The sequence below is a fragment of the Brienomyrus brachyistius genome, chromosome 9 (assembly GCF_023856365.1).
Source record: "Brienomyrus brachyistius isolate T26 chromosome 9, BBRACH_0.4, whole genome shotgun sequence".
Lineage (NCBI taxonomy): Eukaryota > Metazoa > Chordata > Actinopteri > Osteoglossiformes > Mormyridae > Brienomyrus > Brienomyrus brachyistius.
Genome location: NC_064541.1, coordinates 28,017,778 through 28,161,956, shown reverse-complemented (window position 1 = coordinate 28,161,956; position 144,179 = coordinate 28,017,778). Strand labels below are relative to the sequence as shown.

At 41.6% G+C, this 144,179-nt stretch overlaps 3 protein-coding genes and 2 long non-coding RNA genes across 23 annotated transcripts; 3 read left to right on the top strand and 2 right to left on the bottom strand.

The window, feature by feature from the left end:
• Positions 1 to 42,821: 42,821 nt before the first annotated feature.
• LOC125749671 (carcinoembryonic antigen-related cell adhesion molecule 8-like) lies at positions 42,822 to 71,071 on the bottom strand. 5 transcript variants are annotated; one of them, XM_049027142.1, is made up of 7 exons: positions 70,899 to 71,071; positions 66,669 to 66,983; positions 61,190 to 61,468; positions 60,324 to 60,590; positions 57,697 to 57,808; positions 53,381 to 53,409; positions 47,006 to 48,111 (listed from the first exon to the last, which is right to left on the bottom strand). In XM_049027142.1, the coding sequence occupies exons 1-7, from the start codon at positions 70,939 to 70,941 to the stop codon at positions 48,095 to 48,097; spliced, it is 1,062 nt and encodes a 353-aa protein (XP_048883099.1). In that variant the 5' UTR covers positions 70,942 to 71,071; the 3' UTR covers positions 47,006 to 48,094. The 5 variants fall into 5 exon arrangements, with proteins under 5 accessions (XP_048883098.1, XP_048883099.1, XP_048883101.1 ...); XM_049027140.1 differs by lacking the exons at positions 47,006 to 48,111; positions 53,381 to 53,409 and adding exons at positions 54,783 to 54,851; positions 55,827 to 55,861; XM_049027141.1 differs by lacking the exons at positions 47,006 to 48,111; positions 53,381 to 53,409 and adding an exon at positions 42,822 to 42,929.
• Positions 71,072 to 77,839: 6,768 nt separating this feature from the next.
• On the top strand, positions 77,840 to 100,926 carry LOC125749099 (guanylate-binding protein 1-like). Of its 11 annotated transcripts, none has more exons than XM_049026000.1 (11): positions 77,840 to 77,932; positions 78,608 to 78,679; positions 94,768 to 94,959; positions 95,047 to 95,174; positions 96,202 to 96,311; positions 96,708 to 96,922; positions 97,888 to 98,130; positions 98,389 to 98,663; positions 98,755 to 98,967; positions 99,375 to 99,477; positions 100,381 to 100,926. In XM_049026000.1, the coding sequence occupies exons 3-11, from the start codon at positions 94,791 to 94,793 to the stop codon at positions 100,752 to 100,754; spliced, it is 1,830 nt and encodes a 609-aa protein (XP_048881957.1). In that variant the 5' UTR covers positions 77,840 to 77,932; positions 78,608 to 78,679; positions 94,768 to 94,790; the 3' UTR covers positions 100,755 to 100,926. The 11 variants fall into 11 exon arrangements, with proteins under 11 accessions (XP_048881957.1, XP_048881956.1, XP_048881950.1 ...); XM_049025999.1 differs by having other exon boundaries at positions 94,765 to 94,959; XM_049025993.1 differs by lacking the exons at positions 94,768 to 94,959; positions 95,047 to 95,174; positions 96,202 to 96,311; ... (3 more) ...; positions 98,755 to 98,967; positions 99,375 to 99,477 and adding exons at positions 79,484 to 79,675; positions 79,762 to 79,889; positions 81,046 to 81,155; ... (3 more) ...; positions 84,887 to 85,099; positions 85,500 to 85,602 and having other exon boundaries at positions 100,381 to 100,924.
• A 4,193-nt stretch (positions 100,927 to 105,119) lies between these two features.
• On the top strand, positions 105,120 to 143,088 carry LOC125749230 (T-cell immunoreceptor with Ig and ITIM domains-like). Of its 5 annotated transcripts, XM_049026281.1 has the most exons (8): positions 105,126 to 105,220; positions 112,363 to 112,415; positions 122,020 to 122,109; positions 122,245 to 122,351; positions 140,887 to 141,130; positions 141,431 to 141,530; positions 142,151 to 142,301; positions 142,533 to 143,088. In XM_049026281.1, the coding sequence occupies exons 3-8, from the start codon at positions 122,052 to 122,054 to the stop codon at positions 142,713 to 142,715; spliced, it is 843 nt and encodes a 280-aa protein (XP_048882238.1). In that variant the 5' UTR covers positions 105,126 to 105,220; positions 112,363 to 112,415; positions 122,020 to 122,051; the 3' UTR covers positions 142,716 to 143,088. The 5 variants fall into 5 exon arrangements, with proteins under 5 accessions (XP_048882240.1, XP_048882239.1, XP_048882238.1 ...); XM_049026283.1 differs by lacking the exon at positions 140,887 to 141,130 and having other exon boundaries at positions 105,120 to 105,220; positions 122,245 to 122,595; XM_049026282.1 differs by lacking the exon at positions 122,245 to 122,351 and having other exon boundaries at positions 105,123 to 105,220; positions 140,780 to 141,130.
• Positions 124,428 to 127,751, bottom strand: LOC125749233 (uncharacterized). The gene is made up of 3 exons (XR_007399811.1): positions 127,347 to 127,751; positions 126,493 to 126,599; positions 124,428 to 125,218 (listed from the first exon to the last, which is right to left on the bottom strand). It is a non-coding gene; the product is annotated as an uncharacterized LOC125749233 (long non-coding RNA).
• Positions 128,390 to 132,310, top strand: LOC125749231 (uncharacterized). Its single transcript, XR_007399810.1, has 6 exons — positions 128,390 to 128,429; positions 128,798 to 128,831; positions 130,135 to 130,182; positions 131,404 to 131,436; positions 131,535 to 131,578; positions 131,805 to 132,310. It is a non-coding gene; the product is annotated as an uncharacterized LOC125749231 (long non-coding RNA).
• Positions 143,089 to 144,179: the final 1,091 nt, after the last annotated feature.

The window sequence follows — 144,179 nt, the reverse complement described above, 5'->3', positions numbered from 1 at the left end:
ATTGTATAGTTCTGAAATAAAAAAACAAGGCTTCTGACAGGCTTTCAGATTGGTCTAGGATATCTGGAGAGAGTAACGGAGGTTCCGAGCAATATCTCCATTTCTCGGAACATTAATTATCAATATATAAGGCTTTCCTGAACCACAAGGGTCTTTGCAAAGCAATGAAAAAGTATAGAGCTGTAGATCCAGCTGTGTGAAATGGACAGTCCATGGGTCAGGGCATCCCTTCTAAGGCCATGTTCCTACAGACAGAGTAGACTTGTCAGGGTAATTGTTAAAGGCCAAACTTGAAACACTTGGAGTGGGGTTTGGAACACATGGCACCCCCTCTGCTCCCCATGTGTGGGGAGGCTATCTCAGCCCCTGCAGAGAGAGAGGGAGGAGAACCAGGAGTCAGACAGCAAAACACAGCTGCACAATTGCACCGAGCTAGAGAACTCCTACAGTAGAGGGCCGAAGGTCAAGAGCTGTGTAATCATTCTAAATGACCTACACAAACAGGCAAATAAAACAGATTTACTTGTCCCTCCGTGGCTCTGTATATTGAATAAACCTATCTGAGGCTTATTTAGCTTCCAGGTAGGAAAAAAAAATCATGCATTGGCTCAACAGAATCACAAACTGGTTTTTAAGATAAGGTGGGAAATTTCAGTGATAGAAACCGTCAGACATTTTTATAGCTTGCCGTCTTTTAGACACCCGCCTGCACCGAATGCCTGTAGTTATGCATCATAAGCAAACTTTGCACCCATAAGCAAGAGGGAGAGACAGGCATGTGTAGAGGGAGAATGCGGCATGTGCACAGTGTATGTGTTTGTTTGAGGAAGTGATTCAGTGTGCTGGTATGTGCGTGTGTCTATTTGAAAGGGAAAGTGTGTGATTAGCTGGTCAGCTGTGCCAATGCACATAGAGCTTGTGAAAGAGAGGATCCCCTGCGGAGCGTATGGGAGGCGCCTCTTACTTAATCACGTCGGCCTTGCGATAACAAAGAGGCAGCTCAGCACCCTCCAGTCAACAACTCCTGTCTGACTCCAATTAACTGCAGGGCAGGGGGCCGGGCTGGGGGGGGGGGGGAGTGCTCTGGGGTGAGGGTAGGGGATGCTGAGCAGGCGTACAGGCCGTTTTGGGCCGTTTTCACTCTCTGTCTTGTACGTGAGCCCCAGGCTTCGTTAAAAGTAGACTCTTCTGCTCGTATCTTCCTGTGCTAGCTTGCTTGCCCAGACCGACTGCTGTAAATATCCTGACTGGCAGTGAGATCACCTGCCGTGCTTACGCTTGGTCATGAGAGGAGCACAGCGACCTCATTTTAGGCTTTACAAAAACAATGGCTCTACTCACTGTCTACCTCCTACCTGGGATCACTGGTCTCCGGTCCCCTCTTGACTCTCTGGTCAAAGAGCAGGATTTAAATGGACAGAAGAAAAATTCTGGAAATTCTTCAATCAGATATATATATATACCTTATATAAAGTAGCATATCTACAATGCAAGTCCAAGCCTGACTATGTTTTCACTGTTCTTGGGAGCTACACCTGTTTGCCTGGCTTTTCTCATAATGGCATGTGTACCTGCTAATAGGGTGATTGGGACATTCATGTAGATCACCTCTGTGGAGTTAAAGTGGAGCTGTGTGTTGCCTCTTCATTAGGCTCCAATGAGTGGCCAACATCTAAATCCACAATTGTGTCTCCATCTGAAGAAGAAAGATGCCTAATTGAGGACAGCTGTCAGCTGCAAGTGACCTGGCAGCTTCATTACAGGCCTGCTTGTTAATGGTTTTGGCTATGAAAGCCACTTCCTGTACATTCTTTGAAGTTCACACAGTCAACCAGAACAGCTAGAACTACTGGGTCACATGACAGAGGTCACATCTACCACCCAGATGATGGTCCTCAACACCTCGCTTCATATCTTCTCTGATGACATGCTGAACTGTCGAACCATAGGGTAGCTGTTTCTCCAGTACTATCCAAACACAGTGTCACCTTGACCCATAACCTCTGATCTCTGAGTAAAACAAGGTCTGCTCAGCAAGGTCTGCAATCTATTATGTGCGTTAACTAATAATTTACAAATCGGCAAAAACACCAGTTCAAGAAAGTTGAAGGTGATAATGACAAATGTGAAAAATCTAATTATCTGTCCGTCTTCTGTTCAGATTTTTTTTTACTTAGGTACCAATTCACAGTAAAAAAAAATAATCAATAACTATAGTATTTCATCACAATACATAGTTTAAGTTCCTAGTTCAGTTTTCCAGTCATTGAATGATATCTTCTAATCGCAAGTAATTACAATAACAGAATGGTCTACATCTGTTAGGGTCACGACGGGGATATTTGAGACATGCAACATTGACCCCAATTCTGCCCCTTTGTCCCACCCCCCGTGTGAAAGAGCTGAAAAGTCTGGCTTAGTGTCTTGAGGATTAGGATCAGGTGTGTTTTTGGGGACAAGCCTCTGTCCTTTCAGGAGCTGAACTAGAGGATTAGGCTGCATGACAAAGAGCTCGGTGCAGCAGGCCTGCCGTGCAGAGACCGGAGGGAGGAGCTGGTGGAGAGAGAGCGCCCGCTCCCCAATTGCACAGCGCTGTCAGGCCGCTGGCGAGGAAAGAGGGGCAGAAAGGGTCACTGTGTCAGTGAAGAGGTCAGCGGGGGGCCACAAGGCAATGAGACACGGGAGCAGAAAGCTGGGCAGGGCACACCTGGCTGGAGAGGGGGCAACAAGCTGTATAAGGAAAGGCAGGGCAGTTGGCCTGAAAACCCATCATTCAGGGCTTTTCTATTTTCATATACTTCTGATATATAGGTGCACACATAAACATTTGTAAATGATATTTTATGAAATGAAAACATAATCATTATGCATATATGAAGGCACATTTTGCAAACGTCAGTATATACACATGTATGTATGCATGTATAGGACACAGGTATGTACACATGTACATAGAGACCACAGTAAAATTTCTGCCCTTTACCTGGCTGGTTTCTGCTCGTTCCCAGTGTCTGGAAGCAACCTGCTGCTCAGCATAGCCTTCTGTCAGCAGAGCCACGATCAAACCAGGATTTAAAAATGCAGATATATACAGTACATATATTTTGAATATATAGTGGTCTCTTGTTTTTTTCCCAGAGCTGTATGCATGTATTGTTATGTATTTGTATACATTTTTACTTTATTAAAGTCTATTTTTGTAAAATAATTTTTATTTTTCCGTCTTTTTATTAATGTTATTTTTTCCCCAAAATTTTAAAAATATAATTTTGCTGCCAAAGCTGAAGCATTGTACATTTTTCAATCATGCCTTCGAAAAATTTTATAGTCACTGAAAACTGACAGTTATTGAAGGATTTTCTTTCACAAAATGCAGCGTTCTCAGTGCAATGATTTCAGGAAAAATGTTTAAGGGCTTTGTGACAGTAACCGTAGCCCATTTCTCCATTAGCCAAGCCAACTTCAAAGTCTACATAAAGCATTACTCCAGGGCTTCCCTTTTTAATAACTCCATTTTTAAACTAAAAGTTGTAAAACCTGAACAGGGACTAGAAATTTATTATCTGACAATTGCTTCGACATGCGTAGTAACAGTAGAAAGCAGTTGCAGGACAACTTATAAACCTCCTGAGCAGACAGGCTAATCGATCAGTAGGTGACCTTGCCAGCGAATCGGGCCGCAGACTGAGGTACCTGTCACAGGTGCAAGCCCTATTCTGTTTCAGGACTGCCATGCTGACAGTGTAGCGGGTGGGCGCTCTCTCAGCACCTCTCAGCATCCACAATGGCTTGCCTCTGCTTGTCCTGAATAGGGGTTATGTGCCTGTTAGGAAATGTGGGGGGGGTCATCTCTTTCCCTCCCATGCTGACCTTGTCTTGACCTCCTCAAGTATCCTCATCGCTCGTCCACAACTGGGTGAGTGTGTGTGGGAGGGGCCCTCGTGGAGGTGCTGGGGGGGGGGGGGGGGGGGGGGTGATAGGGCAATGCGCCTGTTCATTCTTCACATAATACTGTATTTTTGACAAGACTTGCAACTGTACCACTTGTCCACAGATTGGGTGTCTAGGGCTCTGAGAGGGTTTTTATATTAATCCAGCCTGACCTCTGAATGCCATTTCACTCATATTCGACTGATGGCTGGTGCTGTATGGTTTTGGTGTGTGTGTGTGTGTGGGGGGGTCCTACACAAGCTGCTCTGTATATTAGTTTATTATTTATCATATGTATGATTAAAAAAGTTATTTTTATTTGATTATTGTACATAGCATGTGGATAAATAGCACATCATTTTCTTAAAACATAACACATAAATGAAACTTTTAAATGCTTTAAAGTTGCTTATCACTACAAGTAATATTCTCGCTTATTCATTCACAATGTCCCCATAAAAATGCATTAAAACATCAAGATATTCATAGATTCCTTCAAACCTGTCCTACTTCTAGCAGAATTTAGCTAGTAAGTGGAGATTTGGTAGTATTGAGGTAAACGAGTGTGTGAGTGTGAGAGTGTGTGAGTGTGTGAGTGTGAGAGTGTGTGAGTGAGAGTGTGAGAGTGTGTGAGTGTGAGAGTGTGTGAGAGTGAGAGGGTGTGAGTGTGTGAGTGTGAGAGTGTGTGAGAGTGTGTGAGTGTGAGAGTGTGAGAGTGTGTGAGTGTGACAGTGTGTGAGTGTGACAGTGTGCCCTGCGGTGGGCTGCTGCCTCACCCTGGGTCATTCCCTGCATTGTACCATAGCTTTTCCTGATATGCTCCAGATCCATGACCCTAAGTAGGACAGGCAGTGACAGAGACGGATACTGTAGATGGGCAGATAAATATGACGGCACATTGACATTGACCTTTCATACTCTTTTATCCAAAGCAGGATCAGCTAGTCCAATGGAGTTATGGGCTGTGCTCAAGGTCCCCAGATAACTGTACCAGCTATACGATTTCAGCTGACATCCATTCCAATCATGGAGTCCTAACCAACGGAGCCACGCACCACAGAGAGTTTACCGGTAGAACCTCGGATGCTTTCATCACACTCACATAATCTTATCTGTTAATCGCCAAGGCTTGGTGTATCAATAAATGGGTCCAAAAATATATCATTCTGATGTAACTGATAATGATAGCATGAAGCAGCACTGATTTATATCATCCCTCTGGGTATTTATAGGCCAAATAATCACGAGTCTTTGGAAAAGCTCCAAACCTGATGGTGATATAAGACAAATTTGCCCAAATAATAAAACAGTATCGTTGTGCTGTTAGCAGGACTGTGAGACGGAGAGATAAAACGCAGGCTTCGCTTGTGTAGAACATCACATGCAATTCATCAACCCAGATTCACATTCCCATGAATCAAAAGGGACATTTATAGGTGCAGTACATCACCTTCCCTTTGAACACAAAGTGCTATTTAGAGATTTAGAGATGGAACATAGACTGCCTTAAACAGGCTTGACTGTTCATTTCCCATAAGGTTCCTCTTTCTGTCTCTCTGCCCGACCCTGAATAGGACAACCATTATTTTATATATATATATGTGTGTGTGTGTGTGTGTGTGTGCGTGTGTGTGTGTGTTTGTGTGTGTATGTATATAGTCCACAGTTTAAATCAGTCTCAGAGAAAAATATGCATTTTTAAATGTTTATTATTATTATTTTATGAATTTCATTTCTCAACCTAAAATAAAATTTGAAGAATCTGTTAACCTGTTAATACATCCTTTTTCATTTGGAAAACTCCCTAAGCAGGTGATCCTTTACGATAAATGTTTTTACATGTTGATGAAACTTGTTAGTTTTTTTGCAAGGCTTTCAATACTGATGTTTGTCTTGGTGAATCTGGTGAGTGCAAATATAAGTCTTACTCTTCCCCAGGGGCCAGCATGTCTGCTCAGAGGGGGTTAGCCCCTGCTGGGCTCCGATTCACAGCTTTCACAGCTAGCATCCAGTTAAAGTAACACAGAATAGCATCAGGGCCAGGCCTGAGATGCTTAATGTTTATCGGCCCAAATTTAAAACCAAGTAAATGAGATGTTTAAGACTGAAAAAATAAACCAAGAATCTATGTATGAGGGTCTTTGAGTGCTCTACCAGCTCCAGCTGCTTTCAGAGGTGTGGTTGGTCCGTGCCCTTTGCTCATTGTTCCAGTGTAATGCTGCCCCCAGCAGCACACAAGGCAGGCCTTCAGTTCTTCCCGAAAGCCAGTTGGGGTGAATCTTCTGACCCTGGTTTGGCCTCCTTTGTCATTTAAAATGCAGCATGGCATTTCCAAGAACAATAAATTATGTTGGCCTATTTTGTGGCTAAAAGGCCTGACTAAAGCCAGGAGCCTGAAGTCAGCCTGAAACCTAAGGAATGCAGAAATATATCACATTGTTCTCCCACATGCCAATGGGAAGGAGTCAGGACCACAAGCAGTGGGAGCAGCGACAGGATTCGTGATCAGTGACATGGGGAGAATGCTCACTGGAAGTCACTGGTTCGAGCCGGTAATATAATATCAAGGGTCATTGCAGTGCTGACAATGGCAGTGTGGAGCACTGGTTAGAACACGATCATGGCCATATAAAGCACTGGCACTATTATGATATTGTTTAATATCAAAATAATTGCACAAACTGCAGCCTGGCTCTTCCCTGCTAACAGAGCACTCTGACCTGACCTTGAAAGCCTCAATATGAAGGACCGCTTGAACTTACTTAACCACCCCTCCTTAGGAGGGAAGGAGGTGACAGGCAAAGACCTGCCACGCCCACCTGACCTCAGGTGACCACTGCATTGAACCGAAACCCCACTGCCAGGTAACAACAAACAGGTGCTCGTCTGGGGCAAAGAATCTGTTACTGAAATGAGGATTTATAGGCCCTGCCAGGGGTCCTTAATCTCAGGGAAACGCTGCAGCGAGAAACACGGGATGCCTGTCACAGGAAGGGGAAATGGTGTATCTGCTTTAAACGTCACAATCTATCATACTTCTATACAGTCTGTTCATTTCAGCTCCATAAAGTCAGAGTGCCTCTAGACTTCCGCTTTAATTGATTCCATATAAGAGAAGCGCTTGTCCGTCTCTTGTGGCAGCCTTGCACTCAATGAAACAAGACACACTTCTCCGGACAGTTAGGCCTGTCTGAAGTTTCTAACCTGCTTTGGTTTTGCTTGTTGCGTTCGAAATAATCAATATTGAACTTTAATTCTTTTATAATGATATACATGTCAGGGCCTGTACCATCCGACGCCACCCTCTGTGATCCTTCCCCATTTGGCCAGCAGGCATTGCAGGCCATTCTGCCCCCCCCTTAGTTCCTAGTCTTCCCTATGTGTTTCTCTCCCTAGGCTGCTGCGTGGTGTACTGTACTGATCATGTAGCTCGGTTTATAAACCTGAGGGTCATGGGTTTGAGGCTGCCTTCTGGATGGCCTCATCTGTTTATTAGTATTTATTTGGGTTTCTGTTTCCCGATGACTGTTCTGTTTTGGTTTCCTTGGTTTTAGGTTTTCCTTGTGTGTATTTTTGTTCCAAGCTGTTTCCTAGTGCAGTAATTCCTAGTGTATGACTAGCGTTCCTCGGTTCAGTGTTTTCTTTGTCTCTTTGCGTGTTTATTTAGTGTTACTGATTGCAGCTGTTTCTTGTTGTTCTTCTGCCTCAGTTGATTGGTTAATTGATTGTCTTACACCTGTTCCTTGTTTGCTCACGTTCTCTAGGTGTATTTAAGTTCTTGCATTAGCTTATTACCCTAGTTGGTCATTGTGTTAGGTTTGTGCTAATGTTGCTGTGTGCTATGCTGTTTGTTAGCTTATTGCTTTTCTTTAATTTTTTTTCTTCTCAAGTTTAGTTATGGCCCCTTGTGATCACTTCTTTTTGTATTATTGTTTCATTAAATAAATCCTATGTTTCTTGGAGTCATACGTGGATCGTCTCCTTCTTATCCTACCAGCACCATGCCCTGTCGCCATGACAATCACTGGATCCTGTGTATCTATATTGCACCTGCATTGAATTGCATTCAAACTGGACAAGAAACACTATAACATGAACGTGAACACACACACACAAACATGCAATGTTGCAAATAGTGAAATTTACATGCAGTGAAAGCAATTTTTGCTGCCATGGTACATAGTTCACCTCAGAGGATAGTGATAGCTCTGTGCCTGTGCGCTGCGTCTACAGAAAATTATTCTGAATACGTAACATGGATCCACTTATTCTGTTACTCCGCATGCTTGAACAGAATGGTAATTATTAGCAACGAATGATTTTTGGAAACACCTGCCGCTGTTAAATGCATCTCTTCATAATGTAATCCTAGCATACATACTAAACTACAGTATGGATTGGCCAAGAAATGCTGCGTCAGTGACCGCTTCGCTTCTGAAAGGTCACATCATGAATGCATCCTGTATACTTGGTATATGATTCATGTGACCTCACTGCGAACCTGCATACAGCTGTGATTTTGTGCGTGTCCATTATTCCGTGCGCTAACACGCTCCTGCAGAAGCACGGGCCTCACAGCACACCGCGGAACTGGCTACAGCTGCGATTTTTACGCCACATCTGGCCCCTGACACATCTGGCAAATGATGAAGTGCTAAACGGCTCATAAAGGCTGATCAGCACCCACTAAATCAGGTGAGAGCCGTTTCAAAAGTTACCATAATGGCACTGAAATGAGAATGGAGCAAATTAACTTCCATTGCAGTGAGGCTAATCGAACACATTAAAACAACATCTGAGGGGCTCGTTTAAAAGAACCTGACAGCAATACATTACTGATTGTGTATTTATGTCATTTCACAACCCTAGGAAATCACAAGGATTAAACGTGTATTCCGTCATCGGCAAAGACCTTTCTTCTCCTGCAAGTGCCATTTTTTCTTTCGGTGATCTTTCTCAGCCTCTTTTTGCAGATGCGCAACTTTTTCATGTCCTTTTAAATTCTTTTAGCTTTTTATCACATTCGAATTTCGAAATTCGAAACTGCATTTACAACAAGATATTTTATTTGCCATTTGTACAAGTATGAGTAAGTAGGACTCCCAGTTCTCACATAAATAGGTGAATCTTATACAGTCAGTTAACAGCACTTGGAAAATACCTGTCAGAGTAGAAGCTGATAGCTTTGCCTTTTGTACTTGCTGAAGACTTTCCAGACTCTTGACGGAGACCAGGCTCTTGCAGGTAAAAAACGACACATGGATGAAATCCCCTGGTTCATAAAAAGCCAGCACTGCATATGGAACTGCAAACACAAACTCTCTTTATGGGATTCAGCCCGCATGGGTCCTGAGACCGAGTCAAACTCAAAACCTTAGCTTGAAGGCAAAATCCAGAGAACATGAGATTTCCGTTTCACAGATATTTGCATACGAGACAATCGCTCATAAAGAAGCTCATTTACAGAGTCTTATATTTATTAAATGTCTGCTTATTCACTCCTGCTGGCATCACTAGTGAGAGTCAGAGCAACGAGTGACTGGAACTGTAGCATCGCCCTTAGCAAAGCACTGCACTCATGTATTTCATCGTGTTGCACATATTTTTAAATAATTATTGGGTTTATTCTTTTTCTTTATACTGTAGTATATTCTTTTAGAATCCAAATCGCTGACAAAATCATCGCCGTTCCGCAAAATATCATATAGCAAGAGAAAAGCTGGCAGATAGAAAACAATAATCCAATAATGATTCTTGAAATAATGATTTTTGTACTTAGCAGAAACTGGGCACGTTCAATCAAAGAGGAAGTATTTAGTTTGATTTCTTTATCTGTTTATGGTTTTTTATTTTTGTGTCAAGGTTTGATGGGATCCATTGAGTGGATCTGTTCTCCAACCAAACAGTTTTGATCACTACATACAGTCTCGAGTTGGAAGCTTTTGCTTTTGTTTATGATTTTATAGTAAAAGGGGTTGGTTGCCTGGCAACTTTGCTTAATAACAGTAAAATAAAATGAGCGAGAATAAACTGAAGGTCTGGGAGCATTTTTAAGTCGGTTATAAAAAGGAACTTGTTAACCTGCTTATAAGACTAGATTTTAGAAAACCCATTTACAGTTCTTGAATTTGCTTTTTACTTGAGGTTTTGTGGTTTCCATTTTTTTTCATTCTAACAGCCATTGAAAAACCTTCTCCTGTTTGGAGACTATAATTCTGACCACAGAATGCCCTTAGTTCACCCTCTTCCTTGTGGCCCCATCTGAACACATTTGACAGGAAAGTCTCCAGACTAATGATGTACTACACAGATTAGACCAAACTGAATTGAAAAGTCAGACTTTATTAATCCCCGTGACATAATTCTCTTTTTGCCTACCTCATCTTGCTCTCCATGAGATACACAGACAGGTGAAAGCAAGTTTGGGGGGGTCACAACGCGGGGTCAGCCTGGATGCAGTGTCTCCGCAGCTGGGGGTAAAGGGTTCTGCTCAAAGATCTACAGATATGTGACTGTTCTGCTGAGGTCATGGCTCAACCTGGCAACCTTCCGTCACAGGTACAGAGGCGAAGCCCACTGAACCCCACACTGTGCCTGTGCACACGTGCTAAAAATCCTTCATGTGTGTAATCCCAATACATATAGCCATCCTACATTTACAGCAAGTGAGGAAAAACAGACATACATATACAGCATATATACATCCAGGCATCTTCCATGAACATGTCTCCAATATAGTCATAGAGTTTCCCAGAAGCACACAGGTAACCCTGAATGGGGTGCCAATCTGTTTAAATGCATGTATACCAACTACATAAAATACCTATACCATCAAGCCAAGGGACACTATATACATGTGTCCACATAGTTTGCTTGTTAATTTCATTTATAGAGCACATTTAAACAATAGGAGTTGAACCAAATGAATGAATTCATGAATTTTGGTCCACACCCCTTGTTCACTAGTATGATTAAATAGTAGTACGATGTGCTGAAGTGTTGGAGCCTGTAGCCCAGCAGGAAGAGGCAGGGTTGCTCCTCGCTCTGCTGCAGCTGAGACGTCTCGGATGCCGGCCCCCTAGTGTCTGGGCACGCATCTGGCTTTGTTTAGTCCCTCAGCTGCCAGCATTAGACAGGTGCGTCATACCTGGCATAACCGAATCGGATACCTCTGCCTGCGTCGGTAGTCGGCAGCTATGGGGGTGATGGACCTGAAGGACCTCAGGAAGATAAACTATCTTTCATGCTATATGCTCACCTGCTTCCATACCCCCCCCCCCCCCCCCCCGCTTTTGATGATTGTATAAATGCAGCCAGACATTCTCAAAGATCATACCCAGTCCTGCTTCTACCATACCCAATTTTTCTTCTTCCTTATTCACACATCAAGGCCAGCCTGAAACAAAGTGACCCCCACCTCAGTCAGTACCTCAAATTAAGCCTCAGAGTACTTAGTGTAAACATAGCTGCCTGGCGATTAGTGCTACAGCCATGCTCTGCATTGTGCGTCGACGCCAACTGGCCATTGATAATGCTACAGCAAATACTTCAATAACTCACTGCAAGTGATTCTGTTTCTGCAGTCAACACAACTGTAGCCACAAACGAAATGACCCTGGAGCAGAGGTGATGGTCACTACAGTAAAATTAGTGCACGGAACCCAGCAGCCGCTCCTCCAACAACCTGGCAGGCCCAGATACCCACAGCAAACAGAGTCACAGCCCCTGATAACCCATATGAAGTCATCTGCACCTGGAGGAATGTCTCCAATGTTTATTTTTGCACATCACTTTCAAATACCATATATAAACACACACACACACACACACACACATGTGAACATATCAAAATGGGGACCGCCCTTTCATTTCTAAGGGAAAAACCCTAATCCCAATCACGACACCCTTAATCCCTACCCAGCCCTACCTTAACTATGAGAAACCAAACAGAATACAAGACTTTTGAGATTTTTACATTTTTGTACATACGTCAAAAAACAGGTTTTTATTCACTTTGTGGGGGACATTTGGTCCCCACAATGTAATATAAACCTAATACACACACACACACAGACACGCATACATACATACGCTACAGTACTGTAGAAAAGTGTTCTGTTATCACAGAAAATTAAGTTAAAATATTCTTCATGTTGATGTAAAGCTATGATATTATGTCTGTCTACAGTGTCAACTTAGCCATTTCAGAACCTCTGCTGAAATCTCCATGATATTTGCAGCCACTGTCCACTACACCCATGTATTTTTTGACTAGACAACTAGCACACCTTGTTTGGCTAATCAATTCTCCATTGAGTTATTTAACAAATCCAGTTATTTAATGAATAGAGTGTAATAATAGTCTGTGTAAAATCCTGCACTTTTGGAATGTTTTGCATGATTTCATTGCATTCATTTACTTGTATGATTTCTCTTTATGAACTAGAAATGGAGGTTTCCTAATAACCCAAAATTACACAGAAATAACTGATGCGAATTAGCTTTAATCCCACTGATATAACCAAGAATTTAATGTGCCTTTCCACATGTTTAATGCAGCGATAGTATAAGCCAAAACAGATACATTTAATTGTATGAGAAATAAAATATGTTTCATATGGCTCATAGCTGAAAACTTTCTACAGTTCCCACTGAACATTTTTACGGTTTAACCTGGAAAGAATACCAGTCCATCATAGGGTCATATACATGCATACATTTTGTCTTTGGATTGCTGGAGCAAACTTAAATAACATGGGAAGGTGACACACACCTTCTTCCAGGCAGTAACACACAGCGAGGCTGGGATATGAGTTTACAATACTATAGACTTGGTCACCCCCATTAACAGAAGCAAAGGGATTCCTTGCAGAAAATGTTTGCTGAAAAATACTGATGACTGAACATGAATAACACTCTTGAAATGAAACATGACTGAAATGTCTCCTGTTAACAATTGACATTGTTGACAGATAATGTTCAAATCTCAGGTCTCACAGTCAAAATGTCCAGAATGCAAATGTCTTTGTATTTTTAGGATAAATGCTGATGGATTTTATGCAAGGGAATTCCCCTTTTAAGTGGCTATTGCAGAAGTCAGTTTACATCTTTTAATCATTCATTGTCCCTAGTTCTAAAAGCTCAGTTTGCCCTTCCTGATTTGTGATAATGTGTTCAGGCTGAATCATTTCCAAACTGTTTTAGTGTTTAATCAGAGGTGAATCCCTCTTACATATTAACATTGTTGCAGAATGTCTTCCCCTGTTTCCCAGTAATTGTGTTTACCTTTATCTGTGTTGTTGTATATTTGATATATGCCCTAGATACGTGTAGTTGTGATCCAGCATAGTGGTTCATCACAGTAACCAATCTAAAAAGAGGTTGTAATAACACCAAGTAAATGTCAGGATTAGGCTGGGTTAATGATACTTAGTGAATGGCACGGTTATGTTGGCTCATTGATACGCAAGGAATGGTATGGTTAGGCTGAGTGAATAAGAGTTAGTGAATGCTATGGTTAGACCAGATTAAAAGCCCAAAGTGAATGATTTGGCTAAAATGCACTGAAGAAGTTAAGATGTACAGCAGCAGTATGTTTCCATACTGCAGATCGGACTTTTTCTTGCAATGGTGGATCTCTGTTGCCTTTGACCCTTCTATTGCAATATATTTGATATTTTCTTTTCATACATTTTCATTCTCTCATTAATCGCGTACATATTCAGTTAGACGCCTTATCCAGCTATACCATCTGGCAAATTCTTTTTTTAATCCAGTGAAGTCAACCAGTGGATAAACAAACTTGTCACCAGACCCACACATTTCTTTTTCTGTACTTGTATGTTCAGTTTTTAGCTAAAGCGTAACTTCGGGAGGCTGTATGTTTTCTCTTCCCTTTTGATATGCTTTTAGGCGTTCCAAGGGCAGTGATGCTGGCCGTGCACCTTCAGAGCATTACAGGCATAAAACAGTGGCCAAACTAATGAAGCCTTTTCTCTTTAGCCACGTGTAAATCTGTTTTTCAAAGTGGCGTAAGGGTCACGGAGGACAGACCGTAGCTGAGCAGAGCCTTTGGACTCCGGGCAGATGAGAGACTTGAGGGACCTAGACAACACCCTCTGCAATGTTTACTTATTTTATTTTCACAAACAAATTCATGTCTTCACACACAGACACAAACAGAAACACACACATTCGAGAACATACACAAACACACCCCAAACATTCAAAGACATATTCCAGTTTATAACACTCAGCACTTTGTGCTCCGTAAAAGGAAAAGGAAATACATATACGATGTAGTCACTGCCATTGCAAATGCCCACTTGGCATCTCAGGGTCATTAAAAGTGGGAGGAGCAGGTCCTGCTGGCTCCTGTTTGCCCAGCTGCACCATACTGCAGTTCACTGAGTGGAGCCAACCTGGGAGGACCTGTATGTCCCTCTCTTGCCCCATGATTTTCCACATTGTGCCAATTCTGACTCTGCTGCTGATGCACTTAGCACTTCCCGAGTTCCTCTTATAAAGCTGGAAAACAGTGGCGACACTTTCACACCATATGGAAATTTGAAATAAAAACATTTGTTCTTTTTTCCTCTTCCCACGCAGCATTAGCTCCACATGTCGTCAACTAGCCCTCCTGCCTAATATACCATGCTTGTATAATACTGGACGTACACTAGGCCTGGTGAAGGAGCCTGGGGGCTGGGGGCGAGGGGGTCAAGGCTGACCGGTCAGTGACCCTCTTCACATTCAGCCACTGTGCATCATCAGCCCCATGTCATATCCAAAGCCCCTCTGGGCTTTCTCATGCTTCACTCGCTGACTGTAAGTCACCCTTGTAGCATCTCAAGACTGTCCTCTAGTGGCCTCTTGTTTGGTGAAGCCTTTTACCATTGTTATAAGAAGGACCCCCACCTGTTTGAACCAGCAGAATGAGGCGTAGGCCTAGACTAGGCTAATAGATATGCCCTGTATGTACAAAGGAACCTGTCTGTAGATTCAAGGTGCCCTTCATCTTCATTCCTGGTTGTACTACAACCCAGATTCATTTTGAATATGGAGACAATGAGTGTTGTGTTTATTTACAGTATCTCTGTTTTGGATAGCTCTGTCAACTAATGTCTCCCTTCAAATGTAATCATGCTGGGGTTTCGTTGTGGTTGCTATTGTTTTTGTTTTGGCATCTGCTTCTATATGTGCTGAAATGTTTCCATCTAAACACCAAACTCAAAATCATTCAACACTAATATAATTACAGCCTCTATCTTCTAATGTTTGGGGTTGGAAAGATAACTACATGAGTCAGGTCATTCCCTTAAAATAGTACTGAAGCATGCATGGGTTTAGTTACTGCAAACTTTAGGACTTGCCTGGCAAGCATGCCGAACATGATCATGTGATAGCGGGGTGGAAGCAAGGCACTCCAGTGAAGACGGACATGTTCTGACATCAGCACTGGGGGAAATGTACAGGAAACCACACGAGCAGTGGGGTCATTGACATGACTGCAGTATGTTTTCAGTGTGAGTGAAATAGCTGGGGGGGAAGAACATAGGTGAGCTGAACGAATGTGCTTACGTGCCCCCCTCCCTCCTCATGCACAATTCTCATCCATAGTGTTAGTTTGGAAAATGCTATGATTAGGTGCACTGCTGGTGTGAAATTTACAAAGTTTGATGTGTGAATTCCTGTTCTACCTTGTGAACCTGGCTTAGCCAGAAAGTGGAGGTGATTCATCAGGCTGGATATTTGAGTCCAAGGGGCAGAAATGCCTGGAAACATGTCATCTTCTCTGTACACACAGGTGTTGCACACCTGCTCCCCAGTACACCTGTGTGAATTTATATTAACACAGGTATACATTTCTGCCTGGAGGGGCACAGTCAATTACATGCAGGTACAAAAACAGCCATTTTTTCCACATTTTTTCTTGGCAGGATGGTCCACTGTTCATGTTACAGGTCCCTTGAATTATTTGCTTAATAGTGATTATAATGGTCAACCTCAGTTTCATACAAAGTCTTGCTGCTCAGATTTTCAGGCAACCACACAATGGATGTTCTACAGGATCTGGTGAGTTATTTGCCCAGTTTATTATTAATATTATTTTAATTTTCCTGTGTTATAAACTCCTGTATTGAATATGCTGTGAGCTTTCATCATTGTCCTGCTGCATAATGTCCTGCCAGGTCTCCACATCCATCTTATTGACTGCCCTGATTACCTTCCAGAAACAGCCATACATTCCCAAGCTATAGACTTCATTCGAACATACTTCCCAGGTGAAGTCTGTGCATTTGTTCATTGGCTGATCCTATTTTCCTCCACATTTTATTGTTCCCATCACTGACACGCAACTATTTTGGTCTCATCCTTCCAGCAGCCCTTTCAGAACTCCTGTGGCTCCACTCAGTATTTCTTTGCGCTTTCCAACCTGGCCCGTCTGTTCTCACTGCTCAAGACTGGCTAACACCTTGCAGAACAGCCTCTATATTTTTCCTTGGAGGAGTTTTCTACAGAATCACTCCCCCAAGACTGCAGAGTTTATTTTTAATTTCCCTAACAGTTTTTTTTTTATCATACCCTGAGAAACGTTTTAGCATCCTCAGCCAGTTCTTGACCCCTGCATTTGTATCCTGTTTCTTAAAGACATTCCAAATTGTTGTTTTGTCAAACCTAAGAGTCTCATACGTTTCTTTGATGGTCGTTTGCTTTCCTCTCATCTTCTTCTTCCCTTGCCTTCATGCTTGTTTTACTTGACTGACTTTAAGTGGAAGACTTCAACAGCTTCACATTCCATCAGTCTAGCCCTTCACAGTTCTTTTGTGTCGCCCCCCCCAATGCAACTGGAATCACCTGAGCCATTATAAACACCTGTGAAGCCGTTTGTCCCAATATGGGGAGGTTGAACAGAAAATGTTATTACTGAGTAATGGCATGACCTGTATTTATAAACTCTTCTGGCCACTTATCCTGGAAAGAGTCACAGGGGGGTCTGGAGCCTATTCCAAGCGGCACAGGGCACTTGAGGGTGCAATGCACCCAAAATACATGCCGGTTCCTCACAAGGCAAAGAAGTGCACACACTAAGCCTGGGAGGTCAAACCTCATTATCTGAATAAAAGCTTTAAAATATTTACATAACTGATGGGCAAAATCCACGTTCGAATCTTTGAGGATTTATGTAGGCTACTAGAAGCCCTCTATCAAGCTTTTTTTGTTTTGCCAAACTGCCTTTGTCACTTAACACAGAATAAGGGACCCGCCACTAGGGCCACGCAGATTTTTTTTCAGCTAGTCAGAGTGGCTGAAACTATCCAGCAAGAAGCTAGTGAAATAACGTGTGAATTACAATAGGAATGTGATGACAGAGTAATTCCAGAAAACCTGAAAAGCACAGTCTGGAGAGTATTTGGATTTCTCAGGGAATTTTTTTCTATTATTGTGGGGGACCATCCCCACCTGCCCCCAACCCCCAGCAATTTTTACATTTAGACATAGCCTGAAGCGGAAGCAGCTTTCAATTGCAAAATGGCATTGAAGCCTTTTATGGTATTTTAAAAACGTTAGCTGTCTAATGTGAAACGTTTGATATTTTAATTTTGTGCCACAATTTTTGAGACAACGTTTCATGTTATTGCTGGTGCTGTTTCCATCCTTTGCTAAATAAAAGTGTGTTATTATATATTGTTGTGATTTTCCTCACTTCAAACAGTTGTAGGCTAATATCACAGGTTTCTCTTTGCATGGACAAACTTGGGCTACTATGCAATGATGGACTGGGCATGCAGTATAACTGTATATTATTATTTGAACTTCTTCTAATGATAAATGTGTTACATTATAAAAATTCAAAAGCTCTACCGCGGCCCCTGCTCTGTGTGTCGCGTTTACGTGTGTTGCCTGGGGTTCCTATGTCCATTTTCTCCTGCATTTCAAAGAAATTCAGTCAGGTGAATTGGAATTGCTAAACTGCCCATAGTGTGTGGGTGTGTGTGCTTGTAGGTGTGTGCATGTGTTTGCTCTGTAATGGACTGGTATCCATCCAGGGTGGCCCCAGCATTGTGCCCTATACTGCCTAAGATAACCCTCCCGTGACCCTGTACTGGATAACTGGTTGGAAGATGGATGAATGTAATGAAACCTCCATACGCAAGACTTTCTCTGCTTCTGTCCACACACTGTGACACAGCTTTGTGAGGCTACCCCAGACAACCTGTCGCAGCTACCTGGATTCCAGCATGAGCAACAAACACCTTAGTTCATGTGCATGCTGAGGCCAGGCTCAAACCAGCAAACTTCCCATCACGGGCACACTTAGCCCACTGAGCCACACGCACACAACTGCTTGTCAGAGTTCGATATGTCCATAATGCAAGTCAAAATCAGGAGCAATTTGTTGGATTTTTTTTATGTTTCAGGGGGCTGAGATATCCAGTCAGTCTTAGATGTTTTAAATGAAAACATGCAGGACTACGATTACAAAGAAAAACTTGTAGCTCAACCTATGATGGGACTGCTGTCATAGCATGTGCCCCCTGAACGTTAAAGCAATAACCTCCAATTTAATGTCTGTGCACTGCTATGCACACAGACTGAACCTGGTGTTGTCTCAGGAGGCAAAATGGTTGTCTGAATCCAGATTTTTTTCCATCTCCCTCTGGGTTTGGCACATTATTTTCTAAATCCACCAAGAGGATGTCTTTTCTCAAGTCTGCAGAAGGATCAAGGTTGCCCAGAAATACTCCTGCTCAGTGAAACTTTACATCACGAGTAATGAGCACTGTGGCAAAAAACCCTGATGGCTCCTGCAGTCTTTTGAAAATATTATCAAGGACGAAACCACAGTAGATGAGGACACACGCGATGCGTTAAGGCTTCTTAAGGGCACTGGAGGATTGTGCGTTTGTTGTCATGTTGACCACATATGAAGAAATTTTCTCAGAAACTGATGCGGTCTTTGACATTGTGCAGCAGGGGGCTTCACTGCAAACAAAGAATTGCAATTATCCTTGGTTTTGCAAACAGAGGTCAAAAGAATCTTTCCAGGCTGTTTATGAAAAAGTGGCAAGTCTCACTTCAGACCTCTACAATAAGCCTTGGTGAAAGCGTCTGTGTCAGTCTTAATTGTAGGATCCCGGGAATGTTACAGAAATCTGTTAATGGCTGTCCTAGACAATCTTATGGAGCAGATTTCCCATCGTTTTTCAAATTTATGTGCTTCCTAGAACTAATCAATCCAGGGAAATTTGATTAACTGAGGCAGGTGGTTCCTGAGGAGACATTCCAAAGTGTCCTGAACAGTTATGGCTATTTCTTTGATTCAGTGGACTGACATCTGAACTCCAAGTCCTATATTCAAATCATTATTTGCAGGGCAACATTGGTAAGCTGCATGATTTCTTGGTGTTTTTAACGACATCAAAGAGTTGGATTGTGCAATGTCTCAGCTATACAAACTATTGTGTTTAGTGGCAACAGTAGCTTCTCCTACTTAAAATGAGTCAAGTTGTTCAGCCGCAAATCAATGTGCCAAAACGGTTTAAGCAACCTTGCTCTGCTAGCTATCGAAAGAAGACTAGTCAAGTCTCGGGTAAAGACTCCCAGTTGGTATGACAGACCCCATCCCTCCATTTTCTGAAACCACTTATCCTATTCAGGCTCATGGGGGGGTCTGGAGCCTTTCTCAGGGGCAACAGGCACAAGACACGGAACAACCCAGGATAGGGTGCCAACCCATTGTTGGGCACATTCACACACACACACACACATGCAGGGTGTACCTATCCTTATGGGGCCCGCTCATTCTGTTCTATGGGAAAAATGCTTACGCTAACTATGACAACCTTAACCCCCACCCTGCCCTAACCATAACCATTAGTAACCAAGCAAAATACAAGAGTTTATGCATTTTTAGTTTTTTCATAGCAGTCACTGATTTTTATAAAATAGAGTTTTCCCTTATGGGGACCAGGAAACCGGTCACGGGAGGGGCGGACGGGCAGGAGGATTGGCAGGAGGCGCGGGAAGTTTGGGAAGGGCCAGGAAGACAGATCGTAACTGGGGAGACAGAAGGAAGTTAGGCCGCTCAGTAAGTGCATAGCAACAATACCTCGCACTGTGCTGTTGCCAGTGTGAGGATTAAGTACCGTCTGTTTAATTGGTAGTGGGAGGTGCTTGCTGTCGTCGCGATGTGGGCGTGGCACCAGTGGAGAATGATTTTGCTGTCAAGGCTCACATTGACAGTCTTCCCAAATTCAGACACAGAGGTCCAACTCGCTGAGCCACACACTGTATCAAGTCATTTTTCCAAACAGCTATTTATGTAACTGAAAACAAATGTATCAGTATTTCTGTGATGTAGGACTTAAAATATCCCAGCAGCAGTTTTAGTCTTGTGCCTATTTTGTATCATCATGGTACGTCACACTTGCTGATCTGCTTCTTCATTGCCGGAGCTCACCTACAGACGTGATTGTAACTTCACAACCTCAATAAAACTCCAAATCCTTTATCCATACTTTTAGTTACGTCAAGTTCACAGTTTTCCTCCGAAGTGAATATTTAGAACTGCAAACACTTTTGCTATGCCGAACGTACGCGGTAGATATCCGTGCGGTTTTTGAAAAGCAAATTTGTCCATCCGTTCCTCCATCCATCCATTTCTCATAACTGCTGATCCAACCTGTAACCTTCCCCAGCAAAGAGGGGACCAGTCCATATATTGCCTCTGAATTTCAAACAAAATCCATTTTTTTTCTTGCAGAAAGCACTTTCTGTTGATAAATGCTAGTTGGTAACCCCCAGCAACATAAATCACCAGATTTTTATCCCAGCATTACAGATAATAACATGTCAATATAACGGTCCCAACGTACAACAGTATTTTAGTGCAAATGTAGACACTTTTTAAGTGCCCCTACTCTCCCGGAACCAGAAAGATTTGTTTAACTACTGTGTTATGGCACTAAGCCACATGGAACCTGGCAGAAGAGTAAGCTTGAATCCAGCCTCTTTCTCCTTGCAGGAGCTGTTTATTTATTCATGGCCGTGTCCTGGCAGTGAATGCGGTGGCACCCCGCTGAGCTGTGTGGGACACATAGCGGGAGTGGGGGGGGGGGGGGGGGGGGGGGGGTGAGAAGGTTGTCCACCGTGTGTTTCAGGCTGGTGGGGAAGACAAGGCAATGCGGATGGATACATCAAGAACGTGTTTGTACTGTAAGTCACTAATATGGCTCCTTGGTGTGTGAGCTATTTATCTGGGCTCTAAGACAGAGCCTTAAATGTTAAATAAATACCTGGAAGCTAAAGACAAAAAACAGAAGAATCATTTGAAACTCTTGGAAGTTAGGCTGGTATTGCTGGGGTGTTTCACGTACTTGGGTGGCAACTCTGTGCCTCGACAATATGTAAAAATTTATGTGTAGCTAATTTGTCCAAACTTCCATTATTCCCATGGTAGACAGTAGGGGCATTTTTGGGCCCCTCTCAAAGCCATGTCCTGCTGCCAATGGGTTCGGACCATTACTGCCAAGGTACCATCAACCGCAACATGTACTTCACAAAATTATTTCCAGGCACATTACCGTAACACTGACCTTTAAAATTGCTTTAGGATATAAGTTTTGATTTTTCCCCAAATGGGCAGTTTTTTGTTGTTTCTGGGAGGAAGCTAGCTTCCTCAACTAATGGTAACTAAAATATAAAACTGGGACATTTATCAAAAATCCTGTATTTTTCTTAACCGATATAAACAAAAAGTAAGCATACTACTTCAAGAGTGTCGAAGACCTGCACACCTTAGCGTGCCATTACTCAATACTCGTCATCCTTAACAAAGTCAGAGTAACAAATATACTTGGTTTACAACCAAGATGGTCCAGTTGCAATGGTTTCTCTCGAGTAAAAAAAAAAGCAAATTCTGTGTTTTATATATGCAAAGCGCATCTTTGTTGGAACATTCCAAAAGACCACCAAACACAACAGAGAGCTTAGCACATACAAACTCTGTTACTGATCAGAGGACTTTGTATTTATTGTTATCCAACTGATCAGCAATCCTCTATGAAGCCCTGGATTACTGTGAGAAGGCCCAAGACCAAGGAGGCCAATCACTTCACCACAGTGCAAGAAGAGGCATTGGAAGCCGTGTGAGAAAAACCAGAAGCATGTGAAATGAGCAGGTATCCATGTCAAGTTAACAGTTAACCCCAGTAGACCAGCTGTTCCAGCCATGCTTCTGGCCAAAGTATGCTAGCAGGACAACAAAGTGGATTTCTTAAAATTACAGATAACTGCTTGGCGGGAGAGGAGGGACTGTTGTGTTTTCATCCTCAAGGAAACATTCTCCACAACAACATTCCAAGTTCAGCTATGGTACCGGAAGGGCTAACGTCTTTCTGGTCAGACGGAGACTTTCTTTCCACTAGTAAGACTTGCAGTGGAGGGCTCTGTATCGCTCTCAACACTGTACAATGGCTGTCTATCTTCCACCAGATGCAAACTTAAAAGCTTTCCAGTCTGTTCTGTATGAGGCAATGAATGAACACCAAACCACTCATCCCATTTTTTTAATAGTGGCTCGAAAATTCAACCATTCAAATCTCGAAGAAGAATGTCCAAGGTTCTGCCAGCGATGTGGACTTTGCAACCATAGGAGACAATTCCATGGACTCTGCCTATGCTAACGATCAGCCTGTATACAAAGTGACGTCCCACTCCTACCTTGCATCCTTTGAGCACCTCTCTGTTATGCTAATCCCAGCATACAGACCACAGCTCTGGCTACGTCTGCACTAATACATAAAAAATAAATTAAGGGAGTTTCTGAAAGAAAAGATTTGCATCCACAGATTTTGCTATTTTTCATTTGCACAATTAAGCAAAGCCTTTATAATATATTTTTAGAAGGGCTAAACTTTATATTTTATTTGTTTGTCGTAACTCAAGCACAATGTGTCGTTTGTACGATTTTGTCCAACCAAAATTTTGTATAATTCTATAAGCTGCAGTATATATTTGGAATCATTTATTTTGACTTTGATTAGTAATAAAGTTCAGTTTTTACAAAGGCTTGACTGTTGCTTCATTTCACACACTACCATGTGTTGAAAGTAAATGCTTGCATTTTATTTTGCAAAAGCAAAATAGCATCGCAAACACGGTGCTGTACATAAAAGGAACCGTCACGGCAACAACACAGGGATCCAGAACTGTAGCCACCTACACGTCTCACTCTCTCCCCCTCAGTTTCAATGCACTCTTCTCTTACTCTAATGTTCGATGGCTGGAAGTCTTTATCATAAGCTAAAGCTGCACTTAAACTTGGCTCAGGTACAGTCTCGTTTTGAACTCCACAATGGTTACAAACAACATACAACGTACAAAAAAACACAATTTAGCTGCACAGAAGTAAGCAAAACAACATATGCCAGGTAATGAAAGTCTTGTACATCCTCCGTATTCACATGCGGCTTACTTCCGTGAAAAGAAAGGCAAAGCATTTTTCATTACCGTGAAAAATAACTAGTTAGGAAAAGAGACATCGAAACAAAGAGAGCTGATCAGGAAAGGGACACGAGCCAAGTAGGACCTGATTGGAGCTTACTGATGAAAGCGTAACAGAATTTTTACATTTATAAGCGTCCAGACTAATCAGTTTACAGAAAGGGTAGTTGTTGGAGAGGGGAGAAATTTTTCTCCGTTTCTAGGGAAAATACATCCATGGTAGTGTGGACGGAAGGCTAAATATGAAGGAAATTTTTGTGCTGCTAAATGAAAACATATTAGTGTGGACGGGTCCTCAGACAGGAAAAACAGATTCTTAAGAAAACACTCTGTCCAGAGTATTACAGTATACCTCAGCACTTAAAGACCGAATACACAGACTGGGCAATTTCAAGGAAGTGGCAAGTGATAGTTTAGAACTTAAACTTGGAGTAGCGCACAAACCGTGATAAGCAACATCAAATAATGCATAGAGGGTATTACTGTATCTAAGTGCAAAAACATACTGTATATGTACCATCCAAAAATCCTGACTTACCAGTGAACTTTGCGCACTGCTGAATGCTCACAACACAAACTTTCAAAGAAGAGATGAGGACTCGAATGTGCGACTCGTTCCCGACTCGGACTCAAGTCGCACACTCAAGTCACTCTTAAATTGACTTCTGACTCGACTTGTAACTTATTTTTTGCCTCGGACTTGACTCATTGATAGCGGCTTGGGTACAATAAGCCTTTAAGGCTTTGTTGAAATTTCTACATATGCGAAGCACTGAATGTATAACTCTCCCCAAACCTTAAAGGCATTAAAACACATCGGATATGCAACTGTGTACCAAGTATAGGAACTGGAGAGAAGCATGACGTCAGTTAACTGAAACAAGCAATACGCTTTCTCTGTTTGCCCATTAGTACATATTGTGGACCCGATCTGTCAAAGTGTGGGATATTCCGAGTGTTATTTTACATTAGAGGCCACTAATATATAACGGTTTTTAATAAAGAAAAAAACATAACGCTAGCAAATAATTCAATTGAACAGTAACCTCACTGACCGCTCTCTTGTAATTAAAGGAGCAGCACGACTGTCTACCTTAATGTAACTGCTTAACATGGAGTTTGTGGTGCTTCTTGTCTAATCAAGTGTTTACTTGCACACACACGAACTAAGAGACAAATCAATTTTATCCATTAACTGGAGTTTTTGCTTTAGAACGATGTGTAAAAATTTAAATTGCGATCTACTGTAAACATCCATTTAATTTAGCAGCACGATAAATGAGGTTTTGGTTAAATCATTCATTAGTCAATCACATCACTTTAGTTTATTTGAGGGTGGAGTCCGTGTGTGTGTGTGTGTGTGTGGATTATATTTATATTACATTGTGTGAACCAAATGTTCATAGTAATTAAAGCTGACACGTTCTGCTCAAGGGATGTCATCATCGCAATGTTATTTTTGAGAAATTATTAGTTTTAAAATCTACATTAGAAAAATTCGTAGGTTCTTATTCAAATTATATTGCTTCAAAGCTATTTGAAATAGTGATTACTTTGAAAATGTAATCCTGAGGAACTATGAGACAAGCAGCATTGGAACTGTTCTCTTCAACTTCCCATTTAGTTGCATTAGTTACATAGACTGTAGAAAAAAAACAAATAGGAGGTTTCATTTTTGATAAATAGTCAAGTCACATTGGAACCACGATGGAGACTTGAGACTTGACCTGGACTCTTTGACCTGACTTGTGAACATCTCTGCTTCAAAGCTAGAAACAAGGACGCCCTCAGAGCAGCAAGAACTAACCTGTCTCCTGGCATCAGAATGGCCAGAGGGAAGTATGGACAAGGGATCCAGAACCACTTCCAGAACAACAGGACCTGACACATGTGGCAGAGCTTTCAAGCTCTGACCAGGGATGTCATTTGTAAATTTACTGACCATAAAAATGTATTAAATTCACCCCCGTGCATAAATCCATTTTAAAGCTTTTTAAAAGTAAGGTCAGATGAAAATATGGCGTGTCAGTAAAACAGTCTCTTTTCATTAAAATCACAAATTTAAGGTGGTCAGCCCTTGGCTGTGACAGACCACAAGATAGCACCCAAGACCTCAGTGAATCCTGATACATTAAACAACTACTATGTGGGCTTCAAAACCAACAACAACATGCTAGTGCAGAAATGCACCCCTGATCCTAGTGATGAAGTCCTCTATCTGTCTCCTGTTGAAGTCAGGAAAACTCTCCAAAGTGGACCCATGCAAAGCCTTTGGGCCCGACAGCATCCCTGCTTGTGTGCTCAGGGAATGTGCGTGTCAACTGGCAGGTGTCCTCATGGGGATCTTTAACATCTCCCTGAGCAACCAGTATTCACATTATCCAATCCATACTATACCCATGCACGTTTGACCTCCAAAGTCCCTGTTTGTTTGACTAGTGTGATACCTCCATTTCATGTCCGGGAGCCATACACTTAACTGTGCCTTGGTCTGCTTGTAGCGCTGGACTAGAGTACAATTACTGTAGTCGAGTGTGGTATGGGTGCAATGTGATCGCTAAGCGTGCCTGGGTACAGAACACGTCAATGTACACAAGTACACTATACATGAACCAAACCTGGAAGGGACCAATCGGGTATGTTGTACAGATCATGTCATGGATACGATTCATTATATGGATTTTCAGAGGGCACTGCTCTGATGAATGACAAATAAAAAGCATGCAAGCACGCAAAACTGTAAAATGTATTTCTTCCATGATCAAGCTCATCACCGTTACTATCTATTGTAACAGAAAAATACACAACATAAACACCTATAAAGATTATAGCAGTTTCTTCTACTTTTTTCCGCTAATCTGCTCAATAAACATAAAAAACTTCCCAAACTGCACATTACGCTTGATTATCTAACTGTTTAAAACACAGCGTAGCATAATAAGCTGTAGGTACAGATGCAGCCTGTTTGCTGTATTACCTCTAAGTGCTTTGAATGAGTAATCATGGTCCATATCAAAAGCTGCCTCTCCACTTCACTAGACCCCCTCCAGTTTGCCTACTATTGCAACTGGTCCACAGTGGGGGTCATATCCAGTACCCTCCATCTACTGTAGCACTGACCCACATGAACACAAGAAAAACTACATCAGAATGCTGTTCAAAGACTTTAGCTCAGCATTCAACACTATTGTCTCACAAAAGCTCATCAGAAAACGAGACACACTTGGCTTTGACAGACCCCACTGCAACTGGATATTGGACCATATGCCTGATAGGTAACATTCCATTTGGATAGGTGACAAAATAAACACATCACTTATACTCAGCACCAGTGCCTCACAGGGATGCATCCCAAGTCCTACTCACCTTGCTGACATGCGACTGCTCTGCTGCTCACAGTTCCAACCACCTCAGGAAGTTTGCAGACAACACTACAGTGATAGGTCTGATCAGAAACAATGATGAAACCGCTTGCAGGCAAGCCAAAATGGTGTGTGCATAACAACCTAACCATGAACATGGAGAAGAACAATAGATCATGAAAGACTTCAGGTGGTCCCATTGACACTCTCTATTGACCGTTAATAGCTCCACTGTAGAAGTGGTAAAAGGTGCCAAGTTCCTCAGAGTATCCATATCAGACAAACTCACTTGGAGCAAAAACATCAGCTCCCAGACGACCTTGTCCAAGAAGATCACACTTCCCCTCTAATTCTCACAGCTACAGAGGAACCACAGCGAACATCCTAATCAGCTGCATCACCACAATACTGAGGACAGCAGAACAGAGCATAGGAACCACTCTGCCAACCCTGATAGACATCTACCACAAACACTGCAATAATCCCCTTTTTATAACCATGATTTGTTTTTAAGCAATTAAGCAAATCTGGCACCCACTGATAAAAATGTAAATTTACTCAATTCATAAACAATGCGTTCCATAATGTATAGTGCTTGCAGTGCCAGAGCTTCATGTCACATCCACTGCTTTTAATCTGTGTTAAATGGCCTCCTTATGTGTGCATGGATTTCCCTTTGCACTCCAAAAATAGGGGGTTGGCAAATTTATTTTACATGGAGTAATATCTGATTGCTTGATCTTTTATAAAACTGGTAAAACAAGTACAAACGCAGAGTGCTGTTTTGTTTATGGAGAAAGATGCCAGTCAACGGATATATGACTCTTTTTTTTTTAAACATAGATATAAAAATGGGTAAATGTTGATTTGATTATAGGCATCGCCCTAAGCAACAACTTCCTGTACTAAATAAGAAATCAGCACCACAACAAGGGAACATTTACACTACAAAACATGAAAGATTTCCATAGCAAGCAGCACTGGGAAGCACTCCACTCCATTAGGAAACAACACACCGCAACGTCTAGTCATTAGCGAGAAGAAAATGTGACGCACAGGAGGAAATAATCATTACCGCTAATGGCGTTAACAGCTTCCATTCTGCGGACACAAAAGCCAACTCCAATAAGAGTCCCAGTGCACGTCACGTGCTCAAGCCGGAGTAAACATTTATAATGTGGTTTACCAAAGCTTAGCCAAAATCCTGCTTCAGCTAGAATAGGAGAGATCCAGACCCCTCCAGCTATTTAAAATCCTCGACAGAGTTGCAATATTGATTACAGAGTGCAAACACAATTTGTTATAATACCTCACTCTCATAAAAGTATCACAGATGGGCTCATGCGAGGGATGAGCTGAGATATGAGAAAATTAGCTTTGACTGTGGGAAATATATAGCACAGGAATCCTGGCTGTAAGAGGTGGGTATGCAGGATAGATGGCAGTCAGAACAGATAAAACAGCAGAGCCTGGACTGTATGATTCATGAAGCCGCTTATGGGAGCAATTTAGGGTTTTGAAGAAAAGTAGCTGTCGGACCGGCACATGGATTATTTTCCATACGATATGTGATTAAGTCATTATAGTATAGTATAAAAAAAGGATTCGACCACAGACAGATGGTTGTGTTCAACTACCTTCAGCAGTGTGGCCTCACCACTTCTACAGAATGCGTGCGTGGAAGAGGTGCACGGTGAAATGCACCTAGACTCACAGAAGAGCGATTTCGCAGCACACAATCACACACAGCACACAGCCTCCCCACTGCATCATGCTTGCCACACATCACACTGATCATTGCTACAGTGACATGTTACTCTCTGCAATACATCTCACACACTCAGACACGCCTAAACGCCACCTGTCTCCCTCACTTCCACCTCCTTTGTCTTCTTCATGCTTATGAGGTGACTGGACATATGGCTTAACTGGGTGGGCTTAGAGTTTCTGTCTGGCATGATGCAGGGGGCTGATCACCTCCTTTTACCTAGGAAATGCTCACACGGCTTCTGAGCATGCTCAGTAGGTCCTCGTCGCCTGACACCTGACCCCTGTCCAAAAAGCATGCTAGGATTGTAGAGCAGGAACAAGATTTTCAAGCACTGATCGACAGCTGGGGTTGGCGGTGGGGGGAGCTAAAGAAATCCTCCTCCATAACAAAGGTAGGTTCCATATGGGGCTTGTAGAAGAGACAAGCGTGTAGCGGAATGTTTATTCAATGCGATAAAACCAGCTGATCTGGGCACAAATGTCAAGAGTGATGAATTTGTGTTGATCAAAAACGCGTTCAGGAATCTAAGCCTAGATAACTACTTCCATCTCACATCTGCCTCAACTGGCTAAGAAACAGAGATAAACTTTATCTTAACACACTTTTAACGGTTTTGCAAGGCGAGGCAGTAACTAGGGGCCTAGACATTGTCAAACACAACCACAGCTGTGGCTGGTCAGGATCACCACCAGGTCTTAACGTCCAGCTCAGGGGCACTATATCAAGTCACCCAATTTTTCAAAAAGTATCAACTGAAGTGCAAAATGCTGAAAGAGTGTAAGTAAACAGACAAAAAAAATGAAATCAGAATTTCTAATTAACATGGAAGCCAAAAAAGCATTGTTTTGGACAAATGGAGAGAATGGGAAAGATAAGGGCTGGAAGGTGCGGTAACAGTAACAGAAGGAAGCGGAATTCTGGTCGGCAAGCAGTAGATCCACAGCAGCGAGGGGTCTTTGTGGTGTCGAAACACCATTTGTCACATGTTTGTGTTACACTTCGGGTGTGGGGTTCACTCAGAGCGCCTGGCCAGCAGCTCCTGCCTCTAAGATAATGCGGTTCAAGCACATTTCACTTAGACACCAGCGGAAATGAACCCGCGGAGGCTGCTAACCGACAGCAGATCACAAAAATCAGAGTGTGGAAGAAGAAAAAAAAACCAGCAGGAGGTGCCAAAATCCAACTGGCGATGGAAGAGCTTTAATTAGCCAAGTGACCTCATCCTGGCCTGCCTGCTCTCGGACGCCCCAGACGTCGGCTCCGCTGTCGGCTGTTAAACTCACAGCTTCACCGCAGCACCGGATTCCTGTGGAAGTCCCCCTCCAGGCAGCTGTACTGTTTATAAACAGCATGTTGCTACACAGTCGCAGGCCTGCGACTCGCACACTCAGTCTCCCACACGCAGAAGGAGAGGTCGCTGAGTGCCTGCCCCCCCCGGGCAAAGCAGGGCCTGAACGGCTATGCCTGCTGTCAGACGTCAGGACATCCCATGGCATAACCATGCCAACCTAAGCTTATCTCCAGGCTGCATTTTCGAAATACTTGTGCAGAATCTTCTAGTCCACATTTGAATGCTGTATTTACATATTCACCAAATTGTCCCTCAATAAAATCTTTGTATATATTCAATATTGATACTCTTTGCTGTATGCGAGTTGGTCCAATTTTACCTCGCTAGATTACCAGTTTACAGAGGAATCTAGTGTGGTCTACAAAGAAGCCTCTGTGATCATTGAAATAAAATCTTTTAGACAATTAAAAGGTGAAATAAAAATAAAAACAGAAGAATCTCGTTTTTCGTTGATCAATCATCAGTCCATAAGCTACAGACACACACATATACACACACAAAAAAACTGACTTACACACTGAGTTTCTCCCACTGGCTCCCACAGCACTACAGTAGGTAGTCTCACACAGAACATAGAGGAACAATTAGACCCACCCGACTCTCCTGTCATGACACCTTCCGTCACCAGAACCTAAAGTCCTTTACCTGGCCTCTACAACCCTGAGCCACAGATCTGTCACGGACCTGATCTGGTCTCCACTGGACAGATACATCTGCCGGCTGTCATCAAAGCCACCCCCAAGTAGATCCAGGGAAACCCAATACTTCTGATGTCTGGAAGCTGAACCGCCGCACCCACAGACCCTGACAGACCCCATGCTTCCTGAGCTTTCCTGTGTAGGCTATCCTCACTGGGTCACTATGGCAACATTTAGGCCACGGAAGCAGCTGCAAAATAGTCCAACAATAATGCTGCATGTTAACAGCAAGTATCAGGAATGCTCTCCTTGATGCTGCCCTCACTCCGGATGGCACTGATGGAAAATCAGGGGCCTCTTCCAACCCATGAATCACACTCATTTTGGTGATTCAGGAGAAATATACAGTTTTAATGTTTTATTGTGGGGAAATTCAGCTGCTGGGATTGGTGTGTCAGAAAAGGAAAATTGCAGGACACTGTGAAGTATAATTATGTTTACAGGCCTGAGGATTCCCATTCTGTCAGTTCTTTGGCCCTTTAATGTGGAGATGGCGGGTGTAGCTATGAGGCACACCTGTGAACCCACGTTTTCTCATACCTGCGCGAACACAGGTGTGTGCTCCTCCCATAGCTGATGTGTCAAGGGGTACTGCTGGGAAAACGTTATGCAAAGCCATCGCTTACCAAAACCCCAAATCGGCAGTTTGCACTGCCACCTGGTGGGCAGCTGCATAATTACCATGCACTGAAGAAATAAGCAACAACATAAATGCTTTTAACAAAAACACACAGTTCACACCTTGAGCATTCAGCCATGAATGAAGCTCATAAAAATTTATCAATTAATTTGGAAAACTTGCAGAAGGGTCAATGGGGTTGAGAAATATTACTTAGGCATTGCGACAGTACAATTCTATACAGATGATACTCTGCTTAAGATGGGGTCACTATAAGTGATGTAATATGAAGATGAATATGATAGGAGCATTATATGAGTATGGTATGAAGATGAATATGATATGAATATGATTTGAATATGATATGAATATGATATGAATATGATATGAATATGATATGAATATGATATTAATTATACATTGTTACACACTGTATGAAATGTTCATGCTCGCAATTTCTACAGAGACTGCAAGCATGGCTGCGTAGTTGGTGCCGCGATGTGGCATCAGTACAAAGTATTGTACGGCGTATCACAAGCCAGGAAAATTTGATGACTACTGTGCATCTGCATTACATCATCGTAAAGTAAGTGGAACCATTATAAAGCAAGGAGCATCTGTACATCAATCTTCCAGCTATTCACAGCAGGGACTGCAGGCTATTCCGGGCAGCACAGGCTACAAGGCAGGGATGCACCATAGATGAGATCCCAGTCACTGAAGGTGTGAGGTGTGATTGCTAATCACTGAGCCACTGTGTGACCATAGCGCTGCTATATACAGGCTAGTGAAATTATATTTGGATTCACTCTGCTCTGTGTCTCCCTCCAATCAGCAGGTGGTGAAACGGGTAATGTGACTCTCTCCACAGCTATGGTGACAAAGAGCACATCTTTAAAAAGGTGTACAAGCCAAGAAACATTGTGGATCAAAAATGTTAATGAAAGTGCAGATGATAAGTCAAAATCAGAACTCGTTTAAGATGAAAATGGGACATTAAGATTATGCGTGACTATACTATATATATGAAAAAGTCTATTGGATCAGAAGGATAATACTGAAAGGATACAGGGTATAGTCTCTACTAAAGGGAACCTGGGAAAAATGTGTGTGGGGGGGGGGGGCTTGCTGGTCTCTCTGGAAGCCTGTACTCCTTGTACATTCACTGATACCATAGGGAACTAAAAGAGAGAGGAAACCAGCCTCTCAGTGATCTGAAGGCAAAATCATGCAAGTATTTTTATGTGGACGGACTGGGAGGGAACTGGGAGGAAGCAAAAACGGTGACCGGATGGGAGTCCCTGATGGGGGTCCCTGATGGGGGTCCCTGATGGGGGTCCCTGAAGTTGAGAAACACTGTGACTGTGCTATATGGTCAGTGATGTGAAAGTCTATGGGATATGACTATATGATACACTATGGCTGTATGGTCAGTGACGTGATGGTCTATGGGATATGTCTATATGATACACTTTGGCTGTATGGTCGGTGATGTGATCGTCTATGGGATATGACTGTATGATACACTACGGCTATATGGTCAGTGATGATGGTGTCATACAGCAGCCCATCTCTCCAGTTTTGACACTGGAGGACAACCACATAGAACACAGTTCGCCAGTTCTAGTCCTAGAGGGCCAGAATCCAGCACAATTTGCAGATTTCCTTGCTCCACACTTACTTAATCAGACAATTTCCATGTTTAGTATGTGTGTTTGAATGGGGTAATCTGTAAACTGTGTTGGATTCTGACTTTCCAAGACTGGATTTGGGGAATCTTGATATAGACGCTCTTAGTCCCATATTGGCTGGCTCAAATGTTCTTGTCTGGAGTAACAATATTGACTGGTCAGGCTCTGTGCTGTCCAAGTGCTTCCAATCATGCTCCCACCTACGGGAGAACCATGTTTAATAATACAAGGAAGTAAGCCTGTTTTGCCCTGAAGCACGGGACTTTACCCAAACTGCATAGGGTAAAGCTGTAATCTTTAAAAATCCCTTTGGATAAAAGTGTTGGCTAAACAAATGATGTAGCTTATAGTGCAATGATGTAATGTAATAACAGACAGTGCAGATGCTGTCTCTCTCACTGAGGTCTAAAGCAAACACCTGCACGCAGCCATTCTCAGTGATAGTATTGTCCTAACTTTCACAACTTGTTGAGCACCCCTGAGGAACAGCTGATGGCATAAATCATACTATATATTGTATATAACTATACCTGTGCCATGGATCGTGTTTTAATCAACATCCATCCCACACACATATGCTCCAATGTGTGAGCAGGCAACCAGCAGGCTACCTGAGTGGGAGAAAAGACAGGTGAACATCAGAAAGGGGAGTAGCAGAGACTGTACCCGGTTTTATAGACTATGCACATTCCAGACCCAATATATAGATAATGTGCTACCTTTTCAGATGCATCTCTCACACACAGTTATAGTAACCAATGAAGTAAGCATGGATTCACATTTTTATCTTTATGCATTTGTATCATGTTTTGTCCACCTTGGTCTGCTGTGTATCTACAGTGCTTGTAATTATATAAAGAATGTGGTTAGCGAGTTATCAATGCTTTCACCCTAATGTGGGGCATCCAACTTGTTCCTACAAATGGGTCAAAGACCAGGCCATGAGCTTTGACATCAGCGTGATTGTCAATGCTGGTGGAATTGAGGAACAAAGTCAGGACCCATCAACATGATCTAGAAAGAGCTAAATGATGCAGGATCTTGCTCCATCTCTGCATGTTTGCTCAGCAACAGAACACACATTGATCTCCCCAGTGAACATGAAAATCCTTTATTAATCTCTTTAAGCATTGTAATAAAAAAAAAGAAAACGCTAAAAATCAGCATGTACTGTATGCCCGGCTATCGACATGCCCCTAAAACCAGCATTCGCTCCCCACACACACATCAGCCTCTACCTCTCTTTGCAGACCCAGTTAAGAAGTTAAGAAATCCTTAAGAGTTGTGCCATACGTCTATGATATGAGTTTGTTTGGGTCTCTTGTTATGTCCAGTACATAAGCAAACTACTGAAACAAAGATTCAACTAGAGAAAAAAATTTAGCAAAAAAAATAAAACACCTTTTCTGAAGCTTGATAGAAAGGGAGTCCCCGACAGCGGCTACTGGCACCCAAATTTGACAACCGAGTACGTGTCACATTTTCTATGAGCTGCTTCTCTGGCTAAATACCTCCTGATTTGCTACAAGAACCTGCTTACTTCTGTAGAATGTAGAATGACCTGATGTAGAAACAACAAGTCAGAATATTTCATGTCCAAATTGTCACCACAAATAATCTTATCTAACCAATATTTTGTTACCAATGACAACTTGCCTGTGCTTCTTCATGGAAATGTATCCAGTTCCCATTCCGTGCTTCACTTGTTGTGTTCTGTTCAGTGTCTTATACTGTGTGTATATTGCGTATATAAAATATTTGGTGAGAAAAATCTGGAATGTTGGAGTCATCATGCTAAGGAAATTAGTTGTTTTTCTCTATCTGTGGAAGAAAGAACTGCTGTACTGCCTGACTATATAGTCTGCCTGCTGACTCAGGCACCAGAGAAATTCAGCTTAATATGTTCTTGTGTCGCAGGGCACATAGTGTTCCCCACTATGATGGGGTGACCGTTAATAGCTGGTGGATTTTTTGCTTCTGTTATCCGTGGCAGGTTTACTTTCAATTTCCCTTTCGGTGCCAAAGAAATGTTTTGGTCTTTGGGGCTCAGCAACTTGCCCTTATGCGGTGAAAATGGCAAAGGAGCCGCCAGCCCTCTGGGACAATAAACAGGGAGATACTTGCCAGGTGACAACAAAAGGAAATAAACAAACGGTCCAATGTAGTCTGGAGGGCTGTTTCAGACTATGAACAGCTACCTTGGTAGCAGCGTGTGGCTCAGTGGGCTAAGCCTGTGCGTCTGTAATCACAAGATCGCCAGTTCAAACCCACCCTCAAATGTCTGTGGGTCCTTAAGCAAAGCCCTTAACCCCCAGCTTCCTGGACGCCGCTACGGGCGGCCGACTTTTGTGGAGAGCTAGCTCTACAACGAGCAGTTGAGGGAGGAATAAAAAGAATTTCCCCATGGGGATGATAAAGGATCAATTAAACCACTTCGCAGGGGCACATATCTATGGCCCAGCCCCCAGAATAAGTGCAATCTGCAGAATTTCTGAAATACATGCACATTGTACATCACAAAACAATTTAATTGTAGATACATACCAGATGCGCCCCAAGTTTTTTTCGAAAAGGTTTTGTTTCAACTAACTAGTTCAGTAGTCTGTGACTGGCTTTTTGTACTCAACTGGCTGATTGAAACAAATCTTGGTCTGGATTTTTATTCTTGTGGACTTGAACTGTTCACCTCTGACCTTAATGAAGTTTCCAGACGTCTTTGACCTAAGAAAGCATAGTGATGTTTTGTAGAGAGGAGTGAAGGACACGGGCACAGGAGTCGAATGAAACAGAATGGGGCTTATTGACTAAGAACTGAACAGAAACAAACTAGATTGTGGGAGATAAAACAAAAGGAAGGGCAAACAGTAACCAGAGCATATGGGAGCAACAACATTAATGTGAGGACTGGGGAACGCAGCACTGGGAATCACCTTTATACAGATGGCTTGTTAGAATCATACTTGGGAGACACAGGATAGACAGGAAGGGACAGGTGGCACAATTTGGCACATTGAAACGTAGATATAATAAGGTCCTAAACATAAAAAGAATAAAAATAGGTCACCGAATCTTAACCCTCATTTTCGTAACTTTTTTCCGAAGTCAGTCCTCTCCTGTCAACCCCTACCTTCTAGGCTGTTTGCACTGGAGTGTGTACAGTACCTTGTCACCTTGTCAGCACCCGTCCTCCCCAACCTTTTGTGTCTCCCCCCCCCCATTTAACCAGCAGGCCATCCTGTCCTCCCTGTTGTCCTTCAAGCCCTTAGTGTGTTTCCCCACATCTCCAGACTGCTGCATAGGTCTATAGGTTGGTTCTATGATTTAGTTTATTAGATCTGCCTGCTTTCCTGTGCTTCACGATTGTTCTCACCTGTCCTGCATTGTCTTGCTAGCCTTTTGTATTTAAGTACCTGTTCCTGCTCTGTTTTTGGGTCAGTCATTGTATGTTGATCAGTTAAGGTTACTCTGTGCATTGTTACTCTGTGCATTGTTACTCTGTGCTATGCTGCCTGGTTTCCTTTTGTATGTTTGGTTTTCCCAATAAACCCCTGTTGTCTCTTGGAGCCGCAAGTGGTTCATCGCCACCTTCCTTTCTCTGCCTGCACCATGGCCCGTGTCCATGACACTGTGTCAAGCAGCATATGGTGCTTTGTGTGCCTAGTCCAGTCCAAGGTGTCGGTTGTACAGGAAATGGATCCTCCTCTCCTACTGCATAAGACAAGAAGCAAGATGTACTCAAAAAATTGATCAACTAACATCACTATCAAGGACATTTCACATGAATGATAATGGAAACCCCGGGTCGTTTATGTGTGGAGTTTGCACGCTCTCCCCGTGTTCGTGTGGGTTTTTGCTGGGGGCTCTGGTTTCCTCACACGGTCCAAAAGCATGCAGGATAGGTTGATTGGTGTGTCTATATTGGCCCTGAAATTGTGTGAGTGTGAGTGTGTGCGCCCTGTGGTATGTAGGAGACTGCCCAGGATTGGTTCCCGCCTGTGTCTATTGTTCCTGGGATAGGCTCCGCCCCCCCATGAACATAGTTGGGATTGAGCGGTTTCAGAAAATGGATGGATAGATGGATGCTTGGATGGATAATGGAAACACATCTTAACTTTGAAGAACCCATGAAAAAAATACCCAAGATAATACTTCCAGAAATCGTTCAAGTCAACCATTCTGTTGTAATCAACAGGTTCAAGCACCTGTCAGTAGCAGTCCCTGCCTTGTGCTTCCCCTGCCTGACCACAAGGTGTCAGTGGTCACCACTTTCCTAGTGTTTCAGTCCTTTATGATTGTGACTTCAGTGGATTACACCACCTAAGCGTAAGTTTGATCGCAGACTACGGTAGACGTAAACTACGTTCAAGTTTACGAACTACTAAAAAATAATTGGTTGCACCACACAAAAAAAAGTTCGATATAATACTAAGTTATAACGTACTTTTTACACTTCCTTATCATTAGGTTTAAAGTTGATTGTAAAAAAGTTTTAAAGTGGTGAAAATGGCACAGATGTGACTAATCCTTTTTTGGTTTTAAGTTAATTGATTGAGCTTCATAAGTGTTTCTATGTTTTATTCCTAGACAAACCTATATGTGAAAAAAGGGAAAAAGTCATATACTTCTAGGGTGTTTGCTCTATCATTGTTTAGTAATGCCTTAGTCTTAAGGATAGGCAATCCTGTAGAGAAAGGGGAAGCCCGTACTGTTGGTTTTCCTTCATGTCCTGAGAACAAGCCATCCTAAGATCAAAAGGAGCGTTGTGAGGATCATATACTATATAATTTCCCTTTATAGGGGCAATACGCAATAGTATAACATCATCAGAGATCATTTTAATAATATGTAACCTTTTCTGCTGATTTAGGTTAAGACAAGGTCGACGGCTTGATGTCAGTCAGTTAACATTATTTGGCGAGCTGGAAAAATATGTTGCCCTGCCATTGTTTCACATGAACCCTCTTTGTATTCCTTGAGCTGGAGCATCTCATGTAGCAGAACAAATGCCAAACATCTGCAATAAATATCTATCTGCCACTATGAAATTACCACAAATTGACAAACATAAATCATACGGATCTGAATCACAGATGAACTGCAAAGTTTAACCATGACAGTGTGAAACTTTTACTGCTGCTAACACATTTTAAAGGTAAAGCTGAAATCATTTCTCCCAAAGATGGAGAATTCCCCCCTTATGTGTAGGATATGGGAGGGGGATTGTAGACTTTCAGTGGGAATGCTATAACAAAAAAAAAATAATGCACGAATGTGCTTCCCTCCTTCTCATGACAAATGCTGTTTGCGTGTCTAATTACAACTTTTGTTTTCCTGAAATAAATTTCTTTTGTGATCTCGAAGGAAACCACAAGATAACGAGCAGTTGGGTGTTCACGTGAATGGGGTGTGGGACATGTAATTAGTTGTGATTAGACTAGTTCTATCAAAGCTTGTTGCTTCATCCTCCCCATGAGCTAGCTCAGAGGCACAGTGATCTTTTTGCAGTCTCGCACGGCACTGCAAACTGCTTTTTGTCTTCTCCAGACCATCTGTGTGTAACCATTGTATTTTGAGGATCCTTTACCAGGCTGCAGGTGTTGGGAGAAGCTGAACAGCAGTCTAAGGACTTCAAGTGGGGAGATCTGAATACCTGTCTGTTCCTGAATTCCTGTCCAATGTGTATTGATTCCTCTGAATATGACTGAATAATTCATATATGCTGTGGAAATATAAATAGTAAACAATTAAAAAGGACACTTGTGCGTTAACCTGTCGGTGTCACGTCCCTCCGTCCAGGCCTCTCGTAGACCACGCCTACCTCATTAACCCTGTGTGGAATCCTTCCGTTTGCCAGCTGCTCTGCGTTTCCTGCCATCTTGTGTATTTCAGTCCGCGTTCAAGTCTGTTTCCCCAGGTCTGTCATTGACGTCGTTATCTGACTGCTCCCCTGTCTGCCTGTACTCCCTAAAAAACCCCGTTGCCCTTGGATTCCGGTCTCCCTGATCCTGCTGTCCCACACCCCGCTCGCTCTCCCGGCACCCGGTCGGGACAGTCGACCTTTTTTTGCCAGCCCTCCACTCGTTTTGGATGCGTTTGCTGTGTTGCCCTTACATATCATTTACTTTAATTCATGTGGTGTGTGAGAAATCCATTCTATTAATAGTTGCTGGCAACATTTAGAGAGAATTGCACATTTTCTATCAGCTGATACACATGAAAAACTTCACAAAATTGTACCTATTGAGAATGACAACTCATTCCTGCTATCTGTAACTATATTTTGACTGGTCAGATTGACATTTTCAGATATCTCTAATTATGTTTTCACTAATCAAAATTGATCTCAAAACAAGGTATTTTGTCCGAAAGTAATGCACATTGGAGATCGCAGGGTCAGCTAGCCCCAAGTTGGGATAAAGGGTCTTGCTCGAGGACCCAATGATGAAATCATTCTGCCAGCCACCGGGTTTGAACTGGGCACATGCCAATCACTGACAGAGTGTCTTAAATGTCTTAACATTACCACAGTAACCAGTTATTTCATAACTATATTTCAATTTAGCCAGTTTAACGATAGTATAATTCATAACATTTCGTTATGTGCCTTAGGGTAGTATCGTGTTTTCACAGCAGAGAAACTCAGAGAGTGCAGAAAGAGTGCGTCAATGAGACACTCAAGATCACACAATTTGCCAGATTCGACTCCCGAGAACATGTCATGCAGATGGTGATGCAGAGCAGGTATTTTAAAGAAAGCCCCAGATACTGAGCCCATACTGTACACTGGCGCCCAAACATTAAATACATGAAATGTAAAAGCAATTTCTTTTTTGCAAATACGAAACAAAGCGAGCCGGTCAAACTCAAGTCACACTGTTTATTCCATTGCCGACGTTACAATGAGAAAACATATGATATGGCTTTGCCCCCAATTGTAAAATAACTGCTGATGTTCCTGATTTAGATAACTCTGTACACAGCAAACACAAAAAATGATAACGTTGTTACTATTACCTACAGAAAATCAGAATCAAAGGAATTATATCTGAACACATTGTATTTTCTGTCCCATTAATTCTGTATAAAAGGTTCAAGTAAGCTTTACCAAACTAATTTTTTCTAAAAAAATTGTAGAAGAAAATATTGCCTTCATGATCATTCAAGGGGAAAGGGAGCTGGTTTAGTACAATTAAGGAAAACAATCTTGCACACGTTTTCTCCTAGACCTCCAATTCATGTGTCATTCATGCGAGCCCAGAACTGCATGTTGACACCCCCTTCAGAGAGTGCCATGAACAGGTGGAAAGTGGAGAGTGGTTAACTGACTAAGCCCTGTTCGACCAGGGGCAAATTACTTAAGTTCCTGGTGCATGTGACTGTGGTTGATGCTGGACCTGGAGGTTAGACAAAAATAATTTAAATATGGGTGAGTCTAGGTCCTTTTTTGCACATTGTGTTTGAAATATTTGAAAGTTTGACATGCTAACTCCAAACGTATCCATATTCTGGGTTTTCAAGAGGCTTTCTGGGAAACGTGAAGCTTAAAAATGACTAAAGTAATTTCAGAATGAACATACTACCATGCTCGTAAATGATAAATAAAAATTATAAATTTAAATTGTAAACATAATGATTTTCATAGAAAACCTTTTAAAAAATAAAGAGTAATATAAAATAATAGATTTTCTGAAAATTGTGCTTCATTTAGCACCATAGTATACTGCTTGACCATAAAAGTCTCCTTTGAAATTCTACCTCTCAAACTACCACAGTAATAGATTACTTTCCCACAAATGTTAATTTTAAAAATGAAATCAACCATAAACCAGCAGCCTTATTTTGTTAGTCTGACTTCCTGTGAAATTGTTCAGGTGTCATTAGCAGCAGTTTGTACTGAGATGTAAATGATGTATGATTCAAAGAAACGTTTGTGATTGATGTTATATGATAACAAAGCAGACAATGATCTCCCAAAAGAGAAAAGCAAAAACAAACCTCCAACCAGCATTGACCCATCCATACATCCCACACATGCATTCATCATCCATACTGCTTAACCGGTACAAGGCTGCAGTAGCAAATACTTGAAAATGAAAGGACAACTGGCAGCACAGCTGCGATTCACGGTGTGCTGCTCCTTACTTATCTGTCTTTAGAGCGCCCCCTTCAGAAGCTCAGACTGAAGGACAGCCACACAGCAATGGCCACCCCCGTTGGCATTTTGGATAACAGTTCGTCAGCCCCAGACTTTGGCTGATTTGTGGGTTTTCTGTCTGAACAAAATAATAATAAAATCTTAATTAGCGCTGAACAACATGCATAGAAAAGATCTAAATGTCACTACTGTAGCATGGGCAGTTAAACTATTTCTAATACATACTTATGAATGACACCTTTTTAAGTGATATTCCTCTAAGTCTGGAGAATCCCTGATGAATAAATGATAGGTGACCACAGAGGCTTGACCACAGAGGCTTGACCACAGAGGCTTGACCACAGAGGCTTGAGCACAGAGGCTTGAGCACAGAGGCTTGCTTGTGTTGCACAGCCCAAACCTGCAGGTTTACCTGTGATCCTCACAGATTTGTGATCCAAGCTTCAATTGTGATCTATTTGCTATAATACCAAACTGCATGGAATAAATGGGACACAAGAGTAACACATAACAGTACCACTTAGAAATTGAAAAAACTCAGGCAGGATTATAGATAAATTAAACAACACAATATCATAAAGAGGCCTGTCACTGATGATGTCATCCTGCACTAGTACCAGTTTTTGGTAATGTAAGAGAAGTGTAATCTTTTACTAGTTTTGATGTTGGGTAATGTAGGAGAAATGTAGTCTTTTACATGGTGTGATGTTGGGTAATGTAGGAGAAATGTAGTCTTTTACATAGTGTGATGCTGGGTAATGTAGGCAAAGTGTAGTCTTTTACATGGTGTTAAGCAAGGTAATGTAGGAGAAATGTAGTTTTTTACATGGTGTGATGTTGCATGATGTAGGAGAAGTATAGTATTTTCGCTGTTGCTGGGTAATAAAGGAGAAATGTAGTCTTTGACATGGTGTCAAGCAAGGAAATTTAGAAGAACACAACACTATTCAGCGTAGCTGAATACTTCTTCAGATATGGCAGTCAGCATCCTGCGTTTACTTACTTTTCACTTTCACCCATTGGATTCTGGCAGATGATTTGCTAGTTTGAGGGTCTGTGGCTGTGCACTGGACTTCTATGCTGCCCCCCTACTGGTAGGGGTGACTGCCAGTGATGGGCCATCTACCGTCATCCCCTGTACAAGCCAGCTGTAAGAGCAGGGGTCACTGCACTGAGCTGAGCAGCTGAAGTTAGCTGTAACCCCTACAGTGACCTCGCTTGGCCCCGTGATGATCACATTGAGCACCGCACCTAAGGGAGGGAGGCATGGCTATCATTATCACTGGTGCAGAAGTGTTAAAGGCAATGTTTTACAGTAAAGTACTGACATCTGCTGGTTAAAAGAAGTATACCACAACACTTCATCCATCTTCACAGTGAGCCTGCAGCCTGCCTTAGGACGCATAGGACACATGACTGGGGACACCCCAGCTGGGAGTGCATTCAAAGGCATACACACAAGCACAATCACTGGAGTAAAAAGATCATTCAGGCTTCAAACACACAGTGCAGGAGTAAAGCCTACAGCCAAGGAAGGTCTGATGCTACAGTGCTAAATTATAAGGACAGCTGATCTTAATTTTCATGTCCTACTCACCATTCATTGCAAACTTTGAACCAATTTGCACTGCTCATTTACCCCACTAGAGCATGGCACAGGATAGTACTGTGTACTGTGTATTGTTCTCATAAAGTGGAGTATTTTCTTGTTTATGGCGAAGTTGTTCTAAGGCCGAGGGGATCAGTGGAAGAGGTACTCTTCATTTCACGGTGATATTATTGAGTCCTCGATAATCTATGCAGGGTCACAAACCTCCGTCCTTCTTGGCCACAAAGAAGAACTCTGAAGCAAAAGGAGAAGTGGAGGGGAAAATAATGCCCTGTTTCAGGGACTCCCAGATATACGTCTTTATGGCCGTTTCTAGCTAGAGAGGAAAGAGGGTCTGGCAGGTTTGAATGGTGAAAGCAGTAATTAACGGGTTTTTTTTTTTTAAACAAAATGCACTGTTTTATATCGGTAAAACACAGCCATCCTATTTTTAGGAGGGGGTTTATGCGTATTGCATGTCTAGACATGTCGGTCAGCTAATGTCGGTAGCGGCAGTGGGTAACGGGGCGACAGTGCAAGAGCTTTTGGAGCCGTGAGCGATAAGCCAATGAGAAGGAAGCGTCAGTGAAACGAAATGGCCGACGGCTGACAAATTGTTATGGGGGGATTCTGTCACGCCCACCTCACATGATCAGTGGAAATTGACGGAAACTAATTGAAACCACCGTACTTAAGTCACGGACTGACATCAGTGAAGTGCAAGGTACTGTTGCAATGCACATGCTGAGCGCTCTAACTCTTCGTTGTCTCCCCAGACACATTCCATCTTCCATGCCCTTGACACCAATTATGGTACGTGCATCAGTGTATTTAAGCATCGTCATAATGGTGGTACAAGCCCAGGGACAGCGAGAACTTATACCCCCAAAGCTAAAAGTTGTAAAAACTTTGTTTTAATTGTAGTTTAGTTACAATTTGTATCAACACTGGGTGGCATCACAGTGCGTAATTTTCATTATATTTCATTAGCCTCTGATTAATTTCATTTCCTTTGTGATGTTATGTTTAAATGTTGGTCATGTTTAATATTATTTACATTTGAAATGCTGAAAGTACTTTATTTGATTAAGGTTTTCCTTAAGGTTTCCTTTAACTATTCTTGGCATTAACTATTCTTCACATGATCTTTGGAGCGCAGCCAGAATGACCACCTGGTTCTTGATCACCTCTCTTATTAAAGGTCTTTACGCTTCTTTGTGCCTCAGTTTGACAGTGACACAAAGAAGGCCAGGAGGGCAGATCCTACACTGGAAATCTTAGAGGATCCACCATCTTATTGATTAGGAAAAAATGAGAACAAATGCCGAACAAGGGGAGAATAAGTACAGAATAAAGAAAAAAAATAAGATAATTTTAAAAACAAAAGAATTGAAAGTAGAATAAAAAGCAGTAAACTATTCACAACAGCAGTTATGACATATTGCAAATAATACGAGAGAACGGTGCAAGAAAACAGAATGTGGAAGTAATAGAAACAGAAACTGCGTAGTGCAAATGAGAATTTATTGGGGTTTATGGGGTAGGTGGGAGTTGAGGAGTCTGGGGGACTAACTGCCTCATTTAACTGCATGACATTCTCTTTGCCCGTAGATGGGTCTTTAAGTAGGGAACCAGTCGTCGATACAAAGGCTCAAAAAGAGGAAGCACTAGAAAGCCTCATTTGCCCATCACTACCCACAAAAGCAAATAATTAAACTAACACCAACAGGATGGTGAATAAGACTGCATGGTACAAGAAAAACAAGGGTTTTTATCAATCATGCTGATGAGCCAAGTCAGTCATTTCTTTTAGCATGATATAGTAAGATAAGATACTTTGGCAGTGCATGATCTTATTTGGTAGTTAACGCAACATCATATGGTTGATCAAAGTTAATTTACTAGGTTTCGTATAAATTCCTGAATTCATCATGATAGAACTGGTCTAACTTAATAATTATTGGCTTTAGCCACTTTCATGAAGCTACACATCTGATTTTTTTATGGTAATTTAAAGAAAAACACGTCAGAGTGGAATTATATTATAATTTAAACCAAAAACTTAAATTGAAACTACAGCCTGCTTGGCATAAAGGGTCTAAACACTAAAAACAGGAATATTTTCTAAAACAAGCTGAGATTTTCTTTTTTCTTTTGGCAGCTGCTAACATGTATATTTGTCTCAAGTTCTGATTGGTCACTTCCCCACTCTGGACTAGATGATGTGATATGAAATCATAAGCTAGTGTTTTTTTCATAGAAAGAAGAGTATATTTAAAATACACACTTAGTAAAGTACAGTGAAGTGAGGTAAGCTGCACAATATAAACATACAGGTGTCAAGTAAGTTAGGCATTAATTACTGTTAGGCTGATCTTCCAGTGACTGAGCAGTGTAAGCAAGAGGTAACTACTGTAGCACCTTTCAAACACAGCAAGGACCCGTTATGACAGCTATTCGAATCAACAAATGCTGTGTACTTTTTTCACAGCCAGCTATTTGGTACAACATTGAGTATTATAAAATAAGTTGACATATATGATAATATAACCATCAGATAGTATATACACTATGTCTGCGATCAGAAGGTTACTGGTTCAAATCCCAGACCTTGAAATGCATCTGGGATTCTCTGACCCAGCTCTCTTAAAAATATACATATGACTTTGGATAAATACATCTGCAAAATAAAAAAAAAATCTAAACAGATATAATCTCATGGCAAAAATTCAGAACTACAGACAGTTTTCATTGCTATACAGCTTGGGTTAAATGAGCTCTCCATTCCGTTTTCTTGTATTTCTTTGTGTTCACCTACCACAATGCCCTCTCATGGTTTGTGTGGCTTTATGAGGATTTATATTTCCAGAGGAAGCTCTGAATGATTTGCATTTTATTAAAGAGCCTCACTTTGAATGGTGGCCTAATAATATATATGAAACAACATATGAAAGGGAAGGCAGGCCAGGGATTCATCTGTAGGAACAAACAGTCCAATTGTCTGATAGGAGCAAGCGAGGCATGTGGAATAATATCAGCACATAGTTTGGGTCCCCAGATGTTAAGGTGACAGTAAGTGGCTGTCAGAGTCATACTTACTGTTCGCTGCTGAAAACAGCAAAATTTCTTATCATTAAACATCATAAATGCGCAGTAAAAGCCCCACAACAGGCCATAAAATTAGCTTTTGTCAACTAGACAAAGTTCACAGCAATCAGTGTGTCCGTTTGTTAGGTTATACATTGACTCCGTCTCTCATTATAAAAGGTCACAAAGCTTCATTTCCTTCTCAGGTCCATTTTTCGCGCATGCTGTGCACATGACTGCATAAAAGTACATTTTACAAACTAAATGGTACAAAATACAAACTAGGGAGCAAAAATATGTAGATGTGTAATAAATATTATAGATGTCTCTTTCCTTGAAATATATTATACAGATGAATTTTAATCTCCAAGGTATCCAATCAAGTATGTATCTGGAAAAGTCCAGCATTCAAAAAACATCCAGCCAATGGATGCCGTCCCAGTGGTCAAAAAATGGTTCTGTGGTGACAGAAGTAGCAGGAGGTGAATTGTGCAGATAGTAAACTGCTGGTCCAGTACAACACTGGCGAGAGAAGAGCCTTACTTTCAATTTTAAATTACTTTTATAAAACATTTTTCTCAGTTTAGTTGCCCAGAAAAGTATCCATATAAGGATTAGAAAAGGAACATGGGCAGTATTTCTGTGGAATGAATTGAGGCCATAGACGGTGAGACGGTGCTTTATTGAGGGACGTTAGGATGCTAAGCATGGAAGGCGTCCTTATTTTACGCACTTCGTTTATTCCCGTGACTGACAGTTTCCAACAGAAATTTATCTGTTGTAGGATCATGAACCATGGACCACAACAATTCTGAACTTTACACCCAAACTTATTTGTTACTGTGGCACTATTTTAAAGCACCCATTAGCTATTTAATCTTGAATAAGGAAGATCTGAACAACTGTGGTTTATGGTTTTACACAAAATATAAACCAAATTTATCATAGGCAGAAGGGAATAGTTTAAACCAGTTTTTATGCTGCTGATTCGAGAAACAAACTCCTGTCGTGACAGAGCCATTTTACCATAGCTGAACCTTGATACCCTGTTCATGAAAATTGCAGTTTAGAATATATGCAAGGACGCCCTTCACAGAAGCCAGTGCTGAAGGATGCAAACAGCTCTTACCGCATTCATACCAACCAAAAGTGGAGGAGAGAAAACCAAGCCAAGGCATAAGACTGCAGTTTGTACTGGCATTTGTTTATTAATTGTTCCATCTGTAATGTGAAAGCTGTAAACCAGCATTTGGTTTCATTCATACATTCTGGACATTACAAAGACTAACAAACATAACTTAAGCAGTATTGCAACAAATCTAAATCAGTAAAAATATATTACATTGGCAAAATATTTTGCAATCAAACCGATTTTCTGTATGGACTACTGAGTGTCCAGTTGGGAAATCATACATTATCTTCACAGCAAATATAAATCTTAACCTTAGGACTGACGTAATTTTCTCAGGTTTGGCGAAAAGTGAAGTCAAATTGGGAAATCAAATTAACTTAATACAGAATTAGAAAAACATAAAAACAACAAGTGCTTCCTAAGCTGATAGTTGGGCACAGGAACTGATTCAACAGAGAAATCAGTCTAAGTATATACATTCCTTATTTATATGAATATGAAACACACATTTTAGTTCCTTGAAACTATTCCGATGATTTTGTAATTAAGCCAGAGAACGAGACATATTGCCAACAAAGATCCATATCATATCCATTAAATTACACATCCAAAACTTGTTAGCATGTGCTATTTTAGATCCCATACCAAAGGCGGCTTTCAATAGTGGCAGAAGAGGTAGTACTTCCTCTAATTTTGAGAATAAATTGCGAAATAACTAACTTTAAAATAGCTCATAACTAAAATTTTATTCCGATCTAAAAACTCTTAGGAAAAATTCCAAACAGTGTAAAACGTACAATTACAAAATGTTTAATCTTACTGTACCTCTTCAATGTTCACCAGCCACTTTTTATTCATACAAATAGCATAAATCATCTTGGTTTATCTGGAAAAGACATAATAATAATAATAATAATAATAATAATAATAAAGTTAATAGCGAATGGTGCAAGGAATGAAATTCAATGATCTTAACGAGGGCACCAGGAGGAAAGCCTTTGATGACATGCATATTGCTGCAAAACAGCAGACACATCTTATCTTATTGAACTCTACGACAAAAATTTAACGCCTGGTCTTGACTTGTGAGTAGATGGAAGTGAAAGACTCATTCACTGGTGAAGCTGGAGGTATCTGATTGGCCTGGGAACTTTGGCGACTCTGCTGGACTGCACCTCCATTGGGATTGGTATGACTGACCTCAGCATAGGTCATCTCCTAGGGAACCACAAGGGAATCACTTCCGTATCAACAGGTGCGGATTACTTGTCAATCAGTATAATTTGCCCATACATCAGTTCATAATTATGTACTTCCCCAACAGTAGGTTCTTAATGCAGAAACCAAGTTTAGTGTTTGTTTTCTATACTTATGACCTCTTACACACATTATTAGTTCTGTCCTATAAATGAAAATAACAGAAACAAAGAAGCCATAAAAATAAATTAAATTAATGCAATCTAGTGTCGAAAAGAAACGGACTAATACAGTGATAAACGATGTAATAAAACCAAATAAAATTAAAAGGGCCTTATTATGCTTTTCTGGTCGGTGTTAAGTTCGCTGCCACTATTAACACTAATGGCACATTAGCGCAAACAAAGGGCTGTATACGTGGAAGAACTTCACTGGTCCACACATCAACCCCATCGACCACCTTTGGGATAAACTAGAATGGAGATTAATCCAGGCCTTCATGTCCAGCATCAGTGCCTGACCTCACAAAAGCTCTTCTGGGTGAAGAGGCAAAAATTCCCACAGGCACACTCCAAAATCCTGAGGATAGCCTTCCCAAAGTAGTAGTGACTAGCAGCTGGTTTGAAATAATACACTGCAGCCTACACTGCAGCCTGTAAGGTTGTTTGGACTATGCAAGAAGGACAGTTACTATAGCTGCAAAAATGGTGACCAACTCCATATTGATGCATACAGCTTTAAAATGGGGTGTCATAAATATGATCCACGTTACATTTTCAGGCAGGTGCAGTGCCATTTTATCCCAGCATAGGATGCAATGTCATGAGGTTGGTTGACTTGGAATTCATTAGGTGACATTAACTTGCAGCCACTTTTTGTAAAAGTCTGTAATAATATACGACCTAAAACTATTGCTTTTCAGTCTCTTTGTAATCTAATATCAAACTAAGCAACTAAGTAAATATTTGCTTCAAACTAGAAACTTATAGTATAACTCCTTATATTGTTTTATTAGCCCTGGTACATGACCCCACCAAACTGGCGATATCACGAGCTTGCTAATTAACTAGCGAGCCTCCTAGCTTCCAAACTGATGGAACAGGCAGATAGCGACTGTGAATATTAACACCAACTTAAATTAGCGACTTTGCTAAAGTAGACTCTTCCAGGTATATTAAAATTATGAAATTTATAGCACAGATTTAATAATCCCTCAACCATTTTCCCCATATTGGCACTATCATTGCAGTTTTAACATCAAATAGTATAAACATAGATGAAATGTTTTAAAATCTTTCAACGTTACTGCAAGTAACCCACAACAATCAATTAGTATAAGATGTATGTTCATTTTCTAACTTTTTCTGTGTTTTCAATTGTTTTACTCTGCAACCAATTAACTACAATGGAGGCAAAGTTGACGTTAGATAATATCATACGAGTCAAACTAACTTGACAGAGAAACTTGATATGTTACAGTAATGAGTTTGTGAGAATGACAAATACTGCGTTTAAGAATGAACCCGAATCCTACTTCAACCTTTTCCCCTCTTTATTCAGTTATGTAATCAAGCAAACAAGCCTATGCAATAGGTATGATGTAAATGTTAGTTTTATTAGTAGCATGGACTGAAAGTTTACAATGCATTGCTGATAAATAATAATGCAATGATTTGCATAGTCCAAACAACCTTCCAGCCATAACGTAGTCTGCAGTGCATTATTTCAAACCAACTAAAAACCCACACATGCAATAATAATAATACATTTTATTTAAGGTGCCTTTCTAGCACCAAAGGACACCGTACAATAAAGCAAAGAAACATATAGAATAAAACGAGTTTCATAAAATAATTGTAACAATAATGACAATCAAATAAATAAACAGAAAATTTAGAGAGATTTAGGGAAAATTTAAAAAGTGAAAGTGAATTGATGTTTCTGATATCTGGTGGGAGTGAGTTCCAGAGCCGTGGAGCAGAGCGACTGAAGGCCCTGTACCCCATGGTGGTAAGATGGGCAGAGGGAACAGCCAAGTGAATAGAAGAAGATGATCTGAGGGTGAGAGAGGCGGTAGTAATGTGAAGGAGATCATGCAGGTACGGAGGTGCCAGGTCGTGAATGGCCTTGAACGTTAACAGAAGGGTTTTGAATTCAATACGAAACTTGACTGGGAGCCAGTGAAGCTGCAGCAAGGTGGATGTAATGCTGTGGAGGGATGGTGTCGTGCTAATAATCTGAGTGGCCGAGTTGTGAACGAGTTGTATTTGTGAAGGGTTTTTTGGGGTAGACCTAGGAGGAGGGAATTACAATAATCCAACCGAGAGGTAACGAGGCTATGAACTAGAATAGCAGCGGCCTGGGGGGTGAGGAAGGGGCGAAGACGGTTGATATTACGGAGATGGAAATATGCAGACCAGGTGATATTACAGTATTAACATGGGACTGAAAGGAGAGGAACTATAGAAGATGGCACCCAGACTCAACCTGAGGAGAAGGGGAAATGGGGCAGTTATCAAGGTCAAGGGTAAAACTGTTGATTTTGGAAAATGCTGTTTTAGTGCCAATGAGGAGTACTTCAGTTTTATCACTGTTTAAGAAAATTTGAAGAGAACCAAGATTTTATTTCAGCCATACAATCGGTAAGGCAGGAGGGAGGAAGATTGGAAGTGGGCTTACAAGTGAGGTAGAGCTGGGTGTCATCTGCATATCGGCGAAAATTAATATTGTATTTACGGACGATATTGCCAAGCGGAATAAGATAAATAATGAAAAGGAGGGGCCCCAGGACAGAGCCCTGGGGTACCCCTGAGGTGACAGAGGAAAACTGGGATGTAAAAGACTTAAGTTGTATGAACTGAGTATGGCATGACAGATAGGATCTGAACCACTCAAAGGGAGTGTGAGTAATACCAATGGAGGATAGCCAGTTAAGAAGGGTGATATGACAAATTGTATCAAAAGCCGCACTCAGATCAAGAAGGAGAATGGAGAGTGAAGCAGAATCGGCTGCCATAAGGAGGTCATTGGTCATTTTTAATAGAGCAGTTTCTGTACCATGAAGGGGATGAAATCCCGGCTGAAACTGTTCATAAAGGTTGTTGCGTGATAGATGAGAATGGAGTTGAGTAGCTACTGTTTTTTCAAGAATTTTGGAAATGAAGGGTAAATTAGAAATAGGGCGTAGGTTATTAATATTAGAAGGATCTGCACCAGATTTTTTTCAATGTCGGAGTTATAGCAGCAGTTATGAAAGATTCTGGACTTGGAGAGTCCAAAATTACCCCATTGAATGGACTCCACAGCATGGAATGGTGACCAACTAGGTAAGTGGACCCCTGACCAAGTGTATGTATAAAGTATATGTATGAAAATACAGGTGGAATCAGAATTCAAAACACAGAGTTTCATGAGCCATCTGGAAACATGCGATGCATTCAGTGCCGGTCAGCTTAAGTACATCAAGATAAGGTGTCTCTGTCTGTCCCACTTTCACAGGAGTGCAAGTACATGCTTTGGGATTAAGATTTACTCATTTTAACTGAAATTATTATTTTTTAATTGACCAGTCGTTTAGCCTAGTTGATTTGCTTGCTAGGCATGTTGACAAGGCAAATGTCACATGAATCCTGCCAAATGGTAATATAGGCTTACTTTGTATATATTTCTATATACTCTTATATAAAATCCTTACATAATTATACAAATTAGTCACGTGCATTTTCTACTATAACATTTGTTTCTAAATGTAAAATGTGGTGTGGTTTCTTGTCAGAGGATTCCAGTGGATTAGCGGAGTTCTTTTGTATAATTTTCCTGGTAAGGTTAGGGAGGAACCATTTTGGAAAATAGGGAATGCTTTCTTTATAATTTTATTTCATGCTGTTTGAGTTAAGTGAACATTTGTAATTTCAATATATTTAAAATAGGTTTTATCGGGGGGAGCGTGAACTGAGGTGTAATTCTAGTTCTGTTGATTTGTAATTAATTTTGGACTCTCCCTCCCCAAATTCTTCGGTAGTGTGCTACCTTTCTCCAGTCTGTCTGGACCGAGAGAGAGGTATGCATGCTCTGCAGTTAAGAGTTGGAAAAAAAACGGTTGTAGAACAAGATGTATGTCTTGTTTTACTTGGTGGCAATTACTTTTGTTAAATGTGTATACGTGAATATAATCCTGGCCACTCATAAATGTGTATTTCCTTCCGTTCCTGCAAGGAAATCTGTGTAATCACTGTGTTGCTATCGCTCACAAGTCCAATGTTTTAGTGTGCGATTAATGTAATATTGTGTGATTTTTATTGTATCCATAGATCAAATCCTGCAAAGTAGTTCAAGTTAGTATTTTTCTTAAGTGTTAATTTTGTGTTTTCCTCGATTCCCCTTCGCGGGAAAAGTGGAGTATGTATTGCCTTCGTGATGTAAACCGTGGCCTGAAACGGACGGAAGATTGATCATTTTATGTCATTAAAGGACTGAAAAGAAACTAAGGGTCTGCTTCTTACACCCGGGGCATTGGAAGAGAACCGCTACATATAATACATGTCAGAAAGTTTTGTATTGTTATGCATTTGACTTTGACTGATGCAAAACTGCATTTGGCTGTATAGAAGCACATCATTTAATAGAGCCATCCAGAGCATGTAGTGAAAAATGCACATAGGTCAGTGGCAGAATGTGCTTAAGGGTGATTTGCATGTGATGTGTCCATACTTTGGTGTTTCTCCATCTAAAGCACGTAAATCTCCTTATTGCACTTAAATGCTAGACTTAAGTAGGCAGCAGAATATGCTTATGTCAAAAAAGCGCAGAGCTACATGTCTTTTTGACTTAAGTGCATGGGAGAATCAACCTCAGAGAGAAGAGAGATGTACATTATGTAAGGAATAATTGACGACGGGCGGTTGAATTATTAGAAAATAATGCACACCCGAGGTGGTAATGCGGCCACGACGCGAAGCCACGACTTTTACAGTCCCCTAATTATTAAGTAATTTATCGGTAAATATATCAAAGTATAGTTTACTACTGGTAAGTAAGTAAATACAGAGAAACTACAGCTGAGATGCTAATAACTGACATATAATTGTGTGCTTCCTAGGAAAGTAGGTAAATGAGCAGGGCCACTTTGAAGAGAGGTGTATCATGGAGTATAAATGGTATTAATGTACTCCCGTAAATAAATACTCAAGTATGGCAGATATTCAATATCATCACTCCGGACACACCAGCTGGCTTGTACCCATATAGCACTTAACAACAACAAAAAAACCCCACTAAATGCATTGCTTACCATTTGCGGTCTGGCAGAATTCTGACTTTCTGCTTTAATAAAAATAAGAAATGGTATACAGTAAATATAACAGTGATGTAACATACATTTAAAAACCAAAACACTTTACTGATTTCAGGGGGAAATTCTTTTTATCAAACAGGGAGGCATTTAAAGTGCAGACTAATGAGCATTTAGTATAGGTACGGTGCAAAATGGTACACATAATGCAGACAAGTTAAAAACGTGCTTTCACTATGTACGTTTCATGTACTACGCCGCATGCAATACTCAACACGTGATCTGAAAGGACAACAACAAGGTATTTCAGTTGATGACTTTATAGCATCAAAGACGTTCTTTAACCATGTAAGTTATTATTGTCAGGGTCAGCTCCTGTTTGTCCAAGTCTTCAGTGTGTTTCTCCCTGCTCCCCAGATGGCTGCATGGCTCGGTGAGCTGAGCGTGCGGCTACCTGTTAACCCCTCTGTTGTGTGTCTAGTTCCTGTGATTTTGTGGTTTGTTTTCCTTTTTGGTTTCTTGCTTAGTGCCTTGCTTCTGTTTTATCTTTCTTTGTCTTTCTTACTCCCCTGTGTTATGTTCTGTTTTCCTTTTTCTTTTTCAGTTCTTAGTTTCCCTGTTTAGTCTCCGAGTTCCCTGACTTAATTATTAGTTCCACCTGTAGCCTGTTTTCTTGTACCAGTCCTTGTGTGTTCTACCCCGATTGTTCGTTGTCCTGCACCCTCCCTGATTGGTTAATTGTTTTCACCTGTCCTGTATTATCCTGGTTAACCTTTTGTATTTAAGTTCCTGATCCTGTTCTGTTTCTTGGGGAGTCATTGATGTTGATGCATGTTGTATGCTGTGTTCTTTGTTACTGGCCTGCCTCTTGTTGTCCTGACCCATTTTGTAATTAGTCTTTGTTTATCCCCTCTTGCTTTTGACCCCTTGTGGTCCCTTTTGTTTTGTAGTTTGCGAACAAACCCCTGTGTTTCCTAAGCCGCCAGTGGCTCGCCCACCTTTTTCCCAGCCTGCACCATGCTACACCCTAGTGCCAAATCCGCCCGGATTTATGACAATTATGTACTCAGTGACAAAAAAAAGTTAAGCACCCAGAAATAATGTTTTAATTTAGATGTAATTTGGTACATGGGCAGACCAGCGATGGGTATATAAATGATTCAATTTGCAAGGAGCTGGCATATCTAGTCAACTGACAGAGAGGATGCCTCGTAGACGCCTTAGACAGCATTACCAGGACCTGACACAGTTTGATAGGGGTCGCATTGTGGGTTTGCATGAGGCCAGGTGGTCATATCGTGCAATTGCCCTGCATGTGAAGCATGCAGATGTTACAGTCCGCATGTCTTACCCCTTCTGAGACGGCATCCTGGTATAGTCTTTCAGCAAGACAACATCCATCCACACACGGCACGTTTGTCTGTGGACTGCCTGCGTCATGCTGAGGTCCTCCTGTGGCCAACCTGGTCACCTAATCTTCCCCAGTTGAACATGTGTGAGATCAGCTTAAACGTCAACTCAGACCCAGCGCCAAACTACAGGATCTTGAGGGCCAGTTACAACAGTTGTGGCTGACTTGTACAGCCCTTGTATCCTCTCCTGTGCCTTTCTGAACCGTATAGCCACATGTATCCAGGCCGGGGGGGGGCACACCCCACTTACATTGGACCAGCAGTGTGCTTATACTGACAATTCTGTTGTCTGTTTGATCTGATATTATAATCACTGCGATACGGTCACATGACCTTTCAATACAGTATGTGCAGATTCATTTAATTTCCTCCACTCTGTCTGGGTGCTTAAACTCTTTTGTTATTGAGTTTATATCCATCCCTTCGTTTTCTGCTGCTTATCCGGGTCCAGGTCACAGGGGCAGCAGTGTGAGCAGAGATGCTCAGTTATTACAGTATACAGTTAATCATAAATACTATAACTGAAAAGCTAAAACATCTGTTAACTTATAGAGTACAACCTCAGCTCAAAAAATTACAATGAATTGTAGTTGAAAACAGTCATGAGCTAATTTGTAAGAAATTTGTAAAAAATTTGCCAAAGTTCTAAGGAACTTCTGTTTGTTATGCTGCAGAAATCACAGCGTTCGTTCATTTTAGCCTCGACCCAGAAACAGGAAGACTTGACCCCACACAGGCCATTCCCAAAAGGGTTATGACCTCTGGTACTATCAGGAGTATCCATAAATACTTTGGTCACACAAAGGCTCAGAGCATCACATTAAGTACGCCAGGCCACCCCTTTAACCTTTGACCTCCCTTATCAGTTAACACAGTCTGGCCTGAAACAGTGTTTTCACCACACATCAGCATGCATTCCAAGGCAAGGGGGATATTATAGATCATATTGCCATCAGCTGTCATCTGCAGAACAGGCAGCTGGACTGGGGGATTCCCAGTTCATAAATTAAAACTGTCGACAAATAAACACTTACAGTTGTTAGCACTTGACTGTGGACTTGCTTCAGGCCTTGGGAAAAATAAAGCAGAAGGTCTTAAGCTTTCACCATGCAAAACACAAATTCTGTATGACTTGAGTGCCATCTCTGTTCTGTGTGTATGGAGTTTGCATGCGCTCCCCAAATTGTGTGAGTTTCCTTCCACAGCCCAAAGACTGCAGTTAGACTAATGGGCCTCTTGAAATTGCCGGTAGCGTGCATATGCCCTGTGAGGGACTGGCATATTGCCTACAGCACAAGTGTCAAACTGCAGTGCTGGAGGGCTGGAGCTCTGCACATTTTATGGTTTCCCCTCATTTAACATACCTGATTCAACTCCTTGTGCTAATTACCACACAGCTCTTGAACTGAATCATTTGTGGTGGAACAGGGAAAGAACTAAACTACTCAGGGCTCCGGCCCCCCAGGACTGCAGTTTGACAGCCCTGGCCTAGAGTGTATGTTGCCTGACATAAGCTCCTGATGACGATAGATGGTTAGAAGAACAATCTACTAGTAGATAGAGGATTTCAGGGATGCATCCTACCCCTTTTCACCTCAGAATATTATCAAGGGCAGGGGTGACCAACATGGTGCCCGCGGGCACCAGGATGCCCCCAATGACCACATGAGTCGCCCGTGGACCTGTTCTAAAAATAGCATCAGTGAGCAGCATCTAAAATTTAATTTTATCCTGTTGCTGGTCTTCTTTAATCACATTTGCATCTATGTAGATTTTACAATGACAATATCTAAAAAAAACATTTAAAACATGTTTAGAATACATGAAGTTTAGATAGGTTTAGGAGGACGTTTCAAACTGGTAGCCCTTCGTATGGCTCAGTATCCATGAAGTAGCTGATCTAGAGTTGATCTAGATCTGATCTAGAGTTGATCTAGATCTGATCTAGAGTTGATCTAGATCTGATCTAGAGTTGATCTAGACTTGATCTAGATCTGATCTAGACTTGATCTAGATCTGATCTAGACTTGATCTAGATCTGATCTAGACTTGATCTAGATCTGATCTAGAGTTATTATTATAGTTAGTGTAAAGCTACTGTAAATCATAGGGTCTCTACAAAGTTTACATACCACTCAACCCCATATAAAAGCCATTCATAATAAGTGAAAATAGGACCATCTGGTTTCAAATCACACTGCAAGTTGATTACCCTCCCTGATATTCCACCGTAATGAAATCAAACAGAGTTGCATTGAAAGATGAAGGGCTAGAAATTAAGCTGACCCACTCAGCCAATCACTCGCCTGAGGTGAATAATACAGGGGAAGGGTGAGTACTGAACACTAGCCAGCTGGATAGTAAGTAAGTAAGTAAATGAGTAAATAAGTAAGCAAACAAACAGACAATCAAATAAATAAATAAAACCATCAGACTACTGTCACGACCGCGGTCGGAGCGGGCGATCGTTCAGGCAGGCGAGCGAGCAAGGAGCAGGCAGGCAAGCGGGATACGGGGGGTTTAATTGAGGAAAACGGAGCGAGTACAGCGGGACGGGACACAGGCATTGACAACATCAGTGACGGACAAGGGAAACCGGGGAGACCAGGACTTAAATACACAGGACTAAATCAAAGTAACTAGACAAAGCTGGAGACGATCAGGGAAATACACGTGGGTAATCAGGGGGCGTGGCACACACGAGGAGCAGACGAGCCGGGCATGACAACTACATTTTTCTTACTGACCTTGTCCAGATGGCGAGCAGCAAAAATTCAAGTTCCACCCCAGGACAGAAACTCTAATGACATTGTTACTGATGCCAGCTTGGTGTATGAGGAGGAAGCTGAGGATATGAGGTGTGATTATTTACCCTCACTGTAGTAACGGCCGCTTCTGACTCACCGCAGCTTCTTCATGATAAAGAATCCAGCTGGAAAAAGTCCCAGAGCCAGTAAAACACCGATCACGATCCCAGCAATCGCTCCGCCAGACAGGCCATTCTGGACACCTCCCTCTGCAGGAATAAAGAGCTCGACTGAACATCAATGCGGGATCAGTAGTCGATACAAACGTTGGTTCATTACCAAGGGAAGGAAAAATACATAAAGTTACATAAAGTAGCATCTTTTCAGACAGATCAGATAAATAACAAAGATGTCAAGACAGTTCTCACACCTCAGCTGTAAATGCATCTTACTAACAAACTAACTTTATTTCCACTGTAACTGAAATTACTGTTATAAACACCATTTCTGCAAATGTATAGAAAAAGACCAGCATTACAGAATAGTGATGATAATAATAATATGCCCTAGATCACAGAGAAAAAGGAGAACCTGTAGGCCAAGTCCTGAATGATTATTGCAAACCAGATCCAAATCTAATTGTGTCACAGTCAGGATCTGATTTTTTTGTTAAACTGTATGGAAACTGCCAGTTAGAAACAGACATGCTGTGACACAATGTGTCCCGTGTATTTCACAGTTGGCAGGAAGATATATTATATATATATATATATACAGTGCTCAGCATAAATGAGTACACCCCCTTTGAAAAGTACGAATGTAATCAGTAGCTCAATGAACAAAAGAATAACTTCCAAAATTTTCACAAGGCTGAGTTTTATTGAACACTTGTTTAACTCCATAACATGAAATTAAGGTTAATAATATAACTTAGATCACAAAATCTTCAGTTTTACTCAAATTGGTTGAAGCAAAAATGAATACACCCCGCAACAAAAAGTACTACATCTAGTATTTTGTATGACCGCCGTGATTTTTAAGGACAGCACCAAGTCTTCTAGGCATGGAATGAACAAGTTGGCGACATATTGCAACATCTATCTTTTTCCATCCTTCAAGAATAACCTGTTTTAGAGCCTGGATGCTGGATGGAGAGTGATGCTCAACTTGTCGCTTCAGAATTCCCCACAGGTGTTCGATTGGGTTCAGATCAGGAGACATACTTGGCCATTCAATCACCTTCACCCTGTTCTTCTTCAGAAATGCAACAGTAGCTTTAGATGTGTGTTTTGGATCATTGTCGTGTTGGAAAAGTGCACGACGACCAAGTGCATGGAGAGATGGCAGCATCTTCTCCTTCAGTATAGAGCAGTACATTGTTGAGTTCATGATACCATCAATGAAATGCAGCTCCCCAACACCAGCAGCACTCATGCAGCCCCACATAAGGACACTGCCACCACCATGCTTCACTGTAGGCACCATGCATTTTTCTTTGAAATCCTCACCTTTACGACGCCATACAGTTTTGAAACAAGTAGTTCCAAAAACAGGGATTTTTGTCTCATCACTCCAGAGTATAGAGTCCCAGTAGTCTTCATCTTTTTCCGCATGGGCCCTAGCAAATTCTAGGCGTGCTTTTTTGTGCATGGGCTTTAGGAGAGGCTTCCTTCGTGGACGATACCCATGCATGCCATTCCTCTGCAGTGTGCGCCGTATGGTGTCACGGGAAACGGTCACTCCAGTTTGGCTTTCTACTACTTTAGCTAACTGCAGTGAACTTGCATGGCGATTTTCTTCAACCCTTCTCATCAGCAGACGCTCCTCTCGAGATGTTAACTTCCGTGGACGGCCTGGACGTCGCTGTAAGATCGTTGCACTTCCATCTTTCTTAAATTTTTGGATCACTTTTGCTACAGTATTTTGACTGATAGGTAAAGCTTTGCTGATCTTCTTGTAGCCCTCACCTTTTTTGTGTAAAGAAATGATTGCCTTTCTCAGATTTTGTGACATTTCTCTTCCATGTGGAGCCATTGCTGACAGCATGAAATGGGAAGGGCTTTTCTTTGTTAAGTAATGCCCTTTTATTGTCACCTGTCTGCTGGACACCTCTTAAATGAATCATTAGACTCACCTGTGGTTGAATGCCTGTTAATTAGAATTTTGTAGTCTTAAGTGTGGCTTTTCTCCTAAGACTATAATTGGGGTGTACTCATTTTTGCAACATGGGCTTGAGTGAATTTGTTAGGAAAATCACTTTTTTGTGTGTGCAAATCAACAAATCTTGTTTGCAATCAATGGCCCACATTTGTGAGAGTATTTTGTAATATAGTATCTCATAGAAAATGTTGATTCTGAAAGGAAACTAAAGGTTTTCTGACAAATGTAGTGGGGTGTACTCATTTATGCTGAGCACTGTATATATATATTTTACGAGGAGTTGCTACCATCTCAAAATAAGAAGCAGACCTAGATGGTTACTATTATACCTAAATATCAATACATCACAGCAGTACCTTGGTGAAGAGGTTCCCAGAGGCAGTAGCAGCCGTCTCCAATTAAATAATAAAAACAACTACTGAAATTTATGTGCAAACACGTTACTGTCCATTATTTATTGTTTTCCTTTCTAACAAACACCGTTTCAATAAAGAAGAGAAACGAACAGCAAAATAAAATAAATATAAATCACAACAAAAAGGGAGAATCTGTAGACCAAGCCCAGAGAGATCACTGAACGCCAGACCTAAGAGTCAAACAAAATGAAACCAGTAGCTGACTTACCCACAACAGTGATCACTGAACGTTCAGATGAACGGTTCAGCAGGGTCACGGTGTTATGAGCCCAGCAGACATAATTACCACTCTGACTCTCCTTAATATTCGTGAGCTGGAGTGTATCGCCCATTTGGCTCAGCAGTGTGTCATTAAGGGCCCACTGAAACTGTGCAGGAGGTCTGGACTGAGCTGAGCAGGTCAGGGTGAGGCTGGTCCCTGGGGAGAATGTTGTCCCTGGAGGACTCACAGTTACTGCAACGTTATCGGGTCCAACTAAAATGCATGTATTAAAAAACACAAAGAATAAACTCAGTTGAAAACATTTTGTGATACTCAGTGAAAACAATCATGTAGTGACCTGCTTTGAGGGCCTCATGAAAATCTATCTGCTTGAATGATCAAGCAGGAATACAAGTTGGTAGGTAGGTAGGTAGGTAGGTAGGTAGGAAGGTAGATGTACTTTATTTGGCCCAAGGGGGAAACTTCTATTCCAGTATTTCTACACTTACAATGTAACACAGTCAGTTGCTGAGTAATATGTCAATGTTATAAGCTTGACTGAGCAGAAAAGCAGGCTAATAGCATGTTACCAATTAAATTCAAGGGGAAAACAATTTTACGAGCAGCTGATATTCAGAGTAGCGGGGTTATGAGTATCATGAACATGCCTGAAATACGGAGAAGTACAAATAAGTGATATCAGACAAATTCATGTAAAACATCGCTGACTTATCAGTGGGTCAGAGTAACAGTATACCCATCTTTCCGATTTAATTAAATACGTCATGCAACTTCTTTAAGTCAGTGAAGCAATCTTTTCAAAATCAGTCATTTCTTTCTGAACATATGCATGCCAAAATGAACAAACTCACAGCTGACGTTAAAGGTGACAGGCTGGCTGGTGTTATTGCTAATGATGTTGGACACCCTGCAGTATATTGGCTCCTGATCGGATCTCAAAACAGGACTAAGGGTGAGAGTGCGATTGTCAGCACTCAGATGAACTCGTTCACTGACTATGACGTCAGAGCTGCTGTTGAGCCAATGGAAAGAGAGATTGGAGCCAGAGGCGGAGCATGTCAGGCTGGTAGAGTCATGTAACTCCACTAGCTCAGTGGCATTGGCTTGTATTTTGACATCAGATACTTGTTCTGTAGGTTTAAACACAAAGATAGATGTGTGTAAGCTTTGCATTGTGGCTTGTCCTACTTTGTGCCAAAAAGTATGAAAAACCTCATCAGTCAAATCTGGAAAATAGATTTTTTTTTTTTAATTCAGAAGCGCAAACATCTCTTTGCTCATCCTTAACACCTTCTGACACATTTTTTTCCCTTAAGCTGTATTGTCAAATTAGGTCAAACAGAATCTCTCTAGCTGCCCCTACCTGCTTCACCAACTTGCTCTGCCTGAAAGACAGTCACATCCCCAAGAAATTCACAGAAATAATATGGTCTGGCTACAAAATGAACACATTTACAATTAAATGTAAGACATGTGCCTCAGGAGCAGAGATGTGGCACTACGCAGAGTAATAGGCCTGGACATGTGATAAGCCTGTCTTGTTTTAGACCTTTCCAAGACCCCAAACCTGCTTTTCATCCCTCACTGTATGTCTTTCAGATGAAGCTCACACACATCTTAGGTTTTCTCCCCCATTTTAGTAAACCTGTCTCCACTCCTGTATCCAGATAAAGCTCCTGTTCCATCCTATCATCCCCCTGTCACGTGGTTCTTCTCACCATCCTACCCAATCTCCCACTAATTAACGGACATTCAAGAACAATTTAGCTGCCTCACACTGCATGTTGCTAAGAAGCAGACCAATAATTTTATCTTTTCCTGCCTGGAAAAGCTGTGTTTACAAGAATATGCACAAATAGAACATTGGGGATGCTGCTTGTTTAAAATGCTGCAATGAAAATGCCCACACACATCAAGGAGGTAACATATAATAACACTTTATTGATCCCTTGTAGATAAATTCTTTTTGCCTACCCCCAACTTACTCTCCTTGATAGACAGACAGACACACACACACACACACACACCTGGGGTTAAGGTCCTAGCCACAGATGTGACTGTTTTGCTAAGGCTAGGCTCAAACCGGCAACCTTCTGATTACAGGCACAGAGACTTAACCCACTGAACCACATGTTACCCCAGTTGATTTTGTTAATTGCCTGTTTTCTTTCAGCATTGACCAGGCTCGGAGTGGCCAATCAGGAAACTCAGGAAAATTCCTGGTGGGCCAGCTATTGTGCTGGTGAAAATAATTTGAGAAATTTAAAAATGAGCCGGTCATAAATGAAATAATTCAACAGCTTTTAAATTGTATAACAATGCTTCAGAATCTTAACCAGCGAGTTCTCGCACACACACGCGCGCACACACACACACACACACACACACACACACACACATACAATAGATCATAATTACTCTTCATAGACAAACTTGCAAATAAGCAACACAAGTGTCATTGTAGTAGCTTGTCAGAACTGAGCGGGCGCAGTGCAGTACAGGAGGTACAGGTGGTACAGGAGATACAGGTGGTACAGGAAGTACAGGTGGTACAGGAGGTACAGGAAGTACAGGTGGTACAGGAAGTACAGGTGGTACAGGAGGTACAGGTGGTACAGGAAGTACAGGAGGTACAGGTGGTACAGGAGGTACAAGAGGTACAGGTGGTACAGGAGGTACAGGTGGTACAGGAAGTACAGGAGGTACAGGAAGTACAGGAGGTACAGGTGCCGTAACTGGAAGCTTCTCAAACTAGGGCAGCTGGGACCAAAAAAGTCAGGTTGCTTTATCAATTCAATATGTTATTTATTATTTCTTTTCTTCTTGAAATGTCAGTAATACATTTATTGGGATAAAAAGTCTGGAGCTACGTCATAATTTATCAGCATTATTTAAGTTCCCCCAGAATGAGGACAAAATGGGCTGGTCTTGTCCATAAACCTCCATGCCTGGAACTGACTCAAAAAGCCAAGGGTGCAGCCAGCCTCATACCTCTGCTTTCTGGAAAAGGTTCCAAGCCCCCAGTGACCCTGAGCAGGTCACCAGGTCGGAAGATGTACAGATTTAACATTATATGTCAATCTTGTTTTTTCCACAAGCAGGTCAAATGTATTTAAAGAAATGGAAAGAGCAAAGAGCAGTGAAAAGTGCTAAAATATAACATTAATAGTAACATAAATGTGACTACAGAATTTATACTGTCAGTGTTAATCATAATATTTTTCCATTTGATCAGATAATTCATTACTGCAGTTCGTGCTTGTCCTACTTTGTGCCAAAATTGAGAAAGTTATTAATGATGCCAGATAAAAAAAAATATACGCAGATCTGGAAAATAGATTTTTTATTTAGATGTGCAAACATTTTTTCCATCCTTGAGTCATTTTTACTTTTTTCCCTTATGCTGTATTTTCAAACTTAGAATCTTTCCAGCTGGTCCCTACCTGCTTCCCCAACTTCTTCTGCCTGAAAGAAAATCGTATATCCAAGGTCCATGAAACGATCAATGATGACAGATGAATCACCCCGTCAGTCAAACTTAGAAAAATTATCTTTTTACGAAGCATACTCAGTTTCCAAACATCAGTGTCTTTGGCCTAATCGCTAAAGATGACAAGTCACCCAACAGATGCAAAGTAGAGAGACTAACAGCACGGTGCTCTGAGAATGACCTAACTCTCAGCAAGAATCAGATAATGAAATAATCACTGACTTCCAAAAAGGAAAAAAGCACACACCCCTTCAGACATACTATATATAGAACTGAAGTGGAGCGACTAACCAAATTCAAATATCTCAGGGTCAAGATCCGAGGACCTAACGTGGACTGTTCACGGTTCTGCTCACACAAAGAAAGCCCAGCAGAGCTTATATTTCATAAGGAAACTACAGGAAGTCAAGCTCCCCCATCATCATTTAGCAAAATTACACAACGCAGCGACAGAGAGCAGCCTGACCAACTGCATCACAGCCTGGCACGGCAACGCCGCAGTAGGTGACCAAGAGGCTATACAATGTGTGATGATAACCTCTGAGTTCCCAGTGCTCCCAGACATCAGAGACATAAGATGAAGGAGCCTGAAGAGTGAGTGTCAAACTGCTACGAACATAACGCATCTCAGGCATGAGGCCCTATGCCATGTGGCACACATTAGGTTTTTTCGGGGGGGGGGGGGGGAGGGGGGTTGAATAAGTACATAAATAAATACATACAGTATGTATGTGTGAGTAAAAAATAAATAGCCATATTCATTTATCTCTCTCTTTCCATTTATACAAGTCTGTACAAACCCCTTCAATCGGATTGTGGGTTATCAGGTTACGTTGACAGATGGGTTGAAACTGTATATATATAATGCAGTGCTTCTCAAACCAGTCATAGGGGACGCCAAGGCATCCCAGGGAATTGCAAGACAGCAAAAACATGCACTGTCTGGACGTCCCTGAGGATTGATTAGAGAAACACTGATATGATGTGTGGATTGTGTGTGTAGATCGTGTTCGATAGAAGACCTGGCAAGTTGCGCAAAATCAGATAAACATAATTAAAAATGTATAGATCCATGTATGACTATTCATAATAAAGTATGAGGGCCAAGAAAATCATGGGAGTTTCTTAGGAGAAACAACAAAATGAGAGAGAGCGAGAAGATGGGCTTGACATACCTGAGAATCCCAGGAAAGCAGGAGGTGTGGCAGTTAAGGGTAGATCCCAAACCCACTTTCTGGAAAACCACCCAGTTCTTGTTTGCTTTTCTCCTCACTTATTTTATTTATTCTCTCTCAAAATGTCCCACAAGGTCTATGATTGAGTCTGACAGTAATCATGAGAATGATTATGAATGAGTCTGGTGAGCCTAAATTGGCCCTGTAGTTGTGTGAGTGTGCCTGTGTGCGCCCTGCGGTGTGTAGGCGACTGCCCGGTACAACATGACTGAAGGCGGTACAAAATCATGGCTGGCCTTCACGGTAAAAAAAAAAACTATGCATATTTTATACATAAAAAATATTTTAAATAACTGCTAACATCCCCATATACATGCACCAACTATGTGCCTTTTGTACACTGTTTTAGGGTGAGAGGTGATGAAGGTGTAGAGAATGTCAAAATAGCAGAAACAGTTCACAGTAAAAGGTACAGGAAGGGGAAGCTTCATCGCTGGAAAAACTGGCCCTGTAGTTGTGTGAGTGTGCCTGTGTGCGCCCTGCGGTGTGTAGGCGACTTCCCGGGGATGGTTCCCGTGATAGGCTCCGGTCCCCCCCGTGATCCCAGTTGGGATTAAGCGGTTTCAGAAAATGGATGGATGGATGGATGCACCGCCCGATCTTTAATCACAAACGAAAATGGCGAGAAAAGCACAGGCAAGACAAAAACTGCATGCAAACACTGTAAAATACTGATAACATACGCAAATAGTACAACGAACACGCTTCAGCATGTCCACTGGCACCACAGTGAGCTGAGCGAAGATTATTAAAATGGTAAATCACGCTAAAAAGCTGCACATGCAAGTCTTAGTTTATTTATTTGAAGATTTTTTTTATCTACTTATTTTGATTTGGGATATTTTTTTAAACAGTATTTTATTCAATTCCTACGGAAGAGAATTAGGGCCACCATAAAAATATTATTTTTTCTCAGAATTCTGACTTTTTTCTAGTCAGAATTCAAATAATATTTTCCTGGTGGGTCCTAATCCTCTTCCGTAAAATTTCAGTTGCACTGTTAAGAAGAGGACATGTTTTACACAGTTTAGAAAGATAAAGGAATATTTTTGAATAAATTTGTCTGCAGCTCATTCTGCTGAAAAATCGTGAGAAAATCGTATAGTGAACTCAGAATCGTATTGAATCGTGAGTTGAGTGTATCGTTACATCCCTAGAATTTACCCAAGTTAATGTTAATGTATGTCATTATTGGTTCTTGGTTTGTGCCTTTGTTTTTATCCCTGTCTGTAGCCCTCAGTGATTGTTCATGACTGGCACCCATGGCCATAAATTCCCGGGGGGGGGGGGGGTTGTAACCCCACCAATAATTGATACAACTCTCCCCCCCCCCCCAATAATAACATCTCCCCCTAAAAGGGTGGAGAGAGACCTCAACCCCCCCCCCCCCGCAATGTTCAAACCAAAGTTACAGCCTTCCTCTCACCTGTGCCCTGTAGTTCCTAGTCCTTGGTATGTAATTGCTAGTTTGATTTGTTAAAGCAATTAGGGCAGTTCAGCAAAGGTCACAATGCAAGTCATCATTTAAAGAATGCATAACATAACTGTAATACATAACATATCAATTATGGAATTTGATAGTATTCAGCTTGTGTTGCAACTCACCCAAGACTTCGAGGCTGACATGCTGGGTTACCAATTCTCCTGAGTCTGTGATTTGTACCTGATAAACGCCACTATCATTCAGAGTGAGATTCTTCAGCTCCAGTGTTCCAGTAGTGACGTCATAGTTGATTCTCCCTTCATAGTCAGGGCCTATGCTGGTGACACCAGTGAAGGTAACTACAACGGAGCCATTCTTAGTCCATAATAGTATTGATAAACTGATAGGTGGGTCTGTAGAGACAAAAAACTGCACTGAGCCGCCTACGGTTCCTACATCAGGCTTCAGCACAATGGTCACCTGAAAACTTCTGCAAGCTGCAAAATGAAATAAACACACGTTACAGAAGAAAGTTAGATTACAGCTGATATTATTGTCATTGTATCTTAATTGTACAGTACATGGAAGGTCACAATTCCAGAAAACTATTGGCCTGATTGTATATTAAATTTTGAGTGGTGGATGACGACGTGATAATTTGCTTTAACATGAACAGGGTGAGGCAGAATCAATTTAATGGAATGGGTTTAGCTTTAAGTGGGAATCAATGCTAATTCAAGCCAGTTTAATTCGGTTAAGCGCAGATTTGTTTAGCGATCTTGATGGAATATGCTCCAGGGGCCTGTATTGCAAGGCCGGATTACTTGCTTGGCCAGACAAGTTTGAGGGTAAGTAGTAGTAATTCTGGCTTTTCGACACATCATCATGGTAGCTCATACTCCACACCAAACCTGCTCCAGAGCAGGTTATGTTTCATGATAACAAGATCTCAAATAGTCCTTGGAGAAATCAAATGGAAGAAGTAAATAAATCGCCTGATGTAACAAATAGACTTTCCCACAAACTGGCTTGTCTGTGAGAATCCTGTCACTGTGGTGAAGTTAGCTGTATATATGACATTCACTCTTCTGGCTGTAATACAGTATCTTTCAACAAGTAAGCCAGGCAGCACACACTGTGCTGGAGGTGGGAGAACATCCAAGAGGTGTGAGGCTACAGTGTAACTCACTCAGACAGCATATCACCATCTCACACACAAACATGAAAAAATACATATCAAAAAACATATCACATTTCTGGGGTGGCATGGTGGTGCAGTGGTTAGCACTGTTACCTCACACCTCTGGGACCCGGGTTCAAGTCTCCGCCTGGGTCACAGGTGTGCGGAGTTTGCATGTTCTCCCCCATGTCGTTGTGGGGTTTCCTCCGGGTACTCCGGTTTCCCCCCACAGTCCAAAAACATGCTGAGGCTAATTGGAGTTTCTAAATTGCCCCTAGATGTGCATGTGTGAGTGACTGGTGTGTGAGTGTGCCCTGCGATGGGCTGGCCCCCTATCCTGGATTGTCCCCTGCCGCGTGCCCATTGCTTCCAGGATAGGCTCCGGACCCCCCGCGACCCAGTAGGATAATCGGTTTTGGAAATGGATGGATGGATGGATGAATATCACCTATCCATCTAGTAAAAACGTTATGCTAGATATAATGATATAATTTTATATTGTACCTATAAGTCTCTGTCATACACGGGCGTCGCTGCCATTAAATCTGAGTCCCCCTCACATTTCATAATTATTCGTATGGACCCCCCCACATTTAACATAAAATATTACTTCACCCAGCGCTCTTTCTATGGCTTCGCGAAAGAATCTATTCCACTTGATCGAAATGAGAATACAAATACGACTGAAAGACCTCTCCAGGTTTTCCGGGTTACCGACAGCAACTCAGTGAATCGTCAGTGCAGGCCATAGACAGTAAAGGTGCAGACTGCTCGATACTGGGGGAGGTAACACCAGCCCCATTGCCATCACACAACGTCCAACTTTTGCTAAAACCTTACTCTATTGTTATATGCCCTCGAAATTAACCCTAGGCCACGTTAAATTAATGTTAAACTAAACAATAAAATATTAGTAGCAGCCTAAGCTCTGCCTTATTCTTGGTTGATGATCAATTGTTTGCAATATTTGCTCCCTAATAGGCACAATGGACATAAGGAAATTCTTTACAAAGCAGAAGAAAAAGAAAAGTCAAAATTTCTCCACAGGACGGGGTATCTTTTCCAATGGAAATGTTAGTGCAGTTAGCTGGCTAGTCAATATTAGGAAATGTATCAGCTAGCTTAATGTTAGACATCATTACATCCAAACCCAGTAGCCTACCATATTGTAATGCCACGCATGAGGCCAAGTCTGCTCTGATATTTATTGATTCCCTGTTGTGACTTGAAATTTCAGTCAGTAAGCAGAATACTTCTGTAGCCTAATTTAGGCTACTAGCGACAGCTACGCTTGTTATAGTGCAGAGTGCCACCGGCTGATATTCATAATATCAGCAACAGTGAAATAGTCATGATAAGTTTATTGGGAGTTTAGTAATTTTATCAGCAAGTATAAAATGATTGCATCCAAAAATTTTATTGGGAGTTTAATATTTTAGAATTTCAGTATTTTCCGCATAAAACAGTGCAGAAAATGGCATCTAATTCATTTAAAAAAATTCTGGGGGAGGGTCCCCCCCCCCACATTCAAAATGCTTCTGATGCCCCTGCTGTTATGGGTAGTCTCTCTTATAAAGATGATATGTAAGTTTATGTAAATATAGAGCATATGCTGACGGAGACCGGTTGGTATATACACTAAAGTACCAAAAATATTGGGACGCCCCTCAAAATCATTAAATTCAGGTGTTCCAATCACTTCCGTAGCCACAGGTGTATGAAGCACCTAGGCATGCAGGCTGCTTCTACAAACATCTGTGAAAGAATGGGTCACTCTCTGTCTGTCAATCCGATGGATGAATCTGGGTTTGGCGTCGCCAAGTGAACGGTACTTTCATGACTGCATCGTGCCAAGTGTAAAGTTTGGTGGAGGGGGGATTATGGTGAGGGGTTGTTTTTCAGAGGCTGTGCTGGGCCCCTTAGTTCCAGTGAAAGGAACTCTTAATGCTGCAGCATTCAAAGACATTTTGGACAATTTCATGCTCCCAACTTTGTGGGAACAGTTTAGGGATGATCCCTTCCTGTTCCAATCAATGGTCTCCTGTTTTACTCCAAACAGGAACTAGCCAGATAAAACATTAAGTATGCTCTGCTTTCAAACAGTCCTGAAACTATTAAGTTGGGACCGCAGATACAAGTAATATACACGCTGACCTAATAATTTTGCACACATTGTCCAGTTTAACACATTTTACACAGTAGTTCTTACTCTGCTTCCTTGAGTGAAGAAAAAAAGTGACTAATGTTAAGGTCTTGAATGATCAGAACACTTAAAGCTAATAGTTAATAGTAAAATTACATCTTTGTTAATATTTTATTTGTGATTCTTCCTATTTGGGGTGGCATGGTGTTGCAGTGGTTAACACTGTTGCCTTACACCGCTGGGACCTGGGTTCGAGTTATAATATGTTGACATCATGGGTTCGAGCGACTACAGATGTCAACATATTATAATATTTTCGTAAAGATAAATCATTTATTTATGGGTAAATATTATTATTTTTCGTTTAGATATTTCCTTAACTATATGTGAATGGAGCCTCAAAATCATTAGCTAAAACGAGATTACGCTTTTGGTTAAATATTTAATGGAGTTTTCTTAAGCACCTAGATGTACGCTTCAGCGTTTATTGGGATTCCTAATTCGTTCATATACTTTTTGTAGTAAATCGTCACCACACCTTCCCAGATCTTCGTAAAATGATTATATTTTCTCCGATTTACATATTATAGCCAGCAGAGTTCGGAGTGGCGAGTATATTTTACACCGTTCGTTCAGCAGCGTTACAGCACTGAAGTGGAGAGCGAAGGGCAAACGACTGCAGAGCCAAACGAAAGGAGGGATGATTGTGAAGACTATCGCTACAGAACTAATCAGCGCTGTACTGTTAGTCACCTTTGCGCTGTTACGCGTCAGAGAGATTTAAACCGGAGATGCCTCCCCATAGCTTTTCTATAATAGTTTTTGTAAGTACTTTAATTTTAGTTTTTGTGTTAAATACATAAATACACATGTCACATTTAAAAGAATCGTATCTCAATCCCCCTTCTTTACCCATTGTGGCTCTTTGTAAATGAAAATGGCTCTTTGCTTTAAAAAGGTTGCCGACTTCTGTTCTACACGGTACCGCCTTTACAATTCCATGTAGTGTATATTGTTAAGCATTTGTAATTACAAATCCATTCGATATAAATTAGATACGAAATGGAAGACTGAAACAAATGAACTTACCAGCAGGTAAAATTAAAAGTAGTATGACTGATTTAATTCCCATAGTAAACAAGCTTCACATATTCCTCGTTTCGGGAAGTTTAACTCGCTGTGCAGGGGGCACAGTGTGTAAAATGATGGATAACTGGAGCGTTAACTATTAAAACTTTTACGAAATATTGGAAGTGTATGCTCTATGCAGGAAAACTGGCTAAAGAATTCAGTTCTTCCTTATAGCTTCTCGTAAAATGTGATAAAAAATTAAAACACGCCCACGGAACGTATCGTTTAAGGCTACATCAGGGGAGTTTCTAGGTTACCTGGGGCTTGATTTTCATTTTTTGTGAAGGAAAGTTGGCATCGGGGATAAAATACTCGGGGTTATATCCCTGAGTGATTGGACCTACCGCCGTCCGTGGGCTACATTGTCATTTGCAAAAATATAACATCTCCTGTTACTCGCAATGTAAGTTGTATATTCACTGGCCATTTAATTAGGTACACGTGTTCATCTGCTCATTGACGCAAATATCTAATCAGCCAATAAATACATAAAATAATGCAAATAGAGGTCAGGACCTCCCGTTAATGTTCACATCAAAGACCCGAGTCAGGAAAAAAGCTGATTTAAGTGAATTTCATTGTGACATGTTTGTTGGTGCCAGATGGGCTGGTGTGAGTATTTCAGAAACTGCTGATCTATCTTTCACACATAAGCGTCTCTATGGTTTACAGTGAAAGAAATATAACACTGGCTCAACTTAAAAAAAATTGAAGTAATCTGTCACAGCTAATATTTTATCATTGCCATAAAGTAAATAAACCATTTACTCTAACCTTTAAATTTTTAAGTTCATGTAAACTAATTTCTGAAGGTGAAACAAAAAAATATATTTAAAGTTGTTCTAAATCAAAGTAAATGTGTTGGCTATATTACTTAATGTAAATATTCTACTAAATCTAACCTGAAATTATAAATTTGATATAAACCACTTTTGAATGTTTGAGCAAATTAACTTTTTTAAGTTGCATCAAATAAAGATTTATGGTATTCATAATTTAAATGTAAAGGCAAAAAAAAACTTAATTACATTTTGATTTATACTCAGAATGCATTTCTTTATATAAACATTATTTATTGTGGAATGAACATATTTTCATCCAAAATGTTAACACAAATGTTTTTTTTCAAAATGTATAAACATTAACAGTCAACGCTGCTAATTGCATTCGCAATTGCAGTGCAGACACTGAGGAGGCATCACTGTCCAGACCAGATGAAGTGTTGCTACTTACTGAGGGATCCACTGGGTACAAGACAACGGTTGTGGTATCACAACTAACTGAATTACTTTGAGAATTGTAAGATCCCTAGTCACTGTTGTACTGTAGAGGTCAGATTTACAAACATGTTCCCAAAATCCTACTGCAGCCTTATGTATGCCTCTAATCGACATGCATTCTTGAGCTCATCGATAAGCTCTTCCAGTGAGTTTGGAATCCCTTTGTGTAGCTCCATTCTTCCGCTGTTGTATTCATTCAAAATGACCAGCAATCGAACAAGTGTCATGTCTGCCATGGTGCTCTGAGAGAGAGAAAAAAGACAGAGAGAGAGGGGGGGGGAATCTGTTGTTAGCTCAAAGAACCATCACAATTTTATGTCATCCCATGTTCAGAGAAAATTAAGACCATCAACTGTGAATCATAATTTTTTGTTAGCTTCTTTTAAAGCCCTTATTTCCCTTGAATGTGTCATTCTAGTTTCTTTTCTCTCCCTCTCACTTGCAAGAGCTCGTCTGCTCTTGGTTGGCTCCTCAATACTGTCCTCTAGTGGACTATCTGGGGTTGTGTCTTTTTGCTGCACTGCATTCTGCATAGCCCTGCATTTTCTAGACTTTCTCTGAGCATCCCTCCAATACCTTCTCTGACGCCTCTGCTCTCTCTCTCCCAGGTCTCCCACTTGCCTCACTTTCTTCTCCTGAACCCTCTTCTACCATCTCTGTCTTTCCTTCTCAAGGGTTTCCCTTCTGCTGTCTGGATCACTTGTTTAATTTCTCTCTTCTCTTTCTTTGATACTGTTCCCATTTCTTTGCTCCTCCGCTGACAGTGACGCTGCGTCTTTCTAGCCATGCCTGCCTACAGTGCAGATTAAAGCAATAAATACAAGTTGGACCTTAATTGGGAGATGAACTATAAATGTTAGATAGCTAATTAGCACATGTGTCTGTTATTCTAATGACTTTCTATATGCAGTTGTCAACTCTTTTAAGTCAGTTTAAGTGCCACCTCTGTCAGACAGAAAAGCTATGGAGTTGACATTCTACGGAGCTGACAACATGACATATTCTCCCATTTTATCAGTGTCTCATACAATGAGGCCATTTTGTTTTTTTTCCCAAGATGTTAGCTAGCCTGCTAACCTGAACTAAAAAGACAACATTTATTTCAAAATTCTTTAATAAGAGTATTACAGTACAGTGGGCAGATGGAGTGACACATCAAAGTTGTGACTGCAGTGATATCAACATTGTTTTATTAAAATATCAAAAACTGTAAAACCTTCCATACTATCTGTCCTACTTAAATAATCCTATTTAAATAAATTTTAAATTTTAAATTAGAACCAAACATTTAGGCAGCAAGAATAAAACTCATTAGCTTAAATGTGTTACTTTAAATAAGTATACAATCTGTAAGCTTTATAGGTAGAAAAACTTTAGAAGCAATTGTTAATGGGTTATTTTAAATTAGCATGAAATGCGCTATTTCAAATTAGAATAAAATATCTAGTCAACTAGAATTAAGGAGAATTTTAAATACTCGAATGTCATCCGTCCTTGCAGGCTGCCCTGGCAGGAATGAGCAGTCAGACTTAACCACTAAGGATTCCCCCCCTCTCTGTGACATATAGTACACCCACACATGTGGCCACGGGCAGCAGGGGTTTTCTGAGACAATGTTAATTAAAGCAGGCTTCAGCATTTTGTAATAACTGCTAGAAATTACTGTTGTTGTCTTATCGTGCATACTGTACCAGGGAAGGGCATTACCATAACTTCCGTATACCAGCTGGGGTCCTGTGATTAATTTGCCCACCAACATGCTCATCACAAACACGCAAAGTCAGCCCCACACCCACCAAGGGTGCCCTGTCATCCGTCATATGTGGGGACATGTTACAATAATTGTTGCCTGGATGGGTTGAAGTATCTCGGGCTCTTTTTGACTAAGTTTAACGCTGGGAAAATGCCATTCTCTGTGATCTCTCCGGATGATACATACTTTTTTTGTTATGCGTATAGAGTAGGCTAGATTGGATTATTGTGAAAATGTTCAGCAGTTATTTTTGACTAAGAGTTTTCTATGATGTAACGTGAACTGCAAAGTCAAAGTAACAACAATGGACCCCTGGAATGTTTTAACAGTAAGTGTTACCATCTTGCTTATAGTTAGGTATTTTTACTGTTTTACTGTGTAAATGCAGCAAAGACTGATTGTGTCATACCCTGCTCGTCTGATCTTCCCTTGTGCCACGCCCCCTCATTTACCTCGTGTGGAATCCTGGTGTTCCCAGCTGTGTCTAGCTGTTGTTAGACACCAAATACTTATATATGTTACTTTAATAAACAGAAATAACCAAGGATGGAGCTCAGTGCAGCTAACACCACCTATCCATAGCTGATGCTCATGCAGTGATCAACTTTCTAACAGTTTACATGCTATAAAAAGAGAGCCCACAAGGTGGTGCTGCAGCACTAGGTAACATTTGCGTTAAAAACGACATGCCATATATTTGACGAAACACAACATAGAGAATAAGCACAAACATGTTTGAAAAGCGACAATGGTCTAGGTTTTATGTTAGCAGTGCTGCTTAAAGGATACGCATGGATGATGATGATGATGATGATGATGATGATGATGATGATGATGATGATGATGAAGTTTCAATAAACCCTGAACTTCAAATGATTGCCAAATTCAATGGTCTGCACCCTGCTGGAGTCAGCCCCTTCTTGCTTACCTCTGTTTTTTTCTTATTCACCCCCCCCATGAAAAAAATCATGAGGTCTGAACCAAACCATGGATTTGGAGAATCATTACACCCCTATTACAAATCCATTACAATCTTGAAAAAATTGGCAAGTAGTTATTTGAGTTTTTTAATGATGATGGGACAATTTATCACATGCTGTGGCATTAAACTAACTGCATGTCCTGCCCACTTCTCATAACTTTTTTAGAGCCACCCCCCCTCCCAATCACCCTACTATGAAACAAAAATGTTATACTGCTGCCTGATTCTGCATGGAGCCAAATTTGCAAACACAAAACAAAAAGAAGACTTCATGAACTGAATCAAATCATATTTAATGAGGAACAGTATTAAAAACTACAGCTGCAATCAACACTCTCCTCTTGCAATGTATCCAGTTGGATGGCTAATCACTAACTATTGACCAGGCCAAAGCAGACGGAAAGAAAGGTTTTGAGCAAGGAAAAGAAGGAGCATTATTGTCCTGCTGTTAATACCAGTCTTAGCAGAAGGAAGCAAATGTTTTTCTAGAATAACCATCTATCTGCCGCAGCAAGGCGTTACATGGCTGCCCCCTTGGCCTGGTCCAGCAATGAGGATCCCATAAGCCTTATCACCCTCAAATAATCGCAGCTCATGGCTGTATCGCCGTAACTGACTCTCCCTCACAATGCAGGGACTCATTTGGGACTCCCTGAGCAGCCACTCATTCAACACAAAGTTAAACCAGAGGTACCTAAAGAGTCTCTGAAGAGACACAGTCCCGATGGAATCCAGTCTTTGTTTCAGGTCACTGGATAGCGTCCATGTCTCACAGCCATACAGCAAGACAGGGTGAACCAGGACTCCAAAGACTTGAACCTTCGTCCTCTTACAAAGATATCGGGGGCGTCACACACCCCTTTCCAGCGACCTCATGACCTCTCCATGCGCTCTCGATCTGACTTCATAGGAAGAGTCACCAGAGACAGGAATGTCGCTACTGACATGAAGAATTTCATTCTTGTCTTGAAAATAACTCTACAATAAAGCTTTTTTTTATGTGTTCAAAATTTACAGGTGGAGATTTGTTGTGCATGGCGGAGTGGAAGGATTCAGTAGATGAGTGGTTTACCTTACTGTAGCTGGAAACAATATGGCAAGCACAGTCTTGAAAGGCTTTAGGGAAGCTGTAGAGCAATATGAGCTGCCATTAAGCGTTTGGTCTGATAAAGGTGTGGAGAATGCAGATGTTGCAACTTTCATGATCAGGAATTCTTACATCACAGGCAGAAGTGACTAGTACAATCAGTGGTAAACACTTTCATATGAACAGTTTCAGTTCAGTATTGTAAAACTTTTAGATACGTTACAAATAATTTAACACCGTGTCAATTTCATTCTGTTCACATACAGTAATAGAGGGGATGTGGAGAGATGTCTAAGAGCATGTTCTAAACTTCTTCCAGATATTTGTTTCACTGGAAGATCAGGGATTGATCCAGACTGAAGTGTTACCCCTCCAATCTCCTCTCCTGCCTGAGTCACAATTCTGCACCATTTAGAGCCTGGACATTGAAGTGAGAAAACAAGAACGTTACAGAAGCTGCACTGTACCATATCTAATACCCACCATTATCTAAAGGTTTAAAAATACTGTAGTACTTTTTCAAGCATGGTTAAAAATTGTTTCAGGATTATTTTTTAGTTTTTGTGGCAATAAAAGAACAGTTTTTAAAAGGTAACTTTTATGATACCCCTGACACATAATATTGTTTTCCATTGTCAATTCTTAAACTCTGGACTCTGAATTTATAAATGTAATAAAACCAGGTTGCAAAGGCAGAACACAAACAGAAAAGGTTAATTAATGTAAAAGCAATGAACAAATTAAGAATGAAAACCCAGAAAAGCACAAATGTATTAAAACAACTGCTGCACAATATTGTAGACACTGAGGAAAAATAAACTAAATTCAAAGGGACCTGGCCTACTGGATAGAATACACCTGTCTGATATACGGAAGTTAAAATCCAGTGTGTGAACTACTTATGGCAGAAACAAGTGCTTCCTCAAAGTCTTTGTAAGTTTTGAAATGAGCTGGCAGCTTCAGTGTTTCAAAGCATGTGACAGATGTGGGAAGAGCTGCCCCGGAAATCTCCACCCTGAGCTCAGGAGGGAACATCTCCCAGCCAACCCAGAATCTCAGCACTTGGGCCAGTGTATTTGATCATGCTAATCAGACATAAAATTAATTCAAGAAATATTTAGTTAATGGTTCAAAATGTTGCACTGCAACCGATTAAACATATACATTGTCATACATTGAAAAATGTAACTGGTCATATTTACCAGTGAAATACAGATGCACGGGGCGGCATGGTGGTGCAGTGGTTAGCACTGTTGCCTCACACCTCTGGAACCTGGGTTCGAGTCTCCGCCTGGGTCACATGTGTGTGGAGTTTTCATGTTCTCCCCATGTCGTCGTGGGGTTTCCTCCGGGTACTCCGGTTTCCCCCCATAGTCCAAAAACATGCTAAGGCTAATTGGAGTTACTGAATTGCCCATAGGTGTGCATGTGTGAGTGAATGGTGTGTGAGTGTGCCCTGCGATGGGCTGGCCCCCCATCCTGGGTTGTTCCCAGCCTCGTGCCCATTGCTTCTGGGATAGGCTCCGGACTCCCCGTGACCCAGTAGGATAAGCGGTTTGGAAAATGGATGGATGGATGGATCTACCTCTCCTAAATCCATGTTGGCTATTCCATGTTGGTTGTTCCACTCCGTCCCTTCCCCTGTTGCCAGTCTATAGTGTTTCCTCTGCTCCCCGTCAGCTGCATGGCTTAACAAGCTGAACGTGCAATTACCTATTAAAACCCTTTTCAGTTACTCAATATGCTCATTAGTGTGTTTCCTGTCCAGCCGGTTGTGACAGTGATATCGAAAGTGTAAGTGCTTCTGGATCCCCATAAAAGGATTTTCCAGTACGAAGCTTATCATTGCCACATGGTCTTTTCTACAGTAAGAAGAGAAAAAAATCTGAGGTGAGAGGCAGTTTACACTCTTGAAGTTATTTCAAGATTTTCCAAATATTGCATGCCTGCTTCTAAACTGTTAGATGAATGTCTGTGTTTATCATGATAATGGAAAATCACCTGTCACAAAATCATGGCTCAGCATGTAATCTGACCATTAAAACCCACAACTTCTTCACCCAGATGCAAAGGTTTTATGCAGTATGCAGCTCCTTACACGTCGGTTTTAAGATGCATGGCTAGATGCTTCTGGGTTGTTTATTCTGGATACTAAAAAAAATGACTGACTGAAAACTAGGTGCAATAGTGCTAAGTACGGCCAGTATTCCAGAGGAGGTTCTGCTGTGAAACAAATACTGAACAATCAGCACTCCTTTAGAGTGTGCTGTACTGGTTTTCATGCTCTACCACTAGGGGGTGCAGAAATAAATACGCTTCAATTGTGTTACATTAGCAATCACATACATGCATAAATAGATAAAGGAGACATTGAGAATACAGGCAAAGGAGAGGTTGAAGTTACATTGTTATAATGTTCGTAGATCACATGTTGAAATGTGAACAGAGCTGGCAGAGCACAAGTGGTACCATGATCTCTCCATAAGTATTTAGTTGCCTTTCTTTGACAGAAAATAAAAACTTGAAATATTGGGTTTCTTACGCTTTTTGCCGATTTACTTCCAGGAGTAAATAACATTAACACGGACTACTTGTAAGCTTGTTGATCACAACCTAACACCGGTGAAGTCGTTTTAGGTAATGTAAATTACATTTTGTTGTATTACAGTATGTCTACTGCGTGTGTCTAAAAAAGTGTTTCGATTTCATAATCCAATTTTTAAATTCTCGGAGTATTTGGCTAGGGTTTCATTGGCTGTGTTTGTCTAATTGAACAACAAGAAAACATAAAGCTACGGAGCTCTGGTGACATAGGAGAAAAAAATCTATATACTCTACTGCGTGGCCACGATATAATTAAGTGGTGGCCAAGTCTTTCTTAAAGCGTAGGAACGAGTTAAATTTCCGGGTTGTTGTACGCTGGTCTAATGCACTTGTCGATAACGCCTTTAGGAAGTTAACATAATAGTGAGAAGACGCATGTTATCAATTATTATGCTTACTTTTATTCACTCTCGTAGTTGTCCACGTGTCTCGAGGCTTTCGGAAATCTCGTGGCCATGCCTTATTATCTTGTGGCTACCACTTAATTAACTATAATATATCTATATATTTTTTCTCCTATGTCACCAGAGGGACTCCGTATAAAGCTCGTATATTATTGTAAATAAATGCCATTCTCATTGAAGGAAACGGTATTTAGTCCTTATCTTCTGCTTAATGTGGAGTTTTTTTAACAATGAATTTTTTGGACTTTGAACTCTTTACATTGATCTCACGATAAACACGGACCTTGTTACTCGAAAATTGCAAAATTATTTTTCTACAAATCATTCCCTTGGTTTTAAATCTTACCTTTGTATTGATCCCCCATACTGGGGTCAATGACATGATTCTCTCACTTGTCAAAAAGGAATATGATGTCCGTTTTACATTCAGCAGATCCTGTGCACAGAGTTTCTGAAATGGAATCCCCTATCTGTTTGATTGAAAACAATGGGACGCTACGCGTTGTACCAGAGGCATTGTCCTATCTTATGGGAGTCAGGCAACCCGTTGTGGTTGTGGCCATAGTGGGATTGTACCGTACTGGCAAGTCCTACCTGATGAACAAGCTGGCAGGAAAGCAGAAGGGTAAGACTGCAGTTTGAATGATAGTCATTAGCCTGGAGTGCTTTCCCCCCCAGATATTCAGCTTTTATTTGTCATTGTTCCTTAAGGTTTTTCCCTGGGAGCCACCATACAGTCAGAAACTAAGGGCATCTGGATGTGGTGTGTACCTCACCCCCTTAAAAAGGACCACACTCTGGTGCTCCTGGACACCGAGGGGCTGGGCGACGTGGAGAAGGTGATCAGAAGGGTTGCTTGTTCTGTTTAAAGTATTTTAGTTAGGTAGTTAAGCTTGTTGTCATATTTATTTGGTCTTTTGCCATTAAAAGTTTACGTTGACTTCATAATTACTAATGTTTAGAGCACAGATTTTTTCACAGTCTTGCTGTTGCTCCCCTTTTTAACCAATTTGTTGATATTATATTACTCATATAAAATAGTTGGCCTATATTAATGCTCAAGGTCAGATGAAAAATACATTTAAAGTTTAATACTTTTGTTTACAATCCATCTGACTATCATCCTGTGAATTTATAAAATTGCTATTATGTGTGGTTTATTTACAGATATGTTGTTAACAGGGTTGTGTTTCAAAAAAAGATCACACAGTATTTGTGAAAAGAAAATGCATCTTTCGAGAGAACATTCTTCATAACATTCACTGAAATATCCAGATTTTTGGTAAATGCAGTATAGGCAAAAATGTTCTCCCGTTTTCACTGAATTTGAATTTACCAATTTATTCTATATTTCTTTCAGTCTATGATGCCCAGCTTTAATAACTAATACACATCTTGCCGTTGTATTTTGTTTTTTTTTTTTAAATCTATTGGATTTTTATCTGCCAGTTACTTAGGGTGTGCATATCAAAGGGTACCTCGGTAGAGTTACCGTGGACTTAATTTGTCCGTTTTCCATCTGAAATCTGTAACCTTCTAATGGACAGATGAATCCAAAAAAGGTTTGCAGTACATTTATACTTTTTTCTAACTGGAGACTCGTTCTAATGGTTCTTAGGTATTAGATTCTTGCATAACATATTACTACATATTACATTAGGTGAACTGATGCTGAAAGGGTTGTTTTTTAAATAATAGTAATCAATTTGTTTTATTGATCACCTGGGAAATTCTCTATATGCCTCCCCCCAACTTGCTCTCTTTAGATAAGAGCAAGCAGGCTGTGAAAAGCAGCCGCCCAATAGCAGCACACAGTCAGCAGGGGGTTAAGGGCCTTACTCAAGGACCTGCATAAGTGCCAAGGTCAGGTTCAAACCAACAACCTTCCGATCACAAGCACAGAGGCTTAGATTACTGAACCACACATTGTTTAGTCAGGCCAGAACTATATTTGCTCATGGCATCATTTAATTTGGAATCGGGGTTGTATTTCAGGGAGACCAGGAGAATGACGCCTGGATCTTCGCTCTCGCCATTCTTCTGAGCAGCACTCTGGTCTACAACAGTAAAGGTACCATAGACAACCAAGCAGTGGAAAACTTACAGTATCCTTTTTCTGTAATTAAAACTTATATTAAGTCAAAGGTGGCTCTTATGGAAACCATGTTCATAATATGGGAGCAGACATTAGATCTCACACCTACCCTGGGGTCATGTTGATCCCAAAGGCACATGTCAGGTGAGTTGTCATGGTAACATAATTATTGTAGGAGGGCGTCAGAATTAGGTAAATTTCCCCGAATGCTACCAGAAACCTTTGGTACTATGAGAAAAGGCAGCTGCTGGCTTGTTATGATGTATTGGATTTATTAAAGAACAGTTGTTCAACATTGAGTGGTTCTGTAAAGATACTCATTAGATCCTACAATGATATATGTTACTGGTAGTTAAAGGGATTCAATTTCTTAGGCCAACACAGAAGTGTTCTTTAACATACGTAGATATGTCACAGAGTTGACTGATCGGATTAAGGTGAAATCGCCAGCCAGTGCTTCATCTGCTGAGGATGATGATGATGATGGGGCAGACGTACAGTTTGTGCAGTTCTTTCCCAGTTTTGTATGGGCTGTGCGTGATTTCACTTTGTTGCTGGAAATTCATGGAACGAAAGTAACTGAAGACAAGTATCTGGAACATGCTCTCACCCTTAAAAAAGGTAAGAGAACATCAAAGACAGGGGCGCTGTAAAGGGGGGGTAAACGATGACGATTCTCGGGGCCCATGACTGAGAGGGGGCCCAGAGAAGCCCCCAATAAACTGTGTTGGGGGCCCTGTCAAGATTCTTTTCATGGGGCCCAAAATCCTTAGCAGCGCCCCTGATCAAAGATACACAGTTGAATTAGGTCATTTTTGAGACATTGTTGTGCTTTTGTGTTTAGAGAAAGATGGTACACAACACAAAATTAATGGTCACTGGTGTGAAGAATCTGATTTTTTAATACATATTACATACATATGAAAAATGAGTCACGAAATCAAAGTAAAACATAGACAATGTGACACTAAAACGACAAATACATCTGTAGAGACATGTAACCAATTAAATTTTGTTATAAGAGCTTACGTATTCTACACCAGTCGGTAACAATGAAACAAATCTAATCCGGCAGCCAGTCACTTTACTGTCAAATTTTCTTGCCATTTTGTAAAGTAAGTCAGTTAACCTTGGTGAAATGTTGGTCCTTTGTGAAGGTGGCTGTCTGAACCCTTTTGAATAACGTAACGATTAAGCCACAGGAAGTTGCGTGGACAAAGTGGTAGCAGAAAAAGAGAAGAAAAAAATTTAGGCGAATGGGCAAAGACCCCGTAATAATGTAGTAAAATGTTATGGTGACAGGTTGGTTGCCAAAATAGAAATTCAAAAATCAGCGAGCTTCATTTCATCATGGGACACCATTGCTTAGATGACATTTGAAGCGAAACAGGCATTTATGGCACAGGCATCGCCCTGGTATACTTGCTGTATCTGTTCCTTCTATCCTCACATACAACTCAACCTTAAAAAGCAGTTCTGCAGCCTGTGATTATAATTTAAAGGTCCTTTTATTAGACATTTTCAATATTTATTTGAATCTATGAATCAATCTGAATCCATGTCTTGATTGAACCTGAAACAGAGTACTTAGAGTACTATACGTATGACGTCACATTCTCCACCCATTTATGGTGTGTAGGAGGCTTATTTGACTTCTGCTGCACTAATACATGTTTGAGCCATCTTACTAACAGTAAATAAAAGGCTCCTGCCTCACATTTAGCTGATGACAATGACAGCCTATATATATTTTACTACCTAAGGCACTGTTAAAGAGTCAAAAGACAGAACCGATTCAGCAAAAGTAATGGGACCTTTGAATTCAGCACCCTCAAAATACCCTAAATCCATTCAAAAAACCTTGGCACCTGAAAAAAAAATAATAAATTTGTAGACCTGTGTAATAGATCTTCAATCCAGTTTTAAACTGGGGGGTTGGAAAGAAAGCAAAGCATGTCTTAGCAAAGTCTCATACCTACAAGTACCAAAAATAATCGATTGTGATATACTGTATTATGCATAATTTGCATTTATGCATTCAAAGGGCATGTAACTATTATTGATCTAAGACATTTCAGTCCACTGTTGAATCACAAGGTAAATGCAGAGTCTAATGGAATCATTTAACACATGCTATTAACCAAGGGCAGCAATGTCAATGTTTGTTTATGGTTGAAATGTGACCTAAACTGATACCAAATCTTTAATGAGCCAATCACCGATGGATTATCATTATTGCTGACTATTGGTAATGGCCCACAAATTAAAGAGGCTAAAGACTGTATTGCAAGAGAATTGTTCCATCTTTACCCAGATAGTAAACAATAATAATAATAATTGGAGAAGTCGTCCGGATTATTCATATATGATTTTGGCGCTCACACCTGAATCCCTCTACTGATCTGGTTCTTTCTGCCACCACTTACGCTCCACCCACAAAACAAGTCATCTTGTCTGCAAACATGAAAGTGGTCTATATTTCAAATGACATTGAGACAAAACTAAATTTAATTATGTTGGCAAGAACATGGCCTTGTTCATTCAATGACATGCCATAACACTACAGGTACACAAGGTCAGCAAATCTCCCTTCAGATACATTCATAATTGCAAAGCCTTTAGTTCTTACTTCCAGAAAATTGCAGGGCACTAGTGATGCAAGAGACTGTGTCTTTTGTTTAGCCAATCATGGACTGTGGGTGGAACAAACAAAAAAGTTAGTCTTGGGGGCTCTACACAGGCACTATGCCATACAGAAACTGTGATCACCAATCATACGTTTGTATTGCTAAAATGACATCAGTTATGTTGTTTTCGTTTTAAATAGTTGACCACCGTTAGACTACATACTTCATGCTAGACAACTACTGTATGTGCCGCAATGCAAAGACTTGAACATGTTTCTGTGTTTAGGAAACGACAAGAAGACCGTAGCCTATAACCTCCCTCGAGAGTGCATTCGGAATTACTTTCCAGAAAGGAGATGTTTTGTGTTTGAAACGCCTGCAGCTGCAGAGAAAATGGCCCACCTTGAGTCCATGGATGAAAATCAGCTCAGTCCATCATTTAAGGCAGTTACTTCGAAGTTCTGCAGCTATATCTACAATGAAAGTTCAGTTAAAAAAGTGAAAGGTGGACTCCCAGTCACAGGAAGGAGTGAGTCATGATAACTGTAGCTCTCTGATGTATTTCCTGTTTTAAAAATATTGCTTTATGTGTAATGAGTTAATGTTGTTAATTTCTAAATTGGAGCTCATGACAGTAGTTTGGAAGACAAACATTTTTGGATTAAATCCATTTCTGTTAGATATTACATAATAATTATAGATTTTAAATAATTATGATTTACATACTGTACCCACTGTTTGATTTCAGTGCTTGGCTACTTGGCAAAGACCTACGTGGAGACCATTGCTAGTGGAGGTGTTCCCTGTCTGGAGAATGCGGTGGTGGCCATGGCCCAGATTGAAAACCAGGCAGCTGTGCAGGAAGGATTGCTGGTGTACAAGAAGGGCATGCAGGAGATCACCTTCCCAGTAGACATGGAGGAGATGTCCAGGCAGCACGGGCAATGGGATTCCCAGGCCATCGAAGCATTCAAAAACCGATCCTTTAAGGATGAGAAGGGCGAATACATGAAAACACTAATGGTAGGTTCCAGTCCCAACCAGCTTATAATGATACTGATTTAAGGTCGATGAAAACATGTAAACTGCAACAGAATCTGTGCTGTGTTTATAGGAAGCTATCAAAGAATCTTATGCTGCTTTTCTTGCTGAAAATGAGGAAGCCTCTGAAGACCTTTGCAGACAGTTGCTTTCAAAGCTTTCTGAGCCAATAGCCAAGAAACTGGAGAATGGGTTCTATGCTAAACCGGGTGGGTATGAGCTTTATTCTGCGGATGGCAAAGCCTTACTGGATGAATACAACAGAAAGCCCAACAAAGGAGTCAAGGTAAGAACTGTGGTTAAATATGTCTACAACCCTAAATGACTTGCTTTTGCTGATGCCTTTCAAAATCTGAACCACTAACTGAAATTTATTTAAAAATAGCTTTGAATTACAGAGTTAAGTAAAACTGTTGTAAGACAAGGTGTTGTTGTAAGTAATGAGTTTGTATTGTACTGTAGATCAGAACTTGCTTTGCAATGCATTAAAATCCTAGAAAATAAATTCTTACCAAGCATATATGATCATAGGATGTACTAGAATTGGTAAGTTTCAGGCCAAATACCCAAATCAATAAAGTTTTTATCTGTATTGCTGAAATGGGGGTGTAATTAAATCGTAGAATTTCAGTGTATTAGGCCCCCTTGTCTGTTATGATCTTTTCATGTCCTGTTGGATTTTATAGGCGGAAGAAGTCCTAAAGAACTTTCTAAAGGAGAAGAGTGTGGAAACTGCTGCAGTCATGCAGGCTGATAAGCAACTGACTGAGAAAGAGAAGAAAATCCACGGTAAGATTTTATCACAACTATGCGGAACAAAGGTCTGCCCTGTTTTTACTGAATAGTTCAGTCAATTATATATAAAAATTAGTTACAGAGGATGAGTTAATCTTCTACCTGTTCTTTTCTTTTAAATGCCACCACCAACCCCCCTCTACACAGGACACCTTGTTTTTAATTTCCATTCAGAGTTCAATACACACCCACCCACCCCTGTACCCTGTCAGCATGATAATACCCAGACCAACTTACAAAAGACAGACATGTATAAGCAGTGAGATCAGTTATCAAGAATGAGACTTTGGTGAAAGTTTGTAGCGTGTGTGTGTGTGTGTGTGTGTGTGTTTCTGTTTAAATACAGGAGAGTGAATCAGAGGGGTTAATTGACAGGCGAGTTTAACGAAACGATAAAGGAAGCCCAAACTTTTTCAAAGTGTCAGGTTTGGAATTGGAGGGTAGTTTGTTTCCTGTATTGTTTGAGAAGGCTTAGCCATCACGTGATATTTAATGTATGTATTTTTTTTTCCAGTTTAGGAGGATAGTTTTCTTGGCGATAGTTACGATGATGATTTTCCATTTTGGATTGGTGGGTAAATTATTGAAAGATCTCCAAGTAAACTAGGATGGAGATAGTGGAATGCTGCAGTTAGACATAAGAGGCATTATGTTAATGACCTCTTGCCAAAAGTGTTGAACAGGAGGGCAGAGTCTGGTAGAGTGATAATAGTCATCTTGGGTGCCTGACATGCAGTATGAGCATATGTCAGAGTCTGTAAATCCCATCTTATACAACCTGTGCTGGATGATGTGAGTTGTATGAATTACTTTGTACTGTATTAGTTGTACCTTAGTGTTGTTAGTCATTGTGAAGTTGTTCCTGCAAATTTGGGTCCAGAACTTTGTATTGGTTGTAACTGATAAGCCTTCTTTCCAAGCTATGATTGGGATGTAAATTATTGTGTCCATAGTTGTGATATCAGTATCATTTGGAAAGGATCTTCTTTTGTTTAGTTATTTTATAAGCTTCTTCTATTAATGGGGGTGGGTGTACATTTTTTGACACATTGATTTTAGATTTAAGAACAGGCTTTAATTGGAGCTACTGAAGGAATGCTTCCTTCCCCATGTCATAGTCCAGGACTAAATGTTGAAAAATAATGAAGCTGTTACTCTGGAAAAGGTGGTGGAGGTGTGTGATATCTCATGTGTTAAAGTTAAGTGATGTTTTGTTGAATAGAAGGTCCGGGTTGTGCATTACTGGAGTGTATTTCCAGGGTCTCGGTATGTTTGAAGTCTTTGTTGACTTTCCACCAGGTGTCACGCCCTGCTCACTCCGTTCTCCCGATCCTCCTGTACCCCCCTGGCATATCACGCCATGCCTGGTGCTCATTTGTCTTACCTTTTGTTCCTGCACTCATGTTCACATATTCACAACTGCCTCTTTTTTGCCCCTTTGTTAGTCTAGTACTTATGTGCTCCCCAGTGCTGAGTTCCCCAGGTTGGTCACTGCTGCTTGTCTGTGCTCCCGTACCCATAATCCTTATCAAAATGAAGTCCCTTGTGACGGTTTTTTTCAGCACCACGAGTGCATCTAGGTCATGCTTTGGCATGACATTATCACAATTACAGTTAAAGTATACAGTATATCATATCATATCATATCATATCACTACGAATGATGATCCCCGTGGAGAAATTCTCTTTTCGACCTACCCCATCTTGCTTGGTGGTGATGGCTGCCATCCATAGAGGTGCCCAGGGAGTTGGGGGTTAAGGGCTTTTTCATTCCAGTAATAAACCATTACTCCTGAAATCGGTAGATTACATGATCTTTAATATAATCAATAACGACAGCCGTACTATATATATGCATATATGCCATAGTGTATATAATGCTTTATATGTCACGCCCAGCTCATACGATCCTCGTGTGTGCCACGCCCCCCTGATTATCCACGTGTGCTTCCCTGATTGTACCCAGCTGTACCCTGTTGTCTTATCTATTTCAGTCCTCGTCTTGCATCAGTTCATGGTCTGTCATTGATGTTAGTTGACGTCTGATGTTTCCTGCCCTTAGTTATCCCAATAAATCCCCGTTTACCCCAAATCCTGCCTGCTTGCCTGTTTCCTGCTCGCTCGCCTGCCAGAGCGATCACCCGTTCGCCCGCTCTTCCAAGTGCGATCGTAACAATATATACAATAGATAAAATATAAAACACAGTAAATAAGAAAAACTAAGCAATGCAAATGATACACATCTGACTGATAATCTCAAATGAAACTTGCTCAGTGGACATATTCAAATTTCCACTTACATCGCTCATAACTTTTGGCCCATCAGAGGAGAGAAGCAGGACCTCCACAGCAGGAGCTTGAGAGCAGGACCGCAATCTGCTGCTCCTTCAAACAAACAAGGGAATGCTTCCACTGCTATTAATGCTAATTTTGTAATATTGATTCGGCATTTCTATTATTTTTTGTTAAAAATGTATATTTCTGTAAAAACTGTCTTTTTTGGTAAATACATAAAACCTGTTTTACATCCTGGGTCAATAATCGTGACAATAAGAACTAAGCTTTCTTTTAATGCTTTAATTGGGAAGCGGGAAATGGAGGATGTCGCAGACTGTAATTTCTCTAAAAAGGTGAAATACTGACTTCTCCATTCAATTCCCCTCCCCTTTGTAATGATTGGACAGAGGAAAGAGAGAAGGCGGCATTGCTGGCTCAGCAGAAAAAAGCTGAAGAGGAGAAACGTTTACAGATGGAGAAGATCCTCAAGGATGAACGTGAAAGCCATGAGAAGGCAGTTGAGGTGATTAAAAAGAAAATGGAGGATGAAGTGGCCCTTCAAAAGAAGGAGTTAGAAAAGGCTTTAGAGTGCAAACTCAAAGAGCAGAGGGATCTGATGCAGCAAGGTTTTAAGGCGAAGTCTGATGAAATGACACAAGCAATCAACAGCCTCAGAGCAGACATGGCACGTGTGAGATCACCCAACCCTTGTAATATCATTTAGTAACTATGTTCCCTCCTAATTTACTTACTGGATTACGCAGTTTTCATTGTAGCTTTATGCTCTCGCAGACAAAATGCAGCAAGGTTTCACCATTAAATAATGGTTTGATCGGTAAAATAACTATATTCAAGGCTCTCTTTGTAATGGCTTTAATATTCATTGATCTGTATTTATGATTCTTTTTGGAAATGTGTTCACATATTTGACTGTTTGTCCTCATGACTTAATCTTGAACAGTACTGATAGAGAGCAGTGTGGCTGCTGACCCTGGATGTCATTATTATAAATATTTAGTAAATATAACAATATTAAGTACACTGTCATTCATTACACCCAAATCACCAGTAAGATGAGAATGTCCAAAGGAGCAGCTAGGGAAGTGAGTGAGAAAGAGGCCCAGTGTCCCGTCTGATCCAGAAGGCATGACCCAGAGGCAGGATTCTGCGGAACGCAGAGGGATTTAATATGAATGGGACATGAACAACCAGGAAACAAAGGACCATGAGGGGCTAAAGGAAGGAGTAACAAGGCAGGAGCGAGGTGAACCAGAACACAGGGAGCACTGCAGGGAAGGCAGACACTGGGAACCAGGAGTGCACCAAATAGCAATAACAGCAACAATGACTGTACTGAAACACAGTAAGGGCAAGCACATACACACACAACTAACAAAGGACTAATAAAAGACAGATGTGGGGGAATTATCACATCAGAATGAGAAAAATTATGTGATTATGGGATGGCCAGCATCCTCTGCTGGCTAGATGGGGACATGACGGAGGAGGAGGATGGTACCCTGGAGCTCCTGCCCCAGGTTGTGTTCAGGGAAACAAATTCAGGACAGGGACATGAGAGCTGTAGCCTAACTCATACGAGGAGAAATACTGTGTCTTAGAGAACATAAAATGCATTGAATAATGTAAAAATGTATACATGACATTATTAGATAGATCTAGATGCTTCAGTCACTTTCTTGTGGCTCAGAGTCTCTGTCTCCTGTACACAAGTTCCCGATGAAATTCAAACTTCAACATGGTTTGGTTAATTATGGCACCACTTATGTGTTAACAAATAAAATGAAGATTTCAGTGTATTCATCAGTCTGATAAATGGAAAACTAGTTATTCAGCTATGTCAAACTGTGAAACCACACATACACACCCCTATGTCCTGAACTCTGTAGGCTCAATATGGTTTTACTCAAGACACAAAACTTATGTTCAGCCAATATTTGCAAAAAAAAATCTACCTTTTAATAATACAAGATTCCCATCAGATAGGGATGTAACCTCCGTAAAGGGATCTATAATTTTCCTACTCAAAAGTATTCCAATGCCAAAAGCATTATTTAATGACAAAATCAAGTAATGCCTTGCTGTATTTTGTCCACAAAGCATGAAGATTTCACTTTCTTTTGTGCACAGAAATCAAAAGGAATGTTTCATTTTAAGCACAGAACTGATATCAGCACTTTGCATTTCGTGGAAATGCAGGTCTTCTAGCTATCCAGAAAGTGATCAGAGGGTTAGTCGCGCAGCGAGGAACAGGGGTTACAGAGACGTCGTCCGCCTTCCCAGAAAAGGCGCAAGCCCCGTCGACAGCTACCAGCCGAAGGGAGGAAAGAAAAAGAGAAAGGCAGAAGAGAGAAGCCCAGAAGTACCACCGACGATCTTCCTAGGGGCTGCTTCTCTCGCTGCAGCTCTTCTCCCCACCATATATCGGGAGGAACCCCTCCCGAACCTGAACTTGGCAGGGTTCACTCCTAACATCACTGCTGGAGCGTGCTTGCAGGTACCCCAAGCCCACATAGCCGTTACTACGCCTTAGCTGGGGCTCAGGGGGAGTCTGCAGGTCCATTGGCTCCTGCTCATCGGTCGCCTGTGGGTTCCCCGGCTTCGACTCCTCGGTTGGCTTCGGGTCCCCCTCCTACGACTTCGTTTGGCTGCACCTTCGCCGGCTGTGGCTGTGCAGTCGCCTGCTGCGGTTCCACCTCCCTCCTTACCTGCGTCGGACTCCCCTCCAACTCCCTCCTCGCCTCCCCTGGTGACCCCTCCAACTTCCTCCTGAACCACTTCGCCTGTCCCTCGGCTCCTTCGTGGTCCTCTCCTGCTCCTGCCTCCCTGGCGCCTGCGGCCCCTCCGGCTGCCACCCATCACCCACTGCGGCTCCCTTGGGCTCCCTATTGTCCTCCTGTGTTTGCTCCTCGTCCCACTGTCCCTCCTGTCTCTGCTCCTCGTCCTCCTGTAGTTCCTCCATTCACTTCCGGTTCTCTTGTCTCTCTCGTTGGTGTTTCCTCTGTCTCCCTTCCTGGTCTGCCTATCTGCATCTTGTGTCAGGTGTTGTCTTGGTTGCTTCCTTTATTCCTGTTTTGTTTGTCCGTCCTGTTTCCAGTCCCTCGTTAATGTTCTTGGTCTTGTTTTCCAGGTCCCGTGTCCCCAGTCTCGTCTCGGCCATCGCCTCCCTTGAGGGGCGCCCAGAGTTCGCGCCTTTAGGGGGGGTTCTGTCACAACCTGTTTGTACGATCCTCCTGTATGCCATGCCCACTCATTAACCTCGTGTGAAACCCTGATTGTTCCCAGCAGCGTGATATTATTTCCGGCTTGTCCTCTGTATTTCAGTCCGCGTTCGAGTACGTTTCCCTAGGTCTGTCATTAACGATGTCTGTGAGCGAAGTCTTTGTCTGGTGAATAAACCCTGTTTGCCCGCATTTACAGCTTCCATTGACTGCTTGCTTGCCTACACTCACCATAACAATACCAAAAATATTAAAGCCAATCTTTTCATAGATTAGGAAGCCTAACAAGGTAACCAAGAGGTAAGAAACAAATTGGATGATTGATTATAGTTTTGCCCATTGCTTCCGGGATAGGCTCTGGACCCCCCGCGACCCAGTAGGATAAGCGGTTTGGAAAATGGATGGATGGATTATTGTTTTGAGGGTATTTTATGGCTGATTTAAGACACGGGTCGGCACCGACCCGTTTAACATAAGAGACAGGAACAGGAAGCTAACATAGGACAAAGGTTAAGTGCTTCCCAGCACTCCAGCCACTGGAAAAAAACATACTGGTCCATTCGTACTACCCACTGCACGGCTGGGCTCAGGTTCTCATCCCTGAGGTGCATGGCCGTCGCCACCATTAAATCTGAGGGGGACATGTCCCCCACCCATTTTATAATTATTCGTTTGGACCCCTCCACATTGTATTAGGATGAGTTCACGGACGATTACGTCGACAACGTGGTATGGAATTAATCCTTTTACGGTAATATTCGTAATAGTGGATTGATTCTGATCGGGTGGGGACTGATCGTCCGGAATTCAGATCAATCGTCCATGATTCACCCCAAGTGAACTGCACGAACATGTTGTCCTCTACCGATCTCCATACCATGACATCTATTTCGCCGTAAATAACTTCGGCTCATAAAAGAAACCAGAATGCTTATCTGAGCCATTAGATCGGCATGCAGAATGCATATCTTGGTTTCGGGAGACGGGGGGGGTCGTTATCTAGCACCCTATGTTATCTTTAGGTGGGGACAGGGAGGCGTTGCGCAGACACCCAGCGCCAGGATGCCTATTGTGTTTTATTATCTCAAGCAGCATCACTCGGACAAAAGGGGGAATTGGATAACACCTTGCCCTGGGGGGAAGGGGTGAGCCTGGCCAGCTCACCCCCTGCCCATATGCAGCACCCAATTTAGTATAAAGGATGGGGAAAACTCAGTACTGACCGGAGCTCAGCCGTGGGATGAAGCGCGCATCGCCCGGCACTTTCTCGGGACTCACGTGTTGGTCTCCTGCCAGGACTGAAAAGGGCTCCCCAGTCCATGTGTGAAGGTAGGTGATGAGGGCACGTCCGAGTGTAAATAGCTTTGCAGCTGCTTTTGCGTTCAATTGATTATGGAGATTGATTATCACCGCTCGTGATAATAGTTCGCATTATCTATATTTTTATTGTTGCTTTTCTGTATATATTTTTTTTTTCTTCGTATGATTCATTTATTCCATATCTGTTGTGTTACAAGGTTATTTTGCATTGTTTCGATTGATGTATTGATATTGATTTTAATGCGAGGTTATCTTGTATCACTTGTACAGAATTAAAGTGTTTTTGAGTGAACCTAAGCGTGCCTGTTTGTTCCTTCGAGAGCCCTATATCCCTCTCTCATCCATTTTAAGACACACATTTAACATAAAATACTAGTTTTATGCCAGTTTGTCCCCACCCCGTTCAAAATGCTTCTGATGCCCCTGCTGAGGTGGTTCGTCGTATGGTACAGCAGGTGCGGCAATACGCTATAATCCTAAATCCATGTTGGCTATTCCATGTTGGTTGTTCCACTCCGTCCCTTCCCCTGTTGCCAGTCTATAGTGTTTCCTCTGCTCCCCGTCAGCTGCATGGCTTAACGAGCTGAACGTGCAATTACCTATTAAAACCCTTTTCAGTTACTCAATATGCTCATTAGTGTGTTTCCTGTCCAGCCGGTTGTGACAGTGATATCGAAAGTGTAAGTGCTTCTGGATCCCCATGAAAGGATTTTCCAGTACGAAGCTTATCATTGCCACATGGTCTTTTCTACAGTAAGAAGAGAAAAAAATCTGAGGTGAGAGGCAGTTTACACTCTTGAAGTTATTTCAAGATTTTCCAAATATTGCATGCCTGCTTCTAAACTGTTAGATGAATGTCTGTGTTTATCATGATAATGGAAAATCACCTGTCACAAAATCATGGCTCAGCATGTAATCTGACCATTAAAACCCACAACTTCTTCACCCAGATGCAAAGGTGTTACGCAGTATGCAGATCCTTACATGTCGGTTTTAAGATGCATGGCCAGGTGCTTCTGGGTTGTTTATTCTGCATACTAAAAAAATTACTGAGTGAAAACTAGGTGCAATAGTGCTAAGTACGGCCAGTATTCCAGAGGAGGTTCTGCTGTGAAACAAATACTGAACAATCAGCACTCCTTTAGAGTGTGCTGTACTGGTTTTCATGCTCTACCACTAGGGGGTGCAGAAATAAATACGCATTCAATTGTGTTACATTAGCAATCACATACATGCATAAATAGATAAAGGAGACATTGAGAATACAGGCAAAGGAGAGGTTGAAGTTACATTGTTATAATGTTCGTAGATCACATGTTGAAATGTAAACAGAGCTGGTACAGCACAAGTGGTACCATGATCTCTCCATAAGTATTTAGTTGCCTTTCTTTGACAGAAAATAAAAACTTGAAATATTGGGTTTCTTACGCTTTTTGTCGATTTACTTCCAGGAGTAAATTACATTAACTAGCTTGTTGATCACAACCTTTTTGTTGTATTACAGTATGTCTACTGCATGTGTCTAAAAAAGTGTTTCGATTTCATAATCCAATTTTAAAATTCTCGGAGTATTCGGCTAGGGTTTCATTGGCTGTATTTGTCTAATTGAACAACAAGAAAACATAAAGCTACGGAGCTCTGGTCACATAGGAGAAAAAAATCTATATCCTGTACTGCGTGGCCACGATATAATTAAGTGGTGGCCACGTCTTTCTTAAAGCGTGGGAACGAGTTAAATTTCCGGGTTGTTGTCTAACGCACTTGTCAATAACGCCTTTAGGAAGTTAACATGCGTCTTTTCACAATTATGTTATCAATTAAAAAAATTACAATTTCCTTATAAAATTATACTTACTTTTATTCACTCTCATAGTTCTCCATGTTTCTCCAGGTGTCGCGTTAATCTATAATATCTATAATATATCTATATATTTTATAATATATCTATCTATATATATAATATATCTTAATTATCTATAATATATCTATATATTTTTTTTCCTGTGTCACCAGAGGGACTCCGTATAAAGCTTGTATGTTATTGTAAATAAATGCCATTCTCACTGAAGGAAACAGTATTTAGTCCTTATCTTCTGCTTAATGTAGAGTTTTTTTTAACAATGAATTTTTTGGACCTTGAACTCTTTACATTGATGTCACGATAAACACGGACCTTGTTACTAGAAAATTGCAAGATTATTTTTCTACAAATCATTGCCTTGGTTTTAAATCTTACCTTTGTATTGATCCCACATACTGGGGTCAATGACATGATTCTCTCACTTGTCAAAAAGGAATATGACGTCCATTTTACATTTAGCAGATCCTGTGCACAGAGTTTCTGAAATGGAATCCCCTATCTGTTTGATTGAAAACAGTGGGACGCTACGCGTTGTACCAGAGGCATTGTCCTATCTTATGGGAGTCAGGCAACCCGTTGTGGTTGTGGCCATAGTGGGATTGTACCGTACTGGCAAGTCCTACCTGATGAACAAGCTGGCAGGAAAGCAGAAGGGTAAGACTGCAGTTTGAATGATAGTCATTAGCCTGGAGTGCTTTTCCCCCCCAGATATTCAGCTTTTATTTGTCATTGTTCCTTAAGGTTTTTCCCTGGGAGCCACCATACAGTCAGAAACTAAGGGCATCTGGATGTGGTGTGTACCTCACCCCCTTAAAAAGGACCACACTCTGGTGCTCCTGGACACCGAGGGGCTGGGCGACGTGGAGAAGGTGATCAGAAGGGTTGCTTGTTCTGTTTAAAGTACTTTAGTTAGGTAGTTAAGTTTGTTGTCATATTTATTTGGTCTTGTGCCATTAAAAGTTTATGTTGACTTCATAATTACTAAAGTTTAGAGCACAGATTCAGATTGCTGTTGCTCCCCTTTTTAACCAATTTGTGCATATTATATTACTCATATAAAATAGTTGGACTATATTAATGTAAATGCTCAAGGTCATTTAAAGTTGAATACTTTTGCTTACAATGCATCTGTATATCATCCTGTACAAGAAAAACAGAATTTATTAAATTGTCATTACTACAGCTCAATGGTTTATTTACAGATATGTTGTTAACAGGGTTATGCTTCATAAAACGATCACACAGTACTGGTGAAAATAAAATGCATCTTTTCAAGAGAAGTGGAATACTTTTGTTTACAATGAATTTATCATCCTGTACAATGAAGGGGAATTTGTATTATTAAAGTGCTATTATTACACATCTATAGTTTCGCTAAAACATCCCGATTTTTGGGAAATGCAGTCTAGGCAATAATGTTTCTTTTATCGTCATTTTCACTGAATCTGAAATACCTAATTAATCTTTTCTTATATTTCTTTCAGTCTATGATGCCCTCCTTTATTGGCTAATATACATCTTGCAGATGTATTCTGTTATTCTGTGTTTTATTTAATCTATTGGGTGTCTGCCTGCCAGTTACTTAGGGTGTCCATATCTAAGGGCACCTCGGTAAAGTTACCGTGGACTTAATTTATCCATTTTCCATCTGGAATCTGTACATTTTCAGTAGACAGATGAACCCCAAACAGCTTGCAGTACATTCATACTATTTTCTAAGTAACTGGGGACTCGTTTAAAAAATTCTTGAGTTGGTTATTAGATTCTGGCGTAACATGTTCTATTACATTATGTGAATTGACGCTGACAGCGGTATTCTTTAAATAGATTAAGTGTTTAGTCAGACCAAAACTACATTTTCTCATGGTATCATTTCATTTGAAATTGGTATTTCAGGGAGACCCGGTGAATGACGCCTGGATCTTCGCTCTCGCCATTCTTCTGAGCAGCACTCTGGTCTACAACAGTAAAGGTGCCATAGACAACCAAGCAGTGGAAAACTTACAGTATCCTTTTTCTGTAATTAAAACTTATATTAAGTCAAAGGTGGCTCTTATGGAAACCATGTTCATAATATGGGAGCAGACATTAGCTCTCACACCTACCCTGGGGTCATGTTGACCCCAAAGGCACATGTCAGGTGAGTTGTCATAGTAACATAATTATTGTAGGAGGGCGTCAGAATTAGGTAAATTTCCCCGAATGCTACCAGAAACCTTTGGTACTATGAGAAAAGGCAGCTGCTGGCTTGTTATGATGTATTGGATTTATTAAAGAACAGTTGTTCAACATTGAGTGGTTCTATAAAGATACTCATTAGATCCTTCAATGATATATGTTACTGGTAGTTAAAGGGATTCAATTTCTTAGGCCAACACAGAATTGTTCCTTAACATACGTAGATATGTCACAGAGTTGACAGATCGGATCAAAGTGAAATCGGCAGCCAGTGCTTCAGCTGTTGAGGATGGTGGTGATGATGGGGCAGATGCACAGTTTCTGCAGTTCTTTCCCAGTTTTGTATGGGCTGTGCGTGATTTCACGTTGCTGCTGGAAATTAATGGAACAAAAGTAACTGAAGCCCAGTATCTGGAACATGCTCTCACCCTTAAAAAAGGTAAGAGAACATCAAAGATACACAGTTGAATTAGGTCATTTTTGAGACATTGCTGTACTTTTGTGTTTAGAGAAAGATGGTACACAACGCAAAATTAATGGTCACTGGTGTGAAGAATCTGAGCTTTTTATACAGCTTTTTATTACACCTGAGAAATGAGTCATTATATCTATATCCATCCATCCAGACATTATAGCAACAGCAGTATTACAGATGAATTAGAAAAACATATATACTCACCCAGACCTACAAGTGCAATTTACCTTCAGTCATTGTTTTATATACTTGGGTTTAATGGCCTTGGTGCTAGCTAGGAATCATGTTGGTCCATAGTACACAAAATCTCTCTATTCAAGGTCCTTGACATGATCACAAAGCACGTAATTGTATGCCTCGCGGGATTCATATGCCTTTAGTATTCCTTTTGTGTACACACTTGATTTTTGACCAGTCAGACGAGACAGAAAATGTCTGGCCACTGTAACTTACAAATTTGACCCTGATAGCTTTCCATACCCATCCAGAGTGAACATCACGGCTCCAGGTTGCCTGCATTTCATGCTATGAACGGACAACTGCTTTATACAATCTGCATTCCACTTGTTTCATTGGTTTATTTTTGGTGGAACGTTCTCGTACATTTCAATGTGTTGGTCTTGCGTTTTTGCCTCTTGTGCGCCCTGAATCTCTCTCTGTTTCAGTATCATTTCCATGTTCTTCTTCATTAGTACAGAATGAACAGTCATAGCAGACAGTGGAAGGGATGCTGTTCCCAGCACTTGCTGCAGTACATTGTAGTTACAAATGAACATGCATCAACATTACAATTTCGCTACGATGAATTTTAATTATAGAAGTTGTGATTATGCCCTAGCTAAAGTAACATCAATCATGTCGATTTTGTTTTAAATAGTTGGCCACCTTTAGAGTACATTCTGACAACTTGAACATGTTTCTGTGTTTAGGAAACGACAAGAAGACCGTAGCCTATAACCTCCCTCGAGAGTGCATTCGGAATTACTTTCCAGAAAGGAGATGTTTTGTGTTTGAAACACCTGCAGCTCCACAGAAAATGGCCCACCTTGAGTCCATGGATGAAAATCAGCTCAGTCCATCATTTAAGGCAGTTACTTCGAAGTTCTGCAGCTATATCTACAATGAAAGTTCAGTGAAAAAATTGAAAGGTGGACTCCCAGTCACAGGAAGGAGTGAGTCATGATAACTGTAGCTCTCTGATGTATTTCCTGTTTTAAAAATATTGCTTTATGTGTAATGAGTTAACGGTGTTAAAAAAAAGATGGTAAAAAAAATAGAAATAATAAAAAATAAAGTGAAAAAAAAATTGTATTAATTTCTAAATTGGACCTCATAACAGTAGTTTGGAAGACAAACATTTTTGGATTAAATCCATTTCTATTACTACATAATAATTATAGATTAATTATAGACACACTGTTTGGTTTCAGTGCTTGGCCACTTGGCAAAGACCTACGTGGAGACCATTGCTAGAGGAGGTGTTCCCTGTCTGGAGAATGCGGTGGTGGCCATGGCCCAGATTGAAAACCAGGCAGCTGTGCAGGATGGATTGCTGGTGTACAAGAAGGGCATGCAGGAGATCACCTTCCCAGTAGACATGGAGGAGATGTCCAGGCAGCACGGACACTGGGATTCCCAGGCCATCGAAGCATTCAAAAACCGATCCTTTAAGGATGAGAAGGGCGAATACATGAAAACACTAATGGTAGGTCCCAGTCCCAGCCAGCTTATAATGATACTGATTTAAGGTCGATGAAAGCATGTAAACTGCAACAGAATCTGTGCTGTGTTTATAGGAAGCCATCCAAGAAGCTTATGCTGCTCCTCTTATTGAAAATGAGAAAGCCTCTGAAGACCTTTGCAGACAGCTGCTTTCACAGCTTTCTGAGCCAATAGCCAAGAAACTGAAGAATGGGTTCTATGCTAAACCGGGTGGGTATGAGCTTTATTCTGCGGATTGCAAAATCTTACTGGATGAATACAACAGAAAGCCCAACAAAGGAGTCAAGGTAAGAACTACAGTTAAATATGTCTACAACCCTAAATGATTTGCTTGATGCACTGTTTGCCTTTCAAAATCTGAACAAACTAACAGTCACTGAAATTTATTTCAAAATAGGTTTGGTTTACAGAGTTAAGTAAACCTGTTGTTAAATAGGTGTAGTTGAGTAGGTACTGTAGACTTGAACTTGCTTGGCAATGCATTAAAATCCTAGGAAATATGATATTACCAACCGTAGGTGTTCACATGTTCTGGATGTACAGGAATTGGTTGAAAGTTTCAGGCTAAATAACCAAATTGGTAAGGTTTTTATCTGTATTTATGAAATGGGAGGATGTAATTTAATCGTAGAATTTCAGTGTATTAGGCCCCCTTGTCTGTTATGATCTTTTCATGTTCTGATGGATTTTATAGACGGAAGAAATCCTAAAGAACTTTCTAAAGGAGAAGAGTGTGGAATCTGCTGCAGTCATGCTGGCTGATAAGAAACTGACTGAGAAAGAGAAGAAAATCCACGGTAAGATTTTATCACAACTATGCGGAACAAAGGTCTGCCCTGTTTTAACTGAATAGTGCATTTCATTTTTTTATCAGTTGCAGAGGATGTGTTTATGTTGTACCTGTTCTTTTTTTTTAATGCCACCACCCCCCACAGAGGACAACCTTGTTTTTAATTTCCATTGAAAGTTCAATACATAAGGTGAAGCTACTCTGCAACTAGCCTTATCACCAGGATAATACCCAGCCCAGCATACAGAGAGACAGACATGTATGAGGAGTGAGATCAGTGATTAAGAATGATACTTTGGGGAAAGTTTGTAATATCTGATTATTGATCTGCATGAGAACAAGCTTGGCAGTGAGGGCTTCCTCCCATAGAGTCACCCAAGGAGCTGAGGGTTAAAGGCCTTTTCATTCCAGTAATAAACCATTACTCCCTTAATCAGTACATGATTTTTAATATAATCAATATTGACAACTCTACTATATATATGCATGTATTTCATAGTGTATATAATACTATTTTTATGGTAGATAAAATATAAAACACAGTAAATAAGAAAAACTAAGCAATGCAAATGATACACATCTGACCGATAATCTCAGATGAAACCTGCTCAGTGGACATCACTCACATCAGATGGGATTTTGTAATATTGATTCAGCATTTCTGTGCTATTATTTTTGATTAAAAATGTATGTTTCTGTAAAAAACTGTCTTTTTTGGTAAATACATAAAACCTGTTTTACATCCTGGGTCAATAATCGTGACAATAATAACTAAGCTTTCTTTTAATGCTTTAATTGGGAAGCGGGAAATGGAGGATGTCGCAGACTGTAATTTCTCTAAAAAGGTGAAATACTGACTTCTCCATTCAATTCCCCCCCCCCCCCCCCCCCCTTTGTAATGATTGGAAAGAGGAAAGAGAGAAGGCGGCATTGCTGGCTCAGCAGAAAAAAGCTGAAGAGGAGAAACGTTTACAGATGGAGAAGATCCTCAAGGATGAACGTGAAAGCCATGAGAAGGCAGTTGAGGTGATTAGAAAGAAAATGGAGGATGAAGTGGCCCTTCAAAAGAAGGAGTTAGAAATGACTTTAGAGTGCAAACTCAAAGAGCAGAGGGATCTGATGCAGCAAGGTTTTAAGGCGAAGTCTGATGAAATGAAACGAGCAATCAATAGCCTCAGAGCAGAGGTTTCACAGACACAGTCATCCAACGCTATTGTAGGCATTTTAGCATCCATGGTCCTTCCTGGTCTCCTATCTCAAGGATGCCGTTCCCGTTGTTGCTAACAGCAAGTTCAATATAAATCAATGAAATAACTACAGATGTGGACAAATTTGTTGGTACCCTTGCAGCTCATTGAAACAATGCTTCATTTCTCCTGAAAAGTGATTCAGTTAAAAGCAACTGTCTAATGTATACCTGCCTAGTTTTAGTATGTGATTAAACCAATAAAATTATGAAAAGAAATGATTTGTGGTTTATTTTACAAAGACATGATAAAATAGTATGGACATATTTGTTGGTATCCCTTAAGCAGGGCTGCCCAATCCTGCTCCTGGAGGATAGGAGCTTAGGTACAGCCCTAATTTAGCACACCTGCCACAGATAAACACGCCCTTCATGTTGAAGTTAAGCTGGTTCTCAAACTGAGATATAATATGAGATAAAAAAAAGCACTGGGCTATTCTTAAATGGCCCTCTATGAGCCCAGCTCATTGTGAAGTAGAGATCACTTTGTTGGCAGTGTTGGGAGCGTTGCAGGGAAGGGAAGGGAGACACTAAACAGCAGTAACGGCAACAAAGACCGAGCTGAGGAACACAGTGAGGGCAAGCACAAATATACACAACTAATGAAGGGCTAACAAAAGACAGGTGTGCGGGAAGTCCATGTAAGTGAGTATAATTTGTTTTTCCAATTAAGATGGAAAATACAAAAGTGAAAAAAAAAACTAGTTGTTTTCTCCATTTTGACTTGATCATGAATCGTGAAGGAAAACAGCTTCTTTTGCGTCTATGGGTTTCTGTCTAAAGAAGTCAGAAAACGCCTCGTACTCTGACTGGAGGTGGGTTGGGTTACAGCTGTGCCATCTGTTATTGGCCAGGTACGCGGCGAAGACCACGATTCCCACCTGATCGCTGCAGAATGAGAGCTTCGGGGCTCCTTTGACCCCTGAGAGTGAATGCTGTCATGGAACACTTGTCAATTATCTATGAATTAAAACAGTCTGAAATAAGGATGAAGTTTTAACCATACTTCAAAAAAATGACCAAAAAATGACGTTTAGTTTGATTAAGCATATTTCTCATATAGCATATGACATCTCATTCATTGTATGACTATAATTAATTTCCATTTATCCATTTTTTTACATTCATTCATTCATTCTAGTAGTAATAAATCTGCGTCATTGTAATTTAGAAGCAGTGAGATTCTATGTACTCCTTTCATCTCCTATAATACAGGATAGTCCATATGGGGTAAATGAAATGCTGCATCCATTATTAATCCTGATAAGGGATCAATAAGCACAGTGCATCTTCACAGTAGCGAGAAAAACCTTTGCTATTCTCTGCACTCCACTCCAAGGGGCTAAACTTTTCCCTCAGCAACTCAACCTGTAACCTAGCCATTGTCTTAGATACAAGTCTTTCATTCAAATTGCATGTGGATGCTGTATCAAAGGTATTTTTAATATGCATATATCCATCCATCCATTTTCCAAACCGCTTATCCTACTGGGTCGCGGGGGGGTCCGGAGCCTATCCCGGAAGCAATGGGTACGATGCAGGGAACAACCCAGGATGGGGGGCCAGCCCATCGCAGGGCACACTCACACACCATTCACACACACATTCACACCTACGGGCAATTTAGCAACTCCAATTAGCCTCAGCATGTTTTTGGACTGTGGGGGGGAAACCGGAGTACCCGGAGGAAACCCCACGACGATATGGGGAGAACATGCAAACTATGCACACATGTGACCCAGGCGGAGACTTGAACCCAGGTCCCAGAGGTGTGAGGTAACAGTGCTAACCACTGCACCACCATGCTGCCCCATATGCATATATTCTGATATAAAATTTTTGTTCTGGGCAAATATATATTTACTGCCCTGAAAAATAGCTTTCAACATTTCCTTTGACTGCCTAAGACTTTTGCACAATACTCTATGTGTGTGTGTGTGTGTGTGTGTGTGTGTGTGTGTGTGTGTGTTTGTGTGTGTGTGTGTGTGTGTGTGTGTGTGTGTGTGTGTGTGTGTATGTGTGTGTGTGTGTGTGTGTGAGAGTGGGTGGTGTATACCTTACCTCATGGGAACACAATGTCCAAACTACGTGTTGAATACCCGTTTTTTTTTTCTTATGTGGACCAATTTCCTGAGAAAACTCAATTTAATAAAAATCCGTGACTGCAATGAAAAAACTAAAAATGCTATATTTTGGTTACTTATGGTTAGGGCTGGATAGGGGTTAAGGTTGTCATAGTTAGCGTTTGCATTTTTCCCATAGAAGCCATGTTTACCCGACGCGTGTGTGTGTATAATATTGTTTAAGAAATTTTTAAGCAGGTGGCTTGGTGCTGCAGTGGTTAGCACGGTTGCCTCACACCTCTGGGACCAGGGCTTGAGTCTCCACCATGGCTCTGTGTGTATCGAGTTTGCATGTTCTCCCTGTGCCATTGTGGGGTTTCCTCCAGGTATGGTTTCCCCCTCATGGTCCAAAAACATTCTGAGGTTAATTGGAGTTACCAAATTGCCCCTAGGTGTGCTTGAGTGCATGAATGGTGTGTGAGAGTGTCCTGTGCCAGGGCTGTTCCCTGCCTTGTGCCCATTTTGTGTGCATGTATGTGTTCTGTGATGGCATCCCATTCACGGTGGATGCCAACCTTGTGCTCTGTCTTGCCTAGGGTAGGCTTCCAGTTGGCGCAGTGGTTAGTGCAGTTGCCTTACACATCTGGGACCAGGTTTCAAGTCCATGTGTGTGGAGTGTGCATGTTCTCCCCTTGCCATTATGGGGTTAGCTCCAGGCCCTCCGATTTCCACCCACAGTACCAAAACATACTGAGATGATTTGGAGTTAGCAAATTGCTGTGGCTGTGTGAGTGAATGGTTTGTAAGTGTGCCCTGTCATGGGTCAGCACCCTGAGTTCTTGTCTGTCTTTTGCTGGTAGCTTCTGGATAGGCTCCAGACCCCCTGTGACCCAAAATAGGGAAAGTGGTTACAGATGGACTTCAGAGTAGGTCGGAGGCTTGAAAAAGATCAAAAACGGATCAGGATGTGACTGACGTAGAATCACAGAGAACATCAACAGAAGACTGAACCACGAACACACATAAGACTATAGCACCCTCTAGTGATCAATTGAAATAGCAGCAACCAAACGTGTCACAGTGCCTTCAGCTGCAAGCCACACTTATCCTTTTAGACACAAAAATGTAAAAGGAAAACACATCAGTACTGTAATCTCTTTTGGCAGTACATTTATGCATTGTTTAATTAAGTATACCTTTATGCAAATGGTGCGCACATGTGACTGTAAAATTTCGCTAACTTAGTTCTGAAGTGTAATAAGCCAAAGTTTTTGCACACTATTGCTGCTTGTCCTGAGCACATTTTGGCCGTATTTATGCCTGGGTAACAACATAAGATTATTCGTTTGGTTCATATTAAATGTATATATTGTAATTTATTATCTATTATAACATAAAGCTCTCTTTTTACTTATGTGCAAGGACAAATTAAAGTTGTAAGCTAATTATTTTTTTCATGCACAAAGAGATGATGTGCTTGCAGACGCTCATTGTTAAGTTTCCAGTTCTGTTCAAAGTCACAGGCAGCCGAAAGAAATTATGTTTAAAGCTATTTGTCTGTCCTGGTGTGTATATTTACTCAGAATGCAAAACAACTTGACATTTGAACATACACAAATAATCATGTTTTTCAAACATAATTTTTTTTACATGGTGAGTTCTACTGCATTTTGCAGTTCACTGTGTGTTTGTTTGTTTGTGTGAGGGGGGTGCCCAGTACTGGATAAGCAGTAACCCTAACCCTAACCCTAACCCTAACCCCCACATGGTCGAATGTGGTCATTACAATCAACTAGGACTAAATTCATACATATATATATAAACAGAATATTGGTCTGTGTGGTTTTTAAGTGTCTGTTAATTCATGGCTTAAAGCTTCTTTATCTCTATAGGGACTATGTGATATCAAGCGAGAATATGTCCCAGTATGATGCCAACAAAGCCCATAACTGCACCTAAATATTTATTATATTACAAAAATATTATATTATTGCATCTAAACATGAATGATGCATGGAGCTGGTGACTTAAGTGCTGTAGTAGAGAGTAGAGCATAGTAGAACATTCCTCAGAGGGTGGTGGCAGTGAGCTGAGAGAGGGCTGTGCTCGTGCGTTGTTGAGTTGTTTGTTTGTGCATGGGAAATAGCTTGTCCAGGATTATTTAACTTGGTCTTTGTAAGCGGGCGCTGTGTGGGTGTTTTACCGCTGTGCGAGTGCTGTTTATATGCTTGCACCATATAAAGGGCCACTTACTCTTAAAGCTTTGCTTGGTCGCCAGTCGGGGCAGGAAGGACATTTTCCACATTTTCCCGGCTCCAGCAGTAGCCTGCCGGCGAGAAGGTTGTTTGTGTGGTTTTTCGGCCTCCCAAGATTAAACGTTCAACCGTAGTGCACTGTTTCCTTTTTAAGTACTTTTCATTTGTCCAGGAGTATTTCCTTCGGTGAGTCTCGCTTTTTTAATATTAAAGTTTACTACAGAGCAGTCAGTTCAGTAGGTGTTATCCAGGAGTATTTAAAAGTTGATTTACTTATTCTGAAGTTTATCTTTAATTTATTATTTTTAGTAGGGCTGGGAGTAAGGAACAGGGGTCTTAATAAGGTAGTTAATAATGTGGCCAGATCAGTGTTGTGTTTGCATGATGTTTGCCCTTCTGGATGCTTCTATCCAGTCGGACTTCAGATGCGAGCGATGTTAGCTGGTTGGCTCCCTCAGGGCCAAGGTTCCTGACCTTGAGGCGCAGCAGGTAACAGAGGTAGCTAATATGCTTTGTAGGAAGATTGAAGTCCAGATTGAGAGAGAGAGAATTGAGGGGTTCAGGTTTATGGGGCACTGTGGTACCTTATGAAACAGACGGGATCTGTTTAAGCTGGAAGCCATTTTCAAAAAGGGAGGTAGAAGTGAGTCCTCAAGCTATAAAACAATTAGTTTAACTTAGCTTAACTGTATAAATGGGGGATGTCTTAGGAGCAGAGGTTGGCAGAGCTGATTTATTTACTGTAGCATCGAACAAAGGAGACTAAGGGGGTCACATGATCCAAGACAAGAGTGTATCGGGTCTAGATGCCATTCATCCAAATAGTTACTTCAGTATAAGTTCTAATTCAAGAATCCGTGGCCAGAGTCAGAAACTATTGGGGGAACATTTTCGTTTGGACCTGAGTAAGAACTTCTTCTCGTGTAATTAGAGTATGGAAAAGTCTGCCCGAAGCGGTAGTGAGAGCTAAAACCCTAGATTCCTTCAAATCTGACCTTGACAAGATCTTACCAACTTTAAAATTATTATTAAGGAGTTCCGGTTCTTTCAGCAAAAAAGTGAAAAATTGCTGTTTCATTGTAATAATGAATTAAAACACTGGACACTGGTGAGCTGAAATAACATTAGTTAGTAGCTGAATCTCAGTTCCTCCTGTTGCACACTAACGGGAGGTTATAAGAAAACCATGCAAACTCTGGGGGTGTCTAAAACTACAAGTCAAGGAAGCAGCCCTTATCCCCGCCTAGCGATCTTTGGTATCTCACTTCCCCCCAAATGCCCAGGGCCAGCAAGCAAAGAGGTTATGTCCTATCTAGTACAAGCAATCAGTTTGCACCCCCAGTATTCCATACATACGCAGATATATTTAAGCATGTATAGCTTTAAATAAATACATAACAAAAATGAATGCAGCTGCGTAAATGAGAATAAATGCAAAAATCACTGATTAGCATTTAAATATTTATGATGCATTTTAATCTGAGTACACATTATATTTTATCTTACTAAGCCAATGGGGTGAGGGAATTGTAAAGAAAAGAATTATTATCTGTTGAAGTCAGAAGTATTGCGGCTAATGTAAAACATTGCAATATGGGTAGAAACATAAAGAAACTGAAAAACTATTTCTGTTTTTTTTTTTTTGAGGCAATTGAGTGGACAGTTCAGTTGAGCCTGGTTATAAACTTGTAAATTCCTTCTAATATAACTAACAAATTTAACTTGGATCTTCTTCGACCAAAATAAACATTTAAAAAGGCATAACATTCTCTCTCCATCCGAGAGCTCACTTCAGATCATCATTGTGACGATGCATGGAATATCCGGTGTGCTCTGGTCAGCTTGTTTGTGTAAAAATCCTAAATCCTTCATGATGATCTTATATGTTCCAACCATCCAGTGCGTGTTTACAGAGAACCTGGGGTTGATCCCATAATGTACAGGGAACAAAGCATGGAAATCTGTTGATAGAATGGGATGCTACACACTATGGGGAATTATTGAGATGTCTATTAGCATAACTGAGTGTCTTTGTACTGCATCAGGAAACCTACACAACACTGGAGAACATGCAAATCCACACACGTATTGTCATACCTTCCTGCCCACGTCTCCAAGAGGGTCCCGGACAGTCCAGCCACCACTCCTCCCTCCTTGGAGGTGGAGGAGCTGGAGTGGGACCCCTCGGGGACCCTGCTTGTGACTCCTCTGCCCTCGCCCCGGCGAGCCCGACCCCGGCCGCGGGTCCTTATGTCTGTGTCCCATAAGGGGAGAGCACACAGACGCCGGGCTAGGGTCACTCCCGCCCTGCCCCCTGGCTCGCCCTCGCTTGCCTGCGCTGGGGCTCGGAGAGCGCCTGCGGGTCCTGGCCCTCCAGGTCGGCTGTCGCCTGCGGGTCCCCCTCCGCGGCCTCGTCACCCTGCCTCGCTCCCCCCTCCGGTGCCTGGTCGGTCGCCTGTGGGCTCCCCAACTGCGGCTCCTGCGCCCCAACACCCGCTTCTGCGCGTCGGAGGACATCGCCGCCTGCTGCGGCTCCCCCCCTCTCCTTGCCCTCGCCAGGGTCCCCTCCAGCTCCCTCGTCCCCTTCCCTGGTGCTCCCTCCTGCTCCCTCCTCGGCCCCTCCGTCGGTCCCTCGCCCTGCCTCTTCTGCCCCTCCTCTGCCCCTCCGAGGTCCCCTCCTGCTCCGGCCTCTCGGCCCCCTGCGGCCCCTCCGGCTACTTCCCGTCGCCCGCTGGGGCTCCCTCGGGCTTCCCTTTATTCCCCCTCCTGTCTATTTGAGTCCATGTATGTGTTCAGTGTCTGTCATTGATGTTGTCCATGCCAGTGTTCCATCCTGCCCTAGTCTGCCAAATAAACCCCCGTTTTCCTGACTTTTGCCTACCTTGCCTGCTCCTTGCCCGCCTGCCCGAGCGATCGCCTGCTTAATTAACGGCGATCGTGACACATATAGCCAGTGGTACTCACAGCCACAACTATGGAGGTGTGAACAAAGAGAATTTCGATAGAAACAAAGCTTAATTTTTGAGAAACTGGTGTTGACTTGTACTGTAAAGAAGCAGATATGACTTAGACTGATAAGTTTAGGAAGTGTGGGGCAACAGTGCTGCAGGTTGCCATCTGAGAGAAGATATCGTTTTATTAGATATCAGTGGATCGACAAATGGGCGAGTGAATATTTTGATAAGAATGGTCTGAGTGGCTAGATCATGATGATCTTCTATCATGCAATGGTACAGAGCATCATCAGATATGTTATCATTGTATGGTTTGGCAACCTAATAGCTCTGCTAAAAAGTACACTTGCCAACAAGCACAACACGCAGTTTTAATTAAATGTCATGAATAATCTCCACATGAACACTCACTTTTGGTGTAACATACACTATTTTGGCAAAAGTATTGGGACACCTGCCTTTACACACACATTAATTTTAATGACATCGCATTTTTAATGCATAGGCTTTAATACTTGGCCCACACTTTACAACTATAACAGCTTCAGCTCTTCTGGGAAGGCTCTCCACAAGGCTTAGGTGTTTATGGGAATTTTTAACCATTCTTCCCGGAGAGCATTTGTGCGGTCAGGCACTGATGTTGAACGTGAAGGCCTGGCTCGCAGTCTCCGCTATATTTCATCCCAAAGGTGTTCTCTTGGGCTGAGGTCAGGGCTCAGTTCCAGGCCAGTCAAGTTGCTCCACACCAGACTCATTTATCCATGTCCTTATGGACCATGCTTTGTGCACTGGTGTGTAGTCATATTGGAACAGGAAGGGGCCCATCCCCAAATTGTTCCCACAAAGTTGGGAGCATGAAATTGCCCAAAACGGCTTTAAATGCTGCGGCATTAAGAGTTCCTTTCACTGGAACTAAGGGGCCAAGCCCAGCCTCTGAAAAACAACCCCACACTATAATCCCTCCTCTACCAAACTTGGCACAATGCAATCAGGCAAGTACCGTTCTCCCAGCAACCGCCAAACCCAGACTCGTCCATTGGATTGTCAGACAGAGAAGTGTGATCCGTCACTCCAGAAAACACGTCTCCACTACTCAAGAGTCCAGTGGCAGTTTGCTTTACATCACTCCATCTGACGCTTTGCATTGCATTTAGTGATGTAAGTCTTGGATGCAGCTGCTCGGCCATGGAAACGCATTCCATGAAGATCTCTACGTACTGTTTTTAAGCTAATCTGAAGGCCACACGAAGTTTGGAGGTCTGTAGCTATTGACTCTGCAGACAGTTGGCATGCATGCATTGTCCCTGCTCTGTGATTTTCCGTGACCTACCATTTTGTGGCTAAGTTGCTGTTGTTACCAGTTGCTTCCACTTGGTTATAATACCACTAACAGTTGACCGTGGAATATTTGGTAGTGAGGAAATTTCACAAATGGACTTATTGTACAGGTGGCATCCTATCATGGTACCACGCTTGAATTCACTGAACTCCTGAGAGCGACCCAGTCTTTCACAAATGTTTGTAGAAGCAGTCTGCATGGCTAGGTTCTTGATTTTATACACCTGTGGCTATGGAAGTGATTAGAACACTTGAATTCAATGATTTGGAGCGGTGTCCCAATACCTTTGGCAAAATTCTTCACATGTAGCATTTTATGCTCATCCATTTCAAAGCCGTCAAACTATGATGGCTTTCGCTTAAAGTGCTACATTTGCCATTTTGTCATCGATTGGTGAATAAAGACCCCTGCTATGATGATGATCATAACCTTTTATTTCGAACATATACAACAAAACAATATATACACATACGTATACAGTATGCACGCATACCTGCCCATATGGGTACACACACATGTGTGCACCGTAGACAAAATAAACAAAATCTTAACAACATAAAATGAAAAAAAAAACCGTCAAGTCCGAAATGGAGTAGGAGGAAGTATGTACATACTCATTAACCCCTACTCCATGCTCAACACCCCATCTGTGATGACCGTGTGCACAGCGAGCGAACAGGAAGCGGGGAATCAGGGTCAGGCCCACGGAGATCCACTGTTTAATGTTCTCCAAATCCCTTTAAGGTTATTTTTGTTCATGTCTAATAATTTCTCATAATATTCCTTTTCTACAAGATCTCAAAATACTAGGTAATTTATTTTTATATTTCTTATATCTATTTTCAGCTTCTCTACTTCTGCACTTAACAAAGTATCTTACTTTTCACGTGCATTTTGTAATCCCTTTGTGATCCATGGCCACTCTGCGTATTTGTGTTTTTTGCTATATATTTTTTTACTGGACAATGCCAATCATATAGCATTTTAAATTTTCCTAAGAATGTCTCCTAAACTTTCTCAATATCTATCTCCTTATACACCGTCTCTCAATTTTCCTTAAGTAGATCACTTTTAAATGCATTTGTGGACGACTGTTCTCACCGTTTGTATGGTAGTGTATTTGGGAGCAGTGTGTGGCTCTGTGAGCTAAGCCTGTGTGCCTGTAATCAGAAGGTCGCCGGTTCAAACCCCGCCTCAGACTGTGGGTCCTTGAGCAAAGCCCTTAACTCCCAGCTCCCTGGGCGCCGCTATGGGTGGCAGCCCTTCGCAGACAACTTCCTCTATGAAAAAAGAACAAGTTGTGGGAGGCGTAAAAAAGACAATCTCCCTACGGGGATCAATAAAAGTATCGATTATTATTATTTACTTCTTTGTCCTTCCTGTACTGTAATCGCTGTCATATACTGCGAAAACAGGTAAATGACTAATGTCATTAGTTAACGACCACTTACAGTTTTGTTACTATTCCATTAGTTTATCTATTCCATTAGTAAATATATCGTCTATTAATGTTGCAGACTGAGCTGTAATCCTACTGGGTTTAGTGATGACTTGACATTGTCCCAAGCTGTACATTGTACTGATAAACTCTTCTGTCACGCTATGTTTGTTTGGATTCAGTAGGTCTATGTTGAAATCCCCACAAATGAATGTGACTTTTTGATTTAGTAAATAATTTATCTACCCACTCCTTGAATATTTCAATATTAGTACCCGGTGCCCTATATATCCATCCATCCATCCATTTTCCAAACCGCTTATCCTACTGGGTCGCGGCTGTCCCGAGCCTATCCCGGAAGCAATGGGCACGAGGCAGGGAACAACCCAGGATGGGGGGCCAGCCCATCGCAGGACACACTCACACACACACCATTCACTCACACATGCAAACCTACGGGCAATTTAGCAACTCCAATTAACCTCAGCATGTTTTTGGACCGTGGGGGAAACCGGGGTACCTGGAGGAAATCCCACGACGACAGGGGGAGAACTTGCAAACTCCACACACGTAACCCAGGCGGAGACTCGAACCCGGGTCCCAGAGGTGTGAGGCAACAGTTCTAAGCACTGCACCACCATGCCGCCCCTTTACAGAGTGTCTGGCATATAATTATATTAAATCATAATTAATATTATGCAAATGTTAGTTCCAAACAAAAAATCTAATTGGACAAGAGGCGATCTATGAGTGTGATTATGAAAGTATAGTCTCTTTGCCTCACAAGCGCCACAGTATTTTATTTATTAGACTTGTGGCATGGTTTTAATTTACAATGCAAAGTTTTTCCAGTAATATGCTGGCCAGTTGTTTCACTGCTGGCACCAGTGATGTTAGACAAAACTATATTGGCTATAGACATAGGCCTTGTACCTACAGTATGACCGAATCACAGTTGTGATATATTGGATTACAAACGCACTCCTACTCATATGTTATTGCTCAAATATAGCCTCTGTTTCTGTATTTATTGTTCCCCTTCTTCAAAGGGATCCAAAACTCACAAACTCTTATAACTGAGGAATGGAAGAAGGGTAAAGCAGTATTTCCCAACCTGCTCCTGATGGACCCCCAAACAGTGGACTAGCGTCTAGCAGGGAGCTACAGTAGGAGGGAGCAAATACGTGGACCATCTGGGGGGGGGGGGGGGGGCACTACTACTCTACTCTGCCTTGCAAAAGTACAAAATCATTTCATGGATGAAAAAATCCATCCATCCATTTTCCAAACCGCTTATCCTACTGGGTCGCAGGGGGTCCGGAGCCTATCCCGGAAGCAATGGGCACGAGGCAGGGAACAACCCAGGATGGGGGGCCAGCCCATCGCAGGGCACACTCACACACCATTCACTCACACATGCACACCTACAGGCAATTTAGCAACTCCGGATGAAAAAATGATTAATGTTAATATGTCTTTCTGTTGTATTTGAGTTGGAAAATAGTGTGACGAGTGAAGGTTACAACACATATGCAGTTTCTCGGTTCCTCTTATTTGACTTCCACTCATTTTGCTTAAATGTTTCGAATTCATACAGACAGACCTTGACTGGACAGCAAGAACGTCACTTGGCTTGTGTACTTGAACAAGGTCAGTACTTTTTAATTAATATGTGGGTTGCATCAAAAGTAGGATTTAAACTATTTCTATCTCACTGATATTAATATTTCATGTATTTAAAGTCAGGTTGTAGATTTTATGGAAGAAGAATATCTAGTGCACCAAAGGTAAATAATTCCACTATTATAAAATAATATTAATAATTAAATAATAATTATAAATCAAATTATATTTGACAGCCTCATGGCCCTTTTAGTTCCATGTTTTCAGGCTGCTTACAGAACAATATCCGTCTATCCTGTCTAAACTACCTATATCAGTCTTTCTCAGCCTAGTGCTAGGGGTCCCCCAGACAGTCCGTGTTTTCACTCCCGCCCAGCTTCTTACCAGACAGTCCATGGTTTTGTTCCCTCCCAGCTCCCAGATGGAGCAAAAATGTGTCCTGTCTGGAGGTCCCAAAGGACAGAGTCGATAAACACGCCCTACATTATCGTCTCATTATGTTATACATTATTTTATAGATGTACGTTCTGCATCAGGTCTCTGAAACCACAGTGGTAATTATGATGTTATTTCTGATTTCTGCCAACCATAGAGCAGAAACACTAGTATGCAACCAATAAAAAAATCACATTGTAACATGTAATTTGCTTCTTTACAAACACACACATAGACATGTGTCCCACAAAGGGCTACTGTGATGTAAAAAAAAAAAAAAAGAGCATCATTTTTAACCATAATGATGCATCAGTTATCAGTTAGCTGTGCAGTTTAATTTAAAGCTACGTTTCAAGCGAAGTAAAAAACAAGATACAAAATACGAGGTAAGTTGATGTGGTGTGAATGTCTATGGAAACGCTGCAGTGTCTTACCCGACATAAATCAAAAGGTCAGTAAGTCATTCAAAGAGATACACATGGTGTATGTTAGTTAGATCCCATATACTGCCTTTTAGTACCCGAAAGAAACAGCAGACGGTGTTTAGAGAAAATAACCTATATAACATTAGTTGTAATTGTGCTAATGATTATATACAGTATGTGCATGTAGCAGATCTCTTGTGAATGTGAACGTTTAAATCCTTAAACACAAGAGACAGCCACAGAAGATGGCTACTGGCCACTCTTTCAGCTCTAGTTCACGTAAACTGAGGTCAGCCGGTTTTTCTTTTAGCTAATATGAGCACTGTGAGGCCATATTCGCGAGAGTAAACAATTCCAGCAATCAGTTCCGCTTCCCTTGGTAAATCTTGAATAAACAGGAAGCGGTTTGTGTTTTATGAACAGTTAACTTGTCAAAATGCTATTTCACTGCAAACTCGTTTGTTAACTTAACGTTCTTTAAAATAACTATTTTTTATTAAAGCATGCAATGAAATTGAGCACCCATTCTGTATTGTAGAATGTAATTAGCTATTGTGTTCATTTTCTATTGATTTAGCTGCTTCATGCTATATAAAACTAAAATTGATGAACAAATTGTCAGGGTATTTTTTGCCTTTTTTATCTACTTATTTTTCACTTACTTAATCCAATGTTCTGTATTGTCAACATAAAATCATGGCACGTGTGGAGCCATTATTATTTTCCTGTATGCTAAGTATGGTATTCAATGTTATTTTGTAGTGTTAATTGCATTGTTCATCCTATTGCAATATTGTAAGGTACTGTGTGGCTAATGGGTTTAGGACGGAGACAAGTGTGGTGTAATTCGGTCAGGCAGAGAAACAGAAAGGAGCACACGCAGGCACGTCGGGCAGCTAAGGAGAGGTCCGAAAAGCAGCGGGCGAAGAGTGTGCTGGCGTAGGCAGAGGACTGAAGAAAAAGAATCGCCGCAGAGAATACTGATTAACAAACGGTTTTTGTTTGTTTTTGTGTGCTTATAACACAGTGCTTGTTTCCGTTGAAGTGAAAGAAGTCACATTATTATTAAAAAGAACCCGACGCATGCCTGGAAGTTATCCATTTTATCCAAGTGTGCAACAAAATTTGGTGGCCCGTACGGGGATTGGTAACGTCGTGCTTGTGAGAAGACAGTGTGCAGGGGTTTCGTCGAGAACGTGGACACCTCAACGATGGATCTGGAAGAGTTGGCAGAGATCGTGGCTCAGAAACTATGGCTTTTACAACTAGATCAGCTCAGAGAGGTGGGTGAGGCGGTGAAAATCTCATGCGCAGATGTCAGAACAAGGCGAGCGTTAATCAAACTAATTACAGAATCAGTGGATAATGTGATGTCCTCATCCATGCCGGAAACGGCAAAGTATTATTTAAATGCGATACTGAAAATGGTGGATCAGACAACCGGAAATACAGGCAACGCTGATAGCAATAGTGGTATATCAGGCACGGTACCGGGGAGTCCGGCAAAACCTGACGAAATGAGTTTAGCAGAAAAGTGTGTACAGCTCCAGCAAAGTAGCCTAGCACTGCAGGACGAAATTAAGCAGTTGAATGAAAGGGTCAATCTTACATCTCCCAGTAATGTGTCAGCTGTGCCGAATGCATTACCTACAGCGATGAATCGACTTCCGGAAGTGACAATTAGAAGAGAGTTCAAGATCTGTGGTCAAATTGGGGAAAAGGGACAGAAAGACAGACTATCACATACCAATCTCATGCATCAGATTGACAGGGGCCTGAGTAGGGGACACAGTGAGGCAGAAATCGTGGAAGCAGTGGTGAAGGCCATTACCCCTGGGCTGAGTATTCGTGATATGCTTGAGATAAAACGTGACCTGACCCTTTCCCAGTTAAAAGCCATCTTAAAGGGGCATTTTAAAGAAGACAGCTCTACAGATCTATATCACAAACTGGTGAACATAACACAAGACAGTCGTGAGTCTCCCCAAAGCTTTCTGTTTAGAGCGATCGAGTTAAAGGAAAGGCTGCTACTTGCTTCTAGAGAACTAGAGTCAGAGGAACAGTACAGTCCTGAGCTAATCCAGAAGAAGTTCTTGCGGTCGGTGAGTACCGGACTGTTAAGTGACCATATCAAGTTCCAGCTTAAGCCATACCTCGATGATCAGAGGGTGACGGATGAAATACTCATCGACAGAATGAATGAAGCAGCTAGTATTGAATTAGAAAGACATTCTAAACAAAAGAAGACCATTAGCTGTAAAACACCGAAAGTGAATGAACTACAGACAGAAAGGCAGACCAGTCAACAGGGTCACAGTGTAGCAGATACCAGGGTGGTGGTCCATGAACAGTTGGCTGAAGTAGTGAAACTGAAAAACCGTAAACCAGCCGTGGTAGCCAGTCCCCGAGACTCAGAGTTGTACGAAGCAGTCAGACTCCTACGGGAGGAAATGGCAGAAATCAGGAAAAATATAACCAACTCTCAGGGGCAGGCACCCCAAGAAAGGAGGAGTCCCCGAAGAGGATGTAAAGGGTGTCGGGAGCAGGGAGCAGGTGACCAGTGTGAGCACTGCTTTAAGTGTGGACAGTCAGGGCATTTCTCCAAAGGCTGTAGAGGAACACGAGGGATGGCAGCGGGACCTAAGGACATGAGGTTGACAACTCACATGGTCGCATCTCCAAAGTCATTTGCTCCAAGCCCAGCTGACCCAGAGGACAAGGTAAAAACACTCCTTTGTGACCGGATTCGGCAGCTCGAAGCAGAAGTAGAGAGAAGTCACAGAACTAAAGAGACGGTGGGTGCCACGTATGTCAGTCATCTCTCGCTTCGTGGCCAAGCAAAACTAAAGACCCTTATTGGCAGGAAGTGTATGGTGGATTGTTTCCTGGAGGGAATTGCAACACAGGCATTGTGGGACACAGGGTCGCAGGTTACGATTATTAATGAGAAATGGAGGAGGTCCTGTTTGCCACACTTCAGGGTGAGGAACATGGAAGAACTTCTGGGAGAGAATGAGACCCTGGTAGCTAAAGCAGCAAACCAAACACCCATCCCCTTTGCAGGTTGGATTGAACTGAAATTCAGGCTAAGGTCAAGACAGGACCCACAGCCAGAGCTGCTGGTACCAGTGCTGGTTTCCAATGAGCCAGGAGTAGCAGAGCCACCCATCATCGGTTACAATGTGATTGAACATCTGGTGAAAGGTGGAATGAAGCAGTATCCAGAGATCACTCCTGCTGCAGTAAGAGAAGCATTTTCCATTGACTGTAATAAAGCGGAGGCGTTGATTCACCTTGTACAGAGCTGCGACCAGAATGATAAGGAAGGTGTAGTGAGAGTAGCGAGATTGGTGGCAAGGGTTCCAGCAGGCCAGACCAGAGAGGTGAAGTGTACGGTGAGAACAGGTCCCCTTTATACAAAGCAGGAAGTCCTGTTTGAACCAGAAGAGATCCCAGTGTGGCCAGAGGGGGTGAACATCGCTGAGACAGTCATCTGTTTGCAGAGAGGAAACTGGTCTAGGGTAGCTATTCCTGTCACGAATAATAGTAGCCGCGACATCACTCTTGCTCCTCGTACAGTATTGGGACAGTTACAACAAATTAAATCAGTATACCCAGTAGATGTAAGACCAGTTGATGGTAGTGGAAATGCAGTAGAGACCATCAGTGCTGGTGACCAGTCAGCTCGCACATCAAGAGCTTCGGAAGGGTTGAGAGAAGATCAGGCACCATTGAGAATGGGCAGAGATGAGCGATGGGACCCGCCTGTCGTAGTTGACCACCTAACCTTAGATCAGAAGACGAAGGTGAGGCAAATGTTACGGGAAGAGTGTGCGGCATTCTCAAAAGACGACAGCGACGTGGGGTGTATTCCATCTCTACAGGTGAAAATTAGGTTGCATGACATGACCCCGGTAAGACGCACATATACCTCGGTACCCAAACCACTCCACAAGGAGGTGAAAGAGTACTTAGAGGACCTACTGAATAGAGGATGGATACGGAAGTCCCGATCTCCATATTCATCCCCAATTGTCTGTGTGCGAAAGAAGGATGGGAGTTTACGTCTTTGTGTGGACTATCGGGAACTAAACCGGAAATCCATTCCCGACCGACACCCTATCCCTCGAGTTCAAGACATGTTAAATAGTTTAAGTGGAAGTTCCTGGTTCTCTGTGCTGGACCAAGGGAAAGCATACCATCAGGGTTTCCTTGAGGAAAATAGCCGACCACTTACTGCTTTTATAACACCGTGGGGGCTATACGAGTGGGTAAGGATTCCTTTTGGTTTGTCCTCGGCCCCAGCGGAGTTCCAGCGCAGCATGGAGGAGTGCCTGGCAGGATTAAGAGACGAAACATGCCAACCGTACCTGGATGACAACTTAGTCCACAGCAAATCCTTTGATGACCATCTACGTGACCTGAGGGAAGTGTTGCGTCGTTACCAAGCTCATGGAGTAAAGTTGACTGCCAGGAAATGTGAAGTATTTAAAGATAAGGTAAAGTTTCTAGGGAAGATTGTGTCCAAAGAGGGTTATTGTATGGATTCAGCTGAGATAGCACCAGTACAAGCACTCAAAGATCGTACCCCTAGGACAGTTGGAGACGTGAGGAAAATGTTGGGATTCCTGTCGTACTACCGCTTGTATATTCCAAACTTCTCACGGATTGCCAAGCCACTATACAGCTTGTTATGTATGGAGAAGAATTCAGGAAACAAAACAAAACGACCAGGTGTGAGTAAGGGAAAAGGAAATGGCAGGAAGTCGGAGCAGCTTTCCTCAAGCCAGCCGATCATGTGGATGGACCAACATCAGAAAGTGCTCTGTCGGCTGATAGACCATCTGATAAGTCCGCCACTCTTAGGTTATCCTGACTTTGAAAAGCCATTTGTACTGCATTGTGACGCGTCTCAGGAAGGACTTGGTGCAGTACTGTACCAGAGACAGCAAGGCAAGTTGGTGGTCATTGGTTATGGTTCAAGGACACTTACTGCCCCAGAAGGCAATTACCACCTTCATTCAGGGAAATTGGAGTTCCTGGCAATGAAGTGGGCGATTTGCGAAAGATTTAGGGAGTACCTGTACTATGCACCCTCGTTTGTCGTCTACACAGACAATAATCCATTAACCTATGTCCTGACCACAGCGAAGTTGAATGCCACAACACACAGGTGGATTGCGGAGTTAGCAGATTTTAACTTTTCAATTAAGTATCGGCCTGGCAGAGCTAATGGAGACGCCGATGGCTTATCACGAATGCCACTAGACATGGAACAGTACATTCGCTCATGTTCCCAGGAGATGGAGCCAGAGGTAATAACATCTGTCGCCCAAGCACGCCAAATGGAGTCTAATGAGCGGGAACCTTGGATGTGTCCGGTCACCATCAATGCAGCGTGTGCAGAAGAGGAGCATGAAAGGCTAACAGGTTCAGTGGCAGAGATCCCGTTAGAGAACCTGAAGGAAGCACAGAAAGACGACCCAGTGATTGGAAAGGTTCGAGAGTATGTGATGGCAGGACAGTGGCCTCGGTGGAGGAGAAGAGATCGACACGATGACATCTCTGCTCTGGTAAAAGAGAGAAAGAGGTTGTATATCAATGAACAGGGTATTCTGTATAGGAAGTCAGGAACCCGAGAGCAGTTGGTGTTACCTGCGACATTCCACCAGTTGATTTATAGAGAGCTGCATGAGAAGATGGGGCACCTGGGAGTGGAAAGGACACTGAGTTTAATCCGCGACCGGTTCTATTGGCCTCACATGCAAAAGGATGTAGATCATTATGTGACCAAGGCCTGCAGTTGTCTGAAACGGAAGCGTCCGAACAAGCCAACTAGAGCACCACTGGTAAATATAATAACTACGTATCCTTTTGAGATGGTTTCAATTGATTACCTACACCTAGAAAGTTGTAAAGGAGGATATGAGTACATTCTTGTTGTGATCGACCACTTTACACGCTTTGCTCAGGCGTATGCATGTACTAACAAGTCAGCAAAAACAGCAGCTGAAAAGATTTTTGGAGACTTTGCGCTGAAGTTTGGGTTTCCGACAAAGTTACACCATGATCAAGGCAGAGAGTTCGAGAACAGACTGTTTTCCAAGCTGGAGGAGTACTGTAATATCCAAGGTTCACGGACAACACCGTACCACCCTTCAGGAAATGGTCAGGTGGAGAGGTTTAATAGGACGCTCCTTGCAATGCTGAGGAATCTGGCAGACGAAGCCAAGACGGATTGGAAGAGCTCCTTAGCCAAAGTTGTTCATGCATATAACTGTACGCGCAGCGAAGCAACGGGGTATGCACCCTACTACCTTCTATATGGTAGGAGCCCTCGACTACCGGTGGACATTATGTTTGGTCTAAAGCCAAGTGACCAAAGCACCTCCCACACTGACTATGCCAACAAATGGAGGAGACGGATGCAAGAGGCATACCAGTTGGCATCAAAGACAGTTCAGAAAGAACAAAATAGAGCAAAGAAGCATTATGACCGGAAGACTTATGGAGCAGACTTACAGCCAGGGTGTAGAGTATTAGTACGGAACTTCAGAGAGAGGGGTGGACCTGGAAAACTGCGATCTTACTGGGAGGACCAAGTTCATATTGTAGCTGGAAGGAAACACAAGGACAGTCCTGTATATGAAGTACATCCTGAAAGAAGTCCGGGAGTGACAAGGGTGTTGCACAGGAATATGTTACTGCCCTGTGATTTCTTGCCTGTGGAAGACGAGAAACAAGGGAGTAAGAAAAGGGAAAAAGGACAATCAAAGACTGGGGAAAGAAGGAACAGACAGGTAAAACAAAAGGAGAGGGAACTTGAGAGTAGTTCGGAGGATGAGAATCATTGGAGAGCCATCAGCACACGTCCAGTACATCCATTCAACCAGAGGAGGAACCAGCTGAATGTGGATGCAGAGGAATTTCAGCCACAAGCAGCTTTTAAAGAACTGGATCAAGGTGGTAAGATGAATGAGCGTTTGGAAAAGAGTGATGAAGAAATGATTGAGGCTGAGACAGAGGTAATACCAGAGGAAGCTGAAGAGGATAACTGTGAGAGGGGGTCGTCGTTGGATGAAGCAGAGGAGAGAGATGACAGATCACAGCTTCCTTCCACAAGAAAGTATCCTTTTCGACAGAGAAATCCACCTAAGACATTCACATACAATACATTAGGTCAACCCTCACTGACACAGAAAAGAAGTTATTTGTACTGTTAAAAAAAAAAAAAAAGAGGGACAGTTTAGGTATTAGTTATGGTTATAAAAGTTAAGAACAGTTTGAAACGGCATAGGAGAACAATCATGGGGGAAGTCCACACGGTAGAGTAGGTTGGTTCATGAGTCGTGGAGTATCAAAACAAACTCAGACAATAGACACATAGGGATACTGGGTTAGATGTGAAGCATGTAGTATATGTGAGTCTGGGTAATGGAAAAAATGAGGTGGTGTATAGGTCAAACCTGTCAGTCCAAGATACCGCATGAGTTGCGAGAAGGTATTTCAGATATCATTTGGCCAGTGTTATCTGTTGCTGATATGTGACATGAAGAAGGAGATATATGTCGCATGCAAACTGTTGCTTACAGACTGTATCTTGAAGGACTGACTCCTTGCTAACTTACCTCTATAACTCACCTGTTGAAGACATGGGTACTCTGAGGACACTGTAATGTCTGGTCGACATTAAATTTTGGGGGGGAGAGTGTGGAGCCATTATTATTTTCCTGTATGCTAAGTATGGTATTCAATGTTATTTTGTAGTGTTAATTGCATTGTTCATCCTATTGCAATATTGTAAGGTACTGTGTGGCTAATGGGTTTAGGACGGAGACAAGTGTGGTGTAATTCGGTCAGGCAGAGAAACAGAAAGGAGCACACGCAGGCACGTCGGGCAGCTAAGGAGAGGTCCGAAAAGCAGCGGGCGAAGAGTGTGCTGGCGTAGGCAGAGGACTGAAGAAAAAGAATCGCCGCAGAGAATACTGATTAACAAACGGTTTTTGTTTGTTTTTGTGTGCTTATAACACAGTGCTTGTTTCCGTTGAAGTGAAAGAAGTCACATTATTATTAAAAAGAACCCGACGCATGCCTGGAAGTTATCCATTTTATCCAAGTGTGCAACACACGCAGCACTAGTTCTTAACTGGTTCAGTTTCAGGATCCACATTTTTCGTTACTCATTTAGTCATGACCCAAACTATGAAAATTAGTTTCACAACAAATATACATACCCACTCCTTAAATAATTAAATATTTAACTAACATAATGTCATGCCCGGCTCGTCCGCTCCTCGTGTGTGCCACGCCCCCTGCCTTCCCACGTGTATTTCCCTGATTGTACCCCGCTGTATCTGATTACTTTGATTAGTCTTGTCTGGTTTTAAGTCCTGGTCTTACCTGTTAGCATTGTCTGTCATTGATGTTAGTCGGCGTTTCATGTCTCCTGCTCCGGTTTCCCCAAATAAACCCCCGTTTTCCCCGTATCCCGCTTGCCTGCCTGCTCCTTACCCGCACGATCGCCCGTCTGCTGCACCCCGATCGTGACACATAACGTAGTGCAGTGACAGTAGCACAACGCCTTCATGCACTGTCAAAAAACAAAAAAAGTCCCACATCACAAAAAAAATGTGTATTTTTGAACACGTAATTTATGTGATCCAGTGAAAATGATCCCAGCACCCAATTTAGGGTCGCAAAACACTACTTGAGAAACAGCAGCAGAGAGGAATGTCTCTATAAATCACGCTTGTCTTCTCATGCTTTTCCAGGTTTGCTGTGATAGCAGGACTGGATCCCATTCATGGGCCTCATTCAGGTTTTGCTTTCGCTGGTACTTACCAGGCTGCCTCTCTACACTAGTAAGAAACTCAGCTTATTTCATTGTTGGTCTTTTAAATACTTTCAGAAAAAAAAACTATAAGAAATTCATAACAACATGCTCTGCAAAGACTTGTAATGTGTCTATATGGTTTCTCTGTCCACATGTCTTTCAGCTGGGAATGTTCCACACATCATTACGGATTCACATGTTAATGCCGACCTGGATGGTGATTTCACACTAAACTGTAGGCTGAGTCTGAGCAATACCAATGTGTCACAGGTTCAGTGGTTATGGAGATCATCAGAGAAGCCTGGAGAACTAATTGTTGTATTTCACAAAGAGTTTGGGATAAATTACCGTAGTACCAAATTCAGGGGCAGAGTAACTTTCTTCAGTCATTCCCAGCATCATGTGTCCATCCGAGTCTCAGACGTGATGATGAATGACACCGGGAACTACACTTGTCGGTACACCACCTTCCCCCGCGGCATCCTTCAAGCGACCATTACAGTCACTGTAACAGGTAAGAGCAGAGATGTTATGCTGAATAGTTTGCATGTGTTTTGCGCAAAAACACAGGGGAGCCTGTTACTGGTAAGATTAGCTCTCAACAAATAATAATAATAATAATAATAATAATACTGCATTTTATTTGTGGGTGACTTTCAAAACCCAAGGTCACCTTACATAGCACATAAAAGACAAACAATAAAAACAAATAATTTAAAAGAGTTATGTATATAATTAGACAACAATTGGGTTAAAGCGAGTAAGCCAATATAAACAGATGGGTTTTGAGTTTTGACTTAAATAACGGAACATTGTCAATATTTCTGATATCCGGCGGAAGTGAGTTCCAGAGTTAGGGAGCAGAGCGACTGAAAGCTGTGTTTCCCATGATGACGAGGCGGGCAGATGGAACAATAAAATGGGTGGCAGATGAAGATCTGAGAGAGTGGGAGAGAGTGACGATGTGAAGCAGATAGATAGGGAGGAGCGAGATTGTAAATGCATTTGAAAGTGAGAAGCAGAATTTTTAATGCTATTCTAGTTTCTGTGGGCAACCAGTGAAGCTTTTGAAGGACTGGGTGATGACAGTGAAAACTGATATTTAAATTTCCTAAATATGTGGCAGAGAGGTAGCATGAAAATAATGAATAAAAGGGGCCCTAATACTGAACCCTGGGGAACACCGACTGAAAAGGGAAATGAGGTTTGAGTTGGATAAACTGAGTGCAGCCAGAGAGATTTGAGGCGAACCAAGCAAGCAGAGTGTGACTGATGCTCGTGGATGATAATCTATTCATAAGAGTATTGTGAGAAATAGTGTCAAAGCCTGCGCTAATATCCAGAAGGATGAGAATGGTGGGAAGGCCAGAATCATCTGCCATTAAAATCATTGGTGATTTTTAATAATGCTGTTTCTGTACTATGGAGGGGGTGAATTGCTCATTGAGGTTATGGTTACTGAGGTGTGTGTAATGCTGGAAGGCAATAACTTTCTCAAGAATTTTTTTTAATCGAAGTTATAGGATTCTGGACTTGTTTTTTTAAGAATCGGAGTAACGGAAGCAGTTCTGAGTGATGGAGGGACAATGTGAGTGTTAAGGGATGGAGTGGATAATGGTGGTAATGAGGGGGGCCAGGGAGGGCAGACAGGTTTTAACTGGAGGGTCGAGCTGACAGATGGACGATTTAGATTTTTGAATAATTACAGATATGTCATTTATGGAAAGGGGAGTGAAGCTTGCCAATGACTGACAGGGAAACGGAAAAGGGTGCAGGGAGCTACAGCTCCATTAAAGTGAAGTTGCTGGTGGATATCAGAAATATTGCATGAAAAAAAAACATGAGGGAGTTACAAAAATGAGCAGAATATATATGGGAGGGAAAAAAGTCCGGAAGCCTAGTAACATTGTTAAACAGAGAACAGTTAGGGTTACATTCACTAGAGCAGATTAAACCAGAGTAGTACTGTATGTGAATTTGGCTGAGGCAATGCAGTTCTTATAAAACAGAAAATAATTATTGTACAATTCTTCGTGTATGGTGAGTCCAGTTTTCTTGAAGAGGCGGTCCAGCTGGCGTCCTTTAGCTTTAAGATGGCATAAGGTGGCTGTGAACCATGGTGCTGAGCGAGAGAATGAGACTGATCAATGTTTAACTGGATGTTTAAGTAGGTTATGGAGGTTGCCATTGTAGTAAGAGACCAATTCATCAGGGGTAGATATGCTATGGGTACAAGGGAGGTCATTTGCAATATTACAAAGAGTAGAAATCTTGGAAAGTGTTAGATTTATATTGAACAGATGATCGGAGAGCAGGAATAGATTGGCTTTGCAATCAGAGGGGGTGACACCAGACCGGCAAACCAGGTCTAAGATATGGCCTTTGCAGTGAGCAGGGAATTTAATGTGTTCTTGAAATCCAAAGCTATCCAAACAAGATGTGAAATCTCTGAAGAGGAGGTTATTACCATTGTCCATATGAATGTTAAAGTCACCATGGATTATAATATTGGGAGGGAGTACTTAGAAATGAGTAAGAAAAGCAAGAAAGTAATTTAGAAAATCCTTATTTGGCTTAGGTGGTCGATAAACAGTGGATATAATAGTGGGAGTGGATCCAGGGAGCTGTGATGCGGTGTATTCAAATGAATGGAAGAGTAGGGTAGAGACGGGGAGAACTTCCCACTGCTTCCGATGAATCATCGCAAGAACTCCGCCCCGCCCCAAGTCACGAGATTGGCAAACATAAACAAACTCAGGTGGAATGGAGTCGTTGAGGGAAACAAAATCATTATGCTGTTCCAGTCAAACATAGAAAATCCAACTTGCGCTTTGAGAGGAGATAGTGGACGAGATACCCCTTACCAGTCAGAGCGCGGATGTTTAATAATCCGAAGTTGACGCTGGAGTTAGCCTGTTTGACTGTAGGTTTAGCCGACCTGGTTAGGTGGGCTAACACATTGTGGTTAACATCCTGGTTGGTGTTGCGAGGAGAATGACGAGTTGAAGACCAGATGGACTTTATCGGGTTAGTGTCATCGTGGCTGAATTTCCTCCGGGACCCTTGGTGGATGTATCAGCAGCGGGGCTTGAAAGCGATGTCCAGGTGGAGGTGAAGTGCCACAGGTGGAGGGGCGGCTAGGTGGACACAGAACCGCAAAAGCTCAGTGATAGAGTACTGAAGCAGAGCTGTCATAGGGCGGTGAATGATGAATAAAACAGCCCAGGTAAGCATGGACTACACACACCTTGTGAATCCACATCTTAATAGCGAACGGGCACGACTACTAATAACCCGCAAACTATTTAAAAATGATTCAGTGTAGGATTACTCGCAGATACTCCGCGTTTGTTGTCATAAAAGTAGCTTCAAAAGCAACTTTTAAAATCTGAAAAACAATAACCGGTGAGCAGCGGCAGCCAAGGGTGCAAGTGTTCACTCACCTGGAAGCCAAATGTCTTTTTTTTTTTAATTATAATTATGCAGAATACAGTAATAAATGTATCCTTACGAAAACCAGTGTCAGTATGTGTCTTAATATGATCACATATATTTAGGGCACCAAGCACACAGTGCTGGAACCCTATTGTATTTGCTAGGATTTTTCTTCTTCTTATTATTATTATTATTATTATTATTATTAGTAGTAGTATTATTATTCTGTATTAAAATGATATGGGGAGCAGAGACCATAAGGTGCGGAGACAGATAATTTGGTTGATTGGTACAGAATTCCCCCCATTACTCAGGCAAGCAAAATTACACCTATAGACCCGGTGATGACACTACAGCGTAATCTTTTACGTTTTGGACAGAACGATGAGTCACAGAAACAAAATTTGGTAACATTTTACTTAAAGCAGTCATTATAATGCATTGTAGATACCTTCATAAGGTATTATAATGCATTAATAAAGTCCTATAAACACAGCTGTAACTATTTATAAAAAGGTATAACATGTTATAGCTATAGCCATGTTTATTATGCAACGGTTAGTTCCGACCAAGAAATCTGATTGGACCAGAGGCGTTCTATGAGTGCGGTTATCAGAGTATAACAGCACTCGGACATTTCACATCAGCTGTACCACTCGGATTTATAGGTGTATCTAAAAACTTACATATGCCTCATTTCACCAACACAGAGCTGGTGCTGGGCTGGTTCTCGCTTGGTGCCTTTTGAAAAGCTGCTTGCATGTCCAGCAGTTTCAAAAATGAACGTAGGCAGAAGTGAGAGTAAATGTGTGTTCTGTTTTGTTGGATTTATTTTGATCTGATTTGGATTTTATAAGCTGCCAAACGGAACACGTGTTCATAGTAGGACTCTTTGCGCTCTGTCTCTATTGGCTGTATCCACTTTTGTCTCCTTACTGTGTGTGTGAGTGTATTCTTTTCTTGCTTGTGGTTTTACCTCTGTCACTTTAAGATGAGTGGAGCATAGAGATGGCTGATTGAGAGGCCATCCCAGAAACCTGCACCCACTCCGGCCCTCCGTGGATCAGATTCCCCACCCCTGTCCTAGACAAAACGCACACAGTTTGTCGTGTTTCAAAATATTCCGTAGTTACTTTATGTGAAGTTTATCTAAGATGTCCTTTAGCCTTCTTCTCTTTAGTGTTCCAAATTGTTGGTGATTAATAGCACAGAGATTTCACGGTTTCTTCATATTAACCCTCACCCTCCCCATCAAAAAAATAAGTAAATAAAACAAAACAAACTGAGGTATTAACCAAACCATAGCTCAAAAATCAAGGTCTGAACAAACCGTGGATTTGGAGAATCACTACTAAATGGATACATTGTGCCTGTAAATTGATGAAAAAATTTACTAATCGCACAGTTTACTGTGATTAATCGCAACTAATAAAAAATATTACAATCATAAATATTTATACAATGAATGCCAAAATTTATGAAGAATTAACACAAAGGGTAGAATATGGGTAATTGTAATAAACGTGCAGCTTTAAATGCAATAAATGCAGCTTTATTGTCTGAATTCTCTAATTTGCCTGTGCTGTACTTAATCAGTTTTGTTATGTTACCATTTATTTCTCCAGCCCCTATGATCATGTCTCAATAGCAGGTACTATCACTGATGGAGGGAGGTAAGTATGGGCACTCTAACCAGTCTGCAGCCAGGCAGCCCTAGACACAGCAGGGTGCGATGCACTGCGACAGTCCTTTCCTGCACAGCACTAACATTGCATGCAGTCAGTAAAATTCCATCAGTAGTGCAACAGCAGCCCTTCTGTCACTGCATACCTGCCAGGACAGCCTCCGCTGCTCCCGCGATGAGCAGTGGGTGTGCGACAGTCTGTCCTCAGTTTTCCCTCCTCAGGTATTTCTCCTTTGGAAGGTCCACTAGCTGATTATGAGAAAGACCTCGGTGTGTATGTTGATGCTTCCATGTCGCACTCTCACCAGTGTGGGGAAGCAATTAAAAAGGCCAATAGGATGTTGGGTTACATCTCTAGGTGTGTGGAGTTTAAGTCAAGGGAGGTGATGCTACGATTATATAATTCCTTGGTAAGACCCCACCTAGAATACTGTGTGCAGGTTTGGTCACCATACCTTAAGAAGGACATTGCTGCCTTGGAAATGGTGCAACATAGGGCGACGAGAATGATTTCTGGTCATAAAGGAATGTCTTATGAGGAGAGGTTAGCTGAGCTGTTTAGCCTTGACCAAAGGAGATTAAGGGGAGACATGATGCAGGTGTATAAGATTCTATCAAGTCTGGATGCTGTTCAGCCAAATGGCTACTTTAATATTAGTTTAAATACTCAAGCTAGTGGCCATAGGTGGAAATTAGCGGGAGAACATTTTAAACTGAATTTGAGAAAACACTTCTTTATACAGGATGTAGTTAGAGTATGGAATAGTCTTCCTGCTAGTGTAGTGTAAGCTAAAACCCTGGGTTCCTTTAAATCTGAGCTAGATAAGATTTTAACAACTCTGAGCTATTAGTTAAGTTCTCCTCAAACGAGCTTGATGGACCGAATGGCCTCCTCTCGTTTGTAAATGTGTGTTCTTGTGTTCCCTGGCTGCTGGCCATTATGCTGCATCTCCACTCTTCATTCAGCAGCATCCTTCCTAATCAGTGGTCTACCGCCGTGTTTGATTAGGGATGGAGTCACTTTGGTGCTGTGCTTAGTGCAGGGTCTCCTGTCAGACGATGGGAGCAGCAGATGAGCGCTCCGTAGCCTTAGTGTTTCTTGCCTGATACAGTGTTGATTTCCCTATAACAGCTCGTCCACTCAGACAGCGGACTGTCCTCCTCGCTGTGATGATGGTCGGTGTTGTCCTCTGCCTGGGGGTAGCATATATCGCACTTCAGAAGAAGAGGTGAGACTCAGTGCATTAACCAAAAATCACCCTGCAAAATGTTACGTACAAGTCAGTACATTTTCTGTACATTTGTTCCCCACATGATCATTGAACTGTATTCTATATTTGCATATAATATGCTGAGATCCAGTTCACACAAGCAGACACTGATATATTATTTCAAGATGCACGTGTTGCTTTCAGTAACGGCACTTCCCAGCCTTTGGTCTTGGTTATAGCCACAGATACAGATGCTAAATTTAATAATAACTAAACAGCAGTGATACCACCACAAGGCATCTGTAGGGTCATGTTCTCATTAGGAGACCAGTTTCTCATTTTGTTACTTTGATGATTTCCTGAGCATCTGTGTTCTGTTAATGCAGGCGTATCCAGAAAGACAGCCCTTCTTGTCGCCTGGTGAGTCTTATCTTGCAGCCTTGATTGCTACTTTTGCAAAAAAAGGAAGCTGTAAAATGAACAAAAACAATAAAACCGCACTTAAGTTTGTTACACACTCATATATTCATTTAATACACATTTGACTTCTAAAACAGTGGAGAAAAAAATGTGTTTATCAATACACACACACACACACAATTCTGAGACCACTCCATGTTTTAAAAAAATCTGCATTTTGATTTGGGTTTAATGCTGATTCTGCTGGCCGAAGGCTACACTGAGCAGCAGGTTGCTTCCAAACTGAAAATTTCTCAGACTGCAGTACAGAAGAATAAGGTAAAGCAGGAGGTACTGGGAGTGACCAAAAATCAGCCAGGTAGAGGACAGAAGCGACTTTCTAATGCCAGAGATGACCATCTAGTTATCCGACAGCGCCTCATGAATCGGAGGATGACATCAAGTGACCTTGAGACAATGGGAAACATTAAATGGTGTTAAGTGCACTGCCAGGACAGTTTGTAACAGGCTCCTAGAAGCAGGACTGAAATCCCATATAGCAAGGAAGATGTCATTCACCAATGAGAAACTGTTATGCTCCGCTGCCAAGGAAGAGGCAAACCCCGTAATGCAGGAGACAACTGGTTTATTTAATAAGCCGGCTACAACCAAAGCCGAAGGGGTAATCCAAAGGGGAAGTAGGGCCGATCGCGTTGGGACCAAAGCCGGGGTGGTCAGTCCTACATGCAATGATGGGACAAGGAGATGGAGAGACGGGGGGAGCGATGAAGACAGACCGGGGAGGTAGGACCAGGAAGGCAGGCAGGAACAGGCAGGGAGGCAGGAGGGTCGACACAGGCAGGGCAGGTGAGGCAGCAGGGCAAGCGGGGAAGACAGGAGACAAAGAAATGCTCGGTAAGTGTCATTCGCAAGGCAACAATACTTTGTGTGATTGCTCCCGTATTAAGTACCGCAAAGATTAAGCGGCAATTGTCCACTGCTGTGTTGTCCCACCCCTGCGGGCATGACAGTACCCCCCCCAACGGCTGCCCCCTGGAGGCCGAGAAGAATGTCATGGGTGACCCTGGGATCTCGGGGCTGGCTTGATTGGGTACTGTTGATGAAATGTGTGAAACTGAAAATTTTACTGTGGTTTTTATTGTTTTCCATCTATATATTTATATCTATATATATAGATATATATCTATATATTTTATTCGTTTTTTTTCTTCTTCAAAATATTAAACGTGACGGCTGTCAGCAGAGTACGTAAAATTTAAAGTTACAGCCCCTCAACTTTCGTCTCAAACCTATTGCCTCGTAGAGTCATGCGTATGAAAACGTCGGGGAAGCAGACTTCAGAGCTACCGCAGTGAGTACCTCAGCCCTTTGTGCAGCTTAGGGTCCACATCAGCACTAATGTACACTCAGAGTCCATTTTATTAGGAACGCCTTCTCACTAATGCAAACAGCCTCCAAACAGTGAATCATGTGGCTGCAGCTGAACATACACAACAGGCAGAGCCAAGAAGTCCTTCTGCGCCGTGGTCCTCAAGACATGCAGTGTCGTCTCACCCTGTACTCTGTACTCCATAAGGACACAGATTTAACTATTGTAAAGGTTGTAATATGAAACATTTCAGCAATTCTAAAATGATACAAACTTTACCATTAAATTAATTATAACTAAAAACTGAATTTATTCTCGAACAAATGACTTGCATATGATGCATCGTCCTTCATACTGTATGAGACCTACAAGAAAAAACACCAGGAAATAGAACGAGGAGAATAAAGAAAACTCTGAGAAACATGAACATGAATCATGCAAGTGAAATCCAACTGGGTCGCGCCACACATCTGGCACCAAATGTGAAATTTATCCAAATGTCCGTATATGATTTTCCAACCTGAAGCTGACTGTGGCTCAGACTAGCGTTGGGTGGTGTCTAATTTTTGATGTTGTCATACCAACCAGAGATCACACAGTGGTAATTTGACAGTGTTTTCAAAAAGAACACTATTCCATTATTTTTATATTTTGCCAGTAAAATTTACTGAACTGAGATGGGGGGGGCACAATAAAACCTACCAAGCAGGCAGTGCGCGTCCCATGATAAAATTCACCCAAGCCTAGAACAGACAAAGATTTTACAGACAGACTTCAGAGACAGAACTGCATGGTTCATGTGCGTGAAGAGAGTTAGATCAACATTACAATCAATACTAACTTAAGATACCGCTTCTGATTGGAACCATTTCAGATTTGTCTTTTCCTTACATTTTCTTCAGTTTATTCAGCACATTTTCTCATAGCTTTTGGCACCATACATTAATTTTTATCACCTCAATCTCAGTAAGGAAGCAATGGCATGCAGATTACAGGCAAAAATAAGCAATTGCATGCAGAAAGGCCTCGCTAAATGAACTTGTCAACCCTTTAAGTGGCTCTGGAGACCAAAAGGGGACGTAACAGATACCGCGTTGGAGTACCCAATAAAGTGACCATTGTCTGTATATGGTTTCTAAAGTAATTTATATGAGAGGTTGTTGTCACACTTTGATGTTGATTGATGCTGTTGTTCTGTTTCAGCCTGCATCCTCTGACTCGGACCATATATACACTGTAAGTTTATACTTTATATTGCTAAGATCCAAAACTGAGTGTAAATGAAGGAAGCTTAATCTTTCTTGCTACAGATTATTTTTTTGTGTCATAAATAGGGCCTGATGTTTACTGATACATCCACCTACAGCACCTTGAACAAGTAGGTCCAGAATTTTTCTCACCTCAACAACCTTAAAATCACAACACAATGCCTCGCATAAGGGCAAGGACTGGGGGACCCAGTGATGTCATCGGTACAGTGTGTTTACCTCTAGTTGACTGTCCTGCAGGTTTTATTTCACCATGTTTCATGTTGTCTGTTTCAGCCATTTATTTTGAAGCATGGGAGATGTAAATTTCCTTTTCTATTTGTCTTTCTCTCACAGGCCCTGAAGGAGGCATGTGTGCTGAGGGTTAGGATGCTGTATCTGTGATCATAAAGTTGCTGTTTCACATCCCGGGGGTGACAGAGTGATTGCCCCATTGGGTGCCTGAGTGAGGCCCTTAGCCCCAACTGCTCCAGAGCCGGCCTTCACAAGAACGTGCATTGCTTTGGATAAAAGCATCTGCTAATCATTCCATTAGGTTTTTTTTAATGCAGGATTTATCGCTTGCTTCCTGTCAGGGTCAGCTCCTGTTGTCCCAGTCTGTGTCCTTTTCCCCGTTGTCCTAGTCTGTAGTGTGCATGTCCTTGTCAGCCGCATGGCTCAACAAGCTGCGTGTGCAGCTGCCCATTAACCTTCTGTTATATGTTCGAATCCCACCTCCTCTGTTTTTGTATTTTGTTTCATTGTATGAATTTTTCTAGTTTCTGTGGCTTCCGGTTTGTCTCTGTGCCAGTGCTTCTACTTGTCTGTTATTCCCCAGTGTTATTAAAATTATATAATAAATAGTAATGGTGTTGAGATTAATTTTCTGCAACAATGCAGATATTAACATTTCCAAAATTCAGACATTTTCAGATCTTTGACAATTTTGTGACTCGTAATCTACGACTATATAAAAATTACTTTTTTTTTTTTTATTAACTTCCATCCATCCATTTTCCACTCCCACTCATATGATGCAGGGTTGTGGGGGGCCCAGGGGCCCAGAGGCTATTACAGAAGTTCTGGGTGCAAAGTAGGGAATGACCAAGAATGGGGCAGCAACCCATCGCAGGGCACAGTCACACCTACGGGGGAAACTGGAGCAAATCCAATGACAGCACAGGGAGAACATGCATACTCCACATGCATATGTAACCTTGGGCTGCAAGGTTACGTAACCCCGACTACGCCACCAGAGGCCCTGCCCCTCAGGACTTCAAATTAACCCCACGACTTCCCTTTGCATGAACACACAGAGACACATATCCCAGAATTAAAACAAATTTATTAACAAAACTTAAAAAATGAACCCTCCCAGCCAGTAAACAATTACCAGCATATGACACCACTAAAACAGACAAATGGGGTTGAGAGCAAAACCCAGGGGGGGAAGGGGAGACACCACACACATATCCAAGTGGGAGTTAATATCAAGATCACAGCAAACCACATCCTGGAGTTAATACCTCTCACTCACCCCACGCAGTGCAAGAACACAGCCTCCAATCCCCAAACTCCAGCACCACATTCACTGGCTCTATGCTGTAAATGGGGAAGAGAATAAACTACCCTCCAGACCTCCTACTATACCAGCCAGCACCCAGTTAGCCCCGGTAAACACACCCCCCCTTATTCACAACTATGCCAGTACAACGCACATAATCTTACAAAACCAAACGAAATCAAAACAGGCAAAACAGCAGTGACCAGCTCCTGAGCATCAGCATAGACCCGGACACACTCGTCACCCCGAACCCAGCCTAGGAAGAAAATCAGTCCTTACATACCCGGAAGAGAACAGAAATGCACCCAGCCACCCCTATTACTCATTACCTTACGGCGCAGCCCGGACACGAAACCAACCACTCACCACCATTTCCGTCGCTCGCAGGAGTATCATGGCAGCAATCGGACCACTCCCCCCACTACCGGCTTCTCACCACTTTTATCCACGCCGATCCCAATTCATTGCGTGTACCGCTGTTTCTACCCAATTAAGACTCCATCATGAAACGCCCCCATTTACCTAATCAGCGTCTCATACATACAGCCGGATACGGGATCCGCGGATGACGTCATCCCTAGCGATCACCGGTTACACATAGTACCAGGGTGGAAACTCGAACCCTGATCCCAGAGATGTGAAGTAACAGTGATAACCACTATGCTGCCCTGTTAAGTGACTTAATGTAAATGATTTTATATTAAAGTATTTGTCTATTAAATACAAAAGTCTTTTGTGTTACTAAGGTTAACTGGTTCTAAAGATGATGCTACAACTGATATTTTCATAACAGAAGACACAGTCTGGGTTTCAACATGGTGATTCAGCAAAACATTCCCTTGTGAACTCTGAGCCTTGAGTTAGCCTTATGATGTGGAGTCCAGGAGGTCTATGCTAGTTTGTCCCAGTGACTTAAACTAAATTTGTGGAATTCTTCCAGTAACCTTTATAAAGGCGGATGGTAACTGATGCCTGATGGAACCTCCTAAATGAACAATGAGTTTGGCCATTTCCGGACTAGGTTGCCTAGGCCTGTCAACAAATATGAAATCATGAGAGGGTACAGGCGCATGTGGAAGAATTAGCCAGCAGTCAAGAACTCACACCAGGACTGTCTCCCCTTAAGCCATAAGATTCCCCTTACTTAATGCTTTCTTTATACATCATGCTGAGGACAATGCAAAACTCTCAACCAATCACATTAACATATATGTCTTTAACCACTCAAATAACAAAGTTTCCCTCTGGATATTGCTTAATTCCACTGTACATAAGAGACCATATTTCCAGATGTAAATATTGATGAGTGGTAATAAGAGGTTCTCTCAGACCTTTTTCTCTGACTTGACTGATTTAAGGCTGCAGAACTATAAACTAGGATAATGAGTTTAGAACTGCAGTAAAGGCTGCAATGATCCTTTATCCAGACCTGCGATTTGGGCCCCAGCCTACCATCTAATTATAATAAATAACGGTTAACCTGATCATTCATAAATCCCCAAATCATGACTGATTTATCTTCGACACAAAATACAAGATTCTACACAGGAGCAGCACAGATGATTTTCTCATTTTATCTCATGCAACATCTAAACTTCTCCCATCTAAGGTTTCCCCTTGAGTTACATTAATCAAAGGCGAAACTCATGAATGCATATCTCTGACACTCTCTTGGCTTGTTTTCTTTGGTCCATCTTTATACACACACGTCGTTCTAGGTTACAGCTAAAGAAAAAACAAACATGCAGCAAACACTAATCAATGATCTACTTTACAGAATAACACACATCCCACATCTAATCATTTTAAAGTACATTAAATAGCACATAATAACTGCAATGATGCATCTTTACTCTTAACCAACTTGAGATATAATGGTTTATGTTCACTGGGGACAATAGCTAGTGTGATATAATCACAGTGTAGTCTTGCTTATTTTTATTGAATGTTCTACTTCTTAAGTGACGTGTAAAGGAGGGGTCACCATTAGCTCCCTGCGTGGTACTATTGGCTCACGGTCAATGCTGATGTTAATCTTACCCTCTGCTGCCTGAGGAAGAAGGGTCACTGTGACACATGACAGTACTGTGGATGTTAAGCTGTGACGCAAAAAAAAAAATAAACGTCACGTCACCACACAATGTTGAAACCCTCTTCCTCTTATTTTTTTCACTCCATCAGTTTGTATTACTTAGGCGTCCGAGAATGCGATTTTTACCTGGAACGATGTCTGCCGTATGTGTTTGAACAAGGTCAGTGATTCTTAATTGATCTAAGTTTTGCTTAGTTGAAGCATCTACGCAAATTCTTGTAACTGCTTATCCAGTGCAGGGTCCTGTGTTGCTGAATTGACTGTAAGTCTTCAATTTCACAATCAGGATGTTTTGCAAAGGCTTTTGCATAGCTTATTAGCGAGGAATTGAAAGTAAATCCACTGGAAAATGATTTCTACGAATATCCAAACAAAATCAATCAAATCAATATTTGAGACTCTTGTCCGTATGATTTTATTTTACTCTGCTTCTTAGAGAATTATACTTACTTTGGAGCCATTCTGTCTAAACTTCATACATCTTTTTTTTTCCAAACGAATGATTTTAACGATCGCTATTGTACCGAGTAGCTGTACATTATAAGTCATCCGCATCTGTCTGATGAAGCCACAGTTTTAGGAATAGCTGGTGCTGTTTCTCATTACTTTGAACCATTTGAAAACCGGAGACATCTCAAATTGCCTGAAACTACCACCTCTGTGCATAAACGCCAAATGCAAACATTGACATTATACATAGCATAATCACTGGCATCCCAGGAGTATAATGTTGTTACAATTTAAAATGTGTATACCCAGAAAATACTTAAAAGTGACTTAAAAGTGACTGAATGGTTTTTATACATATTTATAACTGAACATTAAATTTAGGTATTGCAACTTCACATTTCTCTTGTGTACAGTAGTCAGCTATTAGTACCAGAATCCTGTAAATATTTGCTTGTTTTATTTTTAATTGTTCGTCTTTCAGTGCTGATGGCACTGTAGCCTCACAGTAAGACTGCTTATACTTTTTCTGTTTTTCTGTGAAATTACCAGTTAGCTGCATGGCCGATGCAGGCTGTGGCTTTCCCCATGAGCAAACTCACAGCAGTACTAACACTTTAATAGCCACCTTAATAAACAATCCCTGACTCACTATTTGCTTCCTTTCAGCAAACTGGCCAGATTCAGCATCATAAAGAGAAAAAAAAACTCATTATAGTGACCTCCCACTGTGGCTCCACTAAAAGTTTAATTTCTTCATTAATTTCTTTTTTTCCTACTTTATTCGATTGAATCAGTTATTGTAATGCGTTATAATCATGCGGCTGACCCTTTAATGAGTTGGCTACAGCAGTGGGTTGGTATAATCTGCATGTTTTTGGATTAGCCTGGGCGTCTGAGTCAGCTCCTACACAGCTCTCAAAATAAGAAAGCAAGTAAACATACTGTGGAGACCAGTACAGGGTTCCACGATAAAAGCTGCATCCCCAAGAACTTCACCTCTGGGTGCTTATGCACTGCCCAGACATTCTCCCATAAGTCATTAGATCTCGGTTCATTCAGATACAGAGCCACGGATTTGATCGACACTCTCAAGTCCCCAGAGTAAAACGTTATACACATGACAAATACCATCCAGACCAGAGCATGTGAGCGGAGCGTGATCGAGGAGCAGAGCTGGCGGAATTTACAGTAGTCAGAGCGCGGAGAGGTTTTTTAATTAATGCTGGAGCGGTCGCTATGTCTCGCTCCAATTTCGCTCCGATACCGCTCACACTATGACCCTGAGGCATGCCAAAATCTAACCAGAATTCATCTGTACAATTATCAAGACTGTTAAACAAATTGGCCGAAAGGAAACTGATAGGTCATACAAGTGTACTATTCTTATCAGACGTATAGATGACAATAATGTAGAGCAAGAACAACGTTGTGATGAAACTGTTTCAGTGAGTAAAGATTCACTTTGAAATCTAAAAAGACACCTTTCTCGGAAACATGAGTGTGCTACGCGAACACGCGGAGGCCAGAGTAAAACGTGAGCAAGTTTTATGTGGTTGTAGCATATCAAGTCTATAAAGTAAATAAAAGTATATAAGCCTATAAATTAAATATTGGTAATCAAATTAGTTTCGTCATTCAAAGTAGGTCTAGTAGGATTTTTTTAATTCACGTAAGGCTGTCATGAAATTTTATTTTATAAAGAGAGAGAGACGCAGCAGCAGCTTCAACAGAAAAAAAATTGAGGAATTTAAAACGTGGATGTTTAGCCTGTATATTCTTTAGGCTGCTAAGGCCACTGATTCCTTTATTTTTAAGCCTATTTTTGGGTGGAATGCCATTGCCAATGCTGTCCGTTGTTGCCTATTTGTTGTTTAAAAATATATTTTCTGTTCTGAGTGAGTATTGCCATTGCTCATATTTCTTTATGATATAAGGCTTTGGTTTAAGGTGACAGTCGTTAGGCATGCAGATTATTTGTCCCTCTTTAAAACTGGAGTGAGCGTGGAGCGATTTCACCGGAGCGGGAGGAAATTTTAGTGGAGGGAGGAGTGGGTGGAGTGCGAATGAGAAGCGGAGATGCTGGAGGAGCCAACAGCCCCGTGAGCGAGGAGCGGAAATTGTCATCGCTCCACTCCGCTCACATGCTCTGACCCAGACACACTCTTGGTCTGCTTCTTGGTTCCTCATATATTTTTTTACTTTGTGGTTTATGAGTAGTGCGATAAACAGCATTATCAGCATCATCAGATTTTCCTGTGGCTAAAACAGCATATATAACATATAAGGCACAGCCAGTGTTGGGGGAGCAGTGCTTGTACTGTTACAAACGTGGCCCTGTTCACTGTTCACTGGCAGGCCATCTCTTCCCCATAATCAGACTTTCTTGTTGACTCTTCCTCCAGTATTACTGCCACGTTACTGCTCTCTGCATCTATGTGTCTGCTGTCAAATTTTTGGGGGTCTGTTACTTTTTCAAATGCAAAGCTTGGAAAACGAAAGCAAACTAGGAGCATCAGGGCCTCTCTATGCACAACAGCACAGCTCTTTTAAAGAATACATAGTTTATATATCTTTTCAATTACAGAGAAACTAAAACACACTGGTTATATCCAAGCTGTTGCATAACAACCTCCAACAGCATCCAGTAGTAATCACTAGTTAAATGAAGTATTTGCATTATAGTGCCAAGACACTCAACACAACTGTATTTATGTTTCTTGTATTATAATGTAATGTAGCATCAGCTGTGGAAGATAAATAAAATCTACATCTCCATTAGCTCCTAGTTATAAGGACCTCAAAGTCCTGATTGGTCACAAAACACCAGCAAACCAAACTCAATAATTTAAGAAACATAATTTTCCATCTCTATTGGTCTACCTTGGCATCAAGGTGTTCACCTCTCACCCAGCATTCGCCCACTTTGTTCAATACTCACAATACACTATTTTCCCATCCCCTTTGGCCTCATAAGAGTCCCACACACAATCCTGTCTAACCAGCCCAGGAAGGAAGGCAAAAACCAGAAGCTTTAGTGAAATTCCACTCCCAGCCCGCCAAAGATACAGCCCCCCTTTGGGGTCCATGGCCAGCATGGCTCACAAACTGCAAGACCATAAGGGAAACGACAGAACTGCACTACAGAATAACTCTAATGGATACATGACCATATAACATACTGTGTATAGCGTATTGCAGCTGCACTCTAGATCTACAACATTCTCTGCACTCCCTTGAGCTTAGCCAGTCGGGGCAGTGTTGAATCCCTTCCTGCAGGTGCTTCCCCTCCCTCCATCTGCTGCCCATCTCTACAAGGTTTCAGTGCCTGTGAAACTGACTACAGTACATGCAGACAGGCTGAGAGACAAGGGCATACAGTATTCAAAACAATATCTTTTTATCTAAGGCCTAAGACATAACAAACCCAATATGCCTCCCTCCCCTGGTCTACTGATATCCAACTTTCTTTCCACACAGCCAAATAATAATCATCTTCATTATTATATATTTTTTTCTGCTGTGTGTTTTACAGTCAATAGCCCACTTCACAAACATATAACAATTATTCCTTGTAATTTCCTTGTGAAGGAACACTTGTATGCATAGGGTTAGTGTCAAGGTTATGATAATTGTAACAACATCATAATTGCAAAAAATATCTTATTATATTTTTGTTGGAAGAAAAAGCTATGCTGATTAAAAATTAAAGAACTCTGGCAACTTTTACAGGTATTTTATGTTTGAGTTCGTCGGTAAAATTCCTTGTGCACATTGAAAAATAAGTTGAAACTTGATTGGCCCATTAATTAAGAGAGCCGTGTAATATTGTGAAATGTGATTGGTTCCTCCAGCAGAGCTGTGAACCATGGAGACGAGGGGCACTGCAGCTGGACCCCTCTTGGATTCTGACAGAAACCATGAGTGTGGCTGAAATAAAAAAAAAAAAAATGAGCTCCTTCATGTGACTCAAAGGTGTATTGAATCTTTAAAAACTGGAAGAAATTCTACAAATGTATTTGCTGACCCAAATAAAATCTCGTGTACTCGACTCACGACCCAGTCTTTGGGAATGAATGCAATACAACATACTGGTGTTCTTGCTAGTGACCCCACAAACAGAAGGATTAGAAGGGAATTAGCTTTCAGGGGCCACTAAGATTATTTTTACTTTTTTTACTTGTTTACTGTTTTGCATTATATGTACAGTTTTTGCTTTGGTCTGCCTTGTGTATTTCCTGGTCTCCTCTATGTACACAATAATTTCCCCCTGGGATCCATAAAGTTTATCTTATTTTCCCCATGATGCTCTCTGGCCTATGAGGTTCTTTAGGTTTCCAAGAGCCATTCTTTACAATTATGTGCTGATGTGGGCCCAGCATTAGAGAGACTGACTGCTCAAACTACTGGCTATACCTGTACATATATAGGGTCAAACTACAGTTGGCTTTCTGGTAACAGGCACCTATCAGAGAGAACTTCCATAATCCCATGATATTCCATATCCTATCTAGTTTCTAATGATGCCATAACATTTTCAAAAATCTATATGTTTTAAGGGATCAATATGTCCAAATTAAATTAGTGATTGTTTGTGATAATTAATTGTACACCGTTTTGCTTAAAGGGATACTTTTCTTTATCTAGCCAGAAGTGGGAGGCCACCAGAGGGAGCTGCTTTGACAATAATACCGTGATTTTCCAGACCTTACTCTTAAACTTCTGTTTTCTTTGATATCACTCTGCTGTGATACTTGTACTAATACCTATATTTTTATTTAAACCAGACCAGGGACATCATTTTTTTATTATTATCATCCCATTAAAATACAATACAATGCTTCTCCCAGGTAAGCTTTGCAACCTTCATGGAATCCATCATGGATTTTGGTGTATTTTCCATTTTGCTGGTGATGACCAGCCTGGCTCTTTATACAGGTAAGAAACTCGTACGTATATTAATTTTAAATTGGTGCAGTTGTCCACTGCAGTCTGTCTGTGGCTCAGTGGGTAGTGGTGTAGCCTCACATATCCATGTCGGGGGGGTTCCTGTCCCCCGTGATGTATGTGGATTTTGCACATTGCCCCTTATATGGGTTTCCTCCCGCCGTCCAGTAACATGAGGATCATTTTCATCACATTTAACCAGCTGATGTAACAATTGTGACCATGTAGCCATTCACTTCTCTCACTTTTCCCTGTCGGTCTGTTTGCTTGTCTGTCTTTCAGCTGGGGATGTTCCACACATCATTACGGATCCACATGTTAATGCTTACCTGGGTGCTGATTTCACACTGAACTGTAGGCTGAGTCCGAACAATACCAATGTGTCACAGGTTCAGTGGTCATGGAGATCATCAGAGAAGCCTGAAGAAATAATTGTTGTATTTGAGAAACAGTTTGGGACACATTACCAGTGTCTTAAATTCAGGGGCAGAGTAACTTTCTTCAGTCATTCCCAGTATCATGTGTCCATCCGAGTCTCAGACGTGATGATGAATGACACCGGGAACTACATCTGTCATTACACCACCTTCCCCAGCGGCAACTTTCAAGCGACCATTACAGTCACTGTAACAGGTAAGAGCAGAGATGTTATGCTGAATAATTTGCATGCTTTACTAACTAATGCAGAAACACAGAGAAGTAAAATTGGCTCTCAATAGAATTAAAACATAAATTATCTATGAAGATTATACAGATAACAGATGCATCCTAAAGAATACCTGTATCAATATGTGACATAATATAACTTGTATATCTTATCCTTACAATTCGGTCACAGAATATCAGTAATAGATAACCACACTGTCACTGTATTTCAGCATGTTTTACTGTGAGCTCTGTTGAGTTCTGTTGAGACGGTTTCACACTCCACAGAGCCCCCCCAAGGAGGTTCCCTTTGGATTCTGGGAACTGTCATGGCTGCCCTGCTGTTCACAGTGCTGCTGGCTGCCGCTGTGTATTTCACCCTAAAACAGTACGTACATTTCATTATTGGATCATTTGAAGGCTGGCGGTGTCATTTTACACAAATGTTAATCCCAAGTCTACCGTTAGCATGTAAAACCAGGTTAGTTATGCATTTCCTGGGACAAGGTGCAGTCGGGTGTTTAGCGAGCCCTATCAGTTCACCTGTTACTTGTTCCCAAATCTTATGTAAGAGCTTCTTTTTCTCTTACAATATGAACACACTCAGGTTCTCCAGTCCTCGGCTGCAGCTCCTCCCTAACCTGTTTTTGGTTTTAAAGCAAACCCCTCCCCTCATCCAGGCCCCTCTTTTTTTTACTCAAGCCTGTTTTGTTAACTCAGTCTCCACCTCGGTCAACATAAAGTCCCCATTTCCTGCTCTCCTCCCCATGTCATGCGGTCTTGTCTACCGTCTCACCCAGAGCGAGTCTTACCAGATGATCATGAAACACACAGGATGAGCTGCCATCTGAAAAAAAACATCTAAAAATAAAAAGTACACATTCATCCTCTGATCTCTATAAATATGATGTCTTTTAGAATTTCACAATCAAACAGTAAACAGGGTTGCTGTAGAACTTTGGATAAATTCTGCTAATATGCTGACTTTGCTGTTTTATTTTACCACAGCGCCCAGAAAGCGACTGGCGCAAGAAGCCGTAAGTCACAGCCTCACCATTTTGTTGCCACAAATACACTTGTCGAAAAAAGTAAATCATTATCATTCTGCTTAACTCATTCAATTCCAGGCTCAGATCAGACCACCAATGATCAAGATCAGGTACGTATCTACAGTAGGTTGTGGTATCTTGAATTAAGTTGGGTTAAAATATAACAGAAAGCTTTCAAAACCCCAAAGACCTGGAAAGTCCATTTAGATTAATTTTTCTATCATTTTATCTTCAGGATAAAAGCTGCTACATGTGGATCCCACTTGCTTTATGGTAATTTATTTATTGATGTTACATTTCTGAATGTTTCTGATTGGCAACGACAATTTTTTTTTCCCCAGGATTTAAACTATGCAGAAATTGGTTTCTTCAAGAAAGCAAGTGGCACGAAGGTTCCCCAGTCCAAGTCAGACGTAGAGTACGGGGAAGTGGTCTTTCCCAGCGACGCGTCGCGCGCCCATTCCCCATCAGGCCGACCGAATGCGCACAGCGACACGACTTACGCTGAAGTCAAAAGGGCCTAACCACTCAGGACTATGCTAAGAATGTCTTTCAATGAGCTAAGAAGTTTAAATTTGAGGGGACCCTGTCAGCACCCCTGTGAGCTGTAGCAGGAAAGTGAAATGCCACATCATTCGGAGGCGAGCGTAGAGAAGTCCTGCCAGGCATGTACTGCTTGGGGTGGGGCGTTGGGGGATGTAACTCAATCTGACAGTTCTTTACACATAACATTGGCCCATTAAGTACTGTAAAGTGTTCTATTAACTGTTAGATGTTGCTGTTGTTCAATTGTGCCCCTATGGCTGATTGACAGGGTCTTGTTTCCTGCTATATGTTTCCTGGTTCGCCCTGCGTGTGGTATGATAAAACCAGTGAATAAATGCTGTGCAGAACAGACTGCTGTGTTCTGTTGCCTTTTGCACCCTTTTGTCACATTTTCAGCTACATACATACACATTCACAATCAGCTCATTTGCATACTGCAAACCAGTGAAAGACACCCCCCACTTCAAACTGCATGTTCACATAGCAGTTACAGCACTCAATGTTCTCATCCATCACTGCTTAATGCCAACTGGGGTCATGGAGGGGACCAAAAGCCCGGGAACAAGGGGCACAGGCGGGAACCAACCTTGGGCAGGTACCAAGACTCTGGGCCAATTTAGACTCGCCAATCAACCTGCCCTGCATGCTTTTGGATCGTGGGAGGAAACCAGAGCCCCTTACTTTGATTTCCTTCCACTCTCTAAAAACCTGCCTCCTAATTGTCCATTGTGCTGCCTGTGTTGGACTGGCATTCCCTGCAGGGTGACCTCTACATTGTGCTTCAATCATTAGGAAGGAACACCCAACAACTGGAGAAAGCAAAACCGCAAACAGCTCAGGGTAAAAGAAACAATTACCATAGTAAAATACACACAGCCTCAGAGTGTCAGTGTCATACTTTTCCCTTTTTTTATTTGAAATGCATTTGTTTATAGGTTTAACATTAGGGGATCACTATGAAGGGGACGTAACATCCACCCCGAAAGCTGATTTCCCACCACACCTCCCAGTCCCCTCCCACTGACGCCCTGTGCCTCAATAGGAATAATAGTTATAACAACATCCATCCATCCATCCATTTTCCAAACCGCTTATCCTACTGGGTCGCTTGGAGCCTATCCCGGAAGCAATGGGCACGAGGCAGGGAACAACCCGGTAGGGGGGGCCAGCCCATCACAGGGCACACTCACACACCATTCACACACATGCACACCTACACACAATTTAGCAACTCCAATTAGCCTTAGCATGTTTTTGGACTGTGGGGGGAAACTGGAGTACCCGGAGGAAACCCCACGACGACATGGGGAGAACATGCAAACTCCACACACATGTGACCCAGGCGGAGAGTCGAACCCGGGTCCCAGAGGCGTGAGGCAACAGTGCTAACCACTGCACCACCATGCCGCCCCCAATTATAACAACAATAATATTTGTCATTG

What these genes read in the sequence shown, in the direction of transcription:
- LOC125749230 (XM_049026280.1), top strand. An exon ending in CAGCCTGGCTCTTTATACAG is followed by an intron (nt 140,489 to 140,779) that starts GTAAGAAACTCG and finishes TCTGTCTTTCAG; the next exon opens with CTGGGGATGTTCCACACATC. An exon ending in GTGTATTTCACCCTAAAACA is followed by an intron (nt 141,531 to 142,150) that starts GTACGTACATTT and finishes ATTTTACCACAG; the next exon opens with CGCCCAGAAAGCGACTGGCG.
- LOC125749099 (XM_049025991.1), top strand. Translation starts at nt 93,183, where the DNA reads ATGGTCTTTTCTACAGTAAGAAGAGAAAAAAATCTGAG. An exon ending in AGAAGAGAAAAAAATCTGAG is followed by an intron (nt 93,221 to 94,822) that starts GTGAGAGGCAGT and finishes GATTGAAAACAG; the next exon opens with TGGGACGCTACGCGTTGTAC. An exon ending in ACTCCCAGTCACAGGAAGGA is followed by an intron (nt 98,131 to 98,388) that starts GTGAGTCATGAT and finishes GTTTGGTTTCAG; the next exon opens with TGCTTGGCCACTTGGCAAAG.
- LOC125749671 (XM_049027140.1), bottom strand. Translation starts at nt 70,941, where the DNA reads ATGGGAATTAAATCAGTCATACTACTTTTAATTTTACCTGCTG. An exon ending in ACTTTTAATTTTACCTGCTG is followed by an intron (nt 66,984 to 70,898) that starts GTAAGTTCATTT and finishes TTCATTTTGCAG; the next exon opens with CTTGCAGAAGTTTTCAGGTG. An exon ending in ACAGTCAAGTGCTAACAACT is followed by an intron (nt 54,852 to 55,826) that starts GTAAGTGTTTAT and finishes GGGGAAGATTAG; the next exon opens with GTGACCAGGTTGGCCACAGG.